Source organism: Nomascus leucogenys, chromosome 13 (genome assembly GCF_006542625.1).
Source record: "Nomascus leucogenys isolate Asia chromosome 13, Asia_NLE_v1, whole genome shotgun sequence".
NCBI lineage: Eukaryota > Metazoa > Chordata > Mammalia > Primates > Hylobatidae > Nomascus > Nomascus leucogenys.
Genome location: NC_044393.1, coordinates 77,546,258 through 77,680,706, shown reverse-complemented (window position 1 = coordinate 77,680,706; position 134,449 = coordinate 77,546,258). Strand labels below are relative to the sequence as shown.

At 44.0% G+C, this 134,449-nt stretch overlaps 5 protein-coding genes, 1 non-coding gene and 2 pseudogenes across 11 annotated transcripts; 3 read left to right on the top strand and 5 right to left on the bottom strand.

Annotated features, from left to right (window-relative positions):
* Nucleotides 1-6,417: 6,417 nt before the first annotated feature.
* On the bottom strand, nucleotides 6,418-6,489 carry TRNAP-AGG. Its single transcript has one exon. It is a non-coding gene; the product is annotated as a tRNA-Pro (tRNA).
* Nucleotides 6,490-16,251: 9,762 nt separating this feature from the next.
* Nucleotides 16,252-21,704, top strand: OPN1SW (opsin 1, short wave sensitive). The gene is made up of 5 exons (XM_003261297.3): nucleotides 16,252-16,603; nucleotides 16,884-17,052; nucleotides 17,376-17,541; nucleotides 18,151-18,390; nucleotides 19,346-21,704. The coding sequence occupies exons 1-5, from the start codon at nucleotides 16,252-16,254 to the stop codon at nucleotides 19,463-19,465; spliced, it is 1,047 nt and encodes a 348-aa protein (XP_003261345.1). The 3' UTR covers nucleotides 19,466-21,704.
* On the bottom strand, nucleotides 20,518-52,675 carry CALU (calumenin). Of its 3 annotated transcripts, XM_003261301.4 has the most exons (8): nucleotides 52,535-52,563; nucleotides 43,647-44,452; nucleotides 43,211-43,442; nucleotides 37,524-37,717; nucleotides 32,950-33,116; nucleotides 32,148-32,208; nucleotides 24,323-24,522; nucleotides 20,518-22,919 (listed from the first exon to the last, which is right to left on the bottom strand). In XM_003261301.4, the coding sequence occupies exons 2-8, from the start codon at nucleotides 43,756-43,758 to the stop codon at nucleotides 22,815-22,817; spliced, it is 1,071 nt and encodes a 356-aa protein (XP_003261349.1). In that variant the 5' UTR covers nucleotides 43,759-44,452; nucleotides 52,535-52,563; the 3' UTR covers nucleotides 20,518-22,814. The 3 variants fall into 3 exon arrangements, with proteins under 3 accessions (XP_003261349.1, XP_003261346.1, XP_003261348.1); XM_003261298.4 differs by lacking the exon at nucleotides 43,647-44,452 and having other exon boundaries at nucleotides 52,535-52,675; XM_003261300.3 differs by lacking the exons at nucleotides 37,524-37,717; nucleotides 43,647-44,452 and adding an exon at nucleotides 37,257-37,450 and having other exon boundaries at nucleotides 52,535-52,647.
* A 7,582-nt stretch (nucleotides 52,676-60,257) lies between these two features.
* FAM71F1 (family with sequence similarity 71 member F1) lies at nucleotides 60,258-76,892 on the bottom strand. 3 transcript variants are annotated; one of them, XR_004032991.1, is made up of 8 exons: nucleotides 76,591-76,890; nucleotides 75,284-75,468; nucleotides 73,101-73,353; nucleotides 68,862-68,983; nucleotides 67,258-67,561; nucleotides 65,447-65,484; nucleotides 61,942-62,109; nucleotides 60,258-60,905 (listed from the first exon to the last, which is right to left on the bottom strand). XR_004032991.1 is itself a non-coding variant. In XM_030825783.1 (7 exons), exons 1-7 carry the CDS (start codon nucleotides 76,837-76,839, stop codon nucleotides 60,892-60,894), a joined length of 1,029 nt encoding a protein of 342 aa, XP_030681643.1. In that variant the 5' UTR covers nucleotides 76,840-76,890; the 3' UTR covers nucleotides 60,382-60,891. The 3 variants fall into 3 exon arrangements, 2 of the variants coding, with proteins under 2 accessions (XP_030681643.1, XP_030681642.1); XM_030825783.1 differs by lacking the exon at nucleotides 67,258-67,561 and having other exon boundaries at nucleotides 60,382-60,905; XM_030825782.1 differs by lacking the exon at nucleotides 67,258-67,561 and having other exon boundaries at nucleotides 60,393-60,905; nucleotides 65,447-65,490; nucleotides 76,591-76,892.
* A 4,041-nt stretch (nucleotides 76,893-80,933) lies between these two features.
* Nucleotides 80,934-81,001, top strand: LOC115838116 (annotated as a pseudogene).
* A 419-nt stretch (nucleotides 81,002-81,420) lies between these two features.
* On the top strand, nucleotides 81,421-81,475 carry LOC115838120 (annotated as a pseudogene).
* A 23,548-nt stretch (nucleotides 81,476-105,023) lies between these two features.
* On the bottom strand, nucleotides 105,024-115,593 carry FAM71F2 (family with sequence similarity 71 member F2). Of its 2 annotated transcripts, none has more exons than XM_030826392.1 (5): nucleotides 115,441-115,593; nucleotides 112,133-112,317; nucleotides 110,491-110,740; nucleotides 108,219-108,337; nucleotides 105,024-105,338 (listed from the first exon to the last, which is right to left on the bottom strand). In XM_030826392.1, exons 1-5 carry the CDS (start codon nucleotides 115,591-115,593, stop codon nucleotides 105,143-105,145), a joined length of 903 nt encoding a protein of 300 aa, XP_030682252.1. In that variant the 3' UTR covers nucleotides 105,024-105,142. The 2 variants fall into 2 exon arrangements, with proteins under 2 accessions (XP_030682252.1, XP_030682251.1); XM_030826391.1 differs by having other exon boundaries at nucleotides 112,133-112,345; nucleotides 115,442-115,593.
* Nucleotides 115,594-130,700: 15,107 nt separating this feature from the next.
* HILPDA (hypoxia inducible lipid droplet associated) lies at nucleotides 130,701-133,280 on the bottom strand. The gene is made up of 2 exons (XM_003261295.4): nucleotides 133,092-133,280; nucleotides 130,701-131,919 (listed from the first exon to the last, which is right to left on the bottom strand). Exon 2 carries the CDS (start codon nucleotides 131,849-131,851, stop codon nucleotides 131,660-131,662), a length of 192 nt encoding a protein of 63 aa, XP_003261343.1. The 5' UTR covers nucleotides 131,852-131,919; nucleotides 133,092-133,280; the 3' UTR covers nucleotides 130,701-131,659.
* Between the last annotated feature and the right edge of the window lie 1,169 nt (nucleotides 133,281-134,449).

The window sequence follows — 134,449 nt, the reverse complement described above, 5'->3', positions numbered from 1 at the left end:
CTTTCCGCGACCCCCCACCGAGCCAGGGCCAGGGACCCTCTTAGGAGCCCTCCGGTGGCCCCATCAGGCCTCAGGGCCGGAAGACCCCCTCTCCTCCGCCCTGCCTTCCCTTCCGGTCCCACACCCGGTGGGCTGCGAGCCACGCCCCCACAGTAGCCCGCTCAGAGTGGGCACGACTGATGTTCACTCTTGTGGAAGGGAGATTTGGAAGCCCAGGGGGCTTATTTCACGTCTTCAACCATTCGTTTATTTAAGCTATGTCTACTGGGTGCCGGCTTTTGAAGAGGCAATTCTCACATCTCCGCAGGTCTCGGCAAGGATAGAAGTGGGCACAGTTGGGAACAGGGGCTCTCCAGCACATCCAGGAAATGGCTGGGAGATTCCTAAGCCAGGGACACACGCGGATGCCGTCTCTGGCACATCCACTCACAGGTCGAGGGCTAGTATTGTCTGCGTTCCCCCCGCTGCAGGAAAGGGATCCGGATCCAGACCGCAAGAGAACGTTCTCGAATGTCACGCAAGAAAGAATTCAGGGAAGTCCATAGGATAACGTAAAAGCAAGTTTATTAGGAAAGTAAAGGAATAAAGAATGGCTACTCCATAGACAGAGCAAGAATGTTTTCTTTGCTTCCCAGATGACAGGATTCTACTCCAGATCCTGTGGCCAAGATGACACAGTTGTGGGGAAAGTTGAACAAGCCCACCCAGACCCCTTCTGCAGAGGGTTTGCTGCAGATACCAAGCCTGTCCAGATTTGGGGAGCAGAGCATTTGTCAGGGGTGGTAGAAAGGGGCTGCACTGGGGGCTCGAGGGATGCAGTGCTCCGGGAACTGGCAAAGGCTAGTTTTGGAAGCTTACTGGCTGTTCTTTCTGCCCAGCGCAGCTCCTCCTGGTTCTGCCTCCGCCAGCAGGGCCACGTTAGCAGTTGGCCTTGACTGCTGACCTCTTGGTGAATGGAAGGAGGCACAGCAGGGAAGTTGTCGATGGTGGCATCCAGGGTTCAAGCTCTCCTCAGGGAGCTCTGATCATGAGTATTAGGACTAATCTCTCCCTGGCTCCTGGCATGCAGGTCACTTTTCACCCTTGATTTGGGAGAACATTTAAGGGAGACCTGAACTAGTCTATTTTCAGGAGCCAAACTTGGTCAAACCCTGGCCAGACCAGTACTGGGTTGAGGGCGGAGGGGGGCAGTTAAAAGGCCAGAGAAAAGAGCTTAAGAGATATGAGGGAGGTGGGCTGTGGTCCAGAAATGCATCTCTGAGGGGCCAGGAGTGGTGGGCATGTGAGCCAGGTGATCAACCTAGGGGGATGATCTGAATTAATCCCTGTAATCCCTGGACTCAGGGCTCAGCCTCCCTCCTAATCCCATCGCAGGAGATCATCCTCTTTGAGGACTGATGTAGCCATTTATCCCCCTTTACCCTTATTTCTAAATGCCTAGATCCTTTCATTAAAAGGAAAAAATTATGAGTATTTGAAACATGCAGAAAAGTATGGTACAGAGAATAACGTAACAAATAACCATGCACACAGAACTGAAATCCTACAGCCAGTCAGATCTTGCCACATTTGATTCAAGGCAGCCCTCTATTTATGGTTTTCCAGTTTTACCTGTATGTATGTTTTACCTTTTATGAATGTATCTACCAACAATACATAATTGCGACTTGTGTGTTTTAGAAATTTATGTAAATAGTGTTATATTGTACACATTCTTCTGCAAACTCTTTTTTTGTTTTTTTTTGCATTTATCCATGTTGTTTCATATAGCTCCAGTTTATGAATTTTAGCTACTGAATACTCTTTCATTGCTTGAATACACTGCAATTTATCCATTTTTCGGCTAAGTGACATTTTTACTGTTTCCAGTTTTCCATATTAAAAACAGTGCTGCACTTGACAATTTCATGCGTTCTCCTAGGATGGATACCTAGAAGTGGAATTTCTGGGTCATAGAGTAGGTGCATCTTAAACTTCACTAGCCATTGCCAAATTGTTCTATAGTGTAGTTAGACCAATTTAAACACCACTAACAGTGGCTTTATTTATTTATCCTCTGGCCCCCGCTGATTTGGAAGTTACACATTCTATTTCTACTCTTTTAGTGATTACCTCTTTATATATGTCTAAACACTCTTACTTAGGTCTACAGTGAATCAATATCACTATACATTTTCTGAATAATAGAAAGATCTTAGAACATGTTAACTCTGTTCTTCTTTCCCCACCATCTCCCATATTTCTATCTAGTATTTTAGTTTCCCCTTCTTTCTAACCCAGGAAGCGTCGTCCTCACCATTATCACCATCACCAGCATCTTTATCATCATCATCTGTCTCAAGGCTTGTTTAGATCTACTAACATATTTATAAATTTCTCTGCTCACCATTCCTTCTTATTTCAGTTTCCTTCTGATAAAATCTACCCTTTTGTGGCATTTCAGTGTAAGTCTTTGAGGGGTTAGCATTCTCAGTTAATGTCTTAAAATGTCTTCATTTCGTGCCCTTTTAATGGAAATTTAGTAGGCATCAAATTCTGGATGACAGTTATTTTCTCTTAGCCTTTTGAAGATATTTTTTCCCTGTAATCTTTTGCTGCTAATAAGTGACAAAGATTTTTTTCCATAATTTTAAAAAATAAGTATTTTCTTTTCTTTTCTTTCTTTCTTTTTTTTTTTTTTTTTGAGAAGGAGTCTCACTCTGTTGCCCAGATTGGAGTGCAGTGGCGTGATCTCAGCTCACTGCAACCTCTGCCTCCCGGGTTCAAGCGATTCTTCAGTCTCAGCCTCCCAAGTAGCTGGGATTACAGGTGGGCACCACCACACTCGGCTAATTTTTGTATTTTTAGTAGAGACGGGGTTTCACCATGTTGGCCAGGCTGGTCTTGAACTCCTGACCTCAGGTGATCCACCGACCTCAGCCTCCCAAAGTGCTGGGATTACAGGCATGAGCCACCACGCCTGGTCAAAAAAATAAGTCTTTTCTATAATCTTTTTTTTTCCATTCTTTTTTTTCCCTTATAATTAATCTCCTGTTGCTAGAAGCGAGCCGCAAATATAATTGTTATCTTTGTAGGCAGACAGGCATTTTTATTTCTGGTTGTTTTAAGGTTTTTCTCAGGTGTGGTGGCTCATGTCTATAATCCTAGTGCCTTGGGAAAATGGCCTGAGCCCAGGAGTTTGAGATCAGCCTGGGTGACATGGCAAGACTCTGTCTCTATAAAAATTAAAAAATAACTGCAGCCTGGGTGACAAAGCAAGACTCCACCTCAAAATAAATAAACAAATAATTAGGTGGACATGACAGCACACACCTGTGGTTCTACCTACTTAGGAGGCTGATGTGGAAGGATTGCTTGGGCCTAGGAGTTTGAGGCTTCAGTGAGCTATGATCACACCACTGCACTCCAGCCTGGGCAATAGAATGAGACCCTGTATCAAAAAAAAAGACTTTTCTCTTTCTTCAGTATCCTGCAGTTTCTCTACAGTGTGTTTCAGAACTCAGGACTCTTCAACCTGAGAACTCTGTCTTTCTTCCATTAAAATTTTCAACCATTATCTATTGGAATATTATATTTTCCCCATTCTCTCAGTCACATTCAGGAACTCCTATTAGATATATATTAGTCTGTCTCATTCTTTCCTTCATGTTTTTTAGCTATTCTTTCATATTTTCTATCTTATCACTTTCCCACTTTTCCATATTTTGAATGATTTCATCGGCTCTCTTTTCCAGTTCACTTACTCTCTCTTTGCCTGAGTCTAATAATCTACTGTTTAATGCATCACTGAGTTTTTAATGTCTTCTTTGTTATTAAGTATAATTTTCCAGTGCTAAGAGTCGTTAATTTCAATGTTTATGACTTTCATTTCTTCATGTTGTATTTGATTTTTTCCCTATGGTTTATTTTCTTGTCTTTAATACTTCTACATATATTTATTATATTATAATGTTTTTCATGTTGTTCTATCATGTGTAGTTCTTGGAGTGCTCTCTTGTTTGCTCTGTCCACCAACACTTCCTTATGATGAATTGCTTCCTTGTCTAGTTTTGTTTCTTCTCAGCTGAACCTGTGGCTAGAATCACCCGAAAAGCAGGAACTCCACAAGGGAGTGCCCCAAACCGTTCTGAAATGGGGCTGGTTGAGATTCCAAAGACATCAAGCAATGAACATCAGGGGATTGGTCCAAAGCATTTATTAGGAGAATGTACATACAAAGTGAGCTGCCGTGGATCCTCAGGGTAGAGAGCGAGACAAGGGATGTTCTACCTAGGTGTGTCCACAATGAGGGAGTTTAAATGAGGTTTATGAAGTTTAAATGAGGGTTTCAGGGATTTGGCTGGGGACAGGGCTAGCTTCTATATGTTTAGCAGCATGGTTGGTCTTTCAGTGTTTTCAGCAACAACCTAAACACTTTTGTTAGTGCCTGTGAATGTTCAAGGCCCTAGCTTGGGTTCAAGCCTACAGGGAAAAACATTTCAGCTGGCTGGGTCACAGAGCACTTAAAGCACTCTGTATATTTCAGTCTGGACAGAGGGAAAAGCAGGGAAAGTTTATAATATCTTATACAGGTTCATAATTTTTATTGTGAGCTCTTCTTCAGCACATCTTGGGTTTTTGTCATTTTGATGGGTTGGTTGGTTGGTTTGTTTTGGTGGGAGTCCTATATGCCCTGGTTGTATGAAAACAGTCTTATAGAACTCTTTCTTGCTTCTATGTGGCTGTGTGGTATTCCTAAGGATTTCAAGGGTCATAAACCAGGTTTATATTTAATTTCTCACTTGGATTCAGCACCATGAAGACATAAATCCAGATAAATACAAACACTTGGTCAGACTTTGAATGTCAATTTCTCAGGGTTGACTTGTATTTCCACCCCTTTTCTCGCTTCCTTGCTGGTTTTTAGTCCTCTTTTCTTTTATTTTTCTTTCTTTTCAGAGACAGGGTCTGGCTCTGTTGCCCAGGCTGGAGTGCAGTGATGTGATCATGACTTATTGTAGCCTCAACCTCCCAGGCTCAAGCAATCCTCCCACCTCAGCCTCCTAAGTAGCTGGGACTGCAGGTGCACACCACCACACCTGGCTAAGTTTTTAAATTTATTTTTTGTAGAGAAGGGGTTTTGCTATGTTGCCCAGGCTGGTATCAAACTCGTAGGCTCAAGTGAGCACCCCACCTCAGCCTCCCAAAATGTTGGGATTGCAGGTGTACGCCACTATGCTCAGCCTTTAATCTTCTTTTCACAAACAAGATGGAGCTTTTATATTCTGAGCTTTATGCAGGGGGTTCGGCTTTAGCTCCTTGCCTCTGGTAGGTGAGGCCACATATCCTACAATTGGAAGCATTGAGACACTCCAGATCTTGGGTGTCTATCTTTTATCTGTGTATGACATCCACAATAGGCTATTATGATATCCTTCCCCGCTGCCCCCCACTTTTTTGTTTTGTTTCGTTTTCATTATTTATTTATTTGTTTGTTTGTTTGAGATAGAGTCCCGCTCTGTTGCCGAGGCTGGAGTGCAATGGCGCCATCTTGGCTCACTGCAACCTCCGCCTCCGGGTTCAAGTGATTCTCCTGCCTCAGCCTCCCAAGTAGCTGGGATTACAGGTGCTCACCACCACGCCCAGCTAATTTTTGTATTTTTAGTAGAGATAGGGTTTCACCTTGTTGGTCAGGCTGGTCTCGAACTCCTGACCTCAGGTGATCCACCCACCTCGACCTCCCAAAGTGCTGGGATTACAGGTGTGAGCCACCGCGCCCGACTTTTTTCTTTAATCCTGATAGCTGATAATTTCCTTTATTAAAAAAAAAAGTTGGGATTGTCCAATTTTAATTTTTGAATACTATTTTATCCAACATCCCTGTGTGTGTCTGGGGGCACTGGATGAAGGGGTAGCTACCTTAGTCCAGTCTTTCATGTTGCCAGAAGTTCCCCTTCAGATTCTCTTTATCTGTAATATGATTCCTAACAATCCCTACATCTCTAGGTTGCATTACAGTTTCTGATTTCATCCTCCCAACAACTCTGAGAAATAAGTTTTGAGACTCAGAACTGTAACTGTCGTCCTAGCTTTTGGACTTTGAGTCCAGTGCATTTCATAGCTTGGGTTTTATGTTGGGAGCTTGCCTGATCCTGACCTCCAGCTCTGGCCCAGCCTGCTCCTTGTCCTGATCTCTCTGACAGGCTGTGTTTCTGCCAAATAAAATGCAGGCCAGCCAGATGCTCTGCCAGTCTGCTCTTGGTCAGTTTGGCCCCAGTGGAAATAATGGGGTACATATAGGCCATGGCTAATGGGGGGAGTGACTGCCAGCTTGTCCTCAGGGTCCTTTAGCCACACACCATGAGGCTCTTTGCTTCCACCCTAGAAGGGGCAGGCGGTGTATGTGTACGTGGCAGCGGAGAAGGGACAGAAAAAGTGGGGCTCGTCCGGGATTTGAACCCGGGACCTCTCGCACCCTAAGCGAGAATCATACCCCTAGACCAACGAGCCACTGCTAGTTATCTCTTGCCAGATGTGCTCTCCCTGCCACATCAGCAGCAGCCACGGCGGCAGTCTGTAGTTCTTAGAACGGGCCTCTCTCCTCCCCCTTCCAGGCTGGCTCCCCGCCCAGGCCGCTGCGCTCCAGCAGGCGTTGCTCCTGAGTTCTCTCCTGCTCCCCCGTAGCTCGTTGCGGAGCCACACGGATGCTCCTCTGCCTGGGCCTCCAGGCAGGGTCCATTCTTCCCCGTGACCTGCCAGTTACCCCATCAGGACTCCCAAGCAGAGTTCACGGAGGTGCTGCTGGGGAAGAAGCTACGCTCCAGCAACCACCACTTCCCTGGGGTCCCCCAGGGCTGGTGAGCCCATCTGGGGTCTCTTGCACTCAATTGAGAAATACTCTTCTTTCTTATTTCATGATCAGACCACCAGAAAAGCATTCTCCAAACCCATTAGACTCCCAGGTGAGGATCCAGAAGAGTGTCCCAGCTTGCTCTTGACTAGGTGACGTTTGCTAAATTATGCAGTTTCTTCATCTGCTGGTTGGGGAAGGTAACACCTACCCTGTCTACCTTACAGGGTGAGGATCGCATGAGACAATGTATATGAAAGTACCTTGCGAACTGTAAAGTGCTGTCAAAGGAAACGGGTTATGATGGCAACATGAGGGAGGGAAGAAATACATAGCAGGAAAGCTGGCATTTAATGCTTGCTGTGGGCCAGGCAGTGTGCTCTGTGCTTTACAGATCTTATTTAACCTTCCAGCAACCTCGTGAGAGCAGTATCACCTCACTGTAAAATAAACAACTTGCCTGAATTCAGCTTATACTTCATGTTTATCTGAATGCTTCAATTTGCCTAAATTCAGCTTATTCATGTTTATCTGAATCCGAAGGCTGTTTTAAATGCAGTACACACTGCTACCCAGACTTTCTAAAAAACCAGAAATGGGGACTATATCTTGTCAATACCCACACTCCCTCCCCCACGGTAGCCTGCCCTGCTCATCCTACCCAGGGAAGCTGCCCAGGAAGGAGCTGCTGACAGCCTAAGGGTGGCCTAGATTGGGAGGTTCCCAAAGAGAGTGAGGGGGGTGATCACACCTCAGAAACTGGGGCCTTGTAGGAGACCCTGGTGGGCTTGGTTGGGCTCTCTGTCTTTAGTGCTTCCACCATCCCTGTACACATCCATCACACCCTGGATTCTTGCTCACTCCCAGAGGGGAGGTCTTTTGTGAGCTGAGAGCTCCACCGGGGCAGATACCTGTTTTATTGGTCTTTGGGTCTTCCCCAGTGTCTGACCCTTGGCAGTACTGCTGACAATACAGACGATTCCCAGGCATTTCTGTGTGCCCAGCCTTGTGTAAGCACTTTACCAGATTAATCCCACTTAATCCTCATAGCAGAACTGTTGTCATAGTCATCACTTAGCACATGTCTGTGGAATGAATGAATGAGTGAAAAAAGAAAATCCAAGGAGTGTGCACAAAAAAATCACTAGTGGCAACAAGATGTGCGGGTGAGTCCTCACCACTTGGCTTGAAGTAGAAATGGTAACCCTGGAGAAATTTTCCACACGCCATCCTTTTTTTTTTTTTTTTTTTGAGACAGAGTCTCACTCGGTCACCCAGGCTGGAGTGCAGTGGCATGATCTCAGCTCACTGAAACCTCTGCCTCCAGAGTTCAAGCGATTCTCCCACCTCAGCCTCCCAAGTAGCTGGGATTACAGGTGTGAGCCACTGTGCCCAGCCCACACTCCATCCTTTCAAGCAGGATTCCTACTGAACCAATCCCTCCCTTGGATAGGTGGGAAGAATGGCCCTCACTTTACAGAATACATTGGCCAGCATTCTTTTGTACTCAGGGGATAAAGTTGTATGATTTCCATCGAAGTGTCTGAACCAGACAACTGGCTCTGCTAACTAATCATGGCCAGAGAGGAAGGCAACAGCTCATCTATTCTCAAACCAAAGAGACTTTTTTGGGTCGCTGTTCCCCAGCTTTAAACTGACTTATAAATAAAAGCACACGCAACATGTCCTTCCATTACCTCAGCACACATTCCCTAAATTGTTCCTCTTGGTGAGTGTGCCAGAGAGTGATGCTGCTCAAAGCTAGAGCTCCTAGGGGAACTTTGCTGAAGATGTTTCAGAGCTGAGACCAGGCTTGGGTCCTAGCCAGTGCTTCTCTCAGAGGTGCTGTTGGAATTTGGGGCAGGATCGTTCTTCTTTGTGTGGCCGATCTGGAGCTGCATCCTGTCCACTGAATACCAGTAATTCCTTCTCCACTATTGTGATGGCCATGAAACACCCCACATGCTTCCAAAAGCCTCCTAGATAGTGGAGTTGGCGGAGAGGAGCATGGCCCTGGTGGAAATCCACTGGCACATATCTTAAATTTGCTTCCAGGCTAAAATCACTGTGGCCTTCATCCATGCAGTAGGACTTCAGGCCGTCAGTTGCTCCTTTGTCTCTTAGGGAGAATCATGGCCCTCCCTCCAGGAGCTTCCTCACTCTCTTCCTAGATGTGTGGATGGCTTTTAGGCAGATCCTGAGTCCTCATTTTCACAAGAGCATGTCAGTTCTTCCCTTATCACTTGTCTGGAGAGCCCTGTGGGTTAGTATTTAACAGACAACATTGTCATATACATCATCTCAAGCTCACTGTCACCTCCTAGATATAAAAAAAACAGCAAGAAGCTACCACTAGTTGCCTCTGAGAAGGGTAACTGAGTAGTTGGGAGGCTGGGTGGGAAGGAAACTTCTTTTTCTCTCAATATTCTTCTTCCTTTTTTTTTTTTTTTTTTGAGATAGAGTCTCACTCTGTCCGCCAGGCTGGAGTGCAGTGGTGAGATCTCGGCTCACTGCAACCTCTGTCTCCCGGGCTCAAGCAATTCTCCTGCCTCAGCCTTTCAGTAGCTGGGATTACAGGCATGTGTCAACACGTCCAGCTAATTTTTGTATTTTTAGTAGAGACAGGGTTTCACTATGTTGGCCAGGCTGGTCTTGAACTCCTGACCTCAGGTAATCCACCTGCCTTGGCCTCCCAAAGTGCTGGGATTACAGGTGTGAGCCACCGCACCTGGCCATATATATATAATTTTTTTTTTTTTTGAGGAGTATCTTGCTCTGTTGCCCAAGCTGGAGTACAGTGGCACAATCTCAGCTCACTGCCACCTGTGCTGGGTTCAAGTGATTCTCGTGCCTCAGCCTCCCGAATAGCTGGGATTATAGGTGCATGCCACCACACCCAGCTAATTTTTGTATTTTTAGGGGAGACAGGTTTTCGCCGTGTTGGCCAGACTGGTCTCGAACTCCTGACCTCAAGTGATCCACCTGCATCAGCCTCCTGAAGTGCTGGGATTACAGGTGTGAGCTACCATGCCCAGCCTGTATATTCTTTTGTACTTTTTGAATTTTGAGCTCGATGCATATGTATATGTATATACACATATTCCATTCAAAACAGAAATTAAATTATTAAAAACTGATCAGAGAGAAGCAGTAAGTAGGATAGGGAGAAACGCATTTCGAGCCTCCAGAGAGCCAAAATTTCCTCTAGATCAGAGCAGCTCAGCAGTACTTGGACCTCGCCCTAATGGTTTTGAATTGTGCTTTGTGCTGTGTTGAGTCCATACTGACGGGTCAGTACTAGACCCAATCCTGTGCAACTGGTTGTCCTGTCTACTCAAAGATGTTGTTGAGGACATTGTTTATATTATCTCACACCAGTATTTCCTTTGTGAAGTCCCCAGGGAGGCATTCTTGTCTGTCATAACCCCAAGAACAGTTGGTTTGCATTTTTTCTCTGGACAATTGCGTTAAATGAGTGGCTGCTAGAAAGCATGAGGCTGAGTGTGTTGCCCATAGGTAGCAAGTTCACAGGGCCATCAAATGTCAGTGTAATTCCTGACTCTTTAACTCCCCACTGTTGTTTCTCTTTCTTCTGCTTCTACATTTGATTCATTATTTCTTGTTGTGTCCTATATATTCTTGCAAGTCTCCCTTAAACTATTTTAGGAAAAGGAAGAAGTATAAATAAATAAACTTCTAATGAAAATAAAAATTTTAAAACCCCTTGTTGGGTACAATGGCTCACACCTGTAATCCCAGCACAGGAGGCTGAGGAGGGAGGATTGCTTGAGGCTAGGAGTTGAAGACCAGCCTGGGCAACATAGTGAGATCTTGTCAGAAGGAAGAAAGGAAGGGAGGAAGGAAGGAAGGAGAAGGGAAGGAAGGAAAGAAGGAAGGAAGGAAGGAAGGAAGGAAGGAAGGAAGGAAGGAAGGAAAAGAAAGAGAGAAAGAGAGAAAGAAAGAGAAAAGGGAAGGGGAGGGGAGGGGAGGGAAGGGAAGGTGAGGGAAGGGAAGGGAAGGGAAGGGAAGGGAAGGGAAGGGAAGGGAAGGGAAGGGAAGGGAAAAAGCAAAGCAGGCCGGGCGCGGTGGTTCATGCCTGTAATCCCAGCACTTTGGGAGGCCGAGGCCGGTGGATCACGAGGTCAGGAGATCGAGACCATCCTGGCTAACACGGTGAAACCCCAACTCTACTAAAAAAAAATACAAAAAAATTAGCCAGGCATGGTGGCAGGTGCCTGTAGTCCCAGCTATTCGGGAGGCTGAGGCAGGAGAATGGCTTGAAACCAGGAGGCGGAGCTTGCAGTGAGCCGAGATCGCGCCACTGGGCGACAGAGCGAGACTCTGTCAAAAAATAAATAAATAAATAAAGGAAAGGGAAAGAAAGAAAGGAAGAAGAAAAGAGAGAGAAAGGAAGAAAGGAGAGAGAAAGGAAGAAAGAAAGAAAGGAAAGGGAGAGAAAGAGAGAGGGAGGGAGGGAAAGAAAGAACAAAAGAAAGAAAAAGAAAGACCTCCTGAAACTATTCAGAAAATATCCACTTTGGTAGGACTTTCCTTTTTTCTGGACAATTGGAACAAATGGAAAAACAAATTTTCACTTGATTGTATTATATTGGGTTCTGAGCATTTGTAATTCTAAATCTAAATCAATGGTTGGATCTCAGCTGGAGGGGAGGGGAGTGGGGAAGGAAGGGTTTTGTCTCTCAGGAGGCATTTGACAATGTCGGGAGACATTTTTGGTTATCCTGACTGGGCTGGTAGTGTTGATTTTGGCATCTAGAGGAGAGGGACACTGTTCAACATCCTACAATGCACAGGACAGCCCCCATGACAAAGAATTATCTGCGATGTCAATAGTGCCGACGTTGAGAAATCCTGGTCTAAGTGTATTTCGTGTGTTCTTCTGTAAAGCCTTAGTGTATTAACATGTTCTAAATTAATAAGGTGATTTTCAGCCTGGGAAGAGCACTGTATATACTAAATGCACTTAAGATGCCTCTAGTTTTTATTTTTTTTTTTATTTTGTTTTTTTGTTTTGAGACACGGTCTCGCTGTTTCCTAGGCTGGAGGGCAGCGGCGCAATCTCAGCTCACTGCAACCTCTGCCTCCTGGGTTCAAGCGATTCTCCTACCTCAGCCTCCCAAATAGCTGGGACTATACAAGAGTGCGCCACCATGCCCAGCAAATTTTTGTATTTTTTGGTAGAGACGGGGTTTCACCATGCTGGCCAGGTTGGTAAACTCCTGACCTCAAGTGATCTGCCCACCTTGGCCTCCAAAAGTGCTGGGATTACAGGTGTGAGCCACCGTGCCCAGTCTGCCTCCAGTTTTTATATTTTCTCTTCCTCCTTTACCCCATGCCCCTTCCTCAGAAGCTTGCCTCCTTCTACTCCGTGGCCTCCATGACTTTGGAGAATTTTTGTCCATGGCTTGAGCACCGGTAAGACTTTGTGCTCGGGTGAGGCTCTTTTTGGTCTGAGCTCCCCCGGGGATTGGGTTGCCTCCAGCTTGGGCCCATTGTCTCCCTCTGCTGTTGGGGGAACAGGGTGGGAGGGCACTGTCTGGGAAGGTGTGAGGACAGTATTAGGAGGGGCCAAAGATGTGGCCACCTAGCCTTGTACACTGGATGTAAAAGGGCTTGGGGTGTCTTGCACCCTCGCCATTTAGCCTCCCATCAGAAATGTTTGCAGAGGTGGGCACCTCAGCAGAGCCCAGTGGACAGTGGAGGCTGGCTTGTTCCACGCAGGCCAGGCTCACACACAGTCCATGTGCCCTGCTCAGGGATAGGCACCTTAAGGTGACCTCTGGCCCTGGTCCTGAAGTCCTGCCCAGGGCAAGGGATGAGCAGCTCTGCTCATTTGTACAAGGCTAGGTGGCCACATCTTTGGCCCCTCCTAATACTGTCCTCACACCTTCCCAGACAGTGCCCTCCCACCCTGTTCCCCCTATGACTCAGGCACTCTGGCTGGATCCTTAGCTGGCTCTCCCCAGTAACCTCCACCAGGACTCCTACCTGCGGGCAAGTGTTTGTGTGGGATGTGCATGTGTGCGCATGCACATGGGAGTGGCGGTCTTTCGGAAATAATTAAGTCAGCTGGGCACGGTGGCTCATGCCTGTAATCTCAGCACTTCGGGAGGCCGAGGTGGTCAGATCACCTGAGGTCAGGAGTTTGAGAACAGCCTGGCCAAAATGGTGAAACCCTGTCTCTACTAAAAATACAAAAATTAGTTGGGCATGGTGGCACAGACCTGTAATCCCAGCTACATGGGAGACTGAGGCAAGAGAATCACTTGAACCCAGGAGGTGGAGGTTGCAGTGACCCGAGATTGGCTCAGATCCTACTGAGGAGATGCTGGAGACAGGAGAGAACTATTTTGTTTTGCTTCAGGTTTCATTGATTTTTCTCCATTCTTTATTCATTTTTAATTTCATTGTTTTCTGCTCTGCTTTTTAGTATCTGCCCCTATTTATTTTAGATTTGATTCACTCTTTCAGCTTCTCAAGGTGAAAGTTTAAATTTTTTTTTTTTTTTTTTTTTTGAGACGGAGTCTCGCTCTGTCACCCAGGCTGGAGTGCAGTGGCGCAATCTCAGCTCACTGCAAGCTCCGCCTCCCGGGTTCACGCCATTCTACTGCCTCAGCCTCTCCAAGTAGCTGGGACTACAGGCGCCCGCCACCACGCCCGGCTAATTTTTTGTATTTTTAGTAGAGACGGGGTTTCACCGTGGTCTCGATGTCCTGACCTCGTGATCCGCCCACCTCGGCCTCCCAAAGTGCTGGGATTACAAGCGTGAGCCACCGCGCCCGGCTGAAAGTTTAAATTTTAAACATTTATTTTCTAGTATAAATACTTAAAGCTATAAATTTTTCTCTAAGTACTGCTTTAGCTGCTTCCTTCAATTTCTAATACTTTTTTATTGTTATTCAGTTCAAATTCTTTCAATTTTTCCTTATGATTTCTCTTTTGACTCACAGGATATTTAGATGTATATTGCTTATTCGTAAGTGTTTGGGGGATTTTCCAGATATCTTTTTGTTATTGATCTATCTGTAAGTTCACTGATCCTTTCTTCTGCTGTCCAATCTGCTGTTCAGCCGTCCAGTGAATTCTTCACTGGACATGTTGTAGTTTTCAGTTCTGGAATTTCCATTTGGCTATTTTATTTTTCCCATTCTTCTGTTGAGATCCATTAACTCACAATGATCATTTTTTTCCTTCCAGTTCTTGAATATATTTATATCGCTGTTTGAAGTTTTTTCTGCTGGTGCCAACTTCTTGAGTCATCTCAGGTTCTGTTTCTATTGTCTGCTTTTTCTTTTGGCTATGACTCATATTTTCCTATGGGGTTTTTTTTTTTCCTTTCACATGCCTTTTAATTTTTCATTGTATATTAGACATTGTAGATAGTGAACTTTAGAAACTGGGTTATCTTCCATTGAGGAGTGTTGATTTTTGTTCTAATAAGCAGTTAACTTACTAGTTGATCACCTTGTACCTGCTGAGGCTTGGTTTTATCTTTTGCTAGTATGAGTCAGCTTTGGCTTTGCCCTTACTCTCAGAACAAATATTTAGTCCTGGGATATAGATTTTAGCTCTATGGTGTGGCCTTTTGGGAGTTTTAAGTGGAAAGCCCTAAGTGTTTACCCAGACCCTCTGACTTGGGATTCAAATTCAAACTCTTTCTCTGCTACAGTGGGTAACAGTCAAAATCTGTTTAGCTCTTTCAGACCTCCAGTGGTTGTCTTTTACTGGGCTCTTGGAAATTCCTCCATCCACAGTTTAGCAGTCAGCCTATGATTTGAGGGGAGTTTATATGCAGATTTAAAGACTGCCTTCTGTGGCTGCCTTCATTCCAGGAAATCCACCTTCAGCTGTTCTGGAGTCCCAAACTGTCCTCTGTCCTCTGACTCTTCAAGCCAAAAAAGGCTGGGGCTTTCTGCTCAAGTTCTAGCTATCCTGTGCCATTTGTACTCAGGAGTACACTCAGGAAAAAAAAAATAACAATGTAGATGGTTCTTTTCATTGAAGAGTTGAGTTCCTTTCAGTTTCTGCCTGCTCTGGATACTTTAGGTGTTTTCAAAAAGTTGTTTTTCATATTGTGTCCAGTTTACAATTTTTTTGCCTAAGGGGGCATTCATCTAATAAACTATTCTGCCATTACTGGACCATCCTTTCACTTTTAAACTTATTTATACCTAAAGTGTGTCACTTTTTAACTCATCTATATATATAGTCTCACTCTGTCCCCCAGGCTGGAGTGCAGTGGCGTGATCTCAGCTCACTGCAGGCTCCGCCTCCTGGGTTCACGCCATTCTCCTGCCTCAGCCTCCCGAGTAGCTGGGACTACAGGCACCCACCACCACACCCGGCTAATTTTTTGTATTTTTAGTAGAGACGGGGTTTCACTGTGTTAGCCAGGATGGTCTCAATCTCCTGACCTTGTGATCCGCCCGTCTCGGCCTCCCAAAGTGCTGGGATTACGGGCTTGAGCCACCGCACCCAGCCAACTCATCTATATATTTATGATCTGCTGAGGTGGAAAAGATTCATTCATAAAGCCTAAAGTGTAGTACTGAGTACAAGTGCAGGTGGAACTTAGAGCAGAGTTGGTGTCACTGGGGTGGGCTGCACAGAAGAGGTGTTTGTGAGGTAGGCTGTGAGGGCTAGGTAAGACTTCAGTGAACAGACAGGAGGAAGACTGTGGTGACTTGTTGAGCTAAGGGTAGTGGTAGGCATGAACATGGCGTAAGGACAGTGAACAGACCCGCCTCCCTGGCTGGAGGTCTGAGTAGGAAAAGGCACACTCTTTGAGTAGATTCAACACAAAGAAATGGAGGCAGCCTGGCTCAGGGATGCCCTAGACCTCTAGGCATTGTCAAGTTGCCTAAGTCCTGTTCCATGAAGGCTGTTTACTGATGTGCTTCCAGGGCACTCCCCACTCCCAGCCCTTTCCTGCAGCCCAGGGCTGGTTCCCAGCTTCTCAGCAGACTTAAGATGGGCACCTTCCACAAAGGGGCAGATGAGTTGAGGAAAACTTAACTGATACAGTTGTGCCAGAAGCCAAAATAAGAGGCGTGCCCTTTCTATAGCCTCATTAAAAGAACAACAAAAAGGTGGAAGCATCTTCAGTGAATATGGGTCAGCACCTCACAGACCTCAGGGAGTCCACTTCTGTTCATCCCAGCACCCAGCATTGTATATCCAGATTATTTGAGCCCAATCTCTTATCCTCTGAAGAACACAATCGGCTTTGGAGCCACAAAAGGTTTAGGTAGTGGTTTAGGGATTTCTAATCCCAAACTTTGTCCTTGGGAGGTTTAGGATTAGTATTGATCATTCACAGAGCCCAAGTGTTTTTAGAGGAGGGGTTTTGTGGGGTGGGAAGATCACCTATAAGAGGACTCAAAGGGGGGTGTGGGGCATCCATGAGAAAGATGTCAGACGAAGAGTTTTATCTGTTCAAAAATATCTCTTCAGTGGGGCCGTGGGATGGGCCTCAGTACCACATTGCCCCTGTCTGGGCCTTCTACCTCCAGGCAGCTTTCATGGGCACTGTCTTCCTCATAGGGTTCCCACTCAATGCCATGGTGCTGGTGGCCACACTGCGCTACAAAAAGTTGCGGCAGCCCCTCAACTACATTCTGGTCAACGTGTCCTTCGGAGGCTTCCTCCTCTGCATCTTCTCTGTCTTCCCTGTCTTCGTCGCCAGCTGTAACGGATACTTCGTCTTCGGTCGCCATGTTTGTGCTTTGGAGGGCTTCCTGGGCACTGTAGCAGGTACTGCAGGGGAAAAAAGGGTTAGGGAAGGCAAAGGTTGCTACTCCACTGGAGGGGGTTCCTAAAGAGTCTGGGGGAAATGAGTCTGGTGCTTTTTAAAATACTGGGGTACAAAGCAACCCAGACTAGAAGTTTGGCCAAAATAGGATGTTTGAATCTTCACTCCAAATGTCAGTCCAGCCCTGTCTCTCTGTGCTTGCTCCACCCGATCTGTTTGCCACTCTGCCAGCCAGGCAGGGTGGGGCTCTGTCTAGCCCATTATCCTCACATTTCACCACAGGTCTGGTTACAGGCTGGTCACTGGCCTTCCTGGCCTTTGAGCGCTACATTGTCATCTGTAAGCCCTTCGGCAACTTCCGCTTCAGCTCCAAGCATGCACTGACGGTGGTCCTGGCTACCTGGACCATTGGTATTGGCGTCTCCATCCCACCCTTCTTTGGCTGGAGCCGGTGAGAGTGCAGGGCAGTGGTGCTAACTTAACTAGGAGCTCAGGTTGATGTGGGTGGAAAGAGAGCTTGGGTATAACTATTTAGTCTTTGACCTCTACTTTTTAAAGAGTTGCAGTATGAGGCGAAAGGGCAGTGGGAGTCAAGTGCTAACGTTTACTCTGCAGTTGGAATTGCTGTAGCTTCTCCCAGTCAGGACAGAAAATCCCCCTGCTTGAAGCCTTTGGGCATTCCCTGGGTTCTAAGTGGAGAACACAATCCAGGCATCTTAGCTCCCACTGCACTCTTGTGGAGAGTCCAGTGAGCAAGTGTTTGGTCCTTTGCAGGTTCATCCCTGAGGGCCTGCAGTGTTCCTGTGGCCCTGACTGGTACACCGTGGGCACCAAATACCGCAGCGAGTCCTATACGTGGTTCCTCTTCATCTTCTGCTTCATTGTGCCTCTCTCCCTCATCTGCTTCTCCTACACTCAGCTGCTGAGGGCCCTGAAAGCTGTGAGTGGCATTTGATAGTCAGGGAGGAAGGGGTTTGGGGCTCCACATAAGGAAGTGCGCTCTGGAACATAAGATGCCTGTAAATGTCCATAGCCAGAACGGGTATCTAAAAGCAGCAAAGGAAGTAAGAGGAGGGAGGATGATGGAGATCCAAAGGAACTAGGGCAGGAGGTGGGACAGAAAAGAGGCAATTAGAGTGGATGCCCCCTCCCCCATCCCATAGAAAAGCATCCAGAGGCCAGGCGCAGTGGCTCACGCCTATAATCCCAGCACTTTGGGAGGCCGAAGCAGACGGATCACATGAGGTCAATAGTTCCAGACCAGCCTGGCCTACATGGCAAAATGCTAAAATGCGAAAATTAGCTGGGCGCGGTGGCGTGTGCTTGTAACCCCAGCTACTCAGGAGGCTGAGACAAAAGAATCACTTGAACCCGGGAGGTGGAGGTTCAGTGAGCCAAGACTGAACCACTGCAACTCCAGCCTGGGCAACAGAGCGAGACTCCCATCTCAAAAAAAAATACAAAATAAAAAATTAAAAATAAAATTTAAAAAAAGCATCCAGAGGGCCAGGAAAAAGAGGGATGTGATGCTCTCCGTGCTCCACCCCAGGTTGCAGCTCAGCAGCAGGAGTCAGCTACGACCCAGAAGGCTGAACGGGAGGTGAGCCGCATGGTGGTTGTGATGGTAGGATCCTTCTGTGTCTGCTACGTGCCCTATGCGGCCTTTGCCATGTACATGGTCAACAACCGTAACCATGGGCTGGACTTACGGCTTGTCACCATTCCTTCATTCTTCTCCAAGAGTGCTTGCATCTACAATCCCATCATCTACTGCTTCATGAATAAGCAGGTAAAGCTCTCTATTCACATTCCTATGGTCCAGAAGACCCTGGTTCTTTTCTCACCATTGACTTTTAACTCAGAGCACCCTGGACTCTACTCAGGTTTCTAGTAGACGAGGGAAGCCACAAAACCCCTGAATAGGTTGGGAGGCCCTTGGTAAGCACAGGGAGGAAGGCATGGTTATCAAGATGAGAAAATAGAACCCTGGAGGAAAGAACTTGAGTCAGGAAAATGAAGTTGCTCCAAAGAACAGGATGAATGAAAGCATTTTATTGAAAAACTCGTGCAGCAAACCACCATGGCACATGTTTACCTATGTAACAAACCTGCACATCCTGCACATGTATCCTGGAACTTAAATAAGATTAAAAAAATAAAAATAAAAACTCGGATTCCTCTGAATTTCCAGTCCTTGCATTTAATAATTTCTTAATCATTTCCCTTCCAACTTTTAGCCTGCACGAGCATGTATGAAGCACAGAAATCATACCACATGCATAAATCTCTAAAATATCTTATCTGAAGGTACTGGGGGATTTCCTATCCCATCTGAAATCCGAGCTAATAAACACCAAACCCTAAGTGGCAAAAACCCTACTTTCAGATGGTATTGTTTCCTCAATCCCAGAGGTAGACTCAAAACTAATTTGAAACCTCCCTGGATAGAAGAGAATTGGCAGTCCTTTCCAGCTGGGAGCACCTGCTAGTAACGGAGGGGCCTCTGTTGACAGTGAGTGAGGTCTCAGACTTGACCCAGAATGTTTAGGATTACCGTAGACCCAGGAGTAGTTCTGGACTGGAATCTAGATAGTTTTCAGGATGGGGAAGATAGATTCAAAACCACCTAAGGGCATTCTGGGTACAAAGCATTGTGCAAGGCTTTGGTGATACAGAGAATGAGGTCTTTTTTCCCATACTTCCTCATCTGCCAAGGTTATCTCCAATTGAACCTTTCTCTCCAGTTCCAAGCTTGCATCATGAAGATGGTGTGTGGGAAGACCATGACAGACGAATCCGACACATGCAGCTCCCAGAAAACAGAGGTTTCTACTGTCTCGTCTAGCCAAGTTGGCCCCAACTGAGGACCCAATATTGGCCTGTTTGCAACAGCTAGAATTAAATTTTACTTTTAAGTAAGTTTCTATTGTCTCTGTCAGAAACCAAACTACTAAAAACACAAAAAAGATGGTAAGAGGAGTGACGGCAGTTTGGGGAGTCAATTTTTCATTTTCTTACTATTGCCTTCTTGCCTACAAAGCTACTGTTTCCACTGGGTCTGTTTCAGACCACCCAAAGGCCATTTCAACAATCGTCAGTTTCTACTCCTAAGTGGCACCATTCACAGCACTTGGAGAACTGATTTCTACAAGGCAACTAAAAGGAATATGGCTTTAAGTTTTCAGTGTATGGATACTTTCCTTTTTAGTAACTTTTTTTTTTTTTTTTCCTGCTGGGGATCCATTCTGAGATGATATATGCTGAATTAGAACTTAAGAAAACACCTTAGAAATGGGAGAGACATAAAGAAAAACAAAAACAAACAAACAAACAAAAACTTAGTGGCCCCAAATATGAGTTTGAAAGAACTTTTGGGTAACTGCTACAGCTTTGGCAGGAACAGCCATGTCCACAAGCCCCTGAGCAAGCACAAATTATTCCAGGTGCTTCCTCCCCATTGCATTTGGCTAAACCTTTATATTTGTCTTAAACTGTGTGTTTACTAAAGTTAATAGTTTAATTCTCTTGAGGTTCTCAAAACGAATTTTCGTGTTTTAATACCATTTGTAAACAATACCAAAATGTTAAACAAAATTGTTTTACCTTATGCTCTTTAGATAAACGTGTGTGTACATTCAGAATCGCTTGTGTTTGGTATCAGGTAATTATATAACGAGCAGCAAGTCTCTCCAGTTATACGGCCTAATGGAAGTAAAGAAGGGTTATGGCTGCGGTGAGAAGGATGCTAGAAAATATCAGAAAACAGGGAGAAAAGAATAATCATTTAGGAGAAGGCAGTGCTGTCTCTGAGTTTGGGAGAACTTCAAGGAGAGTTCCCATTCTGACATTTTAGAGCATCCACAATTCTACGCTAGAGTTCTATTTCTTAGAAAATGAAGGTCGTACATACCCCATAATGAATGTAAACAGTTTTATTTAGAAACAGATAGGTACCTGTTCACATTGCAGAATATAAAACTTGGTTTACACTCTATAAAAAATAACCAATATCCAAATTTAAGAGAGCTAGCATTCACAGAACACACAATATGGGTGTGTAACTACTGTTCACCAGCCTCAGGCTTGATTTAAACAAACAAACAAAAAAATCCAAAGGGATCATTCAAGATGACCGTACAATGCTTGCTGCTGTCTTCGCAGATTAAGGTTTGCTTTTCAAGTGCATGATTTTAACATAAGGCCTGGGCTCTCTGCACCTAGTGAGGTGTGAGGCTCTCTTGCCACACAGTTCACACTCTCACTTAACTAAGCCAGAGTTGGTGGCATTATTAAATTATCACTGGTCTTCTCAATAGCAAAAATGGAGAATCCAGAGGGCGGGAAATTTCCATTACCCTATATTGGGGCTAAACTTAAAAGAGTATATCCACTATCAAGAGCTTAGTACAAAGGCTGGGGTGAAGTTACATGATACCTGGCTTTTTACCATACCAGGGAGCCCACCTCAACATGATTGTGGAAGACCAAAGGATATACCTAGGTTCAGATTATAATAAATCACCCAGCACCACCTGAATGTATTATCCACAAAGATATAGCAATAATAAAGGTTATATATACATATATTTATCTTGGTAACCTGAGGGCTAAAAACGTGGAATACGATAATTCTTCTCAAGAGGTCCATCTGTAAGAAAGGGACCCAAAAGGACAGTGTTTGTGTTGCATAAAATATGGGTAAAGTGGAGTTGGGAACAGAGGGTGGTTTCTTTAGCTCTTTCCACATCTCTCTCTTTGATAAGGACTGAAAACCTGTTGATTCATGATAAACTTTTCCTTTTTTTTTTTTGGCAGCGGGGAGAGGGAAAGAGGAGGAAATGGGGTGTGATGGGTCAAAGGCAGGAAAGGTGAGCCATGGTCCTCAAACCAAAGAGCCCTCTCTGTAGGTCCTCTGATCTTTCAGTGTGAGCTCAAGCTCTCCAGCGGACACAGAAAAAGGCCTGGTAGTAAGTGGTTTGCATTGTGAGGTATGAGGATCCCTGGTAAATTCAGCAGCATTTGGTTTTTGGAAATCAGCCCACAAGATAAGAACACTGCAACCAAACTCATAACTAATACTGCTAATTTAACTATTGTCCAAAAGAGAAAGGGAAGAAGAAAAAAATCCCCACTATACTGGGAGATTCTAGGCTTTCCTGTAAGCTATCCAAATAGTCTTTTTTTAATCTTAGGGTTTCTTAAGAGAATTCCCATTCAGTGACCATTTCTTTCGTTAAAGGCACTTTCAATGACATGATTGGAAAGGAGTGAATTTTAATTGTAGTGAAACCAAGATTAATTCCTTGGCACACCTGGGAAGAAGAGGAACCGGATGGGGGCATTTACAGTGATTTCAACAGGCAAATAATTAAGTCGTGAGCATTTCAACAGATGCACACCCAGAAAAAAATGTATGCCCTGAAAACACTTGTATTTTTCCTTTAGTTTTCCAGCTGTTTCTATCTATAGCTCTGTAAAGAGATCACATTCACTACTTGATTGATTTTCAAGACACTGGCCCTAACTCTTCCCACCACAGCTGTGCTTGACAAAATTAGCCAACAGTCAGTCCTACAGGAGGAAAAAGAAGAAAATCAATTTGGGCCAAGCTTTCCTAGAGCAAAGGGATCTTTCCTTGCCCAGGTAATGGCAGGTTCAGTTGCTGGATCTATAGCAACAGAATGTAATATGTGGCCCCTACTACCTATGAAATGTTGGACTTTTTGATAGGCAAGACTAAGTGTTCTCTCTCTAAGTATAAATCGTGGAGCATATATTTTTTTCCTTTCCTCTCTCCTGAACATTTCTTATTGATCTCAGGCTTACAAAATTAGTTAAGTGAGAATTATTAAAATCATATAAGGGGTTGAGAAAAAGAGCTAATGTTTGTCTACATGTGTGAGTTGAGGATCTTGATCCTTCATATCATACTCCCAACCAGAGAAAAATACAAAAATAAACACGCCATGTTAATACATAATACAAAGTGTAAATCTACAAACACAAGTGTACTAATTAGAGTTGTTCCTCAGAAGCACGGCTTCCCTCCAGTCCCTCAGAGAGGAGGAGGAATGGGGACGGGATGGTTTTCATTACGCCTTTTCATGTCTTAAAAAGTTTGTAATAACAGTCTCAGTAGCGCAAACAATTTCATGTGAAACCAGAAGCTGTAAAAATAAATTACTTTTGAGGAAATGAGGGTTCCTCCGCAGCTCAGAACTCATCATGCCGTACTAAGGCCTCCCCAAAATCTGTGGCCTGGCTGCCAACAAATAAGTCATACTTGTCAACGATCTCCTCCTTGGTAAGCTTGCCATCCTGAAAGTAGAGATAGCAATGAATTGAAGAAGAACATATTTCCCATTAAAAATTTAGAAACACTGTTATAGAAGAATTGGGGTTAATCAGAAGTTAAGATTCTCATTTCTACTAAACTAAGTGTGAACTACTCAGCCCTCATTCCCCCTACATACATACGAAGAGGGAAGAAAACAGCAATTACACATTTCTTGTTTTTTGGTTTTTTTGTTTTTATTTTTGAGACGGAGTTTCGCTCTTGTTGCCCAGGCTGGAGTGCAATGGCGCGATCTCAGCTCACCACAACCTCCGCCTCCCGTGTTAAAGTGATTTTCCTGCCTCAGCCTCCCGAGTAGCTGGGATTACAGGCATGCGCCACCACACCCAGGTAATTTTGTATTTTTAGTAGAGACGGGGTTTCTCCATGTTTGTCAGGCTGGTCTCGAACACCCAATCTCAGGTGATCCGCCTGCCTCAGCCTCCCAAAGTGCTGGGATTACAGGCGTGAGCCATTGTGCCAGGCCAATTAAACATTTCTTTTATCAAGAAAGTTAAAAGTGGAAGGGTGGAAAAAATATAACACAACAACTCAATGCTAGAGATAAAGGTTTGTTTCATGAGGAGAAACCTCTCCCTTTAGAGGAAAATATGGAACAACTCCTAGAGAGGGATGACTACATGCATTTCCTTTTCTCATACATCTCAGGACACAATACCTGGCTACTAAAGTGACTTTGAGCAAGAACTTAAAGCAGATCAACACTTTAAAAGGCTCTAAAATAAAAAACTGAATTTGAAATTGAAGATTAGCCTAGACAAAAGTATACTCAGAACACTGAAAATCTCCATCTTTAGACCGATTTTCAGCTTACTCCAAGCAGGGCATTAAAATCTCTGAAGCAGGTGACTGGGCTTAGGGACAACAATACTTTTAACAAAATACCTCAGATAATTGATTGATCAAGGACAATTTGAACAGGCTCCAGAGAAAAGCTGATTTATAGCCCACACAAAGGACCCAATTTAAAAAAAGCGTATTTGATTTAAGAAGGAAACAACCAGCTTTGAGTAGACAGAATGGGCCTGTAATAGGTAAAGGAACAAATGAAGTAACAAGGAAAAAAAAAATTCCTGGGGATCTAAAAATACCTGATGATGCATGCTGGACACAGGCTACACACAAAGGCTCTTTTCTGAAGCCAAATTTCCTACAATGCTATCAGCACTGGGCAAAAGGATTTCTAAAATGAGATCAGATAGCTAGTGCTGCCCTGAAAGGTTTTAATCGCCAGATTCAGATACTTGGCTGACTTAGACTAATTAAGACCTTAAATGCTCTTTGCACCTTAACAGAAACTGTTCAGGTGATCCCCTAGAAGCATACTTCAATCAAGGATAGATTGTGTGGGCCTGGCCAGACTTACCTTGTTTTGGTCTGATTCATAGACCAGGTGCCTGGCTTCTGCCTCTGCATGATCATAGTCTGAGGGAAGGATCCAGTCTTTGGTCTCTTCCTTGTCCATCTTCCCATCACGGTTCTTATCCCGAAACTCAACAAACTGCTCTCGCTCTGTCTTTACCCATTCTGGCTCATCAGTATTCCCATCATGGCTGTACATGTCACCTGGGTACACAGACATACATACGAAAGAAGGGTTTGTCTTTTCCCAAAAACTGCCTCATGCTAATCTGGCCTAACCCTTTTTCCTCATCCATTTGTTTGGAACCCAACAGCAGCTGCAAGGGTATTTTAGGCCAGACAGACCTTAGAAAGCAAGGTATTTTCCTGAGGCTTAATTACTTATCTTGCAACGAGAATATTTCCAGCTGCTGATTTTAAGTCACATGAGAGCAAAGAGTCCTTATACCTTAATAAATGCAGAAATAAGAGGAGAGAGCTACCATCAAGAAAGATTTAGACTTGTTGCCCTACATTTCATTTCACCCTAAGGTAGCTAATTAAACTGGACCACTTGTTTTAGAAAGGTGTAGTCAATTACTACAAAGAGTCCATTATACCAGTGGCCTTCAGTTGGGACAAGCATGCCCCTGGGGAAACAGGAACACTGTCAAGGAGTACACTGAGAAAGGTCAGTCAAGAGAGAATCAAATTCCAGATACTCAGTTCCACATATAGTTTTTTCCAAAATTGATCTTCGTAAGAATGTACCTCTGGCCATCAAGGCTTTTTTCCCATCTCCCCCCTTTCACAACTGTCCTTGTCCCACTTTATAAAAGAAAGGCATATTTTCAACCATTTTGAAACTAGAGTGTAAAAAGCTCCACGATAATGAAAAAGAAACAATTAGAAATACTAGTGTCTGGCCGGGCGTGGTGGCTCACACCTGTAATTCCAGCACTTTGGGAGGCCTAGGCAGGCAGATCACCTGAGGTTGGAGTTCGAGACCAGATCACCTGAGGTCAGGAGTTTGAGACCAGCCTGGCCAAAATGGCAAAACCCCATCTCTACTAAAAATACAAAAATTAGCTGAGCATGGTGGTGCATGCCTGTAATCCCAGCTACTCGAGAGGTTGAGGCAGGAGAATCACTTGAACCCAGGAGGCAGAGGTTGCAGTGAGCCGAGATCGTATCACTGCACTCTAGCCTGGGCGACAGAGCAAGACTCCGTCACAAAAAAAAAAAGAAAAAGAAATACTAATGTCAGTCTTGAGAATGCAAATGTCTGAAAAAAATGAATAAATTCTTTTGTATGTCAAAAGGTTTTAAATTCTTTGCTTTAAAAAAAAAAAAACCTTGAAAAATGGCCTAATTGAGTTTTAGCTAAGGGATCATCAAACATAATTTTTGGGCTGGGTGCAGCGGCTCACGCCTGTAATCCCAGAACTTTGGGAGGCTGAGGCGGGTGGATCACTTGAGGTCAGGAGTTTGAGACCAGCATGGCCAACATGGTGAAATCCCGTCTCTACTAAAAATAAAAAATAAAATTAGCCAGGCGTGCTGGCCCACGCCTGTAATCCCCAGCTACTGGGGAGGCTGAGGCAGGAGAATCGCTTGAACCCCGGAGGCAGAGGTTGCAGTGAGCCGAGACCATGCCTCTGTACTACAGCCTGGGTGACAGAGCGAGACTCCATCTTGAAACAAACAAAACCCATAATTTTTGATGACAGATTACATGATTTCTGACATCTAACTCAAAAGGAGTTCCAAGAACTAAGCAACATTGCTATGACAAATCTTCCATTTCCATCAACTTATTTACTAATGTAAACAAGGTCTGTTAGTACTTCCTCTAAAAAATAAAAATTAGGAATTGGTGCTGAATCCCATTTTACTCTAGCGATAAGTAATTGTCATCCATGGATATGAAACTATTTGAAAAAAAATGTGTCAAAGAAATGCATTTAAAAATATATAAACATAAAACGTTTGTAATGTTATTTTGTTCAATTGTGTATTAATAATTGTAATAGCAACTTAACCCAGAAGACTCTAAAAACACTTAAAAGCCGTATCACAGAGCACCATTTTCCATACTTCAATTTACATACACAATGTTCTTGCAAATAAGAATGTCAAAGTGACTAAGGCTTTCAAGATACAATATGTCAGAATATAATTCTGTTGAGGAACTAAACTGCAAATGAATCTAACAAATAGAAGGCTGACTCGTGAGTTTGAGATCAGCCTGGGCAACATGGCAAAATCCCTACAAGAAATACAAAAATTAGCCAGGCATGGCAGCGTGCACCTAAGTCCCAGCTACTCGGGAGGCTGAGGCAGGAGGATGGCTTGAGCCTAGGAGATCGAGGCTGCAGTGAACCATGATCACGCCACTGCACTCCAGCCTAGGTGACAGAGTGAGACCCTGTCTCAAAAAGAAAAAGAAAAAAAAAAAGAAACAGGAGGCTGGGTGGCTGACGTCTGTAATCCCAGCACTTTGGGAGGCCAAGGCAGGTAGAGCTCTTGAGCCCAGGATTTCCAGACCAGCCTGGGCAATGTAGGGAGACCCATGTCTATAAGAATAATAATTTAAAAAATCAGCTGGGTATGGTGGTGTTCTTCTGTGGTCCCAGCTGAGGTGAGAGGATCACCTGATCTCCCCACCTTGGAGATCGAGGCTGCTGTGACTGTGCCACTGCACACCAACAGGGGCAACAGAATGAGACTCTTGTCTTTTTTAAAAAAAGAAGAAGAAGAAGAAACAGGAAGAGTGCAAAATGTCCAAGTTGGTTAACAGTTTACTCATTTTTTTTTAAGACAATACCATGTGGTGACTGATAAGTAGTATAAATATCCCCAAATCCCTATAAATTTAAACAAAAAAAGGGTAATTAAGTGATGGTCACATTGTTGCTAACCAAACACCGTAACTAAAAAAAAAAAAAAAAAAAGTACCACAGAAACATTTCCTTTTTAACTATTATGAAATGTAAACAATTACAGATATTTTCTTATATACCCACAATGCCTCTTTCAAATTTTACCAAATCAATTCCTTAGTATCATCTAATACCCAGACTGAATTTAAATTTCTTATCTTTTTAAAGTTGTCGTGTCCAAATTATTCATATGAATGATGGCAGGTAAGAAGTTGCTGTGGTATCTTGTATTTAAATTTTATAGATTTCTTTCAGAATTACTTTCAAAATGTCAATGCTTATCACCAACAAAGAATATTCTTTTATCTTTTGAGACAGGGTCTTGCTCTGTTGCCCAGGCTGGAGTGCAGTGGTACAATAACGGTGCACTGCAACCTCAAACCCTCAGGCTCAAGTGATCCTCCTGAGTTGCTGGGACTACAGGCACACGCCACCATGCCAGGCTAATTTTTTCTTTTTTTTTGTATTTTTTTGTTGAGACAGGGTTGCGCCATGTTGTCCAGGTTGGTCTCAAACTCCTGGGCTCAAGTGATTCACCTGCCTCAGCCTCCCAAAGTTCTGGGATTACAGGAATGAGCTACGGCATCCGGCCCAAAAGAGACTATTCTTTACAACTGTTTAAATTTCTTAATTAAATATTTCAGATGCCAACTTTAAAACACATAAGGGAATGCTGTTGGTCAAATTCTTTCAGGAGTTATGTAAGTGAACAAGTCTGAAAACGCTTGAGTTGTATGACATCTAAGCTAAGTGTACCTGCATTGCATGTAAGGTATGGGAAAACACCTAAAGAGAAGTCTAAATAGTTCCTGCAAGTTCTAAGCAAAGGTAATTATTTAGTCAGTGCTGCCATTTTCCTGACCTTGAGGGTTAAGGGTAGAAGTACTCCTCTGTCTTAAACTCACAAGAGAAGTTCCTCACAGCAGGAGTTGCCAATTTTTTCCCACGCTACAGCACATTCAGAAAATGTAGTATTTGTATGGTCCACTGGATCAGGTCCCTGCCCTAGCTGTCCTGAAGGCCAAGAAGACTTACAGGATACAGATTGGAAAGTTCTGAATTAGGAAATAGATACATGCTTAAAAGATATGGTTTTAAAGGAAGCTAGAATACACAATACACTATAACATAAGTGCATTTTAAAGCTAGGTGACCATGATAAACTATTTGAATTTCTATTTTTATTTATTTTATTTTTTTGAGACAGAGTCTTGCTCTGTCGCCCAGGCTGGAGTGCAGTGGCGCCATCTCAGCTCACTGCAACCTCCGCCTCCCGGGTTCAAGCGATTCTCCTGCTTCAGCCTCCTGAGTAGCTGGGATTACACAGGCACGTGCCACCACACCTGGCTAATTTTTATACTTTTAGTAGAGACGGGGTTTCACCAGGTTGGTCAGGCTGGTCTCTAATTCCTGACCTTGTGATCTGCCCACCTCAGCCTCCCAAAGTGTTGAGATTACAGGCATGAGCCACCACGCTTGGCTGAATTTCTATTTTTAAAAGACTCAGTCTATTTGATGATTTGAAGGGATTATTAATTTTCTCGGGTTGATATTATCTTTAAAAAATTGTTTTTAGAAACACATATATATTTTAGACATATATACCTAAATGTTTACAGATGAAATGACATAATGATTGGGATTTACTTCAAAGTAAGAAGGAAGCAAGGAAGTGGATGTGGCTGAGAAAAAACTGGCTGTAAGTTGATTGTTGTTGAGGTTAGGCATAGGTACATGGGGATTCATTATACTATTCTAATTTGGGGGCAGGTGCGGTGGCTCACACACTTGTAATTCCAGCACTTTGGGAGGCTAAGACAGTCAGATCACTTGAGGCCAGGAGTTCAAGATCACCCTGGCCAACATGGCGAAACCCCGCCTCTATTAAAAATACAAAAATTAGCCAGGTGTGGTGGTGCATGCCTGTAATCCCAACTACTCAGGAGGCTGAGGCACAAGAATCTCCTGAACCTGGGAGGCAAAGGTTGTAGTGAGTGGAGATCACACCACTGCACTCCAGCCTGGGTGACACAGCAAGACGGTCTCAAAAACAAAAATAAATAAATAAATAAATAGTGTACGTCTGCAATGCTTTATAATAAATTTTAAAAATAAAAATAATTATCAGCACAACTTTGGGTGTTTTTTGTTTTCTTTCCCTATGTCTCCTCAGGCACTGATGGGGGCTTCTTTTTAATGCTAAATTTATGAGGCGAAGAAGTTTGTTTCTTCATGATCTCCTTCAACACGACACTAGAAGCTGAAAGATACTGTTTGGGAGAATTTTAGATTTACAAAGCCCAGCATCCCAGATGTAAAAGTCTTTGCATTAGTTACTAACTTGTAAAAAAAAAAAGCACACATGCACAAGATAGTTTTGGTAGCTTCAAAATATAACTCCTCTGCCCTTGAATCTATATGATACACAGGGAGACAGAAATATCTCCTTATTTGGCCTCAATGCTTGATAAGTGATGTAGTTAACAGTTATAAAAATTCCTCTCCTTGGGAGGTTCAAATGAGTTCCTCAGTTTTAGCAATGGCAATAAAATGGCAAAAGCCAAGAATAAAAAGATAAATCATTTAAAAGTAGAAAACCCTAGTAACATCAATGTGGGATCAGTAAATGCACCTAGGCATTTATCCACTGTCCTGATGAACTTCACCAAAAAAAAAAAAAAAAAAAAAAAAAAATCAGTTTAGGAAAACAGCCTATCTTCCATTGCTCATCTTTCTTTAAAAAGTTCAAAGTATGTCACTGAACCTAAGAAAAGGGAGGTAAACAGTCAAGGAGTAATTCAATTGGAGTAACTCTAGCATGTAAATAACAGGTATGATAAGACAACATCTAAGTAAAGGAGTGACTTGCTCCATACAGTTTAATGACAGGTGATAGAGGTAAGGATTAAGTCTTCCTTTCAGGCTTAAAATAAACATTTCAGGTAACTATCAGAGGTCTAAAAATAAACGGGCTTATCTGAAACACAAAACCAATGGTGTGCTAGAATAAGTTATTACAAATGAAAATAAGTATGTGAAATATTAAAATATCTAATATCTTTCTAAACAAAGTATTTGTAACAATGACATTTGTAGTAACAGTCTTATACTTTCCATCTTTACTCACTTTTCTAAAGAGATGGAGTCTCGCTATGTTGCTCAGGCTGGAGTACAGTTGCTATCCACAGGCACAACCTCACTACTAATCAGCACAGTTTTGACCTGTTCTGATTCTGTCCTGGGCTGGTTCACTCCTCCTTAGGCAACCCGGTGATCCCCTGCTCCCAGGAGGTCACCATATTGATGATGAACTTGTGACTACAGTCCAGAACTCTTGGACTCAAGTGATCCTCCTGCCTCAGCCTCCCAAGTAACTGGGTATGCCACCACACCCTGCTCCTTTACTCATTTTAATTTCTGTCACAGTAATTGGGAAACAATTTGCTCAACTACTTGGTAAGAAAGACAGCTCTTTTTTTTTTTTTTTTTAAAGCAATGAGAATATCTTAAAATTAGTCTGATGACAATAAAACAGAGCTTTACTTGGGAGAAATTGGCCTTGAAGGTGTGACATCCAAAACAATTTTTTACAAAAAATTTAGACAGACAACTAAAAAGGGAATGTCAAAAGGGAGAAACTTAAAAAACAAAAGGAAAGTAGTCAGAGAATCAGAGAGAAAATATGAACAGAACACAGTAAAAAGGAACGGTTACAAGAGGGATCAGCAACTCCCCATCATTTATTTATCCATCTCTTAATCTATTCCCTATCTCCTTTCCCTGGGTTTCCAAACTATGTCAGTCTGGGCTCCCTGCAACTTTTTTTTTTTTTTTTTTTTTTTTTTTTGAGACAGAGTCTCGCTCTGTAGCCCAGGCTGGAGTGCAGTGGCATGATCTCAGCTCACTGCACGCTCCGCCTCCCGGGTTCACGCCATTCTCCTGCCTCAGCCTTCCCAGTAGCTGGGACTACAGCACCCGCCACCACACCCAGCTAATTTTTTGTATTTTTAGTAGAGACGGGGTTTCACCGTGTTAGCCAGGATGGTCTCGATCTCCTGACCTTGTGATCTGCCCGCCTCGGCCTCCCGAAGTGCTGGGATTACAGGCGTGAGCCACCATGCCAGGCCCCCTGCAACTCTTTACCATCAGTTCCATAGAGCATGCAGGATACACTATATCTGTGCTGTTGAGGATGGTAGCCACAGGTGCTTATTAAGCACTTGAAATGTGGCTGGGATGTGCTGTAAGTATTAAAAAAAACCCTCAATAATTTACATTAAGTGGAAATTATAGTATTTTAGAATATTAGGTTAAATAACACACTACTGAAATTTCATCTGTTTCCTTTTACTTTTTAAGGTGGCTATTAGAAAAGTTAAAATTACATATGGGGCTCACATTTATATTTTGATTGGGCAGTGTGGCTACGGATACTTTATCACAACCCACTATCACAATGGTCTGGTTAATGATCTGGTGACAGCTAATGAGCTAGTGAGAATTGACCCTTGGGGTAAATTGTTTCTATGGGCAAATACATCTTTCTTTCTTTCTTTTTTTGAGACAGAGTTTCACTCTTGTTGCCCAGGCTGGAGTGCAATGGCATGTTCTCAGCTCACTGCAACCTCCGCCTCCTGGGTTCAAGCGATTCTTCTGCCTCAGCCTCCTGAGTAGCTGGGATTACAGGCGCCCGCCACCACACCCAGCTAATATTTTTGTATTTTTAGTAGAGACGGGGTTTCACCATGTTGGCCAGGCTGGACTTGAACTCCTGATCTCAGGTAATCTGCCCGCCTCGGCCTCCCAAAGTGTTGGGATTACAGGCATGAGCCACTGCGCCCAGCCAGCAAATACATCTTTCAAAGCTTCTCAGCTTTTCTAAGAAAAACACTAGAAGCAGAGACTTACCAATATACTCTTCTAGATCAATGAAACCATCAGCATTCTTATCTATATCTTCCATTGTTTCCTAAACAGGAAAGAATAAGAAGAGACTATTAAGTTAGTCTCTGAATTTTCCAGGAGAAAGTAAAGTATCTAAGCAAACATTTATTATTCATTAAACACACACGTACACGTATGTATGTACGTACGTATGTGTGTATATATGGTTAAAACCATTTCTAGCCAAGAAATGGTAAAACATGAGCAATTTCCTATGCTTCAATCTAAAATAACTGAGTCTTCCTGGCAGAACATTGACATTGCTTAATGACAAACTATCCCATCAAGCCCATGATGATCTACCTGGTAGCCTTAGTCACGCTAAAGTCACACTAGCAGGAGACGTGAGCAGTGATTATGTGTATAGCTATAGATAGTCTATGTTATCAGTAACTGCCTTCTGTGAGAGTTCTTTAGCATCACTGTTATTACTCAATGTCTGACTATTGGTCACGGGATATTTTAAATAATAGGATTTCCCCCCATTCTTACAATATGAAGCTACCAATGAAATGGCAAAATACATTATATGACAGAAGGTATTATCATACTAAACAGAATGCCCAAGGCACCTTGATCAAGGTCACAGAAAAACAGTGACAGACCTTGGATTCTGAATCTGGCCAGTACTTATATAGCATATATAGTGATATGCTATATAGCATATATATATATAAGATATGCTATATAAGGCTAAAGGGGAAAGATAGAATAAGCCACAAAAACAGAAACTGAGTCCCTGTTCAGAATCCTTCATCTCACCCACCTGCACTACTATATCTTTCATGTAGTCATACTCCTCAGGGTGCAGGAAAGCTGTGAACTCCTCCTTTGTGGCAATGAGGTCTCCATCCTTGTCTGCCATTTTAAACCTCCGCTCATCTCTAACCATCATTTGTTTATAGTTAAATCCATCATCAGGGTCTGGATCATCTAGAAAACAAAAATTTAGGTCAAATCTTAAAGGCTTTCGGAAAATATGAAAATGTGTGGGGTGGGAAATCAATTTCCAATAAAGATAAACCATGCAAGGAAGAAATAATTGATTACACAGGTAAAACTGCAGCAGTACAAAGACATTTAGTTTTGGGCTACAGCTCCAGTCATCAGATCTCAGAGTCAGCTCCAAGTTCACATGGAACTCTGGCTCCTAAACTATGTAACTCACTGTTATGTTTCACTATTGGTATTAAGGCTACTAGAAGGCTTGAATTTTCTAGTTACATCTGGAAGGCAGTGGTGGCTCTCAAGTCCCATACTGCCTGAGTTTGAACTCTACCATTTTCTAGCTGTTTGGCCTCTGCCTTGGTCTCTTTTATCTGTAAAATGGAGACAGCAGTGGTGCCAGCTTCATAGGATTGTTGTAAGGTTTAAATGAGAAAATATATCTAAGTGCTTAGAACAATGCCTGGCACATAGTTGGCTTTCAACAAATGTCAGTTACTGCTATTTTTATTAAACATTAGGATCTCATTAAGAAGACAGAAACCAAAGGCCTTCTACCTCATATAATGGACACTTGGATTCAAGCAATAGAATGCCACCACTTTGAAGGTCACATTGTTTTTTTTCAGTCAACGCAGAAATCTACCAAGAGTTATAGGTATTGTTCATCCCCATTTATGTAAAATTCTAGAAAATGCAAACTAACTTAGAGTCACAGAAAACAGATGAGTGACTGTCTAGGGACAGGGGAATGGGGAGGATGAGAAGGATTACCAAGGGACATGAGGAAATGTTGGGGGGGTAATGGATACGCTCATTATCGTGATTACAGTGGTGGTTTCACTGGTAAATACATACGTCAAAACTCAACAATTGTGCACTTAAATACATACAGTTCACTTTATGTCAATAATAACTTGACAAAGGTATACAAAAAAAAACCCCTTAGATTACAATCAAATTGAATTTGGAACTACCCATCTGTTATGACATCGAGCTACACAAGCAGCAGTTATCTAGTCTCTATTTAAGAATACAGAAAAGTGAAATTTAGTTTTTTAAGCTGAAAAACTGTGGAGTTAACTGCAGAAAAGTAATAAAAATTTTTTTTCAATCTGAGTTCCTGTATAAACCAAATTAAGATAACAGACATGAAAATTTTTTGGTGAAGATATTTTAAAAAGTAAAAGACACCACATTAATGGAAAGAAATTATTGTTCCTGCAACATATTGATTACATAAAAAGGATATGACACTGGTTTTATAAAAAAGACCCACAGGGCCCCTTTAAGAATAACATCATTACTGCTGACCTTTGAGATTGTTCAATCTTTCCACACTTTAAGCACAGTTTAAAGAAACAAAAACAAAACTACCGTGCTATTTTGAGAGTTGAGCATTTTGAAGCTTCATTCTTTATTGAGTGTCAAAAATTCAGTAAGACAGCTTAATGAGTCATAAGGCTTTTGGATCCTGTGTACACACACACACATACACACACACACACACACTCAAAGCCATAATAGGTTGAGATGGAGAACGTAAGGCAAACAAGCCTTTCTCAGATACTAAAGTGTCTCTTCTAAACAAAGTTTCAGTACTATGTAATATAAATAAGAAACATAACAAGACAACTTATACTTTAAGACTAGATTCTCACGTAAGTGCTCTCCTCCCCTCCTTGGGGTAAAACATGGTGACTGGACTCAAATAGCCTAATAGCAACATGCACATATATATATATAAGGAGGGAAACAGGAAGATACAATTTTTTTTTTTTTTTTTTAATTTATAGTCAGGACCTTGTTCTGTGGCCCAGGCTGGAGTGCAATGCAATCATAGCTCACTGCAGTCTTGGACTCTGAGGCTCAAGCAATCCTCCTGCTTCGGCCTCCCAAGTAGCTAGGACTACTGACAAGTACTACCACTCCTGGCTAATTTTTAATATAATTTTTTGTAAAGATGGGGTCTGGCTTTGTTGCCCTGGTTGGTCTCAAATTCTTGGACTCAAGCAACCTTTCTGCCTCGGCCTCCTGAAATGCTAAGATTATAGGCATAAGCCACTGTGCCTGGCCAAAACTTTATTTTTAATGACAAAACCTATATTCCTATAGCTCTGTTTGGAATGCTGTATTTATCCTAAGCACCAGTTTTGGCCCTAGCTGGCCTGTATACAGCTTTAGGTAGGCTCTTGATCTAGTTTTGCTATAGGCAGGCTAGATCTCGGTATTTCATATTTTACTTGTGGCAGAGACAGTGTTAACCTTTCTCTCACGGATAGCGGATTCATTGAGATGGATTTTAACTAAGAGCTATGATGATTTATACCTGAACTCCAAATTGAATCAAGAACACACAGTGATAAAAACTCCTCCTCACTTCTCTAAGCCGACTCATGACCCCCTCAGTGCTGTCCACCCTCATGCCTCTGGGGAAAGATGCCTTATTAAGACATTGCTTCTCCAGCCAGTGCTTCAGCTTATGCAGTCTCAGGCAGCAGAAATACCCATTACGTTGAATCATCTGCCTTGTGAGGCAACAGAGCTCTCAACAGATTTTTATGCACATAATCATACACAGCACTGAAGAATCATTCTGGGCAGCAAGTGAGTGCCTAGGTCAGAGCTGAGATTTATTTACGCACCATTTTGTTTAGATCACCAATAGCCTACTCTTTGCTTTATATTTATCATTAATTCCAAATAAATCAGGAAGGTGTTGGGTCTCAGCCAGAGCAAGCAGCAGGATGCCTCTCCATCTGTGCTGACTGTTTAATACATGTGTTCTTAATTGGGTGAAGGATATGTTTGGTTCTTGGCTAAGTGTCAAGCATTGAGAGAGAGAGTGCCACTTTAGTCTTAGGAATGAGAACAAGCCTGACACAGAAATAAAAGTCTCTTCACCAGAAACGCATGCAGTCCTGTAATTAATGCAGACAGCTGGCTATCTGTGGGGAAACAGATCCATTATACACTCACTGTTAGTCAGTGGCGGAGAACGCTTGCTTTAACCCAGAAGGTTGCCTAATTTCCAAGATTAAAATGGAGAAAGTACCATTTATATTAATACAATTCTTGTCTTAAACTGTAACCATGCACAACAGAGGAGTTTCACGAATAAAAACACCCTGGGTCATCAACTCAGTAAGACTCACTGCCTAGTATTCAGCAGCAGGCAAGTGTTACAAGTAAAAGAAAATTACTAACAGGTGGCCCAAGCATACAAGCTATCAAATCAACAAAAAGCAATCAAATTAACATTTATTTGCCTTAAAGCATTTGCAAAGCAGGCTGATAAACTCATGTGCCAGAGAAAACAAATGGGAAATTTTCATTTCCAAACTTCAGTAAGCAGACATACTGAAATAGTTAAATTTTATCAAGGAAAACTATTTTATTAAGACTCCTCACCAGTTATAAAGAAATCTAATTTGGTTTGCATTTTAGGTCCAACACTTTACTGGGACCATGTCAAGAAACATCTCAAAGCCCCTTGCTTTGCAACTGTTGGAACTACGTAGCCTTACAGCCTCTTTTTTTTTTTTGGACAGATCTCACTCTGTCCCCAAGGCTGGAGTGCAGCAGTGCAATCATGGCTCGCAGCTGCCTCAACCTCCTGGGCTTAAGTGATCCTCCCACCTTAGCCTCCTGAGTATCTAGGACAGGCGTGTACCACCATGCTTGGCTAATTTAAATTTTTTTTTTTTTTTTTTGGTAGAGACAGGGTGTCCCTATGTTGCCCAGACTGGTCTCAAACTCCTGGGCCCAGGCAATCCTCCCGCCTCAGCATCCCAAAGTGCTTATAGGCGTGAGCTATCGGCACCCGGCCCAATGTATTCTTTTAAATGAAATCTACTCCAAAAATTGTCTCTATGAGGGATGACATAAAGAAAAAATGGTAAAATAAATGTAAAATGCTAAAAATGTAGAAGATACCAGACTTCCAGACTTCAGAAAACGACAATTAAACTAATTTAAAAATACATAATATACAAATTTAAAATTAATAAAGGGAATCAGCACTGAATTGAACTACTTAAGATAAGCTTCCTTTCCTTTACTGTGTGACCCATTTGTTTCTTTGACTCAAGACCACGGTCCCTGCCAGGCTGACATCTTGCCCCTTACCCAGGTAAGTGCCATAAGTCACGTTTCTGTACTCATCCCAGGAGATTAAGCCGTCTTGATTCATATCAAACTCCTGCCATTGGTTTTCAACATTGTCATATATGTATTTCTTCTGGGCGTGCTTAATCCAGGATTTCAGCTCCCCCTCCGTCACAAACCCATCTTTATCCGCGTCTATTTTATCTACAATCATTCTACAAGACAAAACAGTTACGTTTCAAGGTGCCAGCTCCACAAGCCTTTTTCCCCTAGATAGTAGGGACCTACCTAAAACGTAGCCGTAGGTGGCATTTTTATACTCCTCCCAGGAAACGAGGCCGTCCTCATTGAGGTCATGCCCCTTCCACTGTCGCTCTACATCCTCGTAAATCCAGCGCTTTTGTGCAAATTTAATCCAGTCTTTGAGCTCATCCACAGTGACAAACCCGTCCTTGTCGCCATCTATTTTACTTACAATCTTTCTGTAGAAAATGCAGAGAAATCCAGCAAAAGGTTAAAAACACACAGAACTCTGGACTTAGCCAGGTGTGTGCCCAGGGCTAATGCACAGAAATAAAAAATTGTCTCCAAAACAAAACTGCCAGGCCAGCAACTGAAAAAAATGGTCCATTACTGGTCTGTAATAAGCCACGTGAATAAGGTCAACACAGTCATGGCTGGTGCACTTGGATCCAAAAGCAAACTCAGCCTATCTCTTTGGAGGTAGATTTCAGCCTATGGTTAGAATTCAGGAGTAAATATCCATTCCTATCCAAGTTCTCCACTCTTTGCACCAAACAACATGTAAAACTTTGTTTTTCCTTGTTTTCATTTTTATTTTCTCTAGTGAAGATGTGGCTGAACTTTATTTTTCTTTATTGCTTACAGAAGAGAAACTCCAATTCTTGGTAAATAATCATGGTTTTCTAAAAATTCAAAATAGTTACATCAGACTTCAAAAATTTAGCTGCTTTTAGAAAAAGTAACACTTTTGATAAAAATACAAAGATAGCAGAAAAGTTCTGGGATCATTTATATCTCAAGGCAAGATTATTTTTTTAAAAACAGATTAAAAAGACAGGAAGATGCTTATCTAAAAAATGGCTAGCAGCTTTTAAATACTGTGTTGAATTGGATTTTTACATGAAAACAGAGAACTCTGAGGAAATGATGTGGTAAGAATGTATATCTGATTATGAGAATGTTAATAAGCTGAGAGGGTTAGTATGTAGATTATAAAGCAAAACCACAAAGCTAAAGAATCAGTGGCTTTATGAAGCTTTATAAGTGTCTTTCTTCCAGATCTGTCATCTTACGGATTTAAAAATATGTCCATGATATGAAAACTTCTGTTTAAAGGTTAAACTTCTGTTTAACTATAGAGGCAAAGTCATCCTATGTAATGTCACCCAAGTAAGCAGCTCAGTTTGGAATATGAAGTTGAAGTCAAAACTTTCAACAGAAGCGAAATCTTGGTATACTCCTATGCTCTATTATTTGCAGGATTGAAAAGATTGTCAGTTGGTAGCAAATAATGTCTTTCCCCAGCTTGTGTTCATTTCATGAATACAACATAGGAAAGTGATCACAATTGAAGAGTACTAGTGACACTATGAAAAGAGACTCATTTTGATACAGATCGGGTGTTAGATACAACTATTACTTAAATCCTGTAAGTAACTAGCATTTTCCTTCAGAGAATGTGTAATCTTGCTCCAAAATGTTAACAGGAAAGGTAAACCAGTAAGAAGTTATCTCTGGCCTGGTACGGTGGCTCACACCTATAATCTCAGCACTTTGGGAGGCCGAGGCAGGCAGATCACCTGGCGGGAGGTGAGGAATTCGAGACCAGCCTGGCCAACATGGTGAAACCCAGTCTCTACTAAAAACACAAAAATTAGCCGGGCATGGTGGCGCATGCCTGTAATCTCAGCTATTCAGGAGGCTGAGGCAGGAGAATCTCTTGAACCTGGGAGGCGGCAGTTGCAATGAGCTGAGATCGCGCCACTGCACTACAGCCCGGGCGACAGAGCGAGGCTCCGTCTCAAAAAAAAAAAAAAAAAAAAGAAGAAGTTATCTCTTAAATATCCTCTTCTATCTACATAGACATAAGGACAATTTTTGTTGTTGTAACTTTAGTCCTGTAGAATTTTAACACTATTCACAGATGAAGCTATACCAATATTGAAAAGTTCTACATTATTTATAATGGGATGCAGTTTGTGCTCAAATGATACTGGCTACCAATAGTGCCACTGTACAGTTCAGAAATAAAGGGCAAGGAAAAAGGGCAACCAGAACCTCTCCTATCCCCAAAAGGTATTTTTAAACTATTATAAATAGCCTGAAGAGAAGGATCGCCCAGATAAAAAAAGACATATGACTGTTCAAGACGGGCTTTTCTTAATTAAGTTGGCTGAAGAGCATTCTACTCAATGCAAACATCTCAAATGGTTTAACCTAGGGGTTGGCAAACTTAAGAAAAAAATTTATTTTTTTTTACTTAAACAGAAATATAGTTTACAAGGCAAACTTCTTTTTTTAAAAAGGGACAGATAGTAAATATTTTTGACTTTGTGGGCAACATATGGTATGGTGTGTGTGTGTGTATTTTTTTTTTTTAACAAGCCTCTAAAAATGTAAAAGCCATTCTTATCTTGCTGATCATCAAGCCCGCAGGCAGTTGTGTAAGTACACTGGAAGTGGGCACATCCTATTTTAGGCATAAGGCTCTAAATTATCATCTTTAAATGCCTGTGTAAGTTTATAAAGCTAATGGTGTCATAGTCCTGTGACAGGGGAGAACCCTATGGATGCCACTAAATAAGTCTTTATTCTAGGACAGACACAATGCATTAGTGCACCTCATGTTATTTCTTTTAGGAGGTAGCACATACCTCTACATTTCAAGGAGCATAAAGCAAACCCTTCAGTTGTTTAAGAATTTGGATCAATAAATGGGCTCCAGAAGGATGACTAATATTCCTGAAATTTTCAGTAAAATTTTCTTATTTTGTTATTATTATTTTTTGAGATAGGATCTTGCTCTGTCACCCAGGTTGGAGGGCAGTGGTACAATCACAGCTCACTGTAGCCTTGACCTTCCCAGCTGAAGGGATCCTCTCATCTCAACCTCCTTAGTAGCTGTGACTACAGGCACATGCCACCATGCCTAGCTGATTTTTTAATTTGTTATAGAGAAAGGGTCTCCCTATATTCCCCAGGCTGGTCTCGAACTCCTGAGCTCAAGCAGTCCTCCTGCTTCAGCCTCTCAAAGTGCTGGGATTACAGCCGTGAGCCATTGCACCTGGCCCAAAATTGTATATATAAGTGTGCACTTTTCTGAGGAAAAGTCCTTAGCTTCCATTTGACTCCCAAAGGGTCTGGGCCTGTGATCCCCAAAAGGATAATGAACTGCTCTAGTTCACTTCTATAGTAAATATATCAAGGATTTTTTTTTTTTTTTTTTTTTTTTTGAGACGGAGTCTCGCTTTGTTGCCAGGTTGGAGTGCAGTGGTGCAATCTCAGCTCGCTGCAACCTCTGCCTCCCAGGTTCAAGCAATTCTCGTGCCTCAGCCTCCCGAGTAGCTGGGACTACAGGCACGTGCCACCACACCCAGCTAATGTTTGTATTTTTAGTAGAGATGGGATTTCACCATATTGGCCAGGATGGTCTTGATCTCTTGACCTCATAACCTGCCTGCCTTGGCCTCCCAAAGTGCTGGGATTACAGGCATGAACCATTGCGCCCAGCCAGAGACTTTTTTAATATTAAGAACCACTACCTCAAAACCAATCTTCATTTTAAGGATACATAAAATGGCCTATTTGTCAACATTCTTAATAAGAAAAAGTACCTGAAACTTGTATATTGAATTGTTTTAAAATGCTTCCTGTGTTCTTTTAGCTATTATTATTAAAGATTTCAAAAACAGTCGTGAATTTTTGCAACTAAAGGCATAAACAATGACTTATCTCTTAATAATTACGTGCCTTATAGACAGATGGAAAAAAGGGGGAACCTGTTGTTCCCAGCTGGTATACATTACCCTACCAAAACAATGTTTGAAAATGCCTCAGTAAATAAGTTTTTTAAAGGGTTCATGTGGGATTCTTGCTCCCAACAGTATGTTACTGTATAAAGTAGGGATATTTGTTACTACCAACAAAATTTGGGAGAAGCAAACAGTCTATTCACACATTCCATAAAAAAACATGATTTTATCATCTTATTATAATCAAATACAGAATCTGCATATGTGACTAACTTTAAATATTCACTGATCACAAAAAGGAATACTTTCTACTGAAAACTGCCAGCAGAGCTTTATCTCTACCTGCAAGGAGCCAGAACATCCTCATAAAAGTACCATCTACCCTAAATGACACCAAACCTAAGGGCCTTTCATTATTTTAGAGTAATTCTGTGAAAAAATATGTGCAGACCAAAATGTGGGTTGGACGTGCACAATATTAATGGGCGTGACATGAAGACTTAGAATACCCTCTGCATTTCTATTTTCTTTACTTTACTTTTTTTTTTTTTTTGAGACGGCTCTGTTGCCCAGGCTGGAGTGCAGTGGTGCGATCTCGGCTCACCACAAGCTCCACCTCCTGGGTTCACGCCATTCTCCTGCCTCAGCCTCCCGAGTAGCTGGGACTACAGGCGACCGCCACCACGCCCAGCTAAATTTTTTTGTATTTTTAGTAGAGGTGGAATTTCACAGTGTTAGCCAGGATGGTCTCGATCTCCTGACCTCGTGATCCACCTGCCTCGGCCTCCCAAAGTGCTGGGATTACAGGCGTGAGCCACCGTGCCTGATCTGCATTTCTATTTTCAGCCTGGAATGTTAGTATAGTTATTAGATTAAAACTGAAAGTGAGGATGGTCTCTCAAAGGAAAGCAACCTAATAGAAAACTAACTCTGTGATGCATATCTATCTATATCTACTTTCAAATGTTATGTGATAGTGCTCATTCTACATAGCAAAATATTTTTATTATTTCTGTCAATGTTGAAGAATAAAACATTGTACCCTTCAGTCAGTACATAACCCAATGAAAAAATAAATCTATTCTGCAGCATCTTCCAAAGCAAATCCTACAACGTCTTATGATCAAAATGCTACCCATCAAGGCAAAATATTTTTAGAAATTGCTATGCGTGGCACAACTTTCCACACAAATCTCTTGAATACAATTCAGAAAGTTGCACCAACAGTGCTCACTGAGAAGAATATTTTTACAAAATTGACCTGCATTTTCTTCAAAAGGAAGGCTTTGGAAGGACCAAAAAAGACATTCTCAGATCCCCAATTAGAAATAATCAACTGGGATTCTACCAAATCCATTTTTCAGGACAAAAGCTGTCTACCGAGAGAGCCAAAGAACCTGACTATGGCCCTGTTGTTACTGAAACAGTAACTCATACTCAGACATTAAGTTACAATTTTCTAAAAGACAAAGTTGGTTTGATTTTTGTTTTTTAATTAAGCAAATATCTGAGAATGAAAATAAAGGGAGTGAAGGACACCTCAGGAAATCATAAACTTTATAGGGATCCAATGTGCAGTTTATTAGCCCATCAAAGACTTGGCTTGTGCCAGGTCAGGAGGGTACAGATAAGTTTTTAAAAATTAAAAGCAGTAGAAATGAGAAGAGATGAGAAATCCCCTCATGCTATGTTCTTCTGGGAGCAAGATAATGCAGTTCAAGTTGGGTCTTGCAGTACTTGGTACTTTTATGCAAAAATGATGCTTTGCAGAATGAGGCACAAACTGTTATTCAATTAAAAATGTATGCAATCAGGCACTTAATGAAATTTTAGAGGTAGTAATTCCATGGTTAGCTTTCAGAAGATATATTAATAGTTCAATATAACTTTACTCATAACTGAGCCAGAAAAGAAGAAAAGAATTAGCCTTTATAAAGAATGTCATTACCCACACTAGACCCCTGAGAGCTGGTACCTTACCCAAGCCTTTCCTTGCTCTCTTCTGGTGTCAGCTGATCAAAGGTCTTTGCTTCTTCAGCACCCAAGAAGGCATCATGGTCATAATCAAAACTCTGAGCATCATTGTGAACCTTGTCACTGAGCTGAGGCTCATGATGTACACGGTCCTTCTTTTCTGTGGGCTTGCTCAAGGCAAACGCTGTGCACAGGGACAGGCACATAAGAAACTGTCGCAGGTCCATGATAATTAGATCTTAAAGAAAATGAAAAGTAGTTAATTCAGGAGGCAGTATGCTAATAACTAAATAAGAAATTAAAAGCTCACATCCAAGTTAAATTATTAATTTGATATACACATCTATGCAAGTCTTTTATATTATCCCAAATATTACTTAATCCATAAAATAAGTATGGTGGAATATCAGACTCTTCAATTATTATGGTGAGAAATTTTTACCAGTTTCCTTCATCTGATTGTAGGCTGATAAGAAATTTATAGTTAAAATGTCCACTTTGTTTTCTGTCAAAAGATACCAAAGTAGAACTTTAATCCTTTTGCCCAAGTTCATAAGAATTAAAAGTGAAAGAACCAAGATTTAAATGCTGACTTCAAATCCTTTACTTTTTGTACGCATTGGTGGTCTGGTCTTCAAACATGGCTGGTTATTAGAATCATCTAGGAAGCTTTAAGTTTCTCCTATTGATTTAGAATCTCTGAAGCTGAATTCAGACAGTCGTAGCTTTAAATGTTTTTCAGGTGATTCTGATGTTCATGAGATTAGGAACCAGTGAAATACTTGGCAGCTTCCTTGGTCTATAGCACCAAGTCTCCAACATTCAGGCTCAACCTTGAGTCACCTTCAAAGGCCAAATCATTCAGATGGTCTGGTCATAGATAAGAACTTCTTTATCCTTCTGCAGTTGTTTCCCATACTTGCCTAGGCATAAATACCACCTGTAGTACTGTTCAAAGTACAGATTTCCAGGCCCTGATTCAAACTTTCAGAATCTCTGTAGTCACAGGTGACTCTAATGAACAAGCACAAAGCTGGAACACTTGACTGAAAAATGTGACAAAAATCCTGCAAAGAAGCTGCAGAGTACACATCTGTTTAGCACACTCTACTGATACCCCATAATACTATCCAGAGTGGTTAAGGTCTTAGAGGAAAAAAAAACATTAAAAATCAAGAAGAAGGGTTTTCAGGCTTTTACATTTTTTCTTTCATCACTGGGAAAGCAGCTCAGTGGGGGTGGGAGGTCCTGAAATGGCAGAGGAGGACATATCAGTAGAGAGTGGGAAGTGTTCTGGAGTAAATACGACAACGCAGTAAGACAAACAGAAATGTACCTAAGGAGATAATGGGGGCAGGGGGTGGGGGGCAGTCATTCCCAAGTGCCCCAGTCTCAAAAAAGGTACTGTTACTGATGATGTGAAGGTTAAGACTTAGGAAAATCCATCAGAAGAAGCAATGTGAAGGCAAGACCATGAAACCCATAGAGAAACGGGTAGAAGATGGTACTTATCTTACTCTATTCCTACCAATGTTAGAACTTGGCTATGTTTCTCAACATTGTTTCATTCAATCCCATCAAAATACCCACATTTACAGACAAAGATATTTGTATTAAGAAGCTCAATGATGACAGTTCATAATAATTAAAAAATCGGAAAACAAATAAAAACAGAGAATTGGTAAAACATGTTAAATCTCGATTACGGAAAAATACACAAAGGTTAAAAAGAATGAGCCGGGTGTGGTGGCTCACGCTTGTAATCCCAGCACATTGGGAGGCCGAGGCGGGTGGATCACAAGGTCAGAAGATCAAGACCATCCTGGCTAACACAGTGAAACCCCGTCTCTGCTAAAAATACAAAAAATTAGCCAGGCATGGTGGTGGGCGCCTGTAGTCCCAGCTACTTGGGAGGCTGAGGCAGGAGAATGGCGTGAACCCAGGAGGCAGAGCTTGCAGCAAGCCCAGACAGCGCCTCTACACTCCAGCCTGGGCTACAGAGCAAGACTCCATCTCAAAAAAAAAGAATGACATGAGGCCGGGGGTGGTGGCTCACGCCTGTAATCCCAAGACTTTGGGAGGCTAATGCAGGCGGATCACTTGCATCCGGGAGTTTAAGACAAGCCTGGGTGATAGCGAAACGCTGTCTCTACTAAAAATACAAAAATCAGCCAGGCATGGTGGCACACACCTGTAGTCTCAGCTACTCAGGAGGCTGAGGTGGGAGGATAGCTTGAACCCACCAGGTGGAGGTTGCAGTTAGCTGAGATCGTGCCACTGCACTCCAGCCTGGGTGACAGAGATCCTGTCTCGGGAAAAAAAAAAAAAAAAAAAAAGCAGCCAGGCATGGTGGCTCACGCCTGTAATCCCAGCACTTTGGGAGGCCAAGGCAGGAGGATCACTTGAGGTCGAGTTCGAGACCACCCTGGGAAATATGGTGAAACCCTGTCTCTACTACAAATACAAAACTTAGCTGGGTGTGGTGGCACACGCCTGTTAGTCCCAGCTACTCAGGAGGTTGAGGCATGAGAAGTGCTGGAACCCGGGAGGCAGAGGCTGCAGTGAGCTGAGATCTTGCCACTGCACTTCAGTGACAGAGCGAGACCCTTTCTCAAAAAAAAAGAATGTAAAAAAAAAAAAAAAAGAATGAGATGCATCTATCTGCAGTGAAATGGAAAATTCACCAAGATATGTCAAGTGAACAAAAAAAGCAAGGTGCAAAACAATGTCAACATCTCACTTACATAAAAAGCAAAACAAAATTAAACAATCTCCCCAACTTGTATTTATTTGTATAAAATATAACATGCACATAAATGGTGTGGAAAGATAAACACCCATGTGTAAACAGTGGTAACCTCAAGGTTCATGGGAGAAGAGACAGGAATGGGGTGGGCTGGTAAGATTGGTGTGAAAGTGAACTTTAATACTGTATCCTGCTGTACTGTCTAATTTGTATGAACAGCACACTCTCATGTTTATTAGCTTTCTGTGTGTATCACTTGTAAAATATTGCTCTGGGTGAATAACGCTCTGGGTGAATAACTCTGGCTGACCCTCCAATAATTCAACTGATCAATCAAATCAGTTAAAGAGTAAATAGAAAATCCAAGATTTAGTGGCTCTATAAATACAGCCTTAAAGTGAGTATGCCTTTACTTCAGGGCAAAATGAAACTTCTATCTCAAACTATAAACAATTCTTTTTTTGAGACAGGGTCTTACTCTGTCACCCAGGCTAGATATAGTGGTGTGATGATAGCTCACTGCAGTCTGGTCCTCTGGGGCTCAGACTATCCTCCCACTTCAGCCTCCCAAGTAGCTGAATACAAGTGTGTACCACCATGCACAGCTAATTAAAAAAAAAAAAATGTTGTAGAGTCTCACTATGTTGCCCAGGCTGGTCTCAAGCAATCCTCCAGACCTGGCCTCCCAAAGTGCTGGGATTACAGTCGTAAGCCACCATACCCAGCCTATAAACAAATAATTCTTTGGATAAACAAAACTTTGGAAACAAAAAAACAGAATTATATGTTGTTGATGTTTTGGGATATATCCCAACAATATGTATAATGACAGAGGCTTGCAGAATCAAGTAAAATCAAGAGTCACTGCAACAAAGGATTTTCCTTATGCCTAAGGGGACTTTATCTTTAGGAAAATTTTACAAATGATTACATTCTCAAAATAAAATATAGCATAATACCCTAACAATTCTTGCCAACCCCAAATATTACAATATGAATAAATACTTACGCACTCTAACACTAACAGGGCCTGGAAAGGATACTGTACCAAGTTTTGAGACATGTAGCATACAGAAATGTAATAGGTTGGTTCACTTTGTGATTTAGAGGGAAAACTACGTTTATGTTTCAGGCTTAATATCTTCATACAAGGATACCAGAATTCCAAAGAGTAAAAGCCAAGTGATTTAGCTTTATCACTCACCCATTTCTCCTTCCTTCCCCTCTCCTGATTAAACTTCCAATCTCACCCCTTAAATAGGCTCCTCCATTCTGTCAATCAGTGCTTCTCAGATCTCCACTACCCACTGTCTTTCCCAGACTGTGCTGTTCCTTCATGCTTGCTCCTCCCTTTCCCTCACCCACATAGTTTCTACCCTGCTGCCTCTGCTTCCTCACTGTCCAATGCTACCCCGAAACCTGGCTTCCTTACTATTGATGAAACTGCCTACAAGGGTCATCAAGGACCCAGATGGACAAAGCCAATGGTCTATCTTTACTTCTTTATCTTTCTGCAGGGAGGAATGAAAAATCTGCACTTTAAGTAAGTTCTACTTAAAAAAAAAAACAAAACGTCCTTTGTGCCCACATATATACCAACTCCTGGCTATTAGAAACTTTAACAAAAGGCCTCTTGTTTTATGAATATAGACACTAAAAACAAAAAACACCATCCATACCAAAAACTGTACTAGATTTATCTAAAACCATATGGTTTTTGGTATGGAGCATGTATGTTCAAGCAGAAACAAAGGACATCTAAGACAAAGGATATTTTATGTGGGAAGATGTGAAAGGAACAGTAAAAAATAACTTCATACACAGCATTTGAAAAACTACATTAGTGCACTTTGTTTTCTTTTGTTGAGACTGAGTCTATCTCTGTCGCCCAGGATGGAGTGCAGTGGTGTGATCTTGGCTCACTGCAACCTCCACTTCCTGGGTTCAAGTGATTCTCCTGCCTCAGCCTCCTGAATAGCTGGGATTACAGGCATGGTCTACCATGCCCGAATAATTTTTGTATTTTTAGTAGATACGGGGTTTCACCATGTTGTCCAGGTTGGTCTCGAACTCCTGACCTCAAGTGATCCTCCCATCTCGGCCTCCCAAAGTGTCGGGATTACAGGTGTGAGCTACCATGACCAGCCAGTACACTTCATTTCTGAAGCATCTTTGTCTTTTCAACCAAATTGAAACCAAATGATACAAAGTTAATGGCCCTTCTCATTTTCCTCACCCACTTCAACACTTTATAAAAGTTTAGATTGGGCCAGCAGCAGTGGCTCACGCCTGTAATCCCAGCACTTTGGGGGGCCAAGGCGGATGGAATGCTGGAGTTCAAGACCAGCCTAGGCAACCCCATCTCCACCAAAAATACAAAAAATTAGCTGGGTGTGGTGGCGCAGCTATAGTCCCAGCTACCTGGGAAGCTGAGGTGGGAGGATCGCCTGAGCCCCGGAGACACGAAGGTGCAGTGAGTCATGATCATGCCACCACACTGCAGCCTTGGTGAGGGAACAAGACCCTGTCTCAAAAAAAGTTCAAATTGGATACTTTTGTCCAAAAAGTAAAAAAAAAAAGTTTAGAGGAATAGGTACAGATCACTTCCAGCTGGAAAGATCTTTGTGTATCCATTGGGCCATATATATTGATCACAATACTGGTCCAATGGATATACTATGGACATAATGGACAACATAATATTAGGAAAAATATGATACACATAAACAAAAGACTTAGCTGTATGAGCTTTTATCATGTGATCTAGAAAGTAAACCAATGGTTGTGAAAACTGAATCTCCCCACCTCCCATTTCTCAAATGAGTTTCTCTCTCTAAAATTCTGTCCCTCTTCCACGAAGGGTAACATCTAATATTTTTTTCTTGGGAAAAAAAAAAATCTAGACCTGTACTGCCCAGTACAGTAGCCACTAGCCACATGTGACTATTAAGCACTTGAAATGTGGCTAGTGTGAATTGAGATTGGTATAAGTGTTACATTTCATATTGAAAGAATGGTATTTTATATGTATTAGATTAAATATTATTAAAATTACTTTCACCTGTTTTAGATTTTCACCTGAAAATTTAAAATTACATATGTGGCTTGTATTATATTTTTATTGGACAGCATGTTAGACACAAACCAAAAGATTAGAACAGAAAATATATCCAGTAGCTATCATCCTTTTGTAGTATTAGTATGTCACCAATAATGGTCTTCTATAAAGTTGTTTTCATGAATCGTTCCAGTAATTTATAAAGAGAAAAGATTAACTGGGTTAAGTGTGATTTTAATAATAATGAGTCTTAAGAATTGGTTTCTTCGATCCATCCAAAAATGTCCTTAAAAGCTCTAAATTCTTATCACTTCTCCCTACCCCACCCTTCAGGTAAGAACTTAGAGCTTTCAAGGAAGTTTTTGTCCTTAGTGTCCATAGTGTATCCGTTGGACCAGTATTGCGATCGATACATGGCCCTAACTTTCAATTTTGGTAAAGTGCCATTGGTCACAGAATACTTAAATTGTTTCAGGGAAATTTAGACGTTTAAATTCAACTTCACAAGAACGTTAACACTGAGTGATCCAACAGTTATTTTGGTTGACCAAAGACCCATTGCTCAATGTTAACAATTGGGAGAAATGGGTGTGGTAGTAAAATTCCAGTTCTCTGAGCTGGATGGATAGTCACCAGAAAAGAAATTTCTCCATAACGCAGCAAAAGCAGGATCTCATTGTTTAACTGTCTACTTCAATCGGAGATTACAGGGAACAGCCTGATAGCAATTTAACTATACTAAGGCCCAGGTTATGAGATCTAGAAAATGAAGTTATCTTGTTATCTATCAACTTTAGTACTATACCAATGGACTATCACATAAAAGTGATGGCATCCTTCATAATTTGATAAAAGTCATGATACCAACACATAATTTATTTAACGTCTCTCTAGTGATGAAGTTACATCTGTTCATCAATACATTGTAATTATATTGTGTGATGGAGGGAATACATTTATAAGACAGCTGAGATAATAAAAGTGTAAAATCTGGCTGCAGAAGAAAAACCCTGAGAATGTCTGAAACTATTACTCAAGCTTCATTAGTTCTATAACCAAAGCAACTCAGCACAAACTTTAAATTTTTCTGGCTACAGAATAAAAAACTTTTTAAAGAAAAAAGTTCTAGAAATTCTGAGAGAAAAAAGTTTCCTTTTCGTTGACAAGCCTTATAATCAATTGTGAGAGAAATGCTATTTGAAATGTAGGGATAGGAGCCTTGGTTTCTAGTTGTAATTTTGCTGCGCATGTGTAACATGCATGACATTGTTGAGAATTTGGTAGTTATTTTAGCTCAACTTTCCTTCAGTGCCAGATGTCTATAAATAAATTTAAGATTAGAAGACCTACCTACTATGATCACTCTAGCTGGAAGTGATCTGTTATCTTTTTTTCTTTTTGGACAAAAAGGGTATGATCCAATCTAAACTTCTATGAAACTCGTTTGAACCACTCAAAAACAATGACCATAGGTTACTTTGTCTCCTTAGCTCCCCTTTAGAGTCTACATTTCTGGAAGAATGTCTACATATCAGCTAATACAAATTATTATCCCTATATTGTCCCTAATACACTGTTTTGCACTTTTCTGATACCAATACATTTTACTGGATTTATACATCTTACTGAATTAATTGGGCGGTACTTGGCAGCAATGTGGTTCCTGCCTGCCTGTGTTCTCCAACTTCCAATTCCGTTTACTGGATGTGGCAATCAGCCAGGAACAGGCAAAAGTGTTATTTCAGCTGTCTTAACTCTAATACATAAATTACTGCATCAGCAACATCCATACTTAAGAGTTCAGAGTGAGAATCTAGGGCCTTATGGCCTAGCTAGCATTTCCAATGGCTATCCTTGGCTACACCTCTGTCCTTTCAATATCCCTGGTATACCTACGTTACAGAAAATCTGTGTTAACACCAATGTACTAGGGTGTGGTGTTGTATACCTCTAGTCTCAGCTACTTGGGAGGCTGAGGCAGGAGGACTGCTTGAGCATGGGAGTTCAAGGCTCCACCTGGGCAACACAGTGAGACCCTCAACTCTAAAATAAATAAATTTTAAAAAATAACTCCAATATATTGATCCCAATACTGCTCTAATGGATATTAAGTGCTAACAATAAGTACTTCTTGACACATCACTGGATGAATGAAAACAAACAATGATCATATTGAGAGTGACAATGAGTTGGTTTCAAAGCTATATTGAGTACTATTCACTCAGGCATACTCAACACATTTTTGTGAGCTCATTAATGGCTTTCCTACTTGTGATTCTCAAAAGAATCCTATTGGAACCTCCCCACTCCCCAATCACAGTAAAACCTCAGATTAGGTCTTGGCAAACTCATTTTCTTGACAAATACAATTTAGAGGTTATATCTGGTCCCTCATTTGGATTATACTATATAAATTCTTCAGTGATGACTGTCGTTTGGTATTTGGTTAATTAAATCTACTGAGTGAGGTCAAACTTGCATTTGTCTTGTGTCAAGTTCCATTCTACGGCAAAGACTAATTTAACAGAGATTCCAAGGTTCTCTGCCTCCAAGCTGAATAAGCTACTAGAACAAAAAACAACTAGAAGCCACCTTATTCCCAATTCATTAACGTTGACTTCATGGTCCATGCCAGAAAATGAATGCAATTCAATTCTCAAAGACACTATTCTAGAATTTTATACACTTAGGAATTCAGATCACAGGCTCAGAAGTTTTAGCAGGAGACCCACGGAGCTTGTGCCTTGATGCAACAGCAGCTTCTGAAACTGCAAGCCACTCTACGCTTAATCATGGCAGCTACAGGGAATTAAGTTTATTTCTGACCGCAGCATGCTAAAAATCAGTAGGATATGGGGCTAGAAGCAACAAAAAACGTAAAAAAAATTAATTCCCCAATAAAGCTTTAAAAACTATTTTCCGTCGCTAACTGAAGTACGTAGCCAAATATGGAAGCTCTAAACATTCGGCTTTTCTTTAAAATCATAGATATCACCTAGTGTCGTCACTCGTTCTTTCCCCACTTGTTTCTGCACCCTTTAGGTGAGTGAACACGACCTTGGCAGATGCACCCTACTCTCGGGATGTGGCCTTGGGGCGGGGCTGGCAGATACAAGCAGGATGGTGAGTGGGAGGCGGCAAAGAACTGTTACAATAACACTATCCAAATGCCCTCCGACCTTCCGGAGGCAAACCTCTGGTGCCAGGGACTCGGTAAGTGGCGTGACCTAGAGACGGAGGACCAGGACGCAGCAAACCAGGCACAGAACAGTACCCAACGGGACGGAGTTCGACCGGACCAGCCCCCTTCCCAGAGCGCGCGGGAAGACGGGCGGCGGCCTCCATCCCAGGCTCACACCGAGGGCCCCGGCATCTCCAGCAGGATCAGGCCTGGGACCCGGGCGCCAGCAGAGACAGCGGCCCCGAGTGAGGCAGTCCCCTGCCGCGCCGAGAACAAGACCAGGGACAGAAAGAAAGCGAATAAAGATGAGGCAGTGGTGAAGGGGCTGGGCATCACCGTACTTACCTTTCCTCGTAGCCCCCACAGCACAGGATGCCGAGGCCGCCGCTCACCCACCGGCTCAGCTCACGCGCGCAAGCACCGCCCAACCGGAAGCGGGTCCGCGCCCCGCCCTCATCCGCCTCGCCGGCGGCCTCCCGACCAATCATCAGCAAACCCGCCGCTGACGCATAGCTTCCCCGAGTAGCCATTGGTCTAACGATCGCATAGCCGGGATTGGCTGGAAAGCGCCACGTCCCCGGGACCGCGCCGAGTTGCGCGGAGCGGATTACCGCCCAACTCTCGTCCCCGGGCTTGTTGGGACCGCGGGCTCCAGCCCCAGCCCCAGCCCCAGCCCCAGCCCCAGCCCCGTACTGCGGGTGGCGTGGGCGCGGCCGTCTGGCCGCCACGTCCCCATTCACAGCTCATGACTCTGCTTCCACAGGGCTTCTTAGACTATCCTGCTAGTTATCTTCATTCCCGCAAGACCACCAGGGCGGAATTAATCCGACTGAATCAGTCACCAACTTTATTGAACAATCCCAACTTTTTCTTTCCCTTCAGCGCTGCGCCCTGTGCTATCTACAGGAGGCTCTTCAGTCTTTGGCACCAGTGTATCTTTCAGCTCCATCTCCCAACACTCCCCCTCATCTTGCGCTCTGGGCACCATCATCTGTTTCCTAACAACCGGTCCTTTTTCATCTCTTAAGATTTTTGATCAAGAGGCTTCCTCTGCCAGGAATAAGTGCGTTTTCCTGATTTTCTGCCTTGCCAATAGAAGTCCCAGTTCAGATGTTAGCTCTAGAAGCCTTCCCTGACCTCACTAAGCATAATTCTTACCTTATTTACCATCATAGCTGTTTATAGCTTCAGTACACTTCGCCAAATTCTGCTATAAAATGTAGCTTATCCATCTGTCCTCTTCTAGAGTAAGCTCCTGGGTAGGTATCTGTCTTTTCATCTTTATATCTGCAGCTCTGTGCTTACTGCCCAGCTCAGTAATGTTAAGTGAAGAGAATGGGCCGAACCCGGTGCATGTCCCTGAAAATTTAATTTCATGTCATGAAATTAAAACAAGTATCAAATAAAGGCTACTATAGCTTCAACACAAATGGAATATAAACCTGTGGCATTCTTAGCACATAAAGCCTCTATAGTTTAAAATCACATTGAGACAAGTTGTAAGCTCATGAAACAGTTAAGCTCATGAAAGCAAGCTAGTTACTGTCAACGTGAAAGGTTTACAACTAATCTTTCTGGCATTCAAAGGAGTGTCAGCGACCCTTGGTGGTAGTCAGTGAAGGCTTCAGAGGAAGATATGACTAAGGCTGGACTAAGGAAGTCCCAAATGGACTATTCAGCAAGAAGAGTAATAGGAATAAGGACAAGTGGAGGGCAGAGTGGGAGGTAAATTCTCAGGCCAGGTAGCAAATGAGGAAGGTAAAAAAGGGGTGGGGGGAAACAATGAAAGGAAAGCATGGATAGTAAGTTTGGAGAGGTAATGGAAGATCTTGTCAATCTGAGGAGCCTGAACTGAAGACAGTGGGAACTGTGGGTCTTCCTGGGAAGGTTTCTAAGCTTGTGCCTACAGGGAAGCCATCTAATGGGTATTAACAATAAAACAGGCTGCCTCAGGAGGCATTATTTCAAAAACAGTTTTTAAAATACCTCCTGAAGGATCACTTGAGGCCAGGGGTTCGAGACCAGCCTGGACAAAATAGCGAGACCCTTCCTTCCCCTATCTCTACAAAAAACAAAAATTAAAAATTAGCTAGGCGTGGTGGCACACATATGTAGTTCAAGCCAGTTGCTTGAGCCCAGGAGGTTGAGGCTGCAATGAACTATGATTGTGCCACTTCACTCCAGCCTGGGCAACAGAGCAAGACTCTTTCCCTTAAAAAATAAAAATAACAACTCCTTAAAGTCAGGCACTGTGTTAGGTGCTGGTGAACCCAAAGTAAATAGGACATCATCCCTGTCCTCAAGGAACTCAGCTTAATGGTGTGCCATCCATCCTGGAATTGTCCTAGTAAAGGCTAAACAGGTAGTGAGGGTGCCAGAGATGGGGCCTTCCAACCCTGAGGTTCCCTAATGGAGAAGGGCCTGGCCTAGCAAGGGAAAGGGAAATGGAAATGAACCCTTATATACAAGAGTTTTTTTGTTTGTTTGTTTTGTTTTGTTTTGTTTTGTTGAGATGGAGTTTTGCTTTTGTCACCCAGGCTGTAGTGCAATGGTGCGACCTTGGCTCACTGCAACCTCCGCCTCCTAGGTTCAAGTGATTCTTCTGCCTCAGCCTCCCAAGTAACTGGGATTACAGGCATGTGCCACCACGCCTGGCTAATTTTTGTATTTTTAGTAGAGACAAGGTTTCACCATGTTGGTCAAGCCAATGTCGAACTCCTGACCTCTAGTGATCCGCCTGCCTCGGCCTCCCAAAGTGCTGGGATTACAGGCATGAGCCACTGCGCCCAGCCACAAGAGAGATTTTAAAAGTGGAAATAAGTCCTGAGCTTAGTGACCACTCGAATGAAAGAAATGAAGAAGGAGCACTCAAAAGTTAAAAGGTTTAATCATGGGAGACAAGGAGAATGAGCTAGATGCATGGAATGGGGAAGTCAGTTGAGTTCAAGACATAGGAAGTCTATGTGATGGCGCAACATCTAAAGAGAAACAGCCAAGAACCTGGAGGAGATACTTGGGAGGGGTTGTTGGCCAGGAGATGGCTGATGGAGCCATGAGAACAGATAAACTTTTTGAGGAGATGAAAGCAGATTAGGCCTCATGGGAGCCCCAGAGTTAGAAAGTAGGTGGAAGAAGGAAGAAAAGGACTTGAGCGACAACACATGTTAGAAATGCCACCAATAGCTGCACCCAAGGCCATCGGGTGAGAGCAGCACTGAAGGACTGCTTGTGGCCAGCATGATGGTGTCACCACAAAAGGCTGACATTCGTCTCCAAGCGTCCCATCTCTGCTCATGGGTGCTACTGAACCTTCAGTGTTTCCTGTGTGCAGACACTGTTCTAGGAACTGGGGATACAGCAGTGAACAAAATTAAGTCTGTCATGGTGCTTATATTCTGGTGTGTAGAGGTAGGTGAGACAGCCCATAAACAAGATAAAAAAAGCAACATACATAGAATGAGAGGTGGCGACAGGTGTTGTTACCTGAAAAACCAGGGTTTGTTCGCTTAGTGAGTAACAAACAATGCAAAACTCAGTTTTTGATCAACAGCAGTTTTATTACTTGGCATATGTAAGAAGGATACTGGGAATGTTCTCTAAAGCAGTGTCTCCCCAAGGGAAAGTGACAGGAGGGTTTTACGGGGTGATGGAGAGGGTGCAAAATCACATGTAGAGGAGGGGTCCCAGTGGTACAGACGAGTGAGTCATTATGCCAGAACATAGGTGGCATGTTATGGCAATGAAGCTATAGCTCCTCCTAGGGTGGAGACTTTGGCATGGTCAAGAGAAAAGTTGACTCAGTTCATCTATAAATTGCCAGGGTCTGCAAGGAGCTGGTTCAAACCAACAGGGTGACCACATTCCATGCAGGGTTTGGGGAAGAACAGGCTGCAGGGCAGAAAGCTGTAAAACAGGCTGATTGCTCAAGTTGACTGAATTCCTTTTATCCCTGGAGACCCTGATATGGTTTGGATCTGTGTCCCTGCCCAAATCTCATGTCAAATTGTAAACCCTAGTATTGGAGGAGGGGCCTGGTGGGAGGTGATTGGATCATGGGGCGGAGTTCTCATGAATGGTTTAGCACCATCCCCGCTTGGTACTGTATAGTGAGTGATTTCTAATGAGATCTGTTCATTTAAAGTCTGTGGCACCTCCCCCTCCCCTTCCTCCTGCTCCAGCCATGCAAGACTTATCTGCTTCCCCACTGCCTTCTGCCGTAATTTCCCTGAGGCCTCCCGAGAAGCAGAAGCCACTGTGCTTCCTGTACAGCTGCAGAACTGTGAGCCAATTAAATCTCTTTTCTTTGTAAATTACCCAGTCTCAGGTATTTCTTTATAGCAATACAAGAATGGACTAATACAGACCCTCTCTGTCTGCTTACATAAGGAGAAAAATAAGGCAGGAAAGGAGAACAGTGAGTGTTGGGACTATCAGGAGTGGTGTTGCCATCTCAGAAAAGGTAGCCAGGCAAGCTCATGAGAGGGTGACACATGAGTGAACATCTGAAGGTGATGAGCATTCCAGGAAAAGGGAACACCAAGGCAAGGCCCTGAGGTGGGAGTATGTTTGAAGTGTTTGAGGAGCAACTGGAAGCCAGTGGGACTGGAGTACAGTAGCAAGGAGAGTAGAGGACGTGAGGTCAGAGAGGGAGCAACAGGAATGGGGGAGGGAGAGAGGGACACCATGTAGGGCCTTTAGGCTATTGCAAGGACTTTAGCTTTCGCTATGATGAGTGAGAGGATATGGAAGACTATTTGCTAAATTGTTTCTTCTTCTTTCTGTGAACCCAGCTAGACTACATTTCCCAGCCTCCCTTGCAGTGTGGTCATATGACTGAGCTCTGACTGAAGGAAGGAGGGTGGAGATGTTGTACGCTACTTCCAGTACTGGCCTTACAGACCTGCCATGTGTAATTCTCCAAGCTCATTCTGTTTCTGTGGCTAGAAGCTGTGTATGGCAGATGGCAGAGCCACAAGATGGAAAGAAGCCCAGGTTCCTGTGAAAGTGCCACTCAGTTTTTGAACCAGGAACACCATTTTTGGACTCTTTGTGAATGAGAAGTAGAACTTCTATTAGCTATTTTATGCCATTGATATATTAGGATTTATCTCTTTCAGAGCTAGCATTGCCTTAACTAATACAGAAGGGAAACCACTGGAAGGTTTTGAGCAGAGAAGAAACATGATCTAAGATTTTTAAAGGATCACATTAGACTGAAAGGGAGTAAGGTTAGGAATGGAGTGCATTTAGGAGGTGTTTGCGACAATCCAGGTGAGTGATGATGATGGTTTGGTCCAGGTTGGTAGCAGTGGAAGTAGTGAGAATATCAAATTCTGAATATATTTTGAAAGTAGTTTGAAAGGATTTCCTAATGGGTTGGAAATAGGGTGGAGAGAAAGAGAAGAGTTAAGGATGACTCCAAGGTTTTGAGCAAGTAGAAAAATGAGGCTTCCACTTATTAGGATGGGGAAGACTTTAGAGAGAACAAAGTTTTGAGGGATAATTTTTTTTTTTTTTTTTTCTGAGACAGAGTCTCGCTCTGTCGCCCAGGCTGGAGTGCAGTGGTGTGATCTCAGCTCACTGCAACCTCCGCCTCCTGGGTTCAAGTGATTCTCCTGGCTCAGCCTCCCAAGTAGCTGGGATTACAGGCATGCACCACCACACCCAGCTAATTTGAGGGGTAATATTGAGAGATTTGTTTTGGGCATGTTGAGATACATATTAGATATTCAAGTAGAGATACTGACTAGGCAGTTGGATATGTATCTCTGGAGTACATAGTGGTCTGGACTAAAGATATAAATTTAAGAGTATATTTGTGGCATGAAATCCATGTGTTTTGATTACAAGAGACTTAAGGACTGAATCCTGGGAATTTCTGATGTTCAGACATGATTAGGGGGTGTGATGAGAATGAATCAGCAAAGGAACTGAGAAAAAGGCCAATGAGGGAGAAGGAAAGCCAGGAGAGTGTCCTGGAAGCCAAGTGAAGAAAAGGTTCAGGGAGAAAGCATGCTGCTGACAGTGAGGTGGGGCCTGGTTGGCCATGGGCTTTAGCAATGTGGGAATCTTTGACAGGTTTGTCGAGGTAGTGGATGCAAAAACCTGATTGAAGGACTTCAAGAGACAATGGAGATTTTTAAAAGTTGGATCCCTTTCATGGAGTTTGCTGTAGAGGGGTGGAGAAAACTGGAGTAAGGAGGCAGAGGGGCCAAGAGAGGTTTTGTTTTATTTTGTTCTGTTTTTAATGTAAGAAATAAGTATATTTAGGAGGCATGCCAGTATGTTCATTGCTGATGGGAAGGATCTAGAAGTAGAGATCAAACTGGTGACATAGGAAAAAGGAAAACATGCTGGTGTGACATCTTTGGGTGAGATGGAATGGGATCTACTACAAAAGGGGAAGAGCTGGACTTTGCTTGGAGAGACAGTTCCTCCATAGTAACAAGGAGAGAAGCTAGAGTCAATGGGTCTGGATCTAGGTAACTGGTAGATATGGTGGTGAGAGCCTGAAATTCTCTTTCAATTCTATGTTCTCAGTGAAATAGGAAGTGGGGTCATCAGGAGGCATTGGCAGTTAGAGGAGAGAGAAGGCGTGAAATAGCCATTCAGCAGAGTGAACAGATTTAGGGGAACATATGATGATTTCCAGGCAACATCAAGGACCCCCCTGAGGCCATGATGATGACTTTGCAGGGAGACTGGTTAGTATGTCATGTGATCTTCTCCAGAGAGGTTCAGTGGCACGTTCAGCAGCATCACATAGGCATGGATCTGGTAGAGAACTGGATTTAGCCGAGGGAAGAAAGTGAGAAAGTCACAAAGATGTTGAGAGTGCATGCCAGGAAGTGAAAATAATAATGACTGATAACAGGTAATCTAGGTTACAGGGGAAGGAAATGAGAACATGAAGAGAGCGAGAGACAGTGAAAACCTGGTAGAAGCAATAGATTGTAGGATTGGTGGGTCAATGGATTATTGGACTCAGGAAAAAATAGGAGGTGGTATAGCTAGGGAGTGGAAATAATGGGATTAGGTGCAGTTATTAATGACAAACACTGGGGTAAAATCAAGGGAGACAGTAGTTGAGGAGGGTGGAAAAAGTATTGCTGGAAGGCAGGAGTTCAGGGAACAGAGATCAAAGTATGGGAAGGATCATCTATGTGGATGTTGAAATCACTAAGAATTAGGACATAACTCAGCCTTTGAGTAATGGTGATCCAGGAGCTTATTTTTTAGCCCTCCAACAATTTCAGGCTGAAAACTACTTCAGTGAGGAAAAAAAACGCTGCTAGGATATCTTAAGTCAAATCAAAATACCCTCCCCAGTTGGAGGATGGACAGCTTTCCTGAAATACTCATAGTCTGTTTCTCATTAAATGTGAAATTTTTCTTTTTTTGAGACAGGATCTCACTCTGTCACCCAGGCTGAAGTGCAGTGGCACACTCATTGCTCACTGCAGCCTCGACCTCCTGGGCTCAAGCAATCCTCCCATCTCAGCCTCCCTGGTAGCTGGGACTACAGGCACACACCACCACTCCCAGCTAATTTTTTTGTATTTTTGGCAGAGATGGGTTTTCGCCATGTTTTGCAGGCTGGTCTCAAACTTCTGGGCTCAAGTGGTTCACCTGCCTCAGCCTCCCAAAGTGTTGGGATTACAGGCACCAGCTACTGCTCCTGACACTATTGCACATTTTAAACAAAGAGGCTAGTCCATAGACCATCTGACAAACACTCCTTCATGACTCCTTTCATCTATAACTGGTAAACCTCTGATTAACCTGTATGTTGAACCTATATCTCCTATCTCTGGAATCTCTAATTTAAAAAGCACTAACAAGGTATGTCGACATTTCAAGGGAGTGTTATACAAAAAAGAAGCTGAGCCAGTGTTTGCGGCACAGAAATAATAGCAAACTTAGGGAATTTGAACACAAAAGAGAAATTCGCCCTACCTTACACACCTTGTCTTATTACCTCCTATAAGAACCTTTCTGCAGCTCAAACCCAAACCTCTGTTAGGAACAACAGGGCTAGCAAGTCCAAGTTAGGGAACAGGCCAAGAAAGAAGGAAGGAAGCTTTAATCAGAAGACAGGAACTAGCAAGAAAAACAGACAGAAAGGGAAATGGAAGGTGTCTGGCAGTTCACATTTGTCCCGAATGGTCTGAGCAGGGAAGAAAACATATTTCTTTTTTTTTTGTTCATGGCTTTACTTTCAAGTTTTATATTAGGTAAATAGAAGCTTGGTGAGCATCTCTCAGGGGTGTGTCCCTTCTCTTGTCTTCCTTATCTCGTCTACCAAGTCTCTTCCATTTCCTGTTACCACTTCTCTTTGTGTCTCTCATCTGCTTTGACTTTCTCCCGCCACCTTTCTCGTCACCTCCATTTTGCTTTCTTCCACTTTTCTGGTCCTACTTCCCTTTCACTCCTTTCCTCCATCTCTTGGGCCTGGCCATTCTGAGAGCGCATCTTGCTAGGCCAGCTCTGGCAGTGGCACGGAGGTGGTGTATGCTGAGGTGCAGTGGCGAGGACGTGGTTATGTACAGCTGGAAAGGCTCTGCTGTCACCGTGAGATGACTCTATTTTTCCTTGGTTGCAGTTTTCTCCTCCTCTCCATCCTGATAATCCCTCAGCAGCTGAATGCTGCAAAGTGGTGTTGATGAGGCTTGCATAGATTCTTCCCAGTGCGGAAGGGTGGCTCAAATAGAATTTCCTGTGAGTGTAGGAGAGAAAAGTGTTTGATAGTATATAAATTACCTAAAAAGCTCTTTTGTGGGCACACAGATACTTATGCTAATTTAAAAAAATTGTCAACTATCTATAAGAGGTATCTTATAAGAGTTGGTGGTGGCCCGGCCCAGTGGCTCACACCTGTAATCCTAGCACTTTGGGAGGCCAAGGCAGGCAGATCACCTGAGGTTGAGAGTTCTGAGGTCGAGAGTTTGAGACAAGACTGGCCAACATGGTGAAACCCTGTGTCTACTAAAAATACAAAAATTAGCTGGGCGTGGTGGTGCATGCCTGTAATTCCAGCTACTCAGGAGGCCGAGGCAGGAGGATCACTTGAACCTGGGAGGCAGAGGTTGCAGTGAGCCGAGATCATGGCACTGCACTCCAGCCTGGGTGACAGAGTGAGACTCCGTCTCAAAAAAAAAAAAAAAAAAGGGTTGGTGATTTATTAATGATATTTTACTTTAGAAAACAGAAATCACCCCTCCCTTTTAAGGAAATCTATCTCTGGTCAGACAGAGGCACGTAGGAAGTACTTCACAAATGTTTGTTAAATGAATGTGTGGATGGACGAATGGGCCTTGAGCATGAAGACAGAAGGACTGGGACCTTAGGGAGGTCTGACCCCACCCCAGCCCCCTTAGCCTACTTCCTTTTCACTCTCTGCATCCCAATCCAAGCCGTAAGAAGGCTCTTCAAGAGCTCCAGGAAAGGAAAAGAGAGGAAAGACCACATGGGGAGTCTGCAGAGGCGATCCCTTACACCTCCTATACAGCAAGAGAAAGCAGCTATAGCATCAACAGCATCTGGGGGAACTCTGGGGGCCCTGGAGGTGCCACACATCACGGTTTTGCTCAGCCCAGTTGGGAAAAGAGGGCTGAGGTCTCTGTGGCCAGCATTCCTCGACCACACCCCACAGCTTTCTGGAATCACCCTCAGGACCTCAGGATCTGACCCAGCCCTGAAGCTGAATGCCAGGGCTGCCCCACAATGGCAGGGGATTCCTCCCATTGCTGTACCTATGGGTGGGGCCAGCTGTGGCCCGGTGGAGGCTGCCAGAGTGCTGAGTAGTGAGAGGGGCTGCAGGCCGGAGGGGTTCTCTCTTTCCCACTCTCCGTACGTGAATGAAGCCCTCCAACGTAGGTCACAGGTGCAAGGGATGCTGTCTTCACGGGAAGAATCTTTCCCTAGATCAAGTAAAGAAATGCATTTGCTTGTATACTGGTTCACAGAGCACTCACAGGTTACAGCTGACATTTGGCAGGTGCTTATGATGTGCCAGGCACCATTCCAAACAATTACATGCATTCATGGTCCTTTAATCCTCACCTCTGTGAGGTCAGAGAGGGTGAATAATTTACCAACTGTCACACAAGGAGAGGCAGAGTCAGAATTCCGAGCCTGGCAGCCTGGCTCCAGAGGCCACGTTCTTACCACTATGTCACATGAACAAGGCAGCACCAGTAAAAGGAGAGACCCAATATGATTCAGATGGGTTAACTGAGTGGATTTCCCCAGGAGACTCATCTAGCTGAACTAGCAATGGCCTTGAACCCAGAGGGCCTTAAGCCAGAGCCTGTTCTTGGTGCACTTGGCCCCGGCTCTTCAAAAGATGGCCCACAGTCCAGCACCTTGGGCATTACCTGGGAGCATGTTAGAATCGCAGTCTCAAGCCCGCTAGACCCAAGAAATTAGAATCTGCCTTTTAACAAGATCTATGGGGGACTGTTTGGACATTAAAGTTTGGGAAGCACTGCAATAATAGGCCATACCACCTGCTGGTGGTGAGTGGAAAGATTCAGCCCCACAGGTGCTGTTGGGCCTCTGGTTTTCCAATTGTAAGTCTCTTTTTCATCCAAAAGTTCCAGAGGCTGGAGTGTAACAGTCTTTTTAAACTGAGAGACAACACTCCCTCGCCCAATGAGAAAAGAGGGCCTGGAGGCCACCTGGGATGGTTAATTTCAATTCAATTTCAGCCTAGGAACATGTTGGCCGTGGTAGGTCCCATGATGCCAGATACCCTGTGACCCTAAAATTCTAGCTGTTTTCTCAAGTCCCAGAAATGTTTGAAATATTCCTCACATCTGTTTTCTTCAACCCTAATGCCATGGGGTATGTCTTGAGTGTGTATGTTTATACATATATGTGTTTGAATGTATGTTTAAATGCAGAGAAATGAATCACCATCATGTCATTAGTCGCATAACGTAAGAAAACATTCTTAGGCTTGGACAAAATGTGAGGCAGCCACAGCTGTGCTCACCATTTAGAACAGGGGCTGTGAGCTGGCAGCCTCCAGGCTGAATGTGGTCTGCAGATATGTTTTGTTTGCCCACTAAGTGTTAGCCAATACTATGCTTTAATATTTTATGGGAAGGTGGTATGCCACATATGTCCAGATCTTTTGGCTTCTCTTGAAAAATCAGAATATTTGGCCTGGATTCCAGCATGGCAACAACTAATGGAAGTCTTAATTTAAGCTTTCACTTTCTCATTGCCACTATCCCCACCACTCCCTGCTGTCTTCTCAGTTTTGACACCAAGTGTCAGCTGCCAGCAGTTGTTTTACTTATAACAGAATTTAGAGAAAAGTTAACCTTTTCTTACATCCATGTCACCCAGCCCTTTATCCATTTTTTTTTTTTTTAAGTCTGAGTCTCACTCTGTCACCAGGCTGGAGTGCAGTGGTGTGATCTGGGCTCCCTGCAACCTCCACTTTCCCAGATTCAAGCGATTCTCCTGTCTCAGCCTCCCGAGTAGCTGGGACTATAGGTACGTGCCATCATGCCCAGCTAATTTTTGTATTCTTAGTAGAGATGGGGTTTCACCATGTTGGCCAGGCTGGTCTCAAACTCCTGACCTCGTGATCCGTCCACTCGGCCTCCCAAAGTGCTGGGATTACAGGCGTGAGCCACGGCGCCCTGCCCCCTTTACCCATTTATACCACCTGCAGTCCTGTGCATTTGTAATCCCTGATTTAGACGAAACTTAGCAAGGTTCCCCTGGGACCTACAGTCTTCTCTAAATTTATAAATATCTTATGATATTCTGGCTGCCTACTGAGCCAACGTGAAGGAATAATTTATTAGTGACATGGTATATGGGTATTTATTGCCTCCCATTTTGTTCTCAGCCCTCTGCTTCATGCTGTGGATAACTGAGAAGCCTGAAAACAACTTAGTATTCACTGAAGAAATATCCTTCAAACCTATAAAACAACTAGGGAATAATGAAAGAGAGGTTATGACCAAGGAAGGATTAGCCTGGCAGGAAGGTGTTGTGTGAAGGGTAGGATTTAGAAGGATAGGGAGGATTTAGAGTGAAGCATTGGGGGAAGGTAGTGGATGGGGGATGAAGGAGGCATGAGATGGCTAAGGTTTGCTGGAGCAAAAGATTTGGGCTGGAGAAGATGATTAGGCAGAGGGCTGCTATTAGAGGAAGAGTGAGTGAGCAGGTGAGATGGGCAAGATGGGGGAAGATTGTGCAGGGCCATGCATGCCAAGTTGAGTGGATTTGGCGTGAACTAGAACCTGGAAATAGGGAACTGGCTGCTTTTTCCAGAATGTGTCATGCTCCCTCATGCAGACTCTGTCTCTTCTTCCTAGAATGCCCTGCCTTACCTGTTTCAGCCAGCTCACCTGCACTCATTGTCTACGACTCAGTTCAGAAACCACGCCTCCCAGGCCAGCTTCCTGGCAGGAATGAGGGACCCCCTTCTTTGTGCTCCTTTGGCACCCTAGGCATAAGCTTTGAATGTTGCCTGGAAGGAGACGTTTTGTAATTCGGGGATTTTCCCATCTGACACCACCAAATTATAAACTTCTCGAGGGAACATGGTGTCTTTCTACATGGTGACCCTAAAGCCCATCACAGTAATTGGCACTCAGTGCATGGTTTTGAATGAATAAATGGATAAATGAACTTATGAAAGAGTGCTACAGGCTTGAGATGAGAAGGGCTGGGCTGGGGTAGGGTCTGTGGGTGTAGAAATGAAGTAAAGAATAGAAGATACATTGCAAAGAAAGAAATTGGTTAGGACTTGGTGCCAACTTGATTGTGGTGGCCAGAGAGCCTAAAGGAATTCAATCTAAATCATGGAAGGAGAATGGCAATACTGACAGCACCAGGACAACTGGGATGGGGGCTGGAGGGGATCTTATTCTCTTTTTTTTTTTTTTTTTTTTTTGAGACGGAGTCTCGCTCTGTTGCCCAGGCTGGAGTGCAGTGGCGCAGTCTCGGCTCACTGCAAGTTCCGCCTCCCGGGTTCATGCCACTCTCTTGCCTCAGCCTCTCCGAGTAGCTGGAACTACAGGCATCCGCCACCACGCCAGGCTAATTTTTTGTATTTTTTAGTAGAGACGGGGTTTCACCGTGGTCTCGATCTCCTGACCTCGTGATCCGCCCGCCTCGGCCTCTCAAAGTGCTGGGATTACAAGCGTGAGCCACCGCGCCCGGCCAGGGATCTTATTCTTATATCCAGAGTAGAAAGCTCTTTGAGGCATGGTACCCTGTGCCCTCCCTTACCTGAGCTGTTCTTGTTGGTCTCCACCTTTTTGCTTCTCCTGAAACTCGAGCCATTTCAGGATCAAGGAAATGAGAGTTGAAAGTAAAGGAAAAGAACATTAAATTTGTATTTCAGATCTTGTTCCAAAGTTCCTGATGCAAAGCTTTAGAGACAGATATAAATATGAAAAAGGCCAGCTGTGGCTATATTGGATGGGTGTGACGCATATTAAAGTTCCAGAAAAAAAAATCGGGAAGGGGGAGGTGGAATGGGGTGGGAGGTGGGGAGCAGAGCCCATGCTGCTGATTTTGCTGAGGAGGAGGGGGTGACTCCATCTGTTCAGTTCTGCATCTCAGCTATTTATTTTATTTGCTGTTAAGTTGCATGTTGTTGCCAATGTGCAAAAACTGATAATAATTGCAACCAGACTAGAACCAGCCCAAATGAGAGAAAAATCATCACTCAGGGGCTTCATTCTGGGAAACTGATGAGAAGGAGCTAAATGTCTGTACAAAGCAATTATCAAGATAGCAGTGAAGCAAAAACTAATCCCTTCCTCCCCTCGTTTCTTACATCCTTCTGATCTGCCCAGACTAGGTTGCCATAGCTCCCTGGCTCGTTTTTCCACATCTCTCCTTCCCTTCAAATTAACTGTCAGGCAACAGCTAGCATGACCTTTTCAAAATGTAAATTGGATCACGTCACTTCCCTGTTTAAAATGCTGCTAAGGCTCCCATGACACTGGAAGTCTAAATTTCTTCGCATGGCTTCCCAGGACCCACCTGGCTCACTCCTTGCCCTCTTCTACTTATTCTCTTCCACCACTACCCGCTCTTCCCCACTGGCCTTCCACCAAGCTTCTTCCTTTGCGGAAGCCTCAGCCTTGCATCTGCCCATTCCCTTAACCTGCCTGGCCCTTCTTCACCCTTTCTTCAGCTGTCTATTACCTATTTTCTCCTTCAGACCTTAGCCTCCTCTCAACTTCTAGAAATATTAAAAGCTGTCTGTGCCAGAGAGTGCCAGTAGGCCCCCAGTGACCCTTTTTACCTTCTCCCATGGGGACACAGTGCCTAATTTTGTGTTGTGTACATGGCTATGCAAAATGGGGAATGCATTTCCCAGCCTCCCTTGCAGTTGAGCGAGGTCATGTGACTGAGTGTGGCCAATGAGGTATAAACAGAAGCTGTTCTTTAAATAGTAATTTAAAAATCAGTGATTTGACCAGACGCAGTGGCTCACTCCTATAATACCAGCACTTTGGGAGGCTGAGGTGAATGGATCACATGAGGCCAGGAGTTTGAGACCAGCCTGGCCAACATGGTGAAACCCCATCTCTAATAAAAATACAGAAATTAGCCAGGCATAGTAGTGAGTGCCTATAACCCCAGCTACACTGGAGGCTAAGGCATTAGAATTACTTGAACCCGAGAGGCAGAGGTTGCAATGAGCTGAGATCATGCCATTGCACTCCAGCCTGGGCGACAGAGTGAGACTCTGTCTCAAAAAAGAAAGAAAAAGGAAGGAAGGAAGGAAGGAAGGAAGGAAGGAAGGAAGGAAGGAAGGAAAGTGATTTGATATTTTGAGATAGCCAAAAAGTAGTTTCAAAGTACCTTGCTCTATTAGAGTCCAGTGCCCCCTAGCTCAGCAATATGACATCTCATCGAGAAGTTCCTTAATTACAGAGCTCTGTATGATATATGGAGTGACAATCTCCAGGATATATTCTTTATACTGGGCAACAGATAAGTCTTTTTCTTGTGTTAATAGTTTTCTACCTCCAGCCAAGTTAGAATTAATAATACAAGTTAATACTTATTGAGACCTTACTTACAATTTGCCTCTAAATCTGCTGAGGAGCATTCTAAGTGTTTGATGCATATGAGCTCATTTGATCCTGACATCTGGATGAGGTTGGCACTATTTTCATTTCCATTTTACAGATCTGAAAACTGAGCCCCCAAGTTTCGATATGCTCAAGGGTGCAGTCAGAGCAGTGACGTGGGCCCACGTCTATGTGAGCTCTTTGCTGCTATAAGCGCTTGCCTCCTCCAAGCTGTACTGGTTTTCAGTTTATTACCAGTGCTCAGAAAGAAAGGGAATTTGTTCTGCCTCTGAACTGCTGGTCCAACTGGTTCCTGTTGTGACAAAATTCTCCTCTCTGACACCTAATTTTTCTCTCCTGGTGATATTTACTAATTTATTTCTGTTCTCCCCTTTCTATTAAACCATAAGTAACAGGCACTAGGACCCTGGATCCCACTTTATCTGGGACTGAATATTCTGTGGTACCCTCTGGTGTAAGTATGCTCAACTCCTGTCTCTTTTAAACCAACCAGTTTTATACCAAGACTTAATGCTAAGTCATCTGTACATATAGCGACATTTCCTCAGCCATGAAGAAGATAGATCTGTAGCATGGAGCTTTCAAGAACAGACTCTATATTAAGAAAACGAACACAGAAGCTCCATAAAGTCCAAGCAGAGACCTTGGGTGAGCAGGTAAGTAAATCCAATAAGTTGACAATGTTTTAAACAATGGTTTTGGTTATTTCTCTGTAGGACTAGAAACTGGATTAGAAATTAGATTTTACGTGACCGGGCACGGTGGCTCATGCCTGTAGTCCCGGCACTTTGGGAGGCCGAGACAGGTGGATTGCTTGAGGTCAGGAATTTGAGACCAGCCTGGCCAGCATGGTGAAACCCTGTCTCTACTAAAAATACAATAATTAGCTGGGCGTGGTGATGTGTGTCTGTAATCCTAGCTACTTGGGAGGCTGAGGCAGGAGAATCACATCAACCCAGGAGGCAGAGGTTGCAGTGAGCCGAGACTGTGCCACTGCACTCCAGCCTGGGCGACAGAGTGAGACTCTTGTCTCAAATAAACAAATGAACAACAACAAAAAAAGAAATTAGGTTTTACCTTTTCATCTGTATACCTAACTTATCCTCATTGTTGGAGAGCTACTTTTCATTTTTTACAGTAGTCCTCCTCTGGAGTCAAGCCAACCACGCTTGCTACGTGGAGAAGGAGAATAAGGCAAGGAGAGCTGGAGGAAGGTTTTCCTGAGTCAAGGATAAAGACTGAACGGTGACTGGGCGCGGTGGCTCATGCCTGTAATCCCAGCACTTTGGGAAGCCGAGGCGGGCAGCCCACCTGAGGTCAGGAGTTCCAGACCAGCCTGGCCAACATGGTGAAACCCCGTCTCTATTAAAAATACAAGAATTAGTTGGGGGCATGGTCTCAAATTCCTGACCTCAAGCAATCCACCTGCCTTGGCCTCCCAAAGTGCTGGGAATACAGGCGTGAGCCACTATGCCTGGTCAGGTAAAACCCTGTGCTCATTAACCAAGATATTTGGTTTCTGGATCTCACAGCCCAGACCATCTGGGTTGCAGGAAGGAATGTCAGAGGCTGGCCTGATTTAAGTCATGTACCTCAACTGGTTCTGCTGGTGTAAGTCGGCAAAAATCTGAGATAGGACTTCACTCTCCCCCTTGGTCATTAGTTGAATGAGGCTCTCGCTGGGCTGGGAGGCTTGGAGTTTCTTCTGTACTAACTATATGAAGAAAAAAAGCAGAACCAGGTGGTTAAGGCCTTGGGGTCTTCACATTTTCCTAATATCATGGTCCAGACTCTAAAGTGTTGGAACTCAAAATTTTCCAAAGTGCAGCCATACCAGCTGCTCACAGAGGCAATTCTGAGGCCATATTTTTTGGTTTACACTCCTCATATTGATAAAAATGTCCTTTTGTGCCTTAAGGGTAATATCTTCATTACATACTTTTAACACAACTTAACAGATACTTATTCCTATTAATATACCTTAATATAATGTATGAGTAGCCTATTAATATAAGCTTTAATAAAGTTTATGCTGTTTGGTTTTATACTTAAATGTAGGGGAATCATATATTTGTTATAGAAATTTAATTAGTGGAGTTTTTTTTTGAGGCAGAGTCTCACTCTTATGGCCAGGCTGGAGTGCAGTGGTGCAATCTCGGCTCACTGAGACCTCTGCCTCCTGGGTTCACTGAGACCTCTGCCTCAGCCTCCCAAGTAGCTGGGACTACAGGTGTCTGCCACCAACCCTGGCTAATTTTTGTATTTTTAGTAGAGACAGGGTTTCACCATATTGGCCAGGCTGGTCTCGATCTCCTGACCTCGTGATCTGCCCACCTTGGCCTCCCAAAGTGCTGGGATTATAAGCGTGAGCCACTGCGCCCGGCCTAGTTAGTATTTTAAAACTTTATTTCTCTAAGAAATATCCTATAGTGTGCTGCTTTTTACATAGGGGCAAAATTAATTTCTTTCCTGCTGCCTGTGATACTCAAAAGTGCTCCAGTTGTGCATGCTGTCCATGTCCATAGTCACTCATTCATTCCATATTTATTGAACGCCAACTAGGTGCCAGGTACTAGAGATACAGCAGTAAAGAAGACAGACAAAAACCCCTGCCTTCATGGAGTTTCTGTTGTAGCTGAAGTCAGACTTACATTCATCATGTTCTGGTACAAAAATGCCCAGGTATCTTCACTGGTAAATTCTATCAAATATTTGAAGAAGAAGTAATAGCAATGCTTCATGAATTCTTTCAGAAAATAGAGGAGGGAATACTTTCCAACTTCTTCAATGAGGATAATATTAACTTGATACCAAAGCTAGAGGATCACAAACATATCACAAGAAAATTACAGACCGATATCTCTCATGAGCATAGATGCAAAATTCCTTAACATAATGTGAGCAAACTGAATCTAGTAACATATAAAAAAGAAGTATATACACCTTGACCAGGCAGATTTTATTGCAGGAACACAAAGTTGGTTTAACATTAAAAAAATCAATTCATATAATATACTATATTAACAGAATGAAGGACAAACCACATAATCATCTTAATAGATGCAAAGAAAGCATTTAACAAAATCTAATACCCATTCATGATGAAAAAAGAAAAGAAAGAAAACCCTTTCAATAAACTAGGAAGAAAGGGAATTTCCTCAACCAGATTAAGGGCATCTACAAATATTCATAATAAGCATCATACTTAATAGCAAAAAAAGTATGCTTTTTCCTAAGATCAGGAACAAGACAAGTCTGCTTTTGCCTCTTCTATTAAACATGTACTGGAGGTTCTAGCTAATGCAATAGAGCAATAAACAAATCTAGATTGGAAATGAAGATGTGAAACTGTCCTTATTGCAGATGGCATGAGTGTGTGTGTGTGTGTGTGTATGTGTGTGTGTGGTGTGTGTATGTAGAAAATCCCAAGGAATCCGTAAAACTGCTATAATGTATAATGAGGTTAATAGTAAAAAACCAATTGTATTTCTAATACCATCAATGAATGACCCAAAAATGAAATTAAGAAAACACAAACACAGTTCTGGTCACAACAGCATCAACAACAATAAGTTACTTAGGAAAACATTTAATAAAATAAGTGCAGAACTTTCAGAATTTGTCTACTAAAAACTACAAAATAGGCCGAGCACGTGGCTCACACCTGTTATCCCAGCACTTTGGGAGGCTGAGGCAGGAGAATTGCTTGAGCCCAGGAGTTTAAGACCAACCTGGGCAACACAGCAAGACCTCATCTCTATCAAAAACAAAACAAAAGCTACAAAACATTGCTAAGAGAAACTAAAGTATTGAAATAAATGAAAAGACATTCCATATTCAGATATTGGAAGACACAATATTATCAGATGGCACTTCTCCCCAAAGTAATGTATAAATTCAACATGTGCTTATCAAAATTCTAACTGGTTTTTTTTCTGTGGAAATTAACAAACTGATTCTAAAATTTATATGAAAATGCAACAGATCTAGAATAGCCAACAGAGTTTGAAAAAGAACAAAATTAGAAGACTTATATCACCCATTTTCAAACTTAATGTAAAGCTACATTAACCAAGACATTGTTGTATTGACACAAGAATAGGCAAATAAGTCAACAGAATGGAACTGAGAATTCAGAAATAAATTCCTATATTGATAGTAAATTGATTTTTGATGAAGGTGCTAAGACAATTCAATGTGGGAAGGAATAGTCTTTCCAACAAATGGTGCTAGGCTAATTACATATCCACATACACAAAAAAAGTACTTACATCATTACTTCATTCCATACATAAATATTAACTCAAAAGGGATCATAGACCTAAATGTAAGAGCTGAATCTATAAAACTCCTAGAATAAAACATAGGATAAAATCTTTGTGACTTTGGAATGAACAAAGAGTTCTTAGATATGCATAAAAAACCTGATTCATAAAAGAAAAAGTTTCATGCCTGTAATCCCAGCACTTTAGAAGGCTGAGGCGGGCGGATCACTTGAGGTCAGGAGTTTGAGACCAGCCTTGCCAACATGATGAAACCCTGTCTCTACCAAAAACTACAAAAATTAATTGAGTGTGGTGGTGGATACTTGTAATCCTAGCTACTTGGGAGGCTGAGGTGGGAGAATCACTTGAACCCAGGAGGTGGAGGTTGCAATGAGCTAAGATTGTGCCATTGCACTCCAGCCTGGGCAACAGAGCAAGACTGTTTCAAAAAAAAAAAAGGAAAAAGTTGATAATTGCACTTTATCAAAATTAAAAACTTTTGCTCCTCAAAAACATCATTAAGAAAATGAAAGGCAATTCTTAGACTGAGGGAAAATATTTTCAAATCATGCATCTGATGAGGAACTTGTATCCAGAATATACAAAGAATTCTTACAATGCAATAGGAAGAAAAAACCCAATTGAAAAAATGGTCAATGCCGGGCACAGTGCCTCACGCCTGTAAGCCCAGCACTTTGGTGGGCCGAGGTGGGTGGATCACCTGAGGTCAGGAGTTCCAGACCAGCCTGGCTAACATGGCGAAACCCCGTCTCTACTAAAAATACAAAAATTGGCCGGGCGTGGTGGGGTGTGCCTGTGATGCCAGCTACTTGGGAGGCTGAGGCAGGAGAATCACTTGAGCCTAGGAGGCAGAGGTTGCAGTGAGCCAAGATCGCACCACTGCACTCCAGCCTGGGCAACAGAGTGAGACTCCATCTCAAAAAAAAAAAAATGCAAAACAAAACAAAAAAACGACAAATACTCTGTGACTCTGCCCTGGAGTTGGCCCCATGCTACAATGTGGATGAACCTGAAAAATGTTATGCTAAGTGAAAGAAGCCAGACACAAAAGACTATATGTTGTAAGATTCCATTTACATGAAATGCCTAAGATGAATGTGTATAGACTAAAAACAGATAATGGTTGCCTAGAGCTGAGAGTAAGAACAGGGAATGACTGCAAATGGGCAAGGGGAAATTTTTTAGGGTAATGGAAATGTTCTGAAACTGGATTGTGGTGATGGTTACACGACTCTATACAATCTACTGAAAGTGTTGAAACTGTGGTTTCAACATAATCCACAATAAAATCCACAATGACGGATTTTATAAAACAATAAACAATTTATATAGAATTGTTTATATAAAATATATATAAAACAAAACAATTATAAAACAATAAAATCCACAATGGTGGATTTTATGGTTCTAAATGATATTCAGTAAAGCTGTTTAGAAAAGGCCTCACGCTGAGATCACCTTCAAAGGGCACTCACATACCAGCTGGGTTAAGCTCTACCTCACTGCTTTGGCCTTGGCTGCAGGCTGGCAATGGTGCTCGCTTACCTTCAAATCTCCTGAGAGGCTGCAGCAGTTCTTGGGTACCAGGCAGTGAGTGACAAGAATCCTAGGGTCTTTGGTGGTGATGGACAGCCCCTTTTGCAGAATTTGAACCAGTCGGATCCAGAAGTGGAAGACAGTCTCAGGATGGTCAGGGTGGAGCTTTAGGTAATAAATCTTCTCAGTGACTGTCCTCAACTGCAGGATGCGTTGATGGTGGTCACATACCTGGAGCTCCACCAACTTCAATGGGAGAATCCTGAAGCCACCAGGGAAGACACACATTGACAACCCTATTGCATCCGATCTGACCCTGTCTCATTAAAATGAGGAAGGTCTCCTTTAGGACTAAGGCTTTTGGAGATAGAAAAGAGGTGCTTTAGCACAGTGCTGCTCAATTGTTGGGGAGACCAAATACACCTGCTGAGCTTGTTTAAAATGCAGACACCTGAAGACACCACTGAAGATTCAGATTCAGTAAGAATTGGGTGTGGCCCTGGAATTTGCATTGTAACTTCCACCTACCCTGCCATGATTCTCGTGTGCCCTAGATCCTATTTGAGAGAGACAGCCTAGGAGGTTAGGTGGCTAGAGTCATAGGATTTTGTAATTTCTTTCTGTTTTTCTTTTCTTTTCTTTCTTTTTTTTTCTGAGGCAGAGTTTTGCTCTTGTTGCCCAGGCTGGAGTGCAATGGCACGATCTTGGCTCACTGCAACCTCCGCCTCCCGGGTTCAAGCGATTCTCCTGCCTCAGCCTCCTCAGTAGCTGGGATTACAGGCATGTGCCACCAGGCCCGTCTAATTTTTTATTTTTAGTAGAGACGAGGTTTCATCATGTTGGTCAGGCTGGTCTCGGACTCCTGACCTTAGGTGATCCACCTGCCTCTGCCTCCCAAAGTGCTGGGATTACAGGCATGAGCCACCGCGCCCAGCCGAAATTTCTTTCTTGAAAGCACCAAAGGAGCTTGCCCCACTGTCTGGCTTGTGCATTTACTGAGTTTAATGCCACAGTTAGTCTTCCCAAGGGAGTTAAAGTTCAAGGATCTGGCTTTGGATCTAATATTAGTCAGCTGGGACTGGGTGGTACTTGCTCCAGGTACACCAAGAACATCATGGAGAGGTGTGTCACCGAGGTAGCATGGAGAAATGAAGGGTTTTCTTGGGCTTTTGGGAATTTCTAGAGATTCTTGAGATATCCTACAGATTTTTTTTTTTTTTTTTTTTTTTGAGATGGAGTCTCACTTTCGCCCAGGCTGGAGTGCAGTGGCGCGATCTCGGCTCACTGCAAGCTTTGCCTCCCGGGTTCACGCCATTCTCCTGCCTCAGCCTCCCGAGGCCCCAAAATTTAAAAAGGCTACTTCGTCCCAGACAAGCATGATGTCACTATTTGCTACAGCTCTAAGTGAGACTTAGTCCCATTTATTTTACTGGTTAAAAAAAAACTGGCCGGGCACAGTGGCTCACACCCGTAATCCCAGCACTTTGGGAGGCTGAGGAGGGTGGGTCACCTGAGGTCAGGAGTTCAAGACCAGCCTGGCCAACATGGTGAAACCCTGTCTCTATTAAAAATACAAAAATTATCCAGGTGTGGTGGCAGGCGCCTATCATCCCAGCTACTCGGGAGGCTGAGGCAGGAGAATCACTTGAACCTGGGAGGCGGAGATTGCAGTGAGCCAAGATCCCGCCATTGCACTCCAGCCTGGGCGACAGTCTTTTTTTGAGACTCAGTCTGAAAAAATAAAAAAGAAAGAACAAGAAAAAGAAAACTGAGGAGCAACAAATAACTTGTGATTTTAAAAACTGAGTCCAGTTAGTTGCATACCAAGAACTAGAAATAATCTCCTTTCCCCAACCAGTGCTCCATCTGTCAGACTCACTGCCTCCTTGCCCTTGGGCCCAATGCTGAGAGATTTCCTATGAATTCAGTGGCATCCGTGCAGCGAGAAAGAAAGTGGGCGGGTAGACTGGCCCCTCACTCCTGTCCACATGACATCTCCCTTTGTCCCACTTGGCCTCTGTCCTTCCAGTGCACCACCTGTCTTAGGATGTCTAAAAAATCAATTGTCTAAAAAAATCAATGTCACTGCTGATGACATCTCTATCTTCTCCTTGAGTTTAGTAGTCAAGCAACCTCCACTTTGCATCCACCCCTCACCCCTCTTGTCCTCCATTCTCATCTGCGTTGCTCACCTCTTCAGGAAGATGTTGGGGGCTGTGGATGGTCTGTTCCATGTCTGGTTCTGCCCCTGGTGCCATTTGACACTGGCCATGAGTAGGATGTTGGGGAGGGGCAGGCAGGGCACCGAGGAGGTCACCCCCAGGGCCATGGTGTTGGAGGCTTTGTAGATGTCTCTCCAATTCCTGCCCCTTTTGACCTGCAACACAGCCCCCAGGCACAACCTGAGCATTTGGCAAAAGCCGCAGTCTGTTTCAGCCCAGGGTTTCTCAATCTCGACACTATTAATGTTTTGGGTTGGATATTCTTTGTTGAGGGCAGGATACTGCCCTGCACACTAGAGAATACTTAGTAGCATCCTTGACCTCTACCTACTAGTTCTAGTAGCACTACCAGCCAAATCACAACAACAAAAAATGTCCCCAGACATTGTCAAATATTCCCTGGCAGTTGGGGCCAAAAATCAATTCTTGTAGATAACCACTGTATTGGTTAAACAACTACTAGTATTTAAACAATATTTCAACCACCCATAGTTAACAATTGCCAGCAAGAATTACAACCCAGGAGTTCCCTGCCATCTGTCATTTCTGCCAATCCTCCCCGGACTGTTTCCTGGCCTTCTTTGAAAAATGTATCCTCTTGGTCCTTCCCCGAGGGGCCCTATTATGTCCTGCACCTTCACTGAACAGGAAGATCCTCTCTAACTCCAAAGTGGTGTTTATTCTCGCTTCCATCCAACAAGAGGAGAGCCCAGGCAAGGAGACAAATGTGCGCCGAGTGCTTGTTAGACAAGGTACTTTGCTTGCTGTATTTGCATTTCATCCTCAGGTCAGTTCAACCCTTTTACAATCAAGGGGCCAGATTCAGGCTGCACAGGTTACTTGCACAGTCACCTCCCAGGGAGAAGGCAGAGGACTGGAATCTGAGCCCAGCTGTCTCTGGGACCCCAGGTGCTGTTCTTTCTCCAATCCGCAATATTGTTCTCAAGAAGCATCTCTTTTCGCTGCCTCTTTGTTCATCTACTTCAGGTGACAGCCTGGGGGCTGAAGTAAACTAGGGGATTAGAATACCAAATTCTCCACTCAGAGCAGAGGACCCCTGACCTTTCTCCCTGGGTGACAGCTGTCTGTAGGAGAAGCCCTGTCTGGGGCTCAGAAAAGCCCAGGTCAATGAGGGTGGCCTTGCATTCCAGGTCCACTAGCTTCTCCTTGCCTCAATTCTCACTCCGCCCCAGTTTCAGGGATGGACTCTCTCAGTCATATCTTGGGAACAGGTTTAGAGGAATCAAAAAGTGCTATTCTGCGCCACCCAAGTGTACCTGGACGAAGTTGCTTTCAAACACCACGGAGTCAGGAAACAGGTTGAATTCTGGAGAATGAACCACCTGGCAGAGCAGTCCCTCCTCCACACCTAGGCCCACTCCAGGGTTCGGCTCTCCATCCACAGGCAAGAGGCCCCTGAATTCTTCCCAGGCATTCAGGGAAGGGAAGGTTGGATAGGATCTTGTGACTTTCACTGTCTTCTTTGAATTCCTCCAAGTCTTTCTATGTGGAAATGATGACAACATTTCTACACATGCTCAGGGGCCTGCTGCACATTTGTCCTGGGATCTCTCTCTCCCCTCCTGGCCTTGGGCAGCTGGCCAAGCCCTGGGACCGCCAGTCAGCTCACAATGATGAATGGATGACATCATGAAAAACCAGGAGGACTTGCAGGAAGGGGAAGTGCAGAGGAGCCTCCCTTTTCCTCCAGAGAGCTTGTGTGCCTTATCCTTGCCTTGACATTACCCAGCCCTTTTTGGAACCCCAGGACATAGTCCTCCCAGAACTTGCTGAAAAAGCAGTGAGCCAGGCAGAAAGCAACCAATGAGGGCTGTTAGGAAGCTCCTTCCACTGCTAAGAGGAAAATGCCCTTTCTGCCTTTCAAGCCTTCCTTACTCTGAATGCAACCTATCTCACACAACTTTAAAAGCTGCATGTCCATTGAAAACCCTGTCTTCCCAAGCTTTGCAGCATGTGGGCCCCCAACACCCTGGTGGATCTGCAGGTTATGGTAGCAGTTGCAGGGCAGTTGGTGCCTGCTCTGTGTTCTGCCGCAGCAGGCTGGTTACTTCTGCAGGACTTATTTCCCTTAGGAGGTCAAACTGAAGAAGCAGGAGAAGTAATTAGTTTCTTATCCAGAGGCTGGCTTTGTCAGGGCGCTGGCTGGGAGGAATAGAACACCGATGAGCAGCTCTGCTAGGTCCCAAGCTGTTCCCCCTCTTGGAGAGTGACAGCGTCCCTCACCCCTGAACCAGAGGAGGAAAGAGCCCAAATCATGGGCTGCTAGGTCAGGGAGAAAGAATCAAGCAGGCTGACCACTATTCAAGGCCATTCCTGGGAGAAACTGTTTTCTAATCTGGACCAAATTCTGAATTTTTTTTTTTTTTTTTTTTGAGATGGAATCTCACTCTTGTTGCTCAGGCTGGAGTGCAATGGTGTGATCTCGGCTCACCGCAACCTCTGCCTCCCGAGTTCAAGCGATTCTCCTGCCTCGGCCTCCCGAGTAGCTGGGATTACAGGCATGTGCCATCATGCCTGGCTAATTTTTTGTATTTTTAGTAGAGACAGGGTTTCTCCATGTTGGTCAGGCTGGTCTCGAACTCCTGACCTCAGGTGATTCGCCCACCTCGGCCTCCCAAAGTGCTGGGATTACAGGCATGAACCACTGTGTCTGCCTCAAATTCTGAACTTATTACATAATGAATTAACCATCAAGGTCAAATGTAACACATATAGACAAAGAGTTTGACAACCATTACACACAAAGGAGAAGCATGGAGGCTGACTTTTGTATTTCATTATAAAGTCGAGGAGAAGCCTAAAGGGCCTGGAGGCTCTCCCCATCCAATTCCATCAGTCCTTCCCTCTGGTCGTTCAGATCACACCCCTGCTCCAGCACCTGTTACAGCTCCTGGCTCAGTAAACCAACTTCCAACCTCACTTTTCTCATTATCTTTTGTTTACCAGGTAGGAAAAGCGTCTTCATGGTCACATTCTCTAATGATTAGATCAGAGACCACGTCCTTTTGTTTGCATTTCCCTGGAAATAACCTAGAAAGGGAACACACAGCACAAAAGCATAGTAATTAATAAATCGATACGTTGCTGTTCACAGTTAAAGCTTAACCACAACAATAAAGCTCATTGGTTTAGATATACAGTTGAAGTATACTTGGCCACTGAGACATCCAAGAGTCAGTTGGGGAGATGACTTCTTCTCTTTTCCATACAAGTCTGTTAAGCCCACTTCTATGGTGTTCAACCCTCAGAGGGAGAAGTCTTGGGTGCCCAGTCTAGAAAGCTGATTGTGAGCAAATTATTTTTTAGCTCTAAACAAGATGCTAAGCAGTTGTGTAAATGGTGCTTTAAGGTGGCTCACACTTGTAATTCTAGTGTTTCGGGAAGCCTAGGCTCCTGGGAGGATCACTCTAGGATAGGAGTTCAAGGCTACAGTGAGCTGTGATCTTGCCACTGCACTCCAGCCTGCACAATAGAATGAGATCCTGTCTCTATTAAACAAAAAAAAGATGTGCACCCCTTCTTACTTCCCCTGCAAACCTCAAAAACAAGCATATTGAATCTTTTTAGAAACCATGTGACAGACACTTAGTTGTTTATTAGTTGTCTGTCCCAACACCCATTCTGTTTCTTTCTTTTTTTTCTTTTTGAAATAAGGTCTCACTCTGTGGCCCAGGCTGGAGTGCAGTGGCACAATCTTGGCTCACTGCAACCTCCACCTCCTGAGTTCAAGCAGTTCTCCTGCCTCAGCCTCCCGAGTAACTGGGATTACAAACGTGCAGCACCATGCCTGGCTAATTTTTGTATTTTTAGTAGAGATGGGGTTTAACCATCTCTACTAAAGGCTGGTCTCGAACTCCTGGTCTTAAGTAATCCACCCGCCTTGATCCCCCAAAGTGCTGGGATTACAGGCCTGAGCCACCATGCCTGGCCCATTCTGATTTTTTAGTAATAGAATACTTGATCATTAGTTGGGCACAGCTCTCCTGTAAGAAAGATTACATTTCCTGGCCTCCCTTGCAGCTAGGTAAGACCATGTGACTACCTTCTGGAAAAGGAGATGTAAAATTATTTACCAATAACTTTAAGCAATGAGAAAATAGGGTTAATTTACAGGAAATTAGGACTGTAGAAATTACAAACTTGTAGCTTCTGGGGAAAGCTATACAGATGTAGGTTCCAATAACTTGAGAAAACATTGCTTTTTCCTCCTTGTGTATTCAGTAATATTGATGCTGCCACAATCACTACTGTTTGCACATTTAGTGATGAAAACTTTGGTGACAGCCTCAACCATGCTGACTGTCCTTTGGTTTGAGGCTAAAGTCACTTTGGCCGTGCAAGGTATCATTTTGTAGCTTGCACAGGAATTACCAGGACATCTGGTTGTCAGTTGGGGCTGGACCCAGGTTTTGTGAAGCTAAGAGTTTATACAATTTTGGAAACTCTTAAAAATAAATAGACTGGGCCGGGCGCGGTGGCTCACGCCTGTAATCCCAGCACTTTGGGAGGCCGAGGCGGGTGGATCACGAGGTCAGGAGATCAAGACCATCCTGGCTAACACGGTGAAACCCCGTCTTTACTAAAAATACAAAAAATTAGCTGGGCGTGGTGGCGGGCGCCTGTAGTCCCAGCTACTGGGAAGGCTGAGGCAGGAGAATGGCGTGAACCCAGGAGGCGGAGCTTGCAGTGAGCCGAGATTGCGCCACTGCTCTCCAGCCTGGGCGACAGAGCCAGACCCCGTCTCAAAAAAAAATAAAATAAAATAATAAAGAAAATAAAAAGACTGGATGGAGGGGGTCATAGGGAGTTATTGTTTAATGGGTGCAGAGTTTCAGTTAGGGAAGACGAAAAGTTGTGGAGATGGATGGCGGTGATGGTTGCAAAACAGTGAGAATGTACTTCATGCCACTGAACTGCATACCTAAAATGGTTAAAATGGTACATTTTATGTTGTGGGTATTTCACCACAGTGAAAATATGCTAGAACTTAACAAATAAAATTAAAACCCCCACAAAGTATGATACAAAATTGCTAGAGGTCCTCCTAGGGCCTCATAAGGCCCATATGAATTAGAGGCCCTGAAGCTTTAAGTTTTATTATCTTTGTGGTAAGTCTGTCCCATTTAAATCTATGTCACTATTTAAAACACTTTATTATTACATAAGCAGTGCAAAGCTTTGTAGAATATTGGAAAATACAGCAAGATCTGGAAGTCATGTTAGAAGCCATAAGAAGTAGAGCTGGCATGACAGAAAACTGAGTCAGCAACATGGATGACAGGCTTGAGAATATGACACAATAAAGCTGGGATAAATATCATACAATAAAGCTGGGGAGAGAGATGAACTGACTGGGGAGAAATGAGAGATATAGAAAATATGTTGATCCAACATACAGATTGAGACCAGTGACTAGGGAACAAATGAAATTCAAAAAAGTAATAAAAAACTTAAAAAGAAACAGCCATTTCTGAAACAAACCAAAAAAAGTCCTAATTTAGCAAAAGAACAGAATGTACTATATTGCAGGTAAAGTGAGCAAAGAAGCCACTGGCTCTTGTGAAGTTCCTGAATCTTAGGGATAAAGAATGCATTAGCTAAGTGTTACAGCTCTTTTAGAATTTGTCTAGCAGGGCTGGGTGTGGTGGCTCACACCTGTAATCCCAGCACTTTGGGAGGCTGAGGCGGGCAGATCACTTGAGGCCAGTTTGAGACCAGCCTGGCCAACATGACAAAACCCTGTCTCTACAAACAATACAAAAATTAGCCAGGTGTGGTGGCAGGCACCTGTAGTCCCAGCTACTCAGGAGATTGAGGCAGGAGAATTGCTTGAACCCGGGAGATGGAGGCGGGCGGATCATGAGGTTAGGAGTTCGAGACCAGCCTGGCCAACATGGTGAAACCCCGTCTTTACTAAAGATACTAAAAATTAGCCGGGCGTGGTGGCGTGCGCCTGTAATCCCAGCTACTTGGGAGGCTGAGGCAGGAGAATTGCTTGAACCCGGGAGGCGGAGGTTGCAGTGAGCTGAGATCACCCCATTGCACTCCAGCCTGGGTGACAGGGTGAGACTGTCTAAAAAAGAAAAAAGAGAGAGAGAGAATTTGTCTAGCAGGTTTTCTGGTTTCCACTGGAAAACCCCATATTAAAAAAAAAAATTATACTACAAACATCCAGAAAGAAGCAGCAGACAGTCTACCCAGGGGATAAAAGGAGACTGGCCTCAGACCTCTTTCCAGCAAGTTTAGATGGCACAGGACAATGAAACAATGGAGAAAGAATGTTGAGAAGAAAAGTATGTGGCCCCATGATTCTATAAATGGCTTAAAATTCATTCAAATATAACAAAAATAATCTCAAAACACTAAGCACACCAAAATAAATCCATAAGCTGGTTCTTTGAAAAAAATTAGTTGGACCACTAAACATTTTACTTTGTAAAAACATGGACATAAAACATGAAATAAGAAAACAGAAGTACGTGTAAATAAAGGAGAGGTACAGGCTTCTGGGTGAAGGTAGTGGCATGAAGCTGTACTACTTAAGATGTAGTCCAGGTAGTCAAAGACCCCAAAGTATTGTGACTTAAAATAGAATTTTGATTTTCTCTTACGTAATAGTTCAAAGGTCAACAGTCCAGAGTGGATACAGTATCTCTGCCCTTCTCAACATGTGGCTTTGAGCTCTGGGTCCTCAGGTGGCTTCTCCAGCTCCTGCCATTATGTCTGCATCCTGGCCGGTGAGAAGGGGGAAAAGAATGGGGAGTTCACACTCATTCCTTTTAAGGCTATGACCTAAAAATGGCATAATCACTTTTGCTCACATCCTATTGGTCGGAATTCAGACACAGGGCCACACCCAGATACAAGGGAAGCTGGGAAATGTAGCTTTTCACTGGGTGGCCATGAGCCCACCTTAGAACTGGAGAATTATTTATTATTTAAGGATGAGGGATATTGATGGACAATTAGCAACCCATGAGAAGAAGCTATGTCACAGAATGACTCCCCTTGCCATACACATTAAGTATGTAGTTTATTTAAAAAGCAAAAGATTAACTATTGATAACCTAACAAAGAAAGAGGTTAAGTCAGGCGGCCAAAGGGTAGAAAAGACATAAAATCTGGAGATAGCCTGATAATAGAGAAAGAATGCTAATTAATAAAATTGTCCGTGTTCTCACAAATTACTCCCTCCCTCTCCCCAAATTGGAGAAGAGCAGTCTGAGGGAGTGAGAAATCAGCTCAGGAAAACAATTCAAAAAAACCCTTCAGAAATCCCCTATCAGTCACAGCACTGTCTCATTAGAGACAGAAAAGCCCAGCTGGGTTCACCATTGTTCAGTTCTTCAGGCTGATTTGACGGAAGGATCACCTCATGAGAATAGGATACACCTCCAAATAGAAAAGAGGGCTTTTTAAAATTTTTCAGGAGACAATTCAGCCTTAAAAAAGAAAGAAATTGGCCCGGTGCAATGGCTCACACCTGTAATCCCAACACTTTCGGAGGCCGAGGTGGGAGAACTGTTTGAGCTCAGGAGTTTGAGATCAGCCTGGGCAACATAGTAAGACCTTGTCTCTACTAAAAATTAAAAAAAAAAAAATTGCCTAGGTGCAGTGGCATGCGCCTGTAGCCCCAGCTACCTGAGAGGCTGAGGCAAAAGGATCGCTTGAGCCTGGGAGAGCAAGGCTGCAGTGAGCCATGACATACCATCGCACTCTCGCCTAGGCCACAGAGATCCTGGAAAGAGGGAAAGAAAAGAAAAGAAGGAGAGAAAGGAAGGAAGGAGAAAGAGAGAGAGAAAGAAAGGAGGAAGGAAGGAAGGGAGAAGGGAAGGGAAGGAAGGAAAGGAAGGAAGGAAGAAAAAGCAAGGAAGGAAGGAAGGAAAAGAAAGAAAGGAAGAAAGGAAATCCTGCCATAGGCAAGAGCATGCATGGACCTAGTGAAATAAACCAGACACAAAAACACAAATACCGTATGATGTCACTTATACACGGAATCAAAAATAGTTGGCCGGGCAGGGTGCTCACATCTGTAATCCCAGTACTTTGGGAGGCCAAGGGGGGAGGATCATTTGAACCCAGGAGTTCAAGACTAGCCTGGGCAACATAGTGAGACCCCATCTCTAAAAATAAAATATAGTAATAATAAAAATTAGCAGGGCATGTGTTCCCAGACTGAGGTGGGAGGATTGCTTGAAGCCAGGAGATTGAGGCTGCAGTGAGCCATGATCATGCCACACTGTACTCCAGCCTGGGCGACAGAGAGAGACCCTGTCTCGAAGAAAAGAAATTAGTCAAACTCATAGAAGCAGAGTGTAGAACAGTGATTGCCAGGAGCTGAGTAGGGAGGTGAAGATGAGGAGATGATGGTCAAAGAGTACAAAGTTTCAGTTGTAGGATAGATGAATGAGTTCTAGAGATTTACTATGAGGCATCATGCCTACCACTAACAATGCTGTACTATATAGTTAAAATTTCCCAAGAGGGTAGGTCTTATATTGAATGTTCTTCACACACACACACACACACACACACACACACACACACACACACAATAATAATAGGGCAGGAGGAAAATTCAGGAGTCGATGGGTATGTCTATGGCCTTGATGGTAGTAGGGTTGGCTTCACAGGTATATACTTAACCCACATTCATCAAGTTGTATACATTAAATATATACAGCTTTTTACATCTCAATCATACCTCAATAAAATGGTTAAAAAAAACACTTTTAGGAGAGAGCATACCCCATGTCCTCTGACAAAGGCTACAGACAGGCCCCTGAGTCCTCATCACCCCAGGACCTTCAGCCTATGGAAGAGTGAATGTCAATAATACAACCTGCAGCCTTCCAACCCCGTTGTAGCCCTTTGCATTTCCGAGTCCCATGAGGAGCTGCCTTACTGCCTGCTGTGTGGCAGCAAGCAGGGAAGGAGACAGAGGTGAGCCCACCAGGCTCTGGGATCGCAGGATGCCCAGGGATGAAGGATGAGGCAGATGAGAGAGCTTCTCAAAGACGGAGGGCTTGCTCAGTAGGGGCAGTGGCGGGTGAGGGAGTCAGCCAGTGTAACTGGGAGTCTAGTTACATAAGCAAATAAGTATACGTATTGAGGATCAGGGTAGCCAGGTTTCTCATTGTGGGAGAAGGTTCTTGTAAGCATGGCAAGCTTGGGAAGGCTAGAAAGAACCCTGAGGCGGTAGACTGAAATTGGAGATATCAAAATGAACTCAGTTTAAAATATATAAATAAATAGAGACAGAGAGAGAGATGGAGATACATAGTATAGGTGCATGAGTGTATAAAAATGTCTGTGCATATATGGATGTCTGTGTGTGTGTGTGTTTTTCTAAATCTGTCCATTGAGAGGGCCTAGAAGCAGTGACACCACAGTAGGAAGAAGCACATTAAGTGTGTAGATTGGTTTCCAAATACCATCTTCCACTCTAAAGAACCGGGATTTCTTGGAGAAATGGCTGATTCCAAGATTGGGGCAGGAAAAGTACAAGATAAGAGTGGAGACTCTTGTTTGCCAGAAAGGAAGGAAGTGCTCAAAGAATGATGCAGACAAGTCAAAAGAATGCAGAAGACAGCTTGGAGGTGCTCCTGCAGGCCAAATTTGGGACTGTTTGAATGTCAGAGCAGATAATGACAGTAATGAGTTACAAACTCTTGAATAAAATTGGAACCTATGAGTCATACTGATGAGAGAGAGAGAGAGAGAGAGAGAGAGAGGAACCTCTTCCTTATAGTAGAATGCCAACTCTTAATTGTAGAAGGGATAATGGAAGCAGAAAATCACTATTTGGCAGGACACCATGGCTCACACCTGTAATCCCAACAGTTTGGGAGGCTGAAGTGGGTGGATCACTTGAGTTTGAGGCCAGCCTGGCTAACACAGCAAGACCCTGTCTCTACAAAAATTAGCTGGGTGTAGTGGCGTGCACCCGTGGTCCTAGCTATTTGGGAGGCTGAGGTGGGAGGATCACCTGAGCCCGGGAGGTGGAGGTTGCAGTGAGCTATTATCATGCCATTGCACCCCAGCCTGGATGACAGAGTGAGATCCTGTCTCAAAAACAAAAACAAAAACAAAAACAAAACACCAAAAAAATCACCATTTGGCGCCATCAGAGTTGCGGCTGATTCAGGCAGAAGTTTTCAATAGAGGCTAAGGCTGGTGAGTAGAGGAATTTTGATGAAGAACTGGTATCAATGCAATCTTGGGATATATTTTTGGAAAAACCTTGAATTATAGAAGGGGAAATGATAATGTTATGGTAGAAAAATCTGGCAGACAACAAAATCAGTCCCCCAATGTGTAGCTGTGAGAACAGCCTGGCTCCATTCCCGGGCACTCCTGCCGAGAAAACAAGACCCAAGTTTGATCATGAGGAAACACCAGACAGACCCACGTGAAAAGGTAAAGCCTGTGCTGTCTAAGACAGTTGAGAACAAGAAAGACAAGGAAAGGCCAAGAAACTGTTCTGGATTGGGGGATAGGGTGGAAGGATCATACTGACAACACATGGAAACCAAATTCCATGTATGTTCATGAGGGAAATGTTTCTAGCAGCTTTATCACCCTAACTGGAAATGACCCAGATGTCCTTCGGCAGGTGAGTTGATAAACAAACCGCGTTACATCCGCACAGCGGAATACCATTTGGCAACAAAAAGGAACAGACTATTGACTCATGCAACAGTAAGTAAGGCTAAGTGAAGGAAGACAGAAAGCTCCATATTGTGGGATTCCATTGACCTATTTTGAACTCCTTCCTCTAACAGAGAGAAAGCTGGCTCTCATGATCGTTCCTTATTTGTTCAATCCTAATATGTTGAACATTATAATGTAATGTAGTTTCAGAATTGCTAACCCATATTGTGTGAGAAACAAATTTACCCACTAAAGCAGAGGTCCCCAGCCCCCAGGCTGCTGCAGACTGTTAGGAACCTGGGCCGCACAGCCGGCAGTGAGTGAAGCTTCATCTGTATTTACAGCCTCTGCCCATTGCTCACATTGTCACCCAAGTTTGGCCTCCTGTCAGATCAGTGGCGGCGTTAGATTCCCATAGGCGTGCGAAACCTATTGTGAACTGCACATGTGAACTGCACTAGGTTTCGTGCTCCTTATAAGACTCTAACTAGGCCAGGTGCGGTGGCTCATGCCTGTAATCCCAGCACTTTGGGAGGCCAAAGCAGGCAGATTGCCTGAAGTCAGGAGTTTGAGACCAGCCTGGCCAACATGGTGAAACCCCGTCTCTACTAAAAATACAAAAATTAGCCAGGTGTGGTGGCACACGCCTGTAATCCCAGCTACTCAGGTGGCTCAGGCAAGAGAATTGCTTGAGCCTGGGAGATGGAGGTTGCAGTGAGCCGAGATGGTGCCACTGCACTCCAGCCTAGGTGACAGAGTGAGACTCTGTCTCAAAAAAAAAAAAAAAGACTCTAATGCCTGATGATCTAAGGTGGAACAGTTTCATCCTGAAACCATCATCATCATCCCCGCGCCCTACCCTCCATCTGTGGAAAGACTGTCTTCCAAGAAACCAGTTCCTGGTGCCAAAAAGATTGGGGACCACTGAACTAAAGCACAGCTTTTATGCACTTCTTTTGGTCTTTAGCCAACCAGTATAGTTTCCCAAAGCTACTGAGGTGAGCTCTTTCATCTCCATTCCCTTCAATATAGTACAGTTAGATTCATTTGTCACAGTCTGCATTCCAACCTGGGTTCCCCTGACATTCAACTGATATTCTTCCTTTGCATACAGTGAAATTCACTCTTTGTGGCATACCTTTCTATGGGTTTTGACAAATGCATCCTCCAACATTGAGTCACCTCTCTGCTGTTCCTCTGTAGTGAAATCTTCCCCCAAGCCCTAATTGGCCCCACTGAATTGTTTACTAATCTGCCAAGCACTGATTTGGCAGCATCTGCACTTTCTTTTTCTTTTTCTTTTTTTTTTTTTTTTTGAGACAGGATGTCGCTCTGTCATCCACACTGGAGTGCAGTGGCAAGATCATAGTTCACTGCAGCCTTGAACTCGTCAGCTCAAGTGATCCTCCTGCCTCAGCCTCACGAGTCAGTAGGATTATAAGCTGCTCCACCATGCTCAGCTAATTTTTAAAATTTGTTGTAGAGACGGTATCTCTCTATGTTGCCCAGGCTGGTCTCAAGTGATCCTCCTGCCTTGGCCTCCCAAAGCGCTGGGATTATAGGCATGAGCCACTGTGCCCTGCCCTGCACATTTTGATATGCTATATTTTTGTTTTCATTCAGCTGGGCGCAAACTGCTTTAAAATTTCCCTTCAGTCCTCTTTGATCCATGGGTTATGAAGAAGTGTGTAGTTTATATTTTGGGATTTCCCAGAAATCTTTCTGTTACTGATTTACAGTTTAATTTTGTCGTGGTCTGACTATACACTTTGCATGAAATTTGTTGAGGTTTATTTTATGGCCCAAAATGTGGTCTCTCTTAATAAACATTCCATGTGTACCTGAAAAGAAAGTGCATTGTACTACTATTGAATAGAATGTTCGATAAATGCCAATTAAGTCTAGTTGTTTGATAGTGTTGTTTACATTTTCTGTATTTTTACTGATTTTTATGGCCTGTTTTATCAACTTACTGAGAGAAGAATATTGAAGTCTTGATCTATAATTGTGAACTTGTCTTTTTTTTTTGTTCTAACAGTTTTTGTCTGAAGTATTTTGAAGCTCTATTTTTACATGCTTGCACATTCAAAACTATTTTATCTTTTTGGAGAATTGATCCCTTTATCACTATATAATGCCCTCCTTATGGCTGCTAATATTCCTTGCCTGGGAGTCTACTTCATCTAATATTAAAATAGCTACTCCAGCTTTCTTTTGGTGTGTGTTACATAGCTTTCTCTGTCCTTTTACTTTTAACCTTTCTGTCTTTACATTTTTAAAAAAGATTTATTGTAGATTGCATACAGTTCGGTCTATTTTTTTTTTTTTTTTTTTTTTTTTTTTTTTTTTTTTTTTTTTTTTTGAGATGGAGTCTCGCTCTGTCGCCCAGGCTGGAGTGCAGTGGCGCAGTCTCGGCTCACTGCAAGCTCCACCTCCCGGGTTCACGCCATTCTCCTGCCTCAGCCTCTCTGAGTAGCTGGGACTACAGGCGCCCGCCAGCAGGCCCGGCTAATTTTTTGTATTTTTTAGTAGAGACGGGATTTCACCGTGGTCTCGATCTCCTGACCTCATGATCCACCCGCCTCGGCCTCCCAAAGTGCTGGGATTACAAGCGTGAGCCACCGCGCCAAGCACAGTTTGGTCCATTTTTAAAGCTGATCTGACAATCTCTGACTTTTAACTGATGGGTTTAGAATGACTGTCCACATTTACTGTGATTATTGCTATAGTTGCATTAACATCTACCATATTGATCACTGTTTTCTATTTGTTCCATCTGCTCTCTGCATCTTTCCTTCATTTATTTTGCCTTTTGGGGGGACTATTGATCATTTTTTATGATTCAATTTTATCATTTCTATTATCTTATACATATATATCATATTTATAATGTATAAAAACATCTTTTCAAGAAATTTTAGTGATTGCCTTAATAGTCATAATATGCATCTATGATTAACCGAAATCCAACTGCAAATAACATTATACTGCTTTGTGTGTAGTATAAGGATCTTACAACAGGTCCTTCCAATATCTCCCTCCTGTCTTTTCTGATATTGTTGTCATACAGTTTACTTTTACATATGTTATAAACCTACAATATATTGCCACTATTTTTGCTTTATCTTTTAGAGAAACTAGAATTTTTTTAAAAATTGATTCTGTCTTATCTTCTTTTATTCCATTTTCAGTGTGCTTCATTTCTTTGTGCAGATTCAAGTTTCAGTCTGATATCACATTCCTTCTGCTTGGAGAATATTCTTTAACATTTCTTGTAGAGCTGGTCTGCTGGCAATGTATTCCTTCAGTTTTCGTTTGTCTGGGAAATGTTTTTTACCTTTTGTATTGTGAAGGATATTTTCACTGAGTATAGAATTTTGGGTTACCAGAGATTTTTGTCTTGTTTTGTTTCGTTTTCACTTTAAAGAAAATCAGACCATTTTCTTTTCACTTCTGTGGTTTCTGATGAGAAGTTTATTTTTGTGTAGGATATAATAAATTCCTCTTCAAAGACTTAAGCCTGTTAACTTCCTTTAAAATTCAAGAGAGAGAAAATTGTTAAGTACAATGAGTTCTGAGTTCCTCTCCAAAGAACGAATGTATCAGTATGTTCAGCTCCCCTGTTCTTTGTTCCCCATTTTAAAGTTTAATTTCCTTGTTCTTTACGTCTCCTTGCCCCTAGTTTCAGTAAACAACCCCCTCCTAACCTCTATCACCTGCTCTGTTCTTAGTCACCTGCTTTGTCCTTAGTTATCCTTAGTCATCTGCTCTGCAACCATCCCTCCTGCCAAAACTACTCATCCTGCCACTCTGGCTCATACCCTCTCTCTCTTTAAAATAGCGAATCAGAATTGGCTTAGACTGTGTGATCCAATCCCAGCCAATAGGGGAAAGACACAGCAGTAGGGACGAGCTACATTAGGAATTACATCCTCTCCCCTTCCCCTTCCCCTCCCCTTCCCCTCCCCTTCCCCTCCCCTTCCCCTCCCCCTCCTCTTCCCCTCCCCTTCCCCTTCCCCTTCCCCTCCCCTTCCCCTCCCCTACCCTTCCCCTCCCCTTCCCTCCCTTCCCCTCCCCTCCCCTTCCCTTCCCCTCCCTTGTCCGGTGTGCTCTCACCATTGCTCCATCCGCAAGACGTACCCTTCTATAGAAGTAAACTGCCTTGCTGAGAAAACTTTTGCCTGAGTGCTATTTTCACTTGGAGGAAGCGAGCATTTACTTCCAACATTTGTTTCTCTGTATGGAATACAGTTGATCCTTGAACAACATGGGTCTGAACTTTGAGGGTCCACTTACACATGGATTTTAAAAATACACACAGTTTACTCTCCATATGGGTGGGTTCCACATTCAGAACCAAACGTATTATTGAAATATGGTATTGCCTGGATGTAAAGCCCACCTAGATGGAGGGCTCACATTTCCTATCAGTTAGTTCCACCAGGACTTAGGACTACGTAGATTTGGTATCTGTGGAGGAACCAAGCCCCCTGAGGATACTGAGGGACAACTGAGTTTCTTTCTTCTCTTTCTCCTTCAAGATGTCTTCTTTTTGTTTTGTTTTCAGCAGCAGGAACTTAAACTGTGTAAGTAGTACATCGTGTGTGTGTGTGTGTGTGTGTGTGTGTGTGTGTGTGTGCTGTTAGTATATCCTGCTTTCTGCTCTCTGAGCTTCTTGGATCTGAGGTTTGATGGCTGTCATTAATTCTGAGAAATTCTTGGCCATTATTTCCTCAAATATTTCTTCTATCCCATTTCTTCCCTTCTCTTGGGATTCCAGCTATGTATGTATGTTTCAAGCTCATGTTTTAATATTGATTTTAACATCTAAATAAAATGGCAGCAAATAGAATCTATCTTGTATTAAAAGAATAATAAAACCTTACTAAGGCTGGGCACGGTGGCTCACTCCTGTAATCCCAGCACTTGGGGAGGCTGAGATGAGCAGATCACCTGAGGTCAGGTGTTCGAGACCAGCTTGGCCAACATAGAGAAACCCCGTCTCTACTAAAAATACAAAATTAGCCAGATGTGGTGGTGCATGCCTGTAATCCGAGCTACTTGGGAGGATGAGGTAGGAGAGTGGCTTGAACCCTGGTGGCAGAGGTTGCAGTGAGCTGAGATCGTGCCACCACTGCAGCCTGGGTGACAGAGAGAGACTCCGTCTCAAAAAAAAAAAAAAGAAAACCCAAAAAACAAAATACAAAACAAAACAAACCTTACTAAATGTCAGTACTAAAGAAAGCAAGAATAATTGGAGATTACAATGATAACTACAATTCACATGCTAATTAGTCAAGAGGAAAATAGCCTATGATGCACCACTGCACTCCAGCCTGGGCGACAGGGAGAGATCCCATCTCAAAAAGAAAAAGGAAAACAAAAGTATAAAGAAAGCTTGAAAGTAAAAGAATGAAAGAGAAATATACTATATAAGTACTAACAAAAGAAAGCTGGTGAGCTATATTAATGTTAGTCAAATGGACTTTAAACCAAAAACTGTTGCTAAAAAGACAAAGGACCACTGTGGAATGATAAAAAGTTCAATTCACCAGGAACATTTAAAAAACAAACAAACAAACAAAAAAAAACCTCAAATGTATAATAGTCTCAATCTAAACAAAGCAAAATTGACAGAACTGCATATGGACAAAGTAATCACGGCAGGTGATTTTAATGCCTTTCTGTAATTGATATAGTATGCAGACCAGATCAGTAAGGATATAGAATATTTAAACATGATTAACAAAATTGATTTAATAGATCATAGGCAGAGAACACTACACCCAACAATTGCAGAATATGCTTAATTTTAAGTACATAGGGAAATTTACAAGTAAAAAATGGCCAGATTATGAGCAATAAAGCAAGTTTCAGCAAATTTCAATCACTGAATTGCATGTAGCAATATTCAAATCTAGATCGCAATGCACATAAGCTATAAATCAAATGAAAAATCACTAGGCTGTGGGATTCAGTGAGATTCAGACATCAAAGTGATTGTAAATCAGGAGACTGCAAGCATCCCCGAAAATCCTCAGGCATGACAGGAGTAGCCTAGGGGCTTGAGTCACTTCATTTAGATAATAAAAGAAACAGTGACCTTAGAAGGTTACAGAACTTGACACCCTCAGATTACACAAGAACAAATGAATTGTTAAATAAAAAGCAGTTGAAGTGCTTGTTTCAATGAAGTGGGTTATTTTGGCGGGGACGGCGGCAGGGATGGACAGACAGGCCCCAAAATTACTTCAGTTCTGTATTATTGGAATTTTTATGAATAATATTTTTGTAATACATATTTAAACATTTTTTTAAATTCATTTAAATGTTCGTTGAGTTTAATTCAGTTGGTGCCTTGTTAAATGTAAGAGACAAAGAGTTAGAGATGACTATGAGGACTTGAACCTGGCTGCCCTGGAATACTGTGGTGATAAGGACAGAAACCAGGACTTCAGGAGCAAGAGCCCTCAGGAGAAGACAGGAAGTTAGCTGATACAGGATGTTTCCCTATTCTCTGACATGACCATGGTAGGGAACCCCCAGGGCTCAGCTGGCTGGAGCAGGGGCTGTATAATGAGCTGCGTTGGCCAGGCGCCGTGGGCTCACGCCTGTAATCCCAACACTTTGGGAGACTGAGATGGGTGGATCACTTGAGGTCAGGAGTTCGAGACCAGCCTGCCCAACACAGCAAAACCCTGTCTCTACCAAAAACACAAAAAATAGCCGAGCATGGTGGCGCACTCCTGTAGTCCCAGCTACTTGGGAGGCTGAGGCAGAAGAATTGCTTGACCTCAGGAGGAAGAGGTTGCAGTGAGCCAAGATCGGGCCACTGCCCTCCAATCTAGGCGACAGAGTGAGACTCCGTCTCTAAATAAATAAATAAAATAAAACAAATAAAAATGAGGGAGCTTTGGAACCTGATTCTATGGACAGAACAGAATCTAGGCAGGAACCCTCCCTCTCACAGGCAGCCCAGAAGAGATTGAAGATTATAGGACCTAGTTGGAGTCAGGGTGGCCTGGGCTAAGGAGGGGCAGGAGAGACTCTGAGGCGTGGGTGATGGCATGGCTAGGATTGAACCAGGGAGCAGGAGAGGCTGCCCGGGACTCGCTGACCTGAGGGCTGAGGAGAAGGCGTGGGAAGAGCAGAGCAGAGAAGCCTAGAGAAGTAGCCCCAGTGTTGGGTGGGGGTAAGAGGAGGCAGAGATGGTGCAGGAGCTGTCTAAGTGCCACCAAAGTCAACAGAGAAGTACTGGGGAGGTCAACACTCCTCCAGTGTTGTGGTTCTCAACCCTGTCAGACCCAAGTCCTCTTTTTATGGCAAACATTTTGTCACACTGTTTCACCAGCCTGAAATAAAATTCATAATGATTATAACCTACCTATACATACAAATTTTAAAAATTGATATCCTGCCCCAACTGTAATATACAAGGAAAATGTAAAGCAATGCATAAGTCAATATGTAAATGCTTGTGCACGACTTCATTCGAAGCCATGAAATAGAATCAGAAGCTTGTACCCAGAATGCAGTAGTTACAAAAATAGACCTATAAAGGTGTATTGACTTTACTACTCCAAAACAGCAAAGATCCACTACAGATTGGCAAATAGGGCTCAAAATAGTCGGGTGGGGTGGCGTTATTGTGAAGCAATGAAATGCTAGGGTTAGTCCGCTCCGCCAGGGGGCTGGGAGAGGCACAGCCAATCCGGTGGGGTCCTAAATGCGGCCACATCTTAGCTTGCGAGAGCAGACGAGACCGAGCGCGTTCAGGGTGGTGTGGCAGTGGCGCCTGGTGCTGCAGTTGCAGACCCCCATCCTCCCGGGCTGTAGCGGGGGCGCAGGCTGGCGGAAAAGAGTGAGCAGAATCGGGGGGTGGGGGGGTTGGAAAGCACGGCGACAAAAGGGGGAAGGAGGGAGGAGAGGGAAGCCAAAAGCCTACACAGGACCTGGTATTCCCGGCGGTTTCCCATCCAAGTACTAACCAGGCCAGACCGTGCTTAGCTTTTTATATCAGACAAGATCGGGCACGTTCAGGGTGGTATGGCAGTGGCGCCTGGTGCTGCTGTGGCGAACCCCCACCAGGAGGTCCCGGGCTGCGACGGAGTAAAAGGGGGAGCAGAGTTAGGGCGCGATTGAAAAGCGCGGCCACAAAAGGGGGAAAGAGGGAGGGAGCGGGAAGCCAAAAGCCTACTACACCCGGTATTTCCAGGAGTATCCCATTCAAGTACTAACCAGGCCCGACCCTGCTTAGCTTCCGAGATGAGACCAGATCGGGCGCGTTCAGGGTGCGTAGATGCCGGCAGTGGCGCCGGGCTGCCCCAAGAACCCGGCCCAGCCACGCCCGCAGGGTTGTCCGCTCTGCTTACATGGCCGGGTGAAGAAATTGAGGTCTTGAGGCTGGCTGTGATTCATGGGACCACTGGCAATGATTCCAGCAGTCTCCGGTTACTTGGCGCCCATTTCCTTGGCTTGATCTGGGGAGACCTGTAGGGAGAATTCTGGACCTAGGGGAGCTGCCCTGCAGGAGTGGCCTTTTTCCAGCTGGCTTTGCCCTTCCCTCCAAGCCCCACTCAGAGTGAATCCCAACTAAAACCAGGGTTGTGTAGGGGATCTGAACCCCACTTCTTAAATAGGTTTTACTGTCCTAGGAGCAACTTTGTAATGATTTTCCAAACTGTGAACAACTTTTGGTTAAGCACTAAAAACAAACAAACAAACAAAACACACACACAAACCCAAAAGTACCATCTTCCCTTGATGTACATGATGGTTAAATTCCTGGACAATTCTGTGTAGATTAAAATTGGGTGAGTGGGTTGGGAGAGTTAGGGTCTAGACTCAAGTAGTTGTAAACAGGTTCTTCATCTGCCAGAATGGTCAGAGTGGCATAAGAAGATCATTCTTTATTTTCTGTAAGGCTTCCAACATCATGGCCCTCAACTGCTAGAATGCCGTTAGTGCCCTCCAGCCATGGTGACTCCCCAAACACCCCATCATTTAAGAAATTCCAAACCCACCTGCCCACTGGGACTCATTGACCTAGAATCCTTTTTCTTTCTTTTGAGATGGAGTCTTGTTCTATTGCCCAGGAGGCTGGTTTTGAACTCCTGACCTCGAGTGATCCTCCTGCCTCAGCCTCCCAGAGTGCTAGGATTATAGGCGTGAGCCACCACACCTGGCCTGACTTAGAATGTTAGACCTGAAAAAAGTTAATAATCTTGTTACACATCTCAGTCCAGACAAAAAACTGTTGACAGAGAGACTAGAGAACTAGAGAAAGTTGATACAAAGACATCTAAAATGGCCAAGAGGACATAGAGATTATGGGACAGATTAGAAAAATGAGACACAGAGGGGCGGCGGGCAGTTTCAAAACACAATGGACAAAAAGGTGTATAGAAGTTCCACAGAAGCAGCCGGGCACAGTGGCTCATGCTTGTAATTCCAGCATCTTGGGAGGCTGAGGCAGGAGGATCACTTTGAGCCCAGGAGTTCGAGACCAGCTTGGGCAACATAGCAAGACCTCACCTCTATAAATAATGATATTTTTAAAAATTAGCCAGGCATCGTCGCGCACCTGCAGTCCCAGCTACATAAGAGGCTGAGATGGGAGAATAGCTTCAGCCCAGGCATTCGAGACTGCAGTGAGCCATGATTGTGCCACTGCACTCCAGCCTGGGTAATAGAGTGAGACCTCGTCAAAAAAAAAAAAAAAAAAAAAAAAGGGAGGAAGGAAGGTAGGGAGGGAGGAAGGGAGGGAAATTCCACACAAGCATCTACACTTCCTTGGGAATATGTCTTAAAACCTGAAAAATATTATTTTGCACAATGTGTAGTATAGGTGTGGAATTTATTCTACTGGAGGAAAAGGAAATAAATAATATATGGCTGCGCATGGTGGCTCACACCTGTAATCTCAACACTTTGGGAGGCCAAGGTGGACAGATCACTTGAGGCCAGGTGTTCAAGACCAGCTTGGCCAACATGATGAAACCCTGTCTCTACAAAAAAAAAAAACACAAAAATTAGCCAGGCATGGTGGCCCACACCTGTAATCGCAGCTACTGGGATGGCTGAGGCATAAGAATCACTTGAACCTGGGAGGAGGAGCCTGCAGTGAGGCAAGATCACACCATTGCACTCCAGCCTGGGCAACAGAGCAAGACTCCATCTCAAAGAAAAAAAAAATTTAAAAATGTTCAGGTGGACTTGGGCAGTGGTGTAATCTATAATTCTCCTTGTGGTGACCACGAAGACGCTGTATTCAGACTTCCAGCTGCAAGGAGGGCCCATTCCGGGGAGATGCAGATTCCTCTAATGTGCACTGAATTTAAGGATTCATTGTCAGTCTGCTGAAACTTTCTTGGAACTGTGCTGCAGCCTGAGACTCTCCTACCCAGTCCTCCTTGATTTCCCACTGGTCAAATCCAACCAAAGCTGGACAGCATGCGCCTCCCTTGACACAGTCCATAGAGGTTCCCAGCCTCTGGGGCAGAGAGCAGGATGGTGGAGGGTGGAGAGAGGCTTGGCCTGGCCTGGGGTGGAATGGGGGCAGGAGCTTAGAGAAGACACCCAGCATATTACCAAAGACTTGGTTTGGCCTGCAAGGATAGTAACATCTTTTTCTTTAAAGGTTAGACATAGTGAATAGAGTTCCTTAAGCCCTTGTTGATTGGCTTCTCATTGTTTGCAGCTAAACATGAGACTGGTATAGACCTTAAAGCAAGAAGGCAACTTGCTATGAAGATACTGTGAGTACACAAAGACCAAGAGACCTAGGAAGAAAGGAGTCCAGAAAAGATCTGAGCAAAGCAAATTTCAGTCTTTAGTGAAGAAGGCTGGAAGTTCAGCCCTCAGAACTCCATGCATGATATTCACAGTTGAGTGACTATATTTATGCCTAAATTAACTGACTTGCAAAATATATTTAGTCTTCATTTCAGTTTGTGAGTTTAGTCATTCTCCACAAACCCTTTTCCTGTGCTTATAACCTCCCAAAGTATTGTTATATATAGATGCATGGATTGGGTGGACTGAATTCTTATGCTCAGAGAGGAAAAATACTTGTGACCAGTACCCCTTATAGAATTGTCCTATCAAAGTTTACTTACATTATCATGGGTTTTATGTTACACGTGGACTAAAGTCCATGTGCTGGGTTCTCTTTCTTTTCCTTTCTTTCTTTCTTTCTTTCTTTCTTTCTTTTTCTTTCTTTTTTCTTTCTTTCTTTTTTCTTTCTTTTCTTTTCTTTTCTTTTTTTGAGACAGTGTCTCACTCTCTTGCCCAGGCTGGAGTCCATGTGCTGGGTTCTCTTTCTTTCCTTTCCTTTCCTTCCTTCCTTCCTTCCTTCCTTTTCTTTCTTTTTTTTTTGAGACACAGTCTTACTCTCTTGCCCAGGCTGGAGTCCAGTGGCACAATCTTGACTCACCGCAACCTCTAACTCCCAGGTTCAAGCAATTGTCCCTGCCTCAGCCTCCCGAATAGCTGGGATTACGGGCACCCACCACCATGCCTGGCTAACTTTTGTATTTTTTAGTAGAGACAGGGTTTCATCATGTTGGCTAGGCTAGTCTTGAACTCTTGACCTCAAGTGATATGCCTGCCTCGGCCTCCCAAAGTGCTGGGATTACAGGCGTGAGCCACCGTGCTCGGCTGGAGTTCTTGCTTTTACACTACAAAGTTTCCAACACAAGAAGCTAACAATGCTACAGTGCAGCACCAAACCACTTTTCACTGTCTCCCAAGGCACAGTCATTTAATAATCAGTAGTCCAAGTACTAAGAATACTAAGAAAATTTCCTTGAAAACAGGGACCACGCCCTCTCCCCTCCTTGGCTCTCTGCATGGCCTGCCGTTGAGGAACCTAAGAACCTACAACCGGCTGACACTCTCTGGTTCAAATACTTCTGACAGTTTCCCTCTGTTAACAGCCTACCTTCTGTCACCACAAGGGAGGAAATAGCTGTCCTGACCCCATTCTCCTCATCCTCTCTGATCTCCTGCCTGGGCTTCCCACTGGCCAAACCTACCTGGAAACCAGACGCGATGAGCTCTGAGATGTCGATCAGCTTGGAGAACGTGCAGGAACCAAGGGAATTCTGGGGCACAGAACTTCCAGCCATGGAAGAGAAGGGTTTAATCTTCACCTTTTTTCCGTTCCCCTTCCCCCCATTCCCCAAATTGACCTTCAACCATCCTCTGCTTTGATTCAATCTATATTCGATGTATACAGTATTATGAATAGTCAAAGACACAGTACATACTTGAATTATATTTCTTTTTTTGTACAACTTCTTCCTCTTGGAGTTAATATTTATATTATTTTTTGTTTGCTTGGCTTAATAGTCCTATTCCCAACACACCCCTAAACTTTGCCATAAGTGTAAATCTCTCAGTGCATTCAAACACATCAGGTATTCCATCAATTTGATCTTTGTGGAGATGCATTTAGCAGAGTCCTCTCTCCTGCTCCAGTAAGAGCTGACTGCTTTCTGGGGCTGCTGTTCTCCCGTCATTCTGGACTCTCTTTTCATCTCTCTTCACCTGGATATTGCCTTCACTTTTTTCCTACATTGAACCCACCCCTTTCCTGGAGCCGTGTTTTTCTGAGTTCACTTCATTTTAATTGAGTACATCCTCTAGGAGTTTCTTAAGGAAGAGTTGTATGAAAAATTGCACAGAACATGTGGGAAAAGATTTTTTTTTTTTTTTTTGAGATGGAGTCTCGCTCTGTCGCCCAGGCTGGAGTGCAGTGGCACAATCTCGGCTCACTGCAAGCTCCACCTCCTGGGTTTATGCCATTCTCCTGCCTCAGCCTCTCCGAGTAGTTGGGACTACAGGCGCCCGCCACCACGCCCGGCTAATTTTTTGTATTTTTAGTAGAGACGGGGTTTCACCGTGGTCTCGATCTCCTGACCTCGTGATCCGCCCGCCTCGGCCTCCCAAAGTGCTGGGATTACAAGCGTGAGCCACCGCGCCTGGCCTGGGAAAAGATTTTTTAAAAATAAAAAATAATTTTTAATTGCATGTATGAAGTTTGGAGATTTTAATACCTAAGGGTGAAAGTGATTTCACCAGGTGCACGAAAATCATTCCACTAACTGAAAACTGAGCTGCGGCTGCCATTTCTGTCTCCTCCTACCATTAGGAGAGCATGGTGTTATGTGTAGAAGGGGGTTTTGGAGTTGTTAGAGTGGACTGACCATTATTATTAAAAGCAAAAAGATGGTTCTACAGAATGGGGGCAGAGAGGAGTAGGAATGGTACTCAGAGGAAACTGAGATGTCTCTTTACAGCTCTTGCCCAGTCAAAAGAAGATCACACAACTCTACATGTGCAAAACCATCAAGGGCTTAGGATTTTCAGGAGTGAAAGTTTGTGGACTCCCTACCAGGGAACGAACCCGGTCAAAGCTAGAGGTACCTGGAATGGTAGTATAGGAGGAAGTAAGAAATAACAACTACTACTGACTTGTAACCAAGAAGCAGAAAGAACTAAAACTCCCACCTGTATTTCTTTCTTTGCAGTGATGTATGTTATTTAAATTAAATCCTTCTCTCATTTTGTGCATAGGGTATGCTTGTGGCATTTATATTTACTGTTTGTTCTAGAAGTTTTGGGATACAAAGGTAAGAAAGAAACTAGGGGGGCCAGGCGCGGTGGCTCACGCCTGTAATCCCAGCACTTTGGGAGGCCAAGATGGGCAGATCATGAGGTCGGGAGATCGAGACCATCCTGGCCAACCTAGTGAAACCCCATCTCTACTAAAAATACAAAAATTAGCTGGATGTGGTGGTGTGTGCCTTTAATCCCAGCTACTCGGGAGGCTGAGGCAGGAGAATTGCTTGAACCTGGGAGGCGGAGGTTGCAGTGAGCCGAGATGGCTGCACTCCAGCCTGGGCGACAGAGCAAGACTTCATCTCCAAAAAAAAAAGAGATTGTATGTGGGTTTGGACAGTGTCAGAGAAGAATCTAGGTCTCATAGAGGATGTCAAGGAGTAACAATACTCTAAAAAGATGACTAGGCAAGCGAGCAGGTTGACGTACCATGATCACATAGCTGCCCAAAGTAGACAGAGATTCAATGAACCGAAACAGAATAGTTTATTGCCAATAGCAAACAGCGGGAGCACCAGCATGGCAGTACCAGTTGCCCTGTCCCCAGCAACACAAGGGGCTTTGCATACAGCCGAGGCACCCATGGCGAAGGGCTCAGTAATTTTTACAACAAACAGTAACCAAACCTGTCTCCTCCCCCAGAGACAGAGGACAGTTAGGACTTGAAATTTGACACACTTAGCAAGGATGTGTAGAGATAGTCAAGGCCCACGGTGGAGTACCTCTTCCAACAGAGCAAAGAGACTGCCATGGAAATTTGTTATTATCAGCCACCAGATACCCGTTCCCCTATTGGTCTTCTTGTAACACTCCTCAATTTCCTTTGGGGAAACCACCCAGCCTGCTGCAGCATTTGATGAAATGGTCAATTTACTACCCCTATCTGAATTCGCAGAGCTGTTCTGGTGTCAGAGCATTCCAAGACCGGCTCCACAGCTGTCCCTTTGATTTTGTGAGCCAACCCACATCCTTCCAATGAATTCTTTTTGGTTTAGATTAGAGTCAGCTTCTCTTACTGGCAACCAAAGAAGTCTAACGGACATAAAATGGCATCTGTTATCAGAGTTCATAGTTCCACCAAGGAGACAGACATGTAAACAAATAGCCACAATTGGGTGAGAAATGCTATAAAAATGCTATAATACAAGGCACATGTCAGGCACAATAGTAGCATTGAAGAAATCCATCAATAAGGATAAGTGTCATGAGGGCAATATGTGAAGAAAGTAAGCAAAGGTATCTCAGGTGGGACAAAAGTATATACAATGTCCTCAAAGTATCTTCGAACATGGTGCATTTAGGGAACCACAAGAAATTTGGCATGGTGGGAGCATAAGATTCTATGGCAGCCGGGCGCGGTGGCTCACGCTTGTAATCCCAGCACTTTGGGAGGCCGAGGCGGGCGGATCACGAGGTCAGGAGATTGAGACCACTGTGAAACCTCGTCTCTACTAAAAATACAAAAAATTAGCCGGGCGTGGTGGCGGGCGCCTGTAGTCCCAGCTACTCGGAGAGGCTGAGGCAGGAGAATGGCGTGAACCCGGGAGACGGAGCTTGCAGTGAGCTGAGATTGCACCACTGCGCTCCAGCCTGGGTGACAGAGCAAGACTCCGTCTCAAAAAAAAAAAAAAAAAAAAAAAAAAAGATTCTATGGCAGCAGTGGCCAGTGGAGAGGCTGGAGAGAGAGGCAGTGGTCTAGTCATTTCATGTCAAAGGGTCTGGTTTTATTAAGGAGCAAGCTCAGTCAGATTTTTTTTTTTTTTTTTTTGAGATGGAATCTCGCTCTGTTGCCCAGGCTAGAGTGCAGTGGAGTGATCTCGGCTCACTGCAACCTCTGCCTCCCCAGTTCAAGAGATTCTCCTGCCTCAGCCTCCTGAGTAGCTGGGACTACAGACGCGCACCACCACACCTGGCTAATTTTCACATTTTTAGTAGAGACAGGGTTTCACCATGTTGGTCAGGCTGGTCTCAAACTTCTGACTTCAAGTGATCTGCCCACCTCGGCCTTCCAAAGTGCTGGGATTACAGGTATGAGCCACCATGCCTGGTCCTTTCTGTCAGACTTATGTGTCAAAAAGGTTGCTCTGTCAGAGGTATGAAAAGGGAATGAGCTGGGAAGACATTGGAGAGGCATCAAGAGTAATTTGGATTTTGGAGTTAGACAGACTGGCTTCAAGTCCTGGCTCTGCTCCTTACTACCTGTGTGACCTTAAGCAAGTTCTTGAACCTCTCTGTGGCTCCGGTTTATCATTTACAAAATGTAATAATAAGATCTACTTCTCAACGGCTTGTGGTGTGGTTTAAGAGATCTTTGTAAAGTCAGCATAGTGCTTAGAAGATACCAAATTTCTAAAGATGCTAGCTATTATTATTATGATGATGATAAAGTCTGGGAGACCAATTGGGGTTACTATTTTACTTTATTTTATTTTGAGACGGAGTCTGGCTCTGTCGCCCAGGCTGGAGTGCGGTGATGCCATCTCTGCTCACTGTAACTCCACCTCCCGGGTTCAAGCGATTCTTCTGTCTCAGCCTCCTGAGTAGCTGGGACTACAGGTGTGCGCCACCATGCCCAGCTAATTTTTGTATTTTTAGTAGAGATGGGGTTTCACCATATTGGCCAGGCTGGTCTTGAACTCCTGACCTCGTGATCTGCCCGCCTCAGCCTCCCAAAGTGCTGGGATTACAGGCCTGAGCCACCATGGCTGGCCTGGGGTTACTATTAATACAATAGTCTAGGTGAGGGCTGATGAAGGCTTAAACCAAGACAAAGAAATGGGGATGACAAGCCTTTAAATGTTTGTAAGTATGCCATATAGATACGATGGCCACATGATTTGTGATTCACTGAGGGACACTTCTCAGAGTGAAATGGGTATGTATTAATAATGATACCAGGACAACAGGCATGCATTGGGAAGTATAATCACCCTGCACATTAGTCTCTTCTAAGTTCAGCTACTAGATGTCCCTCACCAGCACCAACAATGCTCAGCTTATTCGACTGTAACATGCTGAAAGGAAACTTGTTTTTAATTTTACTGGAGGCAAGACAAAACCAACAAGCATCGGGCATCCTCTTAACTCAGATGTCTTTTCTGACTCAATTCAGCCAGATTTGACTACTCAGCCCAACTGAGCATGCACGAGAGAGGGCAACCATGTTCTTTCTCTCTGCACCACATAGGATGTGAACCACACATGCTGGAAAGCAGGGCCTCCAGCCTTCATTTGCAGACTGGATGGCTCAGACATCAGGTCAACATTAATGGCTTCCCTATGTCTCCAAAATAGGGCTTGGCATCTCTCCCAGACCCTCCCTAAAGGTAGGTAACTTGTCCGTCTGTCTTGTTCTCTTCAATATACTTAGCATCAAACGCAGTGTCTAGTACCTAGCAGGAGCCTGACAAATACTTATTAAATATTGGAGTGGGCATGGTGGGGCTGGGCGTGGTGGCTCATGCCTGTAATCCCGGCACTTTGGGAGGCCGAGGAGGGTGGATAACCTGAGGTCAGGAGTTCAAAACCAGCCTGGCCAACATGGAGAAACCCTGTGTCTGCTAAAAATACAAAAATTAGCTGGACTGGTGGTTCACACATGTAATCCCAGCTACCTGGGAGGCTGAGGCACAAGAATTGCTTGAACCTGAGAGACGGAGGTTGCAGTGAGCTGGGATCACACCACTGCACTCCAGCCTGGGCAACAGAACAAGACTCTGTCTCAAAAAAAAAAAAAAAAGGAGTGGTGGTATTTTCCTTGTAAGTATTCCCTATGTGTATAAAGGTTGGCCAAAGCTCCTGCCCCATTCCCAATACTCAAAGATGCCATGTCTTCCAGTTCACTTTCATTAGGTTCTGGGTAAGAATAGTCAAATTAATCAGAATTTCTGGTGATGGGCAGTCAATATCTTCCTTACCATGTTTTCATTAGCAACGAAATGTTGTATGAGCCAGGGGGAGCCTTCATAGCTTTACACTAACACAGGGAGTGGGGCGATGAAGACCTAATTTATTCTTTTTTTTTTTTTTTTTTTTTTGAGAGGGAGTCTGGCTCTGTCACCCAGGCTGGAGCACAGTGGCATGATCCCAGCTCACTGCAAGCTCTGCCTCCTGGTTCAAGCAATTCTCCTGCCTCAACCTCCTGAGTAGCTGGGACTACAGGCGTGCACCACCACATCCAGCTAGTTTTTGTATTTTGGGTAGAAACAGGGTTTTGCCATGTTGGCCAGGCTGGTCTCGAACTCCTGACCTCAAGTGATCCACCCACCTCAGCCTCCCAAAGTGCTGGGATTACAGGCATGAGCCACCGCGCCCAGCCAAAGACTCAATTTCTTGCTTGATATAGTGGAGCAACAGAAAGGAATCTTCCAGCTGGTTACCATCCTTCTCAGGATTTCTTTTATTTTGGGCTTGTAGTAGCTTGGCCTCTATTTCCCCCTGCCCCTTTGAAAGTTGATTTCTCCTAAGAAGCCCTTTCCTCCCCTCAGAGGCCCTTTCCAAAGCAGCCTTGGACTGGCTTTCTTGGCTTTGCTTGGCTATTGTGTGGTTTCAATTGAGCAGACTGATATATGATTTGGATCTGTCTCCCTGCCCAAATCTCATGTTGAATTTAATACCCAGTGTTGGAGGAGGTGCCTGGTGGGAGGTGATTGGATCACAGGGGTGGATTTCCTCCTTGCTGTTCTCATGATAGTGAGTTCTCACGAGATCTGGTTGTTTAAAGGTGTATAGCACCTCCCATTTCTTTCGTTCTCCTGCTCCAGCCATGTAGGACAGGTCTGCTTCTCTTTTGTCTTCTGCCTTGATTGTAAGTTTCCTGAGGCCTCCCCAGCCATGCTTCCTGTACAGTCTGGGGAACCATGAGCCAATTAAACCTCTTTTCTTTATAAATTACCCAGACTCAAGGCTGGGCCTGGTGGCTCACACCTGTAATCCTAACCCTTTGAGAGGCCAATGTGACTGGATGGCCTGAGCTCAGGAGTTGGAGACCAGCCTGGGCAACATGGTGAAACCCCATCTCTACTAAAATACAAAAAATTAGCCAGGTGTAGTGTGTGCCTGTAGTCCCAACTACTTGGGAGGCTGAGACTCGAGAATTGCTTGAACCCAGGAGGTGGAGGTTGCAGTGAGCCATGATCACGCCACTGTACTCCAGCCTGGCGACAGAGCAAGACTCTATCTCCAAAATAAATAAATAAATAAATAAATAAATAAATAAAATTACCCAGTCTCAGGTAGTTCTCTGTAACAATGCAAGAGTGGACTAATACACAGACAGTAACTTTTCCCACCTATTTTTCCAAAAACTGCTCCTGTTCTCAGTCAGTCCTTTCCCAAACTGGAGCCTCCCTATAGCACAACCTGCAACAATTAGGGACTCACTTGGAAGTTTATTGGTGGAAGTAGAGAAGCACCTTGTTGGAAACACCATCTTACCTCTCCCAAGGTCACTTGGCTCACAGTAGGAAAGGAGCATTATAAGAGGTGGTAGCAAGTACACGTATGCCAGGAAGAGCATGTTTTGCCTAGGTGTCAGGCTCCCAACAAGTGCTCTCCTAGGGAACCGGCTATAGGAACTTGTAGAAGGTGCTCATTCCGGTCCTCTTGTTCCCAGAGGCTGTGGCTCAAGGCAGCTCTCATGGATATATTCAAATTGATTGGAGATGCCACTGGTGAGGGTATCTTGTAGCTGCTGCAGTTGTCTATTTCAATGGCAGTGTCATTGTTCCTGTTGGAGCCCAGCGAATTTTGGGGTTATTGAAAGCAATAGAAGAAAAAGAAAACATTGTTAAAATTTAACTTAAAAACCACTTTCAGATAGGTGCAGTGGCTCACACCTGTAATCCTAGCACTTTGGGAGGCCGAGGTGGGCGGATCACTTGAGGTCAGGAGTTCAAGACCAGCCTGGCCAACATGGTGAAACCCCGTCTGTACTAAAAATACAAAAATTAGCCAGGCGTGGTGGCACACACCTGTAATTCCAGCTACTCGGGAGGCTGAGGCATGAGAATTGCTTGAACCCAGGAGGCGGAGCTTGCAGTGAGCAGAGATGGCACCACTGCACTCCAGCCTACGTGACAGAGTGAGATTCCTTCTCAAAAAACAAAACAAAACAAAACAAAACAAAAAACTCACTTTCTAATCATGCCTTTTTCCAGCATCAGTGCTTTAAGCACATGTAGAAATATGGAAATGTGGGGCAGTGACAATATGCACACATGCAATAATGTTAAGGGCAACCCGAGGAGAGAAAGCCACAGAGGAGGAGGAGGAGGGAGCCTGGAGCTAAGGCCTGCCCTGTGGAGGAACAAACAACTCTTCAAACCTTAAGTACTGCTTTGATGTGTTGAGAATATAATGTATTATGACTCAAAGACAAAATCCCGGGGACTAAAAATTTAAGATCAGAGAAGTGAGAGTGAGCTGGACTGCCTGAGGGATTGCCAGCCTTGGTAACCAAGGGCTTGGGTTGTCATGTGGGGAGAGAGTCCTTTGTAAAGAGCTGCTGGCTCCTTCTCCTCAAGCTGAAAGAGAGAGCCTTCCTGGGACAACCCAGGGAGCTTGAGCTGTGGCTCTTGGGCTCTGGGAGAAGAGTTGCTTCTGTGCCTAGGAAGCAAGGTCCTCCTCTCCAATGGCTGGTCAAAATATGAGAGGATGTTTCCTGAGGACCAGATGTGGACTGTACGAGAGAGAGAGAGTGAGCAAGTGTACACCAGCCTGGAGCCACTGTAAGCCCTACCCAGGAGGACTCCTTAAAGGGGTGAGGGGATAGCTAGTGCCTGGGGGAGCATGGTCCCTGCAGAGCCACGGCCAGGGGGGTGGTGGGGGGGGTGCAGTGTGGCCAGATGAAAGGGAGGTGTTGCAGTTCAGGGGCCAGAAAGGAGATTTCAAAGAACCCAAGAAAGCTCCTGGCCAGCTGTGATGGCTCATGACTGTAATCCCAGCACTTTAGGAGGTCAAGGTGGGAGGATCGCTTGGGCTCAGGAGTTTGAGACCAGCCTGGGCAACATAGCAAGACCTTGTCTCTACTAAAAATTTAAAAAATTAGCCAGGCGTGGTGGTGCGCACCTGTAGCCCCAGTTACTTGGGAGGCTGAGGCGGGAGGATTGCTTGACCCCAGGAGATTGAGGCTGTAGTGAGCCAAGATCATGGCACTGCACTCCAGCCTGGGCAACAGAGTGAGACACTGTTGGAAAGGAAAGGAGAGGAAAGGAGAGGAGAGCAGAGGAGAGGAGGAGAGGAGAGGGGAAGGGAGGGGAGGGTAAAGGAGGGGAGGGGAAGAGAGGGGAAGAGGGGAAGGGAGGCGAAGGGAGGGGAGGGGAGGGGGAAATAAAAGAGAAAGAAAGAAACAAGAGAAAGAAGGAAAAAGAAAAAAGAAAGAAAGCTCTTAAGAGAAAAAAGGTAGCTTTAAATATTAGGAAACAGAAAGAGAAGAAGAGTGACAACCCAGTTCCCCCCTAGGAAAGGTCACCTTGATAAGGGAGCCAGACTGAGGGTAAGGAGAAGATGTGATAAGTTCAAGGTTTTGATAGTTTTCAGACATTAGATATTTTAATTTCAGAATTGAGGCTGCTTTTGCAATTTAAATGGACCAAAGGACCTTTTATATTCTCAGAGAGCCCATATGCTATGTGGCCTGCCCAGAAAGCCAGCTTTTATCCAGGGGTGAGAGGAAAACTTCTCCCACTGAAAAAGTTATGAAGGGCAGACAAAATAAATTGGCATTCTGATGATACCCTACAAGTTGCACTTGTGCAGCATATTGGTTGCACTATCTTGCTTTGAGTTTCTATCACTTGTTACAGAAAGAATCTAATACAATTATTAGTAAATTAATGAGACTTTGGAGCTACTGGTTGTTTCCCTTATTCTGTCCATTTTGCAGAAGAGGCTGGTGAGGACCAGGCGCAGTGGCTCACGTCTGTAATCCCAGCACTTTGGGAGGCCAAGGTGGGTGGATTACCCGAGGTCAGGAGTTCGAGACCAGCCTGGCCAACATGGTGAAACTCTCTCTTTACTAAAAATACAAAAAATTAGCCGGGTGTGGTGGCAGGTGCCTGTAATCCCAGCTACTTGGGAGGCTGAGGCAAGAGAATTGCTTGAACCCAGAAGGTGGAGTTTGCAGTGAGCTGACGTCACGCCATTGCACTCCAACCTGGGCAACAAGAGTGAAACTCTGTCTCCAAAAAAAAAAAAAAAAAAAGAAGAAGAAAAAAGAAAACAAAAAAAAGAAGAGGCAGATGAGGCAAAGAGAACTAGGGTTTTACCCCAGGGATCCTTATGAGCTTGGATTGGAAATAGTCAATAGCTAACTCCACCATGAGCCTGCTTTGTTAGCTTACACTTCTTTGAATTAATTTTCTCATCCCTCGTTCCTTTTATTGAACACCTGTCATTAGAAAACACTGGAGTTTGCCTAAGGAGTGAATATTCAGATCAAAGAGCCAAAGACCTTGTTTTCAAAGGCAGGCTTACAATAAAATGACAGAAAAAGCCATGTGCGTGACTATCTAAAATACAAAGAATACAAAGAACTGAGATAGGTTCATTGACCCCATGACTTCACGCTGGAGGAAGGGATCTGGAGCTGACCCCATGGAGGACCCACCTGTTTGCTGTGAGCTGGGGCTTTCCTGAGAGCTGTGAGAAACTGCCACTGGTCTGCTCAGCTGCCAGCAGCATGAGGGGCTCGCTGGGCTGGGGGGATGACAGGAGGCTGTTTTCAGGCTGGATGGAGAAATTTAGCATCAGATGGCTAGGTCTGCTCAGAGAGTTCTTGGCCTCCTAGGAGTAGAACTTGGAAGGGGTTTGTGATATTACAGTTGAGTTTCACACCCTAACCTTGGGAACCTGCTCCTTCAGCATTAAGCCCCAAGAATCATCCAACAAAAAATGAGACCCCTGGCAGGGTCACACCCACTCCCTGGTCAACTGCAGTGGCTGCTCTGTCCAGAGTGCAGATCTGAATGTTCAGAGGCAGAGATGTCAGGCTGTAAAACTGCTGACCTCACCAGCCTCTTCTGCAAAGTCAATAACATACCTGAAGCACAGAACTTAAGTGAGAAGAGGAAAGCATTTAGATTCTGAAATCTGAAGGTTTTGAACAGTACAGTCTATTGGCCTTCCTTCCTGTGCTTCTACACCAAGCAGGACCTGGAAAGGCCTTATGTGTATCAAAGATGTACCCTAAATAAACCAAAGAGGAAAGGCAAATACTCGAGGAAATATTTGTAAAAACTTGTAAGAGTCAAAAATCCCGATGTATAAAAAGTTTTATTTTAGGCCAGGCGCAGTGGCTCACACCTGTAATCCCAGCACTTTAGGAGGCCATGGTGGTTGGATCATGAGGTCAAGAGATTGAGACCATCCTGGCCAACATGGTGAAACCCTGTCTCTACTAAAAATACAAAAATTGGCTGGGCGTGGTGGCGCACACTTGTAGTCCCAGCTACTTGGAAGGCTGAGGCAGGAGAATCGCTTGAACCTGGGAGGCGGAGGTTTCAGTGAGCCAAGATTGCACCACTGCACTCTAGCCTGGCGACAGAGTGAGATTCCATCTCAAAAAAAAAAAAAAAAAAAAGTTTTATTTTACAAATCAATTTAGAGAAACACAAGATTGCCAATAGAAAAATGGCCAAAGAACACAACAGACAATGCCATATATATGGCATTTATATATATATAAAATATATTAAAACAATCTTGTGTTATATATAACTATAAATACATAACAATGTAACAATTGTTACGTACGTATATATACATATGTAACAATGCTGAAACTCATTGAAAATCAGAGATGACACTTTTTTACCTATTATACTAGGAAATTTATTAAAACGTTTACTGCTCAATTGTAATAGGATACACAGTAACATACTAATTTTTTTTTTTTTTTTTTTTTTGAGATGGAGTTTCACTCTTTCGCCCAGGCTGGAGTAAAGTGGCACAATTTCGGCTCACTGCAACCTTTGCTCCCTGGGTTTAAGCGATTCTCCTGCCTCAGCTTCCTGAGTAGCATTATAGGGGCCTGCCACCATGCCTGGCTAATTTTTGTATTTTTAGTAGAGACAGGGTTTCACCATGTTGGGCAGGCTGTTCTTGAACTCCTGACCTGAGGTGATCCACCTGCCTTGGCCTCCCAAAGTGTTAGGATTACAGGTGTGAGCCACTGCACCCAGCCCACAGACAGTCATATGATTGGAGAGAGTATAATTTGGTATGATATTTATGGAAATAATCTGGCAATATGTGTTAAGAGCCTTGAAGATGTTCATGCTCTTTGAATTCTACTTCTAAAAACCTACCTGAGAATATAATCAGAAATGTAGGTCATACATATAAATGCTTGTTTTAGCATTATTTACAATAATAAACAAATACAGGCCAGGCACAGAGGTTCATACCTGTAATCCCAGCACTTTGGGAGGCCAAGGCGGGTGGATCACTTGAGGACAGGAGTTCAAGACCAGCTTGGCCAACATGGTGAAACCCCATCTCTACTAAAAATACAAAAATTAGCCAGGCGTGGTGGCACATGCCTGTAATCCCAGCTACTCTGGAGGCTGAGGCACAAGAATTGCTTGAATTTGGGAGGTGGAAGTTGCAGTGAGCCGAGATCACGCCATTGCACTCCAGCCTGGGTGACAGGGCATGGCTTTGTCTCAAAAAAAAAAGAAACATTTCTAAATGTCTTAATATTAGGGACTGGTCAAATAAATTTTAATTCATTCATACTACTGCATAGAAATTATCAAAATGATATTTACAAAGAGCTTTTAAAAGACATGGAAACGTGTCTATATATATATACACACACACTTACATATATACGTATATATACTTATTTCTCAACAGGTCCTGGAGGGAGGCCCACTTACTGTTGTTTCTGTGGAGTTGGTGGGCATCTTGGGCACGAGGCAGTGAGTGAATTCGATTCTTGGGTCTTTGGTGGTGATGGACAGGCCTTTCTGCAGAATTTTCACCAAGCGGACCCAGAATTGAAACACAATCTCTGGGTGTTTTTCGTGGAGCTTCAGATAGTAGATCTTTTCGGTCACTGTCCTAACCCTCAGGATACGCTGGAGCTGGTCGTAGATTTGTAGCTCCACGTACTTCAGGGGGAGAAGCCTGGACATAATCAGGACATTTCCATGGGAGAGCCCGTGGTTTCAATCAACCATGTGGGTGCCCACCTAGAGGTGGCTCAGCGTCACTGGCCTCCTACCTCTCTGCTTGGGGGATGCTTAAGGGAGAAAGCTCATGTAATGAAAGTGGGGGTGATTACTAAGACTGACTCTTCTCCAATTTCCAGGACCTTAGTAGGAATACAGGTGTGTGCCAATACACCCACCTATTTTTTTTGGTATTTTTTGGTAGAAACAGGATCTCCCTAAGTTTCCCAGGTTGGTCTTGAACTCCTGGCTTCAAGCAATCCTCCCACCTCAGCCTCCCAAAGAGCTATGATTACAGATGTGAGCCACTGTGCCCTGCCCAGATAAGTATGATTAATTCTGCTTTACAGATTTTGAGGCTGAGGCTTAGAGAGGCTAAGCGATTTGCCCAAGTTTAGATCTTACTAAGTGTGACCTGGAACTAAGATTTCCTGACTCAGTTTCTAGGACTCTTCCTCCCTATATCCTGACTTACTGTGTTGAAAGGGCAAGGAAAAGGATAGCTGTCTCCTGTATATCTAGTATTTTTTTTTCAATCTCAGCATTTCATAGTCGTGTTTGATTTTCATATCCCCACCTTTTCCTTGGAAACCCCCTCTATCTATATTGACAAAGAAACATTTCTAAATGTCTAATATTAGGGACTTGTCAAGTGAATTTTAATTCACTCATATTACTAAAGAAATTATCGAAATGATATTTACAAAAAGATTTTAAAAGACATGGAAACGTGTCTATATATACACACACATATACACACACATACACACACACACACACACACATACATTTACAGAAAAGGAAGCCAAGATTCTCAAAAACCAGGCTCGAGACAAGGACTGCGTACTGCCCTATCCCAGCATGAAGCACAGTGCTTGGTAAATATAGATACTAAATAAGTAAGGCCAGGTACGGTGGCTCACGCCTGTAATCCCAGCACTTTGGGAGGCCGAGGCAGGCGGATCACGAGGTCAGGAGATCGAGACCATCCTGGCTAACACGGTGAAACCCTGTCTCTACTAAAAATACAAAAAAAAAATTAGCTGGGCATGGTGGCAGGTGCCTGTAGTCCCAGCTACTCGGAGAATGGCGTGAACCCGGGAGGCAGAGCTTGCAGTGAGCCGAGATCCCGCCACTGCACTCCAGCCTGGGCAACAGAGCAAGACTCTGCCTCAAAAAAAAAAAAAAGATACTAAATAAATCATTGCTAAACAAATGAATGAATGAGTTCTACAGGGTTTATGCACTAAAGAACACTGCCTTTTCTTTTGATCTAAAATCTAGCTACAAAGCAATGCATGTCCCAGTCAATCATTCCATCCCTTCCCGCCCTCCCTCAAGCCTTTACCTGCTGAGGTTGATGACTGGGGCGTCACCAGGTGTGCTCCAGGTGGTAAACGGACCCTGGGGCCAGGTAACATTGGCCATCAGGAGGACATTGGGGAGTGGCAGGGAGGGCACCGAGGAGGTCACCCCGAGGATCACGGTGGCAGACCCTTCACAGACATCTCTCCAGTTCCCGGGCTTAGTGACCTGGAAATCAGCCTCAGGTGCATGGGTCAGAAAGAAGCAGAAAACAAGGGGTGGAAGAATACAGATGCTGGAAAGTGGCACGTCATCTTGGGGGCAGGTGTGCAGCACACTGGGCTGGGCCCTGACCTGCTATTGATCCTTTTCATTGGTCTCCCCAAATACACTTTAAGGTCTTTGGCTGCAGAAACCCTGTGTCATCCTTCTCTGGGTCCTCTGTTTTATCTAACTGTAAAAAGATGCACTAGCAAGAAAAAGCTGAGTGGCATTGAAGTTTTCATTCCCCCATCTTTGGGCAGGAGAAGCCAGCACTGGTTTCTAATGGCCCAAAAGGGAGATTGTGTGAAGAAAGTCCCAGAAGGAGAGGAAAGTGAGGAAAAAGCTGTTGAATGGGGAAGACCCAGACAGCTTGAGCCGAGGGAGGTTTGGAGCACTTCTCCCAGGATGATGGAGGGGCCATCTTGTTGCTGGGTCTTGAGAGGAATGAGGACCTATTCTCTTGAAGCAGAAAGGGGCCATCACAGGACAGAAAGACTGGATGCCCACCACTGGGCACAGTGTCTCAGCTAAGACACCCCCCACCTCACTGTGCACGGCTGGCAGAAAAGCACCAGAGCTGTGGCCACTAAGGAGCCATAGGAACCTGGGTAAGGAATATATGAGGAGGGATCCCTGTGTTCCCAAGGCCAGAGGGCCTTCTCCCAATGCTCTACACCTCTTTTAGAAAATAGAGATGGGGTCTCACTATGTTGCCCAGACTGGTGTCAAACTCCTGGGCTCAAGTGATCTTCCCTTCTCAGCCTCCCAAAATGCTGGGATTACAGGCACGAGCCACGATGCCCAGCCAATGTTCTAGACTTTGTAAAATCATCGACACCATTGCACAGTCCTTGGTGGGACTGGGGACAAGGGAAAGCCCCAGGGATGACTGAAATGTAATTTCCCACCAGCCTGACCAGATGGTATTCCCAGAAAAGTGAATTTTGATTTGAAAAAAAAAAAGTGACACTTCTTGGAGCCCATGTTGAAGAATGAAATTCATGTCCTCTGCAAAACACAGAGGGTTGTACACATTAAGAGTAAGTGCTCAATAAATGTTTGTGGGTGATGCTGCTTTGAGATGATGATAGTGATGGCGATGTGCAGGAAGGGGGAGAGAGGAAGCAGTGTAACTGTACTATAACTGTAACAACTATAACTATAACTAATATGTGGATTGCATCACTTCAAGTAAACTTTGGACTGTGTGCGGTCATTCATGCCTATAATCCCAGCACTTTGGGAGTCCAAAGCGGAAGTATCACTTGAAGCCAGGAGTTCAAGACCAGCCTGGGCAACACAGTGAGACCCTGTCTCTTTATCAAAAATTTTTTTTAAAAAAATCAAACTTTGAACTTTTCTGTGGGGGTCAGCCTCTCCCTAGCACGTTCTGAGTTTGCTGCTACCTGGGTCACTTAGTGTCCATTCAGAGAATCTAAACAGTTTTAATATTAGGCCGAAGAAAACAGCACTTTGGGAGAACAAGGCGGGCGGATCATGAGGTCAAGAGATCAAGACCATCTTGGCCAACATGGTGAAACTCCATCTCTACTAAAACACGAAAAAATTAGCTGGGCGAGGTGGTGCACGCCTGTAGTCCTAGCTACTCAGGAGGCTGTGATAGGAGAATTGCTTGAACCCAGGAGGCAGAGGTTGCAGTGAGCCTAGATCACGCCAGGGCAATGGAACGAGACTCCATCTCAAAAAAAAAAAAAAAAAAAAAAAAAGCACACATTAAGAGAAGAAATTTGCAGCTGAATTATTACACCCAAATAGAAATGACTAGAAATTGGATCCTGAGACTAGACTTCCCATGTTACTGCTCTGTCTCCACCAAGGGTATGTTAGGAATGAGCTCGCCCCAGGTTTGCCAGCTGATCCCCCAACTACACATCTCCTGGGGTGCAGCAAAGGGGCCGTGGAGCGGCAGGAGCCATAAACACAGCTCTCCAAAATCCGGGGACTCCGTTAGGGAGTAGCTCACTGCTCCGTGAAGAGTCTCCAAATTAAGCCCAAGACCCACCTCAAACTGTTCCCACCTTCTCTCCTATAACCCCTGGCTGCTTTCCCACTCCATTTGAATGTGTCTGTGTCTTGCAGACCTTGCATTCCAGCCTCCCTGCCTTTCCTTAGGTACTTTGAAGCCCCTCTGTCTGGGATATCCTCCCTGCTGCTCTTCCACTGACCAAAATCTCAGCAGTCTCTCAAAGAATGGCTTAAGACCCTTCTGGAAAGCCTTCTTCAACTGCCAAAGTCCAGAGAGAATGCCCTGAATGCCCCCAGCACCTGCTCTCTGCTGTCATGCCTGGGGCATCAGCTGGCCCAAACTCTCTGACATAGAGCTTGCTTAGACAGTTACCAAATAACAGGTAAACCAAACTCATAGGCTTTCTGGCCAGGGACACTCTGATCTTTCTCTGCACCTCCTGCCCTGCACTCAGTAGATGTTTAGTGTGTGCTTACTGGCCGATCAACTGGTTATGCTCTCCTGCGCAGGAGCACGGGTTCAGGCTAGACGGCTAGAGGGAGACAGGCAGCACCCGCGTAAGACTTGATACTTATGAAAACGACCATCTTCCACTCCCAGTGGACCCATCCCAGGCTCACTTCCATTGGTCATGTCACCACTGTCCTTTTAGGGAATGGTAGGATCTGGGCAAGACCTATTTACCCAGTGTCTTTGCTTTCAAACAAGGCTGTTTCTAAACCATCCCAGAGTGAGGAGGATGGATTTCAGAGCAGGGTTTCTAACAGCAACCTTCATTCCCTGTAACCATCCACTTTGGACAAGTGGCCCAGAAAGGGCCTGTGAACCCTGCCTGGAGACTGAGCTCTGATCTCTCCTTTTGTAAGGCATAAATCAATTTCCTTAGAGCAGATGACCTGCAGGTAGCTCTATCATACGGTAGGCACAAATGGAGGTGAACTTGGGACCCAGACCTTCTGGTTTTCTCTAGCTTTGGTGGCTTCTTTGTCCCCCCCACCCCCACCCCCAAGGCTTTAAAAGGCGACAGCATCTCATAACCAACCCCTAGGAACAGGTTTTGGAAACTGAAAGACAGCTGGCCCTGAGCTCCACGAGGGTACCTGGATAAAGTTGCTTTCAAACACCACCGAGTTGGAGAACAAATTGAATTCTGGAGAATGAATCAGTTGACAAAGAAGGCCATTTTCCACCCCAAGTTCCACTCCAGGGCCTGGTTCCCTGACCTCAGGTGGGAGGCCCCTGATTTTACTCATTGGTTCTTGGTAAGAATAGGCTTGGGAACATTTCTGGGGCTCCACGCCGACCCAGCCCAACGCCAAGATGTTGATGTGATCTGCCCCCACCTCCCCAGCTCTTCCTCCCCATTTACTTACGGGCTGTCCACCAGGGCTGGGAGGGCCTGTCAGCTCACAATGGCAGGAGTGACATCAAGGAATGTGATGGTGACAACAGAAAAGGAAAAAAAAAAAAAAAAAAAAGAAGAGGAGAGGAAGGACAGAGGATATGCCAGGCTCTTTTCTCCCTCTTTCCACCAACTACAAACCAGCAGCCTATTCCACTTTGTAAACATTCACCCTTACCCCAAATGGGGAAAATGACCCTCCCAAAGTTATGCCAAGGCAGCAGTGAGCTGGCCAGATGCAAGGAAGGCTCTTGGGAGCACACAGGCTTTAATCCTCTTGCCTCCCAGTGAAGCCTGTCACCAAACTTCCATGTGACTTGTTCACCTGCTCAGGGAAGTCTAAGGATAGGGGAAAGGGAGTTCATCTTCCCTACCCCATCTCATGGGAGAAAAGCAGATTTTTTTTTTAAATAAATGGACACCTGTTAACTAAACTAAGAAGCTTATTTATTTGGAAACAGCGGGCAAAGGAGAAGGCAGTGGCACAGTTGTATGCTGGAGCCAGACCAAAACAGGTCACGAGAGCTGGTTGTTACATTTTCAGGAATGCTACAAACCAGTTGTTAAACACTGCAATTATTAAAACTTTTTTTTTTTTCGAGACAGAGTTTCGCTCTTGTTGCCCAGGCTAGAGTGCAGTGGCATGATCTCGGCTCACCACAACCTCTGCCTCCCATCTTCAAGCAATTCTCCTGCCTCAGCCTCCCGAGTAGCTGGGATTACAGGCATGCACCACCACACCCGGCTAATTTTGTATTTTTAGTAGAGACAGGGTTTCTCCATGTTGGTCAGGCTGGTCTGGAACTCCCAACCTCAGGTGATCCGCCTGCCTCAGCCTCCCAAAGTGCTGGGATTACAGGCGTGAGCCACTGTGCCCAGCCTTTAAAACTTAAATGATATAAACTTGGCCGGGCTTGGTGGCTCATGACTATAATCCCTGCACTTTGGGAGGCCAAGGTGGGTGGATCGCCTCAGGTCAGGAGTTTGAGACTAGCCTGGCCAACAGGTGAAACCCTGTCTCAACTAAAACTACAAAAATTAGCCGGGTGTGGTGGTGGGTACCTGTAGCCCAGCTACTTGGGAGGCTGGGGCAGGGGGATCGCTTGAATCCGGGAGGTGGTGGTTGTAGTGAGCCAAGATCGTGCCACTGCACTCCAGCCTAAGCGACAAAGCAAGATTCTGTCTCAAAAAAAAAAAAAAAAAAAAGAAAAGAAAAGAAACAGTATACAGTGGTGGGCTGCTGCATATCTCTTCCCAGGGTGTGTTCAGGAACTTCATGTTGTTAGCTAGCTTGAAATCAGCAAGTGCTACAAATCAGGGTTTGATTTATTGTTCTGTTGATTGTCTAAACTAAAGTGATGGAGAAAATGTTAATCATGCAGATTAAACTTAAAGATGTGTCTGTAGCTATTGTATTTTGGGCATAGAAAAATCTGAGAAAATAGCCTTCCAGTATTTGAAGACTGTTACCTAATTTAGTGAAGAAGTTGCCCATGTCATTGACAAATGAGTAAAGTTCCAATACACAATTTTGTTATTTCACTTTTGCCTTGCTCATTAATGTAAATCAAAATATCAACCAATATTCATGTCAGGGCCGGGCGCGGTGGCTCACGCTTGTAATCCCAGCACTTTGGGAGGCCGAGGCGGGCGGATCACGAGGTCAGGAGATCGAGACCACGGTGAAACTCCGTCTCTACTAAAAATACAAAAAAATTAGCTGGGCGTGGTGGCGGGCGTCTGTAGTCCCAGCTACTCGGAGAGGCTGAGGCAGGAGAATGGCGTGAACCCGGGAGGCGGAGCTTGCAGTGAGCCGAGATCGCGCCACTGCACTCCAACCTGGGTGACAGAGCGAGACTCCGTCTCAAAAAAAAAAAAAAAAAAATATTCATCATGTCAGAACTATACTTGCTTGTCAGTTGCAACCATACGTTGGCTAGAAATACCAGCGTTTGACAAAAATCAACAAAAGCTTTCGGTAAGAATCAACTGGTCATACGAAATTTACAATAAAGAGTATAATAAGGCCAGGCGCAGTGGCTCATGCCTGTAATCCCAGCACTTTAGGAGGCCAAGGTGGGTGGATTGTTTGAACTTAGGAGTTCAAGACCAGCCTGGGCAACATGGTAAAACCTCGTCTCTACAAAAAATACAAAAATTACCCGGGTGTGGTGGCACGCCCTGTGGTCCCAGCTATTTGGGAGACTTAGGTGGGAGGATCACTTGAGCCCAGAAGGCAGAGGTTGCAGTGAGCAGAGATTGTGCCACTGCACTCCAGCTTGGGTGACAGAATGAGACTCCCATCTCAAAAAAAAAAAAAAAAAAGGGATCCTAAAATTGTATATTTAAAAAGAGAAACAGGGCCAGGTGCAGTGGCTCACGCCTGTAATCCCAGCACTTTGGAAGGCTGAGGCGGGTGGATCACCTGAGGTCAGGAGTTGGAGACCAGCCCGATCAACATGGTGAAACCCCATCTCTACTAAAAATATAAAAAATTAGCTGGGCATGGTGGCAGGCACCTGTAATCCCAGCTACTTGGGAGGCTGAGGTAGGAGAATCACTTGAACCTGGGAGGCGGAAGTTGCAGTGAGCTGAGATCGTGCCATTACTGCACTCCAGCATGGACCACAAGAGCAAAACTACGTCTAAAAAAAAAAAAGAAAGAAAGAAAAAAGAATCCAACATCAGATCACTTCCCAGTTGGATGTATGAAAATTGGCACTTCTGGCTGGGTGTGGTGGCTCACACCTTTAATCCCAGTACTTTGGGAGGCCAAGGAGGGAGGATCACAAGGTCACGAGTTTGAAACCAGTCTGGCCAATATGGTGAAACCCTGTCTCCACTAAAAATACAAAAATTAGCCGGGTGTGGTGGCATGTGCCTGTATTCCCAGCTACTCAGGAGGCTGAGGCAAAAGAACCATTTGAACCCGGGAGGCGGAAGTTGCAGTGAGCCAAGATTGTGCCACTGTACTCCAGCCTGGGCCACACAGTAAGTCTCTGTCTAAAAAAAAAAAGAAAGAAAGAAAAAGAAAATCAGCACTTCTTTTTCCATTCCGGGCATCAGCGAGGTAGGTGTAAGAGCTGGTGTTCAGCAGTGACCCTATTGTTTTTATGTTCTTTTTCCATTCTGGGCATCAGCGAGGTAGGTGTAAGAGCTGGTGTTCAGCAGTGACCCTATTGTTTTTGTGGTGGGGGCCTTTGCCTAGAGCAAGGTCAGTGTGGAATATACAGAGAAGGATGGTGTCTAGTAGCAACTACCTCCTTTCTGCTGCCCTCATCTGTGCAAAACTTATCACAGCCTTTGAAGAAATGGCGGCGGGGGAGGGGGGCGGTGCCACTTGACAGTAATAGGATATTATTCTGATGCCAGAAGCAACCTGGGCAACAGAGTGAGACCCCGTCTCAAAACAAATAAATATTTTTTTAAAAAAAGAGTGTATATGCGAATGGATACTACTGTGATGCACTTCATAACAAGTACACAAATTTAAATTTCCACCAACAATGTTTGAGAGTTTGTGCTTCTCATAAATCCACCATCTCAGTATGTCATCAAGCTTTTGAACTTATCAGGCTGAAAGTTTTTAAAATGATATCTCAATGTAATTTTAATTGGGTATCTTTTCATTTATCTCATTGGTTTTTATTCTATGAATTTTTAGTTCATAACATTTGCCAATTTTTCTATTAGGCTATTGGTCTTTTTCTTATCTATTTTATAGGCAATCTTTTTATATTGGAAAGACTGAGTTGTGACTTTTTCCTAGTTTTTTATTTGTCTTTGAATATGTTTACTGTGTTTTTGCCTTGAGTAATTTCTTTTGGTAGTTAAATTTATCAATATTTTCATTTATGGCTTTTGGATTTTTGTGTGATATTTTGACAAAGTTTCCCAATTCCAAGGTTATACAATCATTTCCCCATGGTTTCCTGAATGACTTTTACGGTTGTTATCTTTCTATTTAAGCCTTTAATCCATCTAGATTTTTTCCTGGTGTGTGATGTAAAGTCTAGAACCAATGTGTTTGTCTGTATTTCCCCAGATGGCTATCAATTGTCCAGTGTCACTTATTGTATAGGATGTTACATCTTTCACCACTGATTTGAGATTCATTCATTTAACAAATGTTTATCTACTATATATGGTAGGCACTTTCCTAGATGCTTGGGATAGATCAGTGAACAAAATAAAAAGGCTATGTTTATGCGAGGGGATTCCAACAATTAAAAAAACCACAATAAATAATTATATAGTGTGTTAGGAGGTGGTAAGTGGTATAGAAAGAAAAGAACAGGATAAGGGGGACCAGGAATGTTGGGGATGGATGTGGTGGAAGGTTGTGCTATTAAATAGGCTGGTCAGTTTAAGCCTCATTGAGATTCATGAGGACAATGCCACCTTTCTCATAATCAAAAGTGTTAACTATAATGGGCCAATTTCAGAATTTATTTTACATTGCTTTGATCTGTCTATTCACATGCTGGTACTACACTGTTTTAAATATTGAGGATTTATAGTATTTCCAATCTTTATCAGGTTAGTTTGAAGGAAATAATGTTTTCTTTTTTCTTTTCTTTCCACAGGTGTTGATCTCATGGAGATAATTTTTAAGGTATGAAATTTGAATTTTTTTTTCTTTTGGGGCACAGTGGCTCACTACTGTAATCCCAGTACTTGGGGAGGCCAAGGTGGGTGGATCACCTGAGGTCAGGAGTTCAAAACCAGCCTGGTCAACATGGTGAAACCTTGTCTCTACTAAAAATACAAAAATTAGCTGGGCATGGTGGCGCAGGCCTGTAATCCCAGCTACTCTTAGGAGAATCACTTGAAGCTGGGAGGTGGAGTTTGCAGTGAGCCAAGATGGTGCCACTTTACTCTAGCCTGGGCAACAGAGTAAGACTCCGTCTCAAAAAAACAAAAACAAAAACAAAAAAACTATGGAGTTAAACCAATGAATTTTTTTTTCTTTTGAATAGCAAGGCATTGCACATTTGGCAGGTTTTTAAAAATTGTTTGCAGCAATAGAAGTAATTGTTCACAATTGGTTCCTGTTTCTGACTGGATAAAACTCATAGTAGCAAAAAGACTTTCACAATAACAGCTCCTGAAAAGTAGGTCATAAAATAAATTACTAATTTTAAATTCATAAAAGAAGTACCTGACTATAATTGCCAAACATGAAGGTATCAACAGTACTAATGTACTAACGTCCTTGTACAACTGACCTGTATCAGAGTGCCTCATTTTCAAAATTAGGACTCTCTCATATTTCTACAATTCCCAAATGCATTATCAAGTTTTTCATTGTTTTTGAAATCTGAAGAATTTTTAACATGACTGTAAAAGTATTTAAGGATATTTATATCTTCAAATGTTACAAAATTATTATTATTAAAAACAAACATAAAATAAGGTAAAAAGGAAATGAATAACATTAATATCCACATCTAATCACTGGGATTATAAATTCACAGTGCAGGCCAGGTACGGTGGCTCATGCTTGTAATCCCAGCACTTTGGGAGGCCGAGGCAGGTGGACCACTTGAGGCAGAGGTTCAAGACCAGCCTGGCCAACATGGTGAAACCCTGTTTCTACTAAAAATACAAAAATTAGCCAGGTGTGGTAGTCCACACCTGTAGTCCCAGCTACCTGGAAGGCTAAGGCATGAGAATTGCTTGAGCCCCAGAAGGCAGAGTGCATTAGTCTGTTTTCACGCTGCTGATAAAGACATACCCAAGACTGGATAATTTACAAAGAAAAGAGGTTTAATTGGACTTACAGTTCCACGTGGCTGGGGAAGCCTCACAATCATGGCAGATGGCAAGGAGGAGCAAGTCACATCTTACATGGATGGCAGCAGGCAAAGAGAGAGAGCTTGAGCGGGGAAATTCCTCTCTTTAAAACCATCAGATCTCATGAGACTTATTCACTATCACGAGAACAGTACAGAAAAGACTTGCCCCATCATTCAATGACCTCCCACCAGTCCCTCCCACAACACATGGAAATTCAAGATGAGATTTGGATGGGGACATGGCCAAACCATATCATTCCGCCCCTGGCCCCTCCCAAATCTCATGATCTCGCATTTCAAAACCAATCATGCCTTTCTAACAGTCCCCCAAAGTCTTAACTCATTTCAGCATTAACTCAAAAGTCCACAGTCTAAAGTCTCATCTGAGACAAGGCAAGTCCCTTCCACCTATGAGCCTGTAAAATCAAAAGCAGGTTAGTTACTTCCTGGATACAATGGGGGTATAGGCATTGGACAAATATAGCCATTCCAAATGGGAGAAACTGGCCAAAACAAAGGGGCTACAGGCCCCATGCAAGTCCAAAATCCAGCAGGGCAGTCAAATCTTAGAGCTCCAAAATGTTCTCCTTTGACTCCATGTCTCACATCCAGGTCATGCTGATACAAGAGGTAGGTTCCCATGGTCTTGAGCAGCTCTGCCCCTGTGGCTTTACAGGGTACAGTCTCCCTCCTGGTTGCTTTCATAGGCTGGCATTGAGTGTCTGTGGCTTTTCCAGGCACACAGTGCAAGCTGTTGGTGGATCTACCATTCTGGGGTCTGGAGGACAGTGCCCCAGTAGGGACTCTGTGTGGGGGATCCGACCCCACATTTCCCTTCTGCACTACCCTAGCAAAGGTTCTCCATGAGAGCCCCACCCTTGCAGCAAATTTCTGCCTGGGCATCCAGGTATTTCCATACATCTTCTAAAATCGAGGTGGAGGTTCCAAAACCTCAATTCTTGACTTCTGTGCACCTGCAGGCTCAACACCACATGGAAGCTCAACACCACATGGAAGCTCAACACCACAAGGCTTGGGGCTTGCACCATCTAAAGCCAGGGCCTGAGCTCTACATTGTCCCCTTTCAGCCACAGCTGGGGCAGCTGGGATGCAGTGGACCAAACCCCAGGCTGCAGATAGCTTGGGGACCCTGGGCCCAGCCCATGAAACCACTTTTTCCTCCTAGGCTTCTGGGCCTGTGATGGGAGGGACTGCTGTGAAGAACTCTGACATGGCCTGGAGACATTTTCCCCATTGTCTTGGGGGTTAACATTTGGCTCCTCCTTCCTTATGCAAATTTCTGCAGCTGGCTTAAATTTCTCTTCAGAAAATGGAATTTTCTTTTCTATTGCATTGCCAGGCTGCAAATTTTCCAAACTTCTATGCTCTGTTTTCCTTTTAAAACTGAATGCTTTCAACAGCACCCAAGTCACCTCTTGAATGCTTTGCTGCTTAGAAATTTCTTCTGCCAGATACCCTAAATCATCTCTCTCAAGTTCAAACTTCCACAGATCTCTAAGGCAGGGGCAAAATGCCACCAGTCGCTTTGCTAAAACATAACAAGAGTTACCTTTGCTCCAGTTCCCAGTAAGTTCCTCATCTCCATCTGAGACCACCTCAGCCTGGATCTTATTGTCCATATCATTATCAGCATTTTTGGCAAAGCCATTCAACAAGTCTCTAGAAAGTTCCAAGCTTTTCCACATTTTCCTGTCTTCTTCTGAGCCCTCTAAACTGTTCCAACCTCTGCCTATTACCCAGTTCCAAAGTCATTTCCACATTTTCAGGTATCTTTTCAGCAACACCCCACTCCTGGTACCAATTTACTGTATTAGTCCATTCTCATGCTGCTGATAAAGACATACCCGAGACTGGGTAATTTACAAAGAAAAGAAGTTTAATTGAACTTACAATTCCATATGGCTAGGGAAGCCTCACAGTCATGACGGAAGGCAAGAAGGAGCAAGTCACATCTTACATAAATGGTAGCAGGCAAAAAGAGAGATCTCATGCAGGGGAGCTCCTCTTTTTGAAACCATCAGATCTCAGCTGGGCACAGTGGCTCACGCCTGTAATCCCAGCACTTTGGGAAACTGAGGCAAGCAGATTATCTGAAGTCAGGACTTCAAGGCCAGCCTGGCCAACATGGTGAAATCCCCTCTCTACTAAAAATACAAAAATTAGCCAGGCATGGTGGCAGGCAACTGTAATCCCAACTACTTGGGAGGCTGAGACAGGAAAATCGCTTGAACCCGGGAGGCAGAGGCTGCAGTGAGCTGAGATTGCACCACTTCACACCAGCCTGGGTAACAGAGTGACTCCATCTCGAAAAAAAAAAAACAAACCATCAGATCTTGTGAGACTTATTTACTATCACAAGAACAGCACAGGAAAGAATTGATTGCCCCCATGATTCAATTACCTTCCACCAGGTCCCTCCCACAACACATAGGAATTCAAGATGAGATTTGGGTGGGGACACAGCTAAACCATATCACAGAGGTTGCAGTGAGCTGAGATCGCACCACTGCACACCAGTCTGCACGACAGAGCAAGACTCCATCTCAAAATAAATCAATAAATTCACAGTGCATTAATACTATATCAATATCACAAACATACCCTGTTTGATATAAAAATATAATTGCTGATTCATCATTTGCAGATTTGTACTCTATTACCACACTCATTTTTAAAAATCTTTAATATTCCCATTTTTATAGTAACAAAAACCCAAATGGGAATATAATTGGCCCCAAATCTATCCTTCCTGTTTCCTTTTAACATTGTAATTGGTTCTTTTTCTAAACTTTTAAAAATTAAAAAGAAATAAAGTTATAATTGGTACTCTGAAATGAATATGCAAAACTAAGTAAGTTTTAGACTCCTATACATTTGCTTTCTTGATTGGTAAAGTTCTTGTAACTATTAAGGCCCCAGGAACATTTTATCTTCAGGAAATCTTGTTAGCCACAGTTAAACCGCTCAAACTTTCTAGACAATATTACTTTAGGAAGATTTTCAGGTCACTTTTTTACTTCTCCCTAATGCATATTCATACGTGTGCACAGGCAGACTTTAAGTGTTCTATCACATGAAATTCTGATTCCTTCCTTTCCATTCCAATTTAACACTGTATAACTGTCTTGGCAGTGATATGTTATTCATTGTTTTATTGCAGAGGTTTATATAATAAAGGCCTGTACGACATGTATCCTTTGATTATGCCCACATCCACTTCCATAGCAACAAAGACCCTTGTAAGTGACCTGAAAAGGAAAAGGCAACTGTGGTGGCCTAACTGAAGGTCCTCCCAGAGGACCCCAGTGATTGTCACCTCCTGGTCTTTGGAGCAGTCTCCAAGTCCCTATCCATAACATATCAGGGTTGGTCTGTGTGACTGAAAGGACAAGGCACAAGTAGTGATATGTCCCTTCCAAGATTGGGTTATAAAAGGCACTGCAGCTTTCATCTTGGTAGTTTTTTCTCTCTCCGTACCACCCTCACCCTGGCCCTCGCCCTCCTATCACTCCACCCAAGGGGAAGCCATCTGCCATGTCATGAGCAGCCTTGTGGAGAAGTCCACATGGTGAAGAACTTAGGCCTCCAGCCAATAGCCATCCAGGAATGAAGGCCTGCCAACAGCCATGTGAGCTAACTTGGAAATGAATCCTCTAGCTGCTGATGAGACTTCAGATGACTGCAGTCCCAGCCAACAGCTTGACCGCAACCTCATGAGAGGTTCTGGCTCAGAGCCAGAACCATGCAGCTAAGCCACTCCCAGATTCCTGACCATCAGCAACTATATGAGACAATAATTGCTTGAAACTGCTAAGTTAAGGTGTATTTGTTACACAACAATCAACAACTAATATACTAACCCCAACAAATGCAGCCCACCACCACTACCAAGAAGAAATATCCAAAAAAGAAGGGAAAGCTTTACATAAAAAGGGAGAGGAAAGCAGGTTTCTTTTTGGTTACTGGGTAATAGTTTCCCTTTGAAGCACTTTTAGCACATTTCCAGCATGAATTGTCTTGCCTTCTCTGTATTCTTCCATCCAATTATTAATTTCTGTCACCCCTGGACACCTAAGATCTATTAAAGCCTGAGAAGTTTATATAGTATTTATTTAACATTATATTTTGCTAATAAGTCTTATATGAGTATAATGTTCTCCAAATTAGAATTCCTCAGATTACATTGGACTACCTACTTTTATTAATTATTTAATTCCACAGGTTATAATGGTAAATAAAAAAGAAAACAAGAGGCCAAATTGCATTCATGCTATTAAAACAATATAGAAATTCCTGGCTGGGTGCGGTGGTTCACGCCTGTAATTCCAGCACTTTGGGAGGCCAAGGCAGGTGGATCACTTGAGGTCAGACCAGCCTGAGTTCAAGACCAGCCTGGCCAACATGGTGAAACCCCGTCTCCATTAAAAATGCAAAAATTAGCCGGGTGTGGTGGCAGGTGCCTGTGGTCCCAGCTATTCAGGAGGCTGAGGTAGGAGAATCGCTTGAACCCAGAGGGCGGAGGTTGCAGTGAGCTGAGATGGCACCACTGCACTCTAGCCTGGGCAACAGAGCGAGGCACTGTCAAAAAAAAAAAATAAATAAATAAATAAAAATCCCCATGCGTATGGACATAATCTAAAAGGAAATAGTAATAAGAACATGTTCCACCTACGAACGTCCTGGGAGTGACAAAGCTCATTATTGACATCCTTTGTTATACTGCATTTTAGAGTCTTAGAAAAAGAAGAAAGAAAAGCATGAAGGAGGGAATAGAGCTGCATTCTGGGAACTGACTACTAATTAGCTCAATAATACTGCCTAAGTGACCTAGTCATCTTCTGCCAATTTCCTCAGCAGTATAAAGACTGGGCTAGGCCAGCACTATCTAGTGCAGCAGCCACTAACCTACCACATGTGACCGGTGAGCATTTAAAATGTGGCAAATCCAGGCTGGGCGCAGTGGCTCACACCTGTAATCCCAGCACTTTGGGAGGCTGAGGCAGGCAGATCACATGAGGCCAAGAGTTCAAAACCAGCCTGACCAACATGGTGAAACCCCATCTCTACCAAAAAAAAAAAAAAAAAAAAAAATTAGCCCAGCATGGTGGTGGGTGCCTGTAATCCCGGCTACTCAGGAGGCTGATGCACGAGAATTGCTTGAACCCAGAGGCAGAGGTTGCAGTGAACCGAGATTGCGCCACTGCACTCCAGCGTGGGCGACAGAGCAAAACTCGCAAAAAAAAACAAAAACAAAAAAAAACACCACCAACAAAAACTAAAGAAAATGTGGCAAATCCAAGTAGAGACATATTTTAAGTATAAAATGCCCACCAGTATACAAACTTAGTATCACAAAAAAAGTATTTAACATATCTCATTAATAACACTTTATGTTATATTTTGGAATGATATCTTGAATACATTGCGTTAAATATGTTAAAAATACCTTCGGTTTCTTTTTACTCCTTAATGGGACACTAGAAAATTTTAAATTATATATGTAGTTTGCATTATGTTTTTATTGGACAGTGCTGGGCTAGATCTTATCTTCCAGCCCCTAATATTCTCATAGTTATCTTAAGCTTCAGAGGTAGTGTCATTCAAATTCAGAAAGCATTACACAGCATACAGTATATAAAATATTCCCTTCTTTAGGGTCCACTAGGTGGCACTAGAGTTCAGGCCACAAGCTAGTAAGATTTAAAATTTGTACTTGCACTTTGAAAAATTATTTATTTATTATTATTTATTTATTTATTTTGAGATGGAGTCTCGCTCTGTCACCCAGACTGGAGTGCAGTGGCACTATCTCGGCTCACTGTAACCTCTGCCTCCCAGGTTCAAGCAATTTTCCCGTCTCAGCCTCCCCAGTAGCTGGGACTACAGATGCCTGCCACCATGCCCAGCTAATTTTTGTATATATTGTAATTTAGTAGAGACAGGGTTTCACCATATTGGTCAGACTGGTCTCGAACTCCTGATCTCAAATGATCTACCTGCCTTGGCCTCCCAAAGTGCTGGGATTACAGGTGTGAGCCACCGTGCCCAGCCTTAATTTTTTAAGAGACAGGGTCGGGCCGGGCGCCGTGGCTCACGCCTGTAATCCCAGCACTTTGGGAGGCCGAGGCAGGCAGATCACGAGGTCAGGAGATCGAGACCATCCTGGCTAACACGGTGAAACCCCATCTCTACTAAAAATACAAAAAAAATTAGCTGGGCGAGGTGGCGGGCGCCCGTAGTCCCAGCTACGCAGGAGGCTGAGGCAGGAGAATGGCGTGAACCCCGGGGGGCGGAGCCTGCAGTGAGCCGAGATCGCGCCGCTGGAGTGTCGCGCCACTGCACTCCAGCCTGGGTGAAAGAGCGAGACTCCGTCTCGAAAAAAAAAAAAAAAAAAAAAAAAAGAGAGACAGGGTCTAGTTCTGTCACCCAGGCTGCAGCACAGCGGCATGATCATGGCTCACTGCAGCCTCAAACTCCTGGGCTCAAGTGATCCTCCCACTTCAGCCCCTTTGGTAGCTAGGACTAAAGGTGTGCGCCACTATGCCCAGCTAACGCTTAAAAAAATGTTGGGGGGGTAGTGGGCCGGGTGCGGTGATTCACACCTGTAATCTCAGCACTTTGGGAGGCCGAGACAGGTGGATCACTTGAGTCCAAGGGGTTCGAGGACAGTCTGGGCAACATGGTAAAACTCCATCTCTACAAAAAATACAAAAATTAGCTGGGCATGGTGGTGTGCACCTGTAGTCCCAGCTACTGGGGAGGCTGAGACAGGAAAATTGCTTGAGCCTGGGAGGTGGAGGTTGCAGTGAACCACAATCCCACCACTGCACTCCAGCCTGGGCAACAAAATGAGACCCTGAATGGAAAAAAAATTTTTGTTTTAAATGATTTTTTTTTTAAATAAAGACGGGGTCTTGCTCTGTTCCCCAGGCTGGTCTTAAACTCCTGGGCTCAGGCAATCCTCCTGCCAGAGCCTCCCAAAGTGCTGGGGTTACAGGTACGAGCCACTGTGCCTGCCCTGTACGGGCAGTTCTCTTTTTCTTGAGATGGAGTTTCGCTTTTGTTGCCCAGGCTGGAGTGCAATGGCGCATCTTGGCTCACTGCAACCTCTGACCCCCAGGTTCAAGTGATTCTCTTGCCTCAGCCTCCTGAGTAGCTGGGATTACAGGCACCTGCCACCACACCCAGCTAATTTTTTGTATTTTTAATAGAGATGGAGTTTCCCCATGTTGGCCAGGCTGTTCACAAACTCCTAACCTCAGGTGATCCACCTGCGTCGGCCTCCCAAAGTGCTGGGATTACAGGCGTGAGCCACCACGCCTGGCCTGCACTTGCAGTTTTCTAAACGAGCTGTGCATAGGCTCATCTCCATGCCTTTGCTCCCATTGTTCCCTCCACTGAGACACCTTTTCCTAAGTTGGCCAGCAGCCTATAACCTACGCATTTTTAAAAAATTGAGATCCTCTAAGAAGCTTTTCCTGAACACCCCTCTTCTGCCTACAAATAACTTTATGTACCCACTATCCTGTATACATATTTCTATCATAAAACTATGACACATTATTTGTTCACATGCTTTCCTCCCAATACGTTGTGTACATTTGAGGCACGTAGCGATGAGGTATTAGCTGATGCCTGGCATCCAATAGGTGCTGTACACAATGTACCAGTCAGGATAAGCTAAGTTACACTTCAGTTAACAAAACCCCCAGATATCAGTAGCACAATTCCTGTGCTACAGTGTGGGTATCAGTCATCTTCCTGAAACAGGCCCAGTTCTTTTGCAGGGGGTGGGGGGTAATGGGAAATACAAGAACATGCCCTAGAGAAAGCAACCTGTCTAGAAGTCTCTCCCACATCACAGTCAGATCGGACAGATTAAGGGCCCTGTGCCATGGCATCCTCATTCCAGGACCCACACTAATGAACAGTTCCATAGGAAGCATTGCTGGTCACTGCACAGAGGCAAAAAGAGGGCCTCGCAGGTTTCTCCAGCACTGAAATGCTCTCACGAAGAATTAACGCAAGCCACTACCACTCACACAGCTCATTGGCCAGAACTAATGACATGGCCTCATCCAACCACAAGGGGGTGGTGGCACACAGATCACTTCAATTAAACTAAGCCACTTGGAGGAGAGACTTAAGGTGCAGGCTCTCCAATTGAAGGTTCAAAAATACCCCAAATTAGAGGCATGAGAATGAGAAAATATATCAAATATAAGAAATATGACTAGAAGAGGGTAACTACTGGCACATGAAACTCTGAAACCAGAGAAAAAGCCAAATAGATTTGAGAGTAGTACTATGCTAACAAAGCCCTGCCAGCCACAAAGGGACCAACTTACAATGTACCTGGAAGGTGGGAAACTGGAAATACTTGATAAATAACTAGTGACAACCACCGTGCAATAAATGAAAGTGATGCTTAACCTACAGGCTTCTAGGGTAGTGACACTTTAACAACACTCAGGAAGCAAAACTGGCTTAACAGAAGACGCTGTACTCCATTGCTGTACTTTAGCAAAAGTCAATCAAGTTAATAAAATGATGCACACGCCCAGATGGGAGTGTAAATAAATATATTGTGACGGGCAAAGGAGTGAATACAATTGTACATGGGACAGGGAGTACAAGAATGGTAGATACAAGAAAAAAAACCCTCCAACTTTTGAGTAAAGGCCAAGTTGCTTAGATCTGGGAGAGCAGATATAATCATCTGTGTGGTGTGGACACTTTACCAACTGACTCTGAGAACAATCTGAATTAAGCAGCCTTTTTGGTGGGTAAGTAAAACACGCTGAAGAGTACAGAAGAAAAAGGCCATGGCCCCCTGAACTGATAGCCCTCTTTGCCCCAGAGACTCAAGGAGAGGGGCTGGAAGTGGTGATCATTTTTCTTCTTCTTTACAGATCTAGTCATGACAGGCCTGCAATAGTCATGGCCTAGGCTCACATAACTGGTTGATACATGGCAGATCCAACTGCTTCCAAATTCAGAAGTCTACTGATACTGTGTTTTAAACAAAGTGATTTAAGCACTTTCCTGCTCCAAAGGATTGAGATGTTAAACCTCAGGTCTAGAAATTAAGACCCTCCCTACCACGAATTTCAAGAGCAGAAGTCAAAATGACACACAGTAGAAATATATATTCCACTTTATTAATTAGAAAAAATCATTTAAGCCACATGGTGGCCACCATGTCCATAACTTGAGCAGGCTTTGACATGCCACCACCCCCTTCAGACCAATACACACTATGTTGGAGGAAGGACTTTAAAATGTAAAATGAGAAATGGGCACTGAACACTCTATCCTCTCCCTCCCAACAGCCCATCCACACACCTCTTCAACTGCTATCCAAACATGGAGGAGCTCTTGTGAAAGAGAGGCTGAACACCAAATAATTGAGCATAAGACATTCAAGACTAAAGGAACCCCAGACAGATGTTAGGAAATAGGGTTGAAAACATCACTATCTCCCAACAGCTGATGTTGGGACATCTAAGAGATGTCAAGAGTCATACTGCTGAGGAAAGCACAGCATATGCCAGACCCTGGGGTAAGGGCGAGATCAACCTATCTCACAGCCATAAGCAATCCACTCACACCTGTGCATTAAACAGGCTTTTTTTCTTTTTTTTTTTTTGAGATGGAGTCTTGCTCTGTGGCCTAGGCTAGGTACAGCAGTGCGATCTCGGCTCACTGCAAACTCCGTCCCTGGGTTCAAGCAATTCTCCTGCCTCAGCCTCCCAAGTAGCTGGGATTACAGGCCTCTGCCACCACACCCAGCTAACTTTTGTATTTTTAGTAGAGATGGGGTTTCACCATGTTGGCGAGGCTGGTCTCGAACTCCTGACCTCAGGTGATCCACCCACCTCAGCCTCCCAAAGTGCTAGGATTACAGGCGTGAACCACTGCGACCGGCCTAAACAGGCCTTGCCCAGGCAATGAGCATCCAGTTAGACAGGTTCTTCAAGGCCTAGTAATAGTTCTCTGGTTACACTGGTGCTCAGCTTGTCTGCTAGGAATGGGACTCCCATCTGGACATGTGTAGGTCAGTGTTCCAAAATATGGCCAGTACGGAAGGAGGTCTTATCACATGCTTCTGGATGGATGGTCTGGAAGGCCCTTGGTGGGCTCTGTGTTGGCTAGTTGGCTTCTGGTGGTCCAGGAGGTCCCAGGCGATGGGCTCTCTAGTAAGCTCTCTAGGGACTCCATCACTCTAACGAAGATGGAGAGTAGGGTCAGCACCACACCTAACAGGTAGAGGTTCAACAAATGCTTCATGGCTGAAAGGACCCTACTCCTCTGCAGAGAAACAGAGCTGCCTTCTCCTTCTGAAAGGCCTCTGGACCCTGAGGAAAAAGAGGAGAGGATGAATCTATAGCCTTTTGGGGATATGCATGCATCCAGCCCTGACTCTTCTGTCCTCTCACAGGGCTGAGGGAGAGGCTTAGCCAGTGAGGGACACAGGGACCAGGAAGTTGCACAGCAACTCTCTAAGAATATTTTACATTGCAAACTTCATGGCTGTGGAGCCAGTCTTGCTTCTTGGACTAATTCAAGAACACTTCTTAAAACTTTTACTTTCTTAGGCCAGGCGCGGTGGCTCATATCTGTAATCCCAACGCTCTGGGAGGCCGAGGCGGGTGGATCACCTGAGGTCAGGAGTTCGAGACCAGCCTGACCAACATGGTGAAACCCTGTCTCTACTACAAATACAAAAATTAGCTGGGCATAGTGGCACATGCCTGTAATCCCAGCTACTCGGGAGGCTGAGGCAGAATCGCTTGAACCCGGGAGGCAGAGGTTGCAGTGGGCCAAGATCGCGCCATTGCACTCCAGCCTCGGCAACAAAAGCGAAACTCCGTCTCAAAAACAAACAAACTTTTACTTTATTGAAAATTTTGTTCCTGCAGGCACAATGCACAACCCTTGTGCTACAGTGCAGGTATCAGTCACCTTCCTGAAATAGGCCCAGTCCTTTTGCAGGGGGGTGGTGGGTAATGGGAAATATAAGAACATGCCCTAGAGAAAGCAACCTGCCTAGAAGTCTCTCCCACATCACAGATTGGAGTTAACTACAAACTTTTTGCAAGTCCAAATAAATCTTTGAGGGTCAAATCTATCAAGTTCATTTATTTAACAAACATACCATGAATATCTGCAATGTGTTAAGTACCCTGGAAGATACTAGGGCTACATGGCAAACCTTATAGACAAAGGGTAGTTACCACGCAACACGCTAAGTGTTGGGACAGGAAGGAGATCGTGAAGGTGCTTTGGGAGGGCATGGCAGGGATGCCTAACTCAGCACCTGTGGGCGTGGGATGGGCCACGTGGATCCTAGTTAGGACCACCTCAGGACAAAACAGGGCTGACGGCTGAATGGGGACCCCAGATGGGGCGGGGGCGAGGAGAGAGGATCCCGGCGGCGCACCCCCAGCCCTGGAACGCGAGGCTGCTAGCGCGGCGAGCACTCTGGCGATGGGGGTGGGGAGCCGGGGAAGCCCACAGGGCCGCTCACCTCCGGGGGAAGAGCCGGGAGTGGATCGCCGGCTGTAGTAGCAGGTCGTGCAGGAGTCGGGAGGAAAGTCGGTTACTAAGCACCAGCGCAGAAGCTTCCCGCCACAAAACTCAACGGAGACAAAAGCGCCGTCAGCCGCAGAGCCTGGAGCAAGGCCACCCAGCCTCCGCCCCTTATAGCCGCGAGCACGCCCCCGGAAGGCACGCGCACGCGTACTGGAGGCCGCACGCACGCCCGGGACGCACACGACGGGACGCACGTCCGCGGCCCCACCCCGCGGGCAACGGGGTTTGGGGATTGTCCCGGGTCCTCTCCCGCGGAGCTGTTTCCAAAAGTACACGTCGTGCGGTTTTGAGTCATTGTGTTCTGGAGTGAGACGAGGCGTGTGTATTAATCTCGACTGCCATCTCTGCTGTAGAAAACATTTGAAGGAGTCAGAGAGCACATATCCCTCCTCCCCAGTAGGTGAAAAACACCGACGGCCTTCGTGTCCGTGAAGCCCCGCCGTGGAGGGTGGGTTCTTCCCCAGAGATTTCGGCAAGCACTAAATTGTCAGAGGGCACCAGACCCCATCCCACTCGTTATTTTCTTCATTTCAAGGACTGAAGGGCTGGTTTTGTTTCACTTCATAGAGTTACCAAGATTCCAAATCCCGAGTTTCAGTCGCCATCGGTATCTCTGGAATGGTGAGGCCCTTGTGCACCACATTAAGCCCTGCAAGCTCTGCTTTCTATGAGAGTTTGTTGTGTCGTTTAAGAAAACGTGAAATACTCCTGGCCCTGGTGTGGGATCCTAACTGCATATGGGCAAGTCACTTGGTATTTAAATGGGCCTCAGTTTTCTCATCTGTAATGAAGACATTGGCCACTAGATGATTTCTTTCTTTTCTTTTCTTTCTTTCTTCTTCTTCTTCTTTTTTTTTTTTTTTTTTTTTAATAGAGACAGTCTCGCTATGTTGCCCAGGCTGGTCTCGAACTCCTGATCTCAAGCCATCCTCCCACCTCTGCCTCCCAAAGTGCTGGGGCTACAGGCGTGAGCCACCGCGCCTGGCCGCTGGATGATTTTTAAGGGTGCTTTCGGCTTGAACTAAAGAGCCAGGAGGTCACAGACCAGCCTTATGTCCAGATTTGGGGGCGGGGCTGCCTTACTAAGCACCCCCAACCCACCCCGCCAAGACTGTGCGGTCTATCTTAAGAGCACGAAACGGGGGATCTCAGAAAGTAGAGTCCCGGAGAGACACTGGGAATGGGGAGGACCCCCGGGAAGGGATGTACGCGCCGTGGAAGGGAAGGCCGCTGGTGGCTTTAGAACTGGCGGTTCCGTGTACCCAGGTCAAGTGCCCGTGCCGGATGGGAAAG

Bases quoted from the DNA above. Each gene is read 5' to 3' on its own strand.
- OPN1SW (XM_003261297.3), top strand. From the start codon at position 16,252: ATGAGAAAGATGTCAGACGAAGAGTTTTATCTGTTCAAAAATATCTCT. The intron at 16,604-16,883 runs GTACTGCAGGGG...ATTTCACCACAG, and splicing joins CTTCCTGGGCACTGTAGCAG to GTCTGGTTACAGGCTGGTCA. The intron at 17,542-18,150 runs GTGAGTGGCATT...GCTCCACCCCAG, and splicing joins TGCTGAGGGCCCTGAAAGCT to GTTGCAGCTCAGCAGCAGGA.
- FAM71F2 (XM_030826391.1), bottom strand. From the start codon at position 115,593: ATGAGTAAAATCAGGGGCCTCCCACCTGAGGTCAGGGAACCAGGCCCT. The intron at 112,346-115,441 runs GGTACCCTCGTG...CTGCTTCTTTCT, and splicing joins TTTGAAAGCAACTTTATCCA to GACCCATGCACCTGAGGCTG. The intron at 105,339-108,218 runs GTGGGTCCTCCA...GGGCTCCAACAG, and splicing joins CCCCAGCTCACAGCAAACAG to GAACAATGACACTGCCATTG.
- CALU (XM_003261301.4), bottom strand. From the start codon at position 43,758: ATGAACTTGGGCAAAAGGATTAAAGTTCTACTTTGGTATCTTTTGACA. The intron at 33,117-37,523 runs GTAGGTCCCTAC...TTTGTTTTCTAG, and splicing joins CACCTACGGCTACGTTTTAG to ATGATCCAGACCCTGATGAT. The intron at 32,209-32,949 runs GTGGGTGAGATG...TTTCCTGTTTAG, and splicing joins TGAAAGATATAGTAGTGCAG to GAAACAATGGAAGATATAGA.
- HILPDA (XM_003261295.4), bottom strand. From the start codon at position 131,851: ATGAAGCATTTGTTGAACCTCTACCTGTTAGGTGTGGTGCTGACCCTA.
- FAM71F1 (XM_030825782.1), bottom strand. From the start codon at position 76,839: ATGTTGTCATCATTTCCACATAGAAAGACTTGGAGGAATTCAAAGAAG. The intron at 68,984-73,100 runs GTAAGCGAGCAC...TTCTTCATATAG, and splicing joins GCCTCTCAGGAGATTTGAAG to TTAGTACAGAAGAAACTCCA. The intron at 62,110-65,446 runs GTAAGGGAGGGC...TACTTGATCTAG, and splicing joins GACCAACAAGAACAGCTCAG to GGAAAGATTCTTCCCGTGAA.